This window comes from Oryza glaberrima, chromosome 10 (assembly GCF_000147395.1).
Source record: "Oryza glaberrima chromosome 10, OglaRS2, whole genome shotgun sequence".
Classification (NCBI taxonomy): Eukaryota; Viridiplantae; Streptophyta; class Magnoliopsida; order Poales; family Poaceae; genus Oryza; species Oryza glaberrima.
The window spans coordinates 8,773,202-8,892,316 of record NC_068335.1 but is presented as its reverse complement, the minus strand read 5'-3'; the positions used below and the strand labels follow the sequence as shown (position 1 = coordinate 8,892,316).

Sequence of the window (119,115 nt, the reverse complement as noted above, 5' to 3'; positions counted from 1 at the left end):
ATATGCAAATAGTAGATCAAAACAGCCGATCGGCTGACAAGCCGATGGAATAGTTCCAGCCGATAGCCGATAATAGCAGATGCCGATACCAGCCGATGTCGATAGGGTTTAAGTAATCGGCTATATGTCCAATGTAGATAATGATATAAAGGCAATCGGCTGATGATGATGTAATAAAATAACAATATAATCCAGTATAAACCAATCGGCTAGCAATGATATGATAAATAAACATCAATCCGAAGGTTAAAGCACACATCGGCTGGAGGTCTGATGTCATGAAATCCACAAGATTAGATTAAACAGTGAAACCTTTGTTGTCATCGGCTAAATCCAACTTATATGTATATGCAATCCTTATGAGCCGATGTAACGTCCAGATAACTCACCGGCTGAAACCCTGATGAAACCCTTATTGGCAATCAAGAAGCAGGCTAAAGATTATGGTTCTAAGCACGACTTAGTAGATCAAACTTAACTGATGCAGCACTGAGTATGAAAAGAAACATAATATCTAGACAATCAAGCCGTTGACTGATTTTCAGGGTGGTAGATGCCTAAGCTAATCTAATCTAGCAAGGCGATTTAGCCGATACCGGCAGAAACCCTAAAGCGAGAGACAGCCGATAGAGCTAAATTGAGATGCTAGGACTAGATTAACATAGACATATGATAAATAGCCAGGCAAATATATTATCCAAACCAGAGTAATCCAAGAGGTCGAATGTCCTGATGCAGCCTTGAACAACGCCGACGTAGATGATACAATTGCCTGGACCGGCAGAACATTGGACTTATCCCTTCGCCGGAGATCGAAGACGATGCAGCCCCGCGTCGAGTGCCAAGTTTCGCCGGAACGTAACAACAAAAGTAGAAGTAGAAAGTGTGGCGATGCACCGAATTGTATTGATCGTAGCGCTAGATTATATAGACCCTGGGTGTACATATTTATACCCATGGGTTGATACAAGTCCTTGTCAGACAAGAAAGAAACTTTCCTAAAGATAAAAGGCAAGATAAAGTCCTTATAGGACACTAAACACACTTTCCTAAAGATAAAAGGAAACTAACAAACTATTCCTAATTAATAGATAACTTGCCATGCCGCATTCTCTTTGAACTCGGTCTCTTCTGGATAAGCTTCCTTTAGTAGATCAATTTCCTTAACCGAATATAGCAAGAATCCGACAACTGACGACTTGACAACTCTCATCGGCTAATCTCATGACTTCAAAGCCGATGCTGACTCTAAGCCGATGACTACTCCGGGCTTACCAAATTTCACTGTTAACACACACGTGGGTGCGATGTTTTTCACCGGAACGAAAAGGTTCAAAAAACACCAAAACATGAGGTTTGGACCTATTGGAGTGGATTGTGTGCGTTCGTTTTGAAAAATCAATCCGAGAGTCGTGCGATGAACTTTTGTCATTTAATGCCAATATTGGCAAACATCGGTGGGATGTTTTTCACCGGAACACACCAAAACATGAGTTTGGGACATATTGGAGTGGATTGGGTGAGTTCGTTTCGAAAAATCTCTCCGTGACTCGCGTGGTAAATTTTTGTGAATTAATGCCTGTATTGGCATATATCCATTGAATTTTGAACCTAAGGAGCAAAATCTCCCTCTCCCCTAGCTGGTCCAGTAGCAATAGAGCTCCTCTCTATTTTACCTGCTTAACTAAGAATGGAGGTGCAAATTATGTTTGTCAGTGCTATATATGTCGCCCTTTTTTTTAACAAAACCAACACAAAATGATATATGTCACTTGTTTAACAAAACCAGCACAAATGTGCCACATATGACATTCGTGCCAGTTATCATTTTGAACCTGCACATACAAGGCATCGCATGACCCTTGGGAGGCTATTATATATATGTGCTGGTTCTTTTTTGTAAACATGATATATAAGGTGGTACCATCATATGTGTTGGTTATCAACTTTGGTCCGCTACACGGGTCACGGTAGGCAAGGAATGCCTCATATGCGCAACTAGATGAGTATCCCGCATATTGTTGCGGGATAATTATATGATAAAATAGTAGATATGAGTTGTGAAATTTTTTATTATATGATTTTCTTTCATGTGTTTATATATTTTTTTACCTTGATCAATTATCTAAAGGTTATAAATGATTGAGTTGTATGGTATGGCTTTGGGGGAGGGAGATGCAATTGCACCCTTGATAAATAATCCAAATGTTACAAACAATTAAGGTGATGTGGCTTCATGAAGAAGAGAGAATTAACATTAACTACACTTAGTAGGGATGAATTTTATAGATATACTAGATAAATACCCGCTGGCACTGTTGCGGAAAATTAAGTTGTATAATATGTACAAATAAACTGCGATATGTTTTTTAAAACAAAAAAAAAAGACTTTCTATGCTCTATATAATTTACACATGGTCACAATAATTGATATTGCATGGTCTTATAAGAGAAGAAAGAAGAGATAATTTGTACCATAGATCTATCATCCAAAGGATAATAATAATTGGGATGATATGGCTTCATCAGATAAGAGAGAAATAGCATTAAATACACTTATTGGGGATGAACTATAAGTATATGGCAGCGTATCAGGTGAAAACCAGGTAAGCTGTGCAACCTTGGAAACTCTCAATCAAGACCACACGATGCTCATCCGATGGCTAGTGACATAGGTGGGGTACTTTTACACTTAACGCCCGCCAATCCCAGCGCCCTTTCCTGGTTTTTTGCAAATCCACCCCCTAAGGCCCTAATCCGCCAGCGCACGCCGCCCAACGTCGTTTCGTTTTCTTGCTGCCGCCCGCTCTTCGCCGCGATTCGCCGCCGCCCCTTTGCCGCGCCGCCCCATGGAGTGCTCCTTCACCCTCCGCAGGAACACCTCGTCCTTCCCGGCCAAGAACAGCTGTTATCTTTAGTGCATGTCTGCTGCTGTTTGTTCTCTGCAGTTATCTTCAGTGCATGTGCATAGAACAAAAAAAAAAGCAGGTTGTGTCTAGTGGCAATATAGATGTTGCAGGACCCAGCATCATCTTGAGACACTTCTCAAAGCTGAGAAGAGGTCCAATGATCTGGAGTCATTAGTTATTCTACTCACTTTGCTGCTGTAAGGAGGAAAAAAGAGGAGATTTTGTACTGCAGAAAATCTCAATCGTTCAGTGTATTGCTTTGCTCAACTCTTTTTCTTGGGCAATGTATGATGATTCAGTCATGAGGGCAATGTATGCAGTACTATATACTTGTTCCTCACAACAGATACAGACATATGCACAGAGAAAGGACGTCGCGCGCGAACAGCGGCGAATCGCGGCAAAGAGCAGGCGCCGGAGGCGAATTGTGGGCGGCGTGCGCTGGCAGATTAGGGACTTGGGGGGGTGGATTTGCAAAAAAACCAGGCAAGGGCGCTCGGATTGGCGGGCGGTTAAATGCAAAAGAAACCCACCTCTGTCCCTAGCCATTGGATGAGCATCCTGTGGTCTTGATAGAGAGTTTCCAAGGTTGCACAGCTTACCTGGTTTTCACCTGATACGCTGCCTAAGTATATAGGATAGGATACGTGTTGGGTGCTGGTGAACCGATGTATATGGTGGAATCACCTATTTCTTTTTTACATTGAGAAAGTTTAATTGATCTGAGATAATTACATCAAGATGATACAATTAGTTTAAGACCATTCACGGCCTCTACATATCTACGATTATTAAACATGAAAAGGAAAGAACGGCAAGACAATAAATATCATGCCATGGCCAGCTACAACAACAACCAATCATCCACATCATCCACCGAAGCAATACTTGGACTAGCATAATGGTTTTCCTAAAACAATGCCTTCAACAAGAAAATGGTAATTGCCATTGCTAGGTACTACCAGCTAATTTTGGACCATAATCCCGGAGGTGAGGAAGGGTATTTGAAGAGCATCAGCTAATAAAAGTTCCACGGTACTATGGTCCCCTTGTTTCGAGGTGATGTAGCTATGCCTCCCAGTCTTAGCACAACTATAATTGGCCACAAACACCACAACCGACCTGCAACCTTGTTTGGATGTGCTACCCAATGATGATCATTTCGTGAGGAAGACAATAGGCATACACCCACAATCCATATTGTCCATCTAAAGAATGAATGAGATGTGGGTGTAAGCATACCATGAATAGAAATCAAGTTGATACTAGTCTATAGGTTGATGTGGAAAACCCTAACTAATGATGAAAACACCGTAGTAATGATTAGCCCGAGATGGCGGTAGTCAGGGTCAGATCTACCCATGATTCCTTTGAATCGGTTGGCCAAATGGTTGGAGCCCCCATTAACGCCGGGGGATTGGGGGTGCGCCGACCTGCTGCCGTCATTCTCGGATGACAACGCGCCACTTCTGATGCCTAAATGTTGTGCCAAAGCTGGAGTTGTGGTCACATCATGACAGACATGTCAACAAATAATTTCTTTACTTGTGTACTCTGTGCCGATAAAAGATTTTAGTTTGCCATTGAATTGCATGCATTGAAAGAAATAACAAATCTAGTCACACTTTACTAATAAAAAAATTATTTGGCCGGAGTCGAGCCTGCACTTTTTATTGTACATTAGCTGCCTCCGACAGCATCGACGCAGCTGGGGGACCCGTGGCCCTGGTGAGGCCAGCAGAGCAGAGAGGCAGCGACAGAAATGGGTTCTGTGAGACTTGTGTAACTAGGAACCGGCATTATCGTAAACAGTTGCTAGTGGGGGAAAACCCATCGGAAGAAGATAGCTTGATAGAAGAGAGACGGTTCTGCCAATCCCAGTGGCGTACTAGATTTGTGGTGTAGGTGCACGAACAAGGGGCTGACTTGTGACAGGGATACTCATGTTGCTTCCGCCACCCCCCCCAATCAGCCTCTCGGAGAGCATATGTGGCTGGACACCCCAATTGTCGACGCCACCTTCTGACCGCTTGGATCCCGTTAGTGGGCCACCGAATCTAGATCCGCCACTCTCCTCAGAGCCAAAGACGATGCCGATGGGGTCCGCTCTCCTGCTTTATGTAGTGAAACACCCAAGTCTTTTTTTTGAGTAAAGTCCATCACCGGTCCCTAAACTTGTACCGCTGTGTCATCCCGGTCCCTAAACTCGCAAATCAACCGTTCAAGTCCTCAAACTTATTTGACTGTGTCATCCCAGTCCCTAAACTTGCAGATCACTCGTTTAGATCCTCCAACTTGTTCAGTTGTGTCACCCCGGTCTCTAAACAGGACGGTTTAAAAAGGGATATCAAAAAATAATTCATAACTTTTTCATGTGAACTCTAATGAAGACAAACTTTATATCAAAATTATAGCCCTCGGCGTGACCTACAACTTTGTAGTTGAAAAGTTTTTGAATTAAAACTGTTTAGGGTCCCAAAATATTGTTGCATGTTTATAGATTTTGAAATTTTAATTTTAAAATTACATTTTGGGACAAAAAATGACTTAAAATAAAAAAAAATATCAACTACAAAGTTGTAGATCGCGTTGAGGGCTACAAGTTTGATATAAAGTTTGTCTTCATTAGAGTTCACATGAAAAAATTATGAATTATTTGTAAATATAAAGTCTTTAGACCGTCCTATTTGACCCAGATGATATTCAAATCTAAGTTTAGGGACCCGGGTGACACAACTGAACAAGTTGAAGGACCTAAACGAGTGATCTACAAGTTTAGGGACCGGAATGACATGGTCAAACAAGTTTGATGACCTGAACGGTCGATTTGTGAGTTTAGGGACCGGGATGACACAGCGATACAATTTTAGGGACCGGGATGACACAGCGATACAATTTTAGGGACCGGTGATGGACTTTACTCTCTTTTTTTTTCTATGCCTGGAACCTCCAGCTACATATTTGTCCTCATTTTTCTATTATTACACATATGTCCTGATTTTTCTCTTTTTTTTAAAAGAACTGGTATGCAAAAAAAAAAAAAAGAAGACATCGAATGTGAGAGATTTACATAGAGATCAGACCATATCAGAGAGAAGGTTGTGTTGTTATGGCTGCAATACAATCGGCAACTAAAGACTGGTAAGCCAACCCATCCCGTCAGGATTCACAATACCAACTGATAACTCTGCTCTCTGCAACAGTGTCAAGAACACTGCTGGCTGCTGCTATGCCACAATGGTAGTGGGTCAAAAGGAAAAAAAGAACAAGAAAGGACTTATCAAAGAAATCGATTAGAACTTTCAGGCGTTTATATAACCTGAACTGTTATAATAGTGCGGAACTACGCTTCTAATGCATGGTTTGGGGAGACTATTGTAAACACTCAGGGACATCTTCTTCTTGTTTACATGCCATCTAAATGGTTATAAAAAAGGTTGAAAACAATCATTAATTCAGGCAAGGCCACGATTCCTTCAGCAATACCCGGTGTGGTAACAATCCATTGGTTGGCAATCATAATTAAAGTATCCAGGATATTCAGCATTGCAACACAACAACAGAATCTTGCAGATATGCATTGGCAACCCATCAGGCCATGACCTGCTCTCCATTCAGAAGAGCACATACTGACATAGCTTCACTTTGTATTGTTCATCTCTAGTTTGATTCATTTGTCTATCTACCGCTCTGCCGCATCAATAAATTCAGAAGATGGTAAAAAAGATATGTAACAGTATATGATGGATTGGTTACACATATTACGCACTAACCATCTCCGGGCTTTAGCTACCACAATTCACATTTCACAAATTAAATCCGCAACATCATAAACCCTGCTGATAATGCTAGTGACTCAAAAAGAATCTGGCTATGGCAAATCAACTGATTAGAATGTTTATATGATCCAAACTTACTAAACTGTAAAGTATGGTGTATGCAACTATGTTTTGTAATGCCTGGTGCTTTTTTCCAGACAAGCTACAGAACTGTTTGCAGCAGTAAAATCTTAGCAAAATTCCTCTCCTTACCTCACTTTGCGGGTGTTCCAATCAGCTAGCAATGGACTCGCCGCCGGAGAGGGAGGCGAGGTAGGCCACACGGTCCATCTCGTAGCCGAAGAAGCTCGACGACAACCGGCGGCAGTGGCCCGGCGGCGCCGCCACCTTCCGTGCCTCCTTCTTGTCCATGTCCAGCGCGTAGAGCGCCAGGTCCGGCTGCTGGTTGTACAAGTCGGTGCCGATGGCGAGGAAGACGACCCCGCTCCTCTCGCACACGCCCCTCAGGCAAACCCTCCTCACGTTCGCCATGGGCAGCACGCGGTTGAGCTCCACGTCGCGCGCATTGTCGCACTCCCATGTCGGCGGGCCGTAGCCGTCGTGGCGGGAGATGACGTTGATCCTCACGGTGTTGTTGCTCGTCACGTGTCGGTCCACCTGCACGGCGCAGAGCCGGCCGTCCGGCGTGACGGCGAGCTGGCGGTTCTGCACCGGGCTGCCATAGCAGAAGCAGAGCTTGCTGCACCATTTTGATGGGAAGGTCTCGGTGGTAGCCTTCAGCGCGCCGAGGCGGACGACGAACAGCAGGTTCTTTAGCAGCCAGAACACGGAGCCGCGGACGGCCACCGCGCCGGTCATCTCGCCGAGGCGCCTGCCGCCGATCTTGGCACCGGACAGCTTGCCCTCCGCATCCCAGGTCTTGGTGTCCGACCAGTAGGATCGGCACGCCGTGAAGTTGCGGCGCTTGTAGACGAGGAGCAGGCGGAACGCGGCGGGGTCATGGACGAAGCCGAGCCGATCCGGCGCGCCCTCGTGGTCGTCGAAGGTGATTAGCGCGCACGCGTAGTGCCCGGGCCTGTCCTTCCCAGCGAGGATGGGGAGGGTGGCCATGTCCCCGGTCATGGGGTTGCACACGACGAGCCTGACGGCGGCGGCGCGCGAGGAGCGGCGGAGCTCGAGGACGAGGAGGCCCTTGCGCGACGCGATGAGGCGGGAGTTGCTCAAGAGGCCGCTGTCGAACACCTTGTCGAGCTCGCCTCCGCCGGCGAACCTGGAGGAGTAGGAGGGCAACGGGATGAACCGTGGTGGCGGTGGCGCGCCCGAAGAAGACGACGAGTTCTCCTGCCGCCTCTGCTGTACGAAGCCGACGGCGAGGGCGCCGACGTAGCGGCGGGAGGGCGGCTTCCGGCGGCAGATGTACTCCGCGTCGCCGGCGACGAGGCGGCGCCACCGCCTGCAGGTGGCGGCGCACCGGACGAGATCGTCTGTCTCCAGCGAACATTCCGCGAACACGAGGAGGAGGACCTCGTCGTGGAGGGGGCACCCATCATCCTCGACCGCTCCGCCGCCGACCCCTCCACCACCTCCTCCGCCTCCTCGCTTGAGGCGCTTTTGATTGCTCTCTCCCGACACCGTCGAGACGGACAGGGAGAGCCACCCGTCGTCGCACGCCGCAGCAGGACACGGCGGCGGCGGCGGCGGCGGCGATGACATCGAGACGAGAGGGGGATAACAGAAGGGAGATCGCGATTGACCGCGTCGTCGTGGCGAGTTATTAGGGTTAGGTGGTGAAGAGATAATAATTTTATTTGCACTAAACAAAAGTTAATTAGGAGTTGTAATTAGCCCAGCCTTTTCTGTAGTTAGTAATATTCGTTACGTGTTGTCACTTCTCAGCACTGGGCCTTTTCTTGCGTGGGCTTCCTTCCGGCTTGAGTTTAGTTTTTCCACGCAATTACGCAAGCAAAGGCCACCCAACTACGTAGCATTTCGGCGCCGTTGACCGCAAACATGTTGAATACACAGTGCGCTCACCAAACGCGCTAACGCCGCGGCCGCCGCATTGCGGATCAATATGCCTAAGGTATGGAAGAAGTAGTTTCTCTAAACATTGACACGGATACTAGTTTTATTCATTTGGGTACTCATCGGTCCACAGTAGTAGTTCATTTGTAGTATTATAATTTTACACAAACAATATGAAACGGAGTAGATACTTAGATAGATACAGTTACTAGATAAGAAAAGAAGAATGCATTTTTAAGTGGGATGGAGTAGGTCAGTGGGTTACACATGTGGTTCCAAATTATTACTCCTCTATTTCCTATTATAATAAGTCGTTTTAAATTTTCTGAACTTCTTTAAAGTTCATAGAAAAATATAGCAACACTTATAGCACGAAATTAGTTTTATTGCAACAAACACCGAATATATTTTCATAGTTGAACTGAAAATATTATTATTTTTTTATAAATGTGATCAAATCTAAAATGTCTAATTTAGAAATAAGTCAAAAAAAACTTATAATATGAGACGACGATAGTAACTCAGATCCTTATATGTCCCTATGATTATTCGGATATAATTTTAAAACACAATATCTAGATATCAGCACTCCTTGCTATAAAAAAAAACTCATAGGTAGGGCCTATAGGTGCCGGTTCCGATGCTGACACTTATTCGACACCGCACTAATTACAAAAGTCATTGATGGTCACTGGTGCCGGTTCAAGAACCAGAACCTATGTAGTACTGTAGGTTTAGAACCGGCACCTATAAAGGTACACCCGTTTTTTTTATTTTTTAAGGTGCTTTAAAAATTAAAAAAAATATTTGGTATTTTTCTTTGGCACCTCTATCAATACATTTCCACTCACACGTCAAATGATTTTATAACCCATATTCATACACATGGGTCAAGCAAGATTTGAACTCAAATCCTCTCTCTGTCTATCCAAAGCCTCCTTACCATCTCACCTTCGAACACTTGTTTTCTTGAAAACAAATGCTATTCATTTCAAAATAGTGTTATCCGAACTTATAATCTATATTTAAGACCATAGCTAAGCTCAAACGAAACGTTTGTCAACTACGAAATTGTATATCTCATCTAGATCTACAACTTTCATATAGCTTTTGTCTCCATCCGATATCGTTTATAAATTTTAAATATTCACTTACGCAAATATATCCGAGACCTTGTAACACAGTTTTGGACATCCAAACTACCTAAAATCGAAAAGTCATCAACTACAAACTTGTAGATCTCACCGAGTTGTACAAATTTGATATAAAAGTTTATCTTCATCTGATTATATATGAAAAATTTAGATAAAAAAACACATATATGAGTTGTGTTATGATATGCGCCGGTTTAAATTTAAGCCAACACCTATGGGCTCATAAGTGCTGATTTTTATTAATAACTAGCACATGATGCCCATATATACCGGTTCATGATAAAAACTGATACCTATGGCATCGTACTTAAACCGGCGCCTATGTGATGTCTATATTTACCGGTTTGTCATAATAACCGGCACATATGACTTAGGGAGACTATTTTTGCCGGTTTTTATAAACCAATACAAATGAGTGGTTACAGATACCAATTCTTAATTTTATAAAGCTTCATAGGTGCCGATTTTAAGCAAAGCAACACTTACAAGGTCGGTCTCTACGTGGTGTTTTGTAGTAGTGCATAAAAAAACTGATTTCATATCAATTTACCGTGTTTATGTACGGTGGCGCTACGTGAAGCGACACACAGACGTTGCGTGCTACGAAACTTCATAGTGCTACTCACGACTTCCCCCACCACCGAGGCAACCAACTTGTCCGTGGAGTTAAAATTTAACTTAGATACAGTTAGGTGGTGCCCTGGTGGGTTAAGATGATGTCGTTGTGGAGTTAAAATTTAACTTTACAACGTGAATTATCTAACTTGGAGTTAAATAGTACCTTGGAGTTACGTAAACTCAAAATATGGACTACTAACTTTGAATCGATGTGATAATAACTGACGTTAAAAATATTTGTGTTATTAGTTAAAAAAACATGAAGTTGTAAAAACACTTATACGAGGACTGAATATATAGTTAAAATTTAACTGGTAGATGTAAGATCTTGTAATTACAATTATAAACTAAATTAAGAAATTTATATGATGTTATAATAGTTGGATTTAATAGTTAAAAATAACTTATAGTTATAAATACACTATGATGTCTAAAATACGTAGTTAAAAAATAAATTTTAGTTCTAATAAAAAATATGCGTGATCGTAGGGAGTATTGATTCGGCTTTAATTGAAAAAACGGTTAGACGAGGTGCCCCAAAAGAGGTTTTTTTCGTGCGACAATTCCTCCTAATAAAACCAGATTCTCCGTGCGGATAAAAAAAAAATGATGTTACACCTTTTTTTCAGCGTGAATTAAAAAAAAAAAAGAAGTGGGTTGCGTAATTGTAGCCTCGTATAGGTGAGTGCCAAATGTCACATGCAGTGAGTTCTTCGTCCTGTTTGCCATGGATTCGCCGGAGTCCACCGACATGCCCTGCTCTGCTATCCCATTCACACCGAGCTCGGGCACTCATAACGACTACGCAAATGACATCTGTGCATCCAGCGAGTTCGTTGCTGGTCAAGGCTCTCGTCCTGTCGACATTTTCACTTTTTAGAGCTATGTTCTTTTCAGTAATATTTTTACTGAATTGCATTTTTACTCAAAATATACATCCTCACAATCTATAAGCATAACTTAAATTTTTGTTGGCGCTTGCTCTGGACATCGACGACGGCACATCGTGGAGGTAGCCGCCGCCACTCCTCCATATCCATCGAAGTCCGAGCTTACCGCGGTGGAGGTCGCGCCATGCGCATCGGGGCGGAGCGGCGGCTGGACCTGCCGCCGCCTCGCCTCCCGACCGTTGTCACCTGTGGAGGATCCATGCCAGATCCGCCGTCGCATCGTTCGTATCCGTGCCGGATACGCCCCACCGCTGTCGGATCTGTGTGTGTGGGGCGCGGAGCGGCCGCCGGATGCGTCGCCTCCTCGCCTCCTCGCCTCCCGTCCGTAGTCGTCCGTCGCCGCGTGCTTGCAACCATGGTGTGCCCGATCCGCTTGACGCTGCGCCCACCGCCTCTCGGCGGTGGAGGTTGCACCGCCGCGCCTCCTGCCCGCCGATGTCGCGCCCGTGGTCGCCCGTCGCCACCGCGCTCGCAGCCGTGCCGTGATGGATCCGCCTCCCGCCCGCCGATGCCACCGCCTCTCTCTCATATCCGAAAAATAGGATTGGGATATGTGGTTGGTTACGGGGTGGGGGAACACATGTATATATATGCTGAAAAGTTGAGTAACATCAAGTAAAAAATTTTTTTACTTAGACTATGGGAGTAGGGGGAGGGCACAGGGTGGGATCGAGATTGATTGTCGGTGAATTAAATTTTAAATATATATATATATATATATATATATATATATATATATATATATATATATATATATATATATAAACTACTGAGAAGTTGGATAACATCAAGTAAAAAAATTTACTTGGACTATGTGAGTAGGGGGAGGGGGCGCAGGGGTGGGATCGAGATTAGTCGTCGGTGAGTTAAATTTTAACTGAATACTATGGACCTGGTGGGGGCAGGGTGGGGACTTGGGAGAGTGGGTGGGTGGGGGGTTGCGCAGTGGGTGGGGCTGGGAATTGTATCACGTGCTATTTAATACGTAGTATCTTAAGGTGTCATATAGTAGTTCTATATTTATGTAAAACTTCTTTTTGGCAGGAAATATTCTAAGAATGTGATCGTTAGGGCTTTTTTTGGATTGTACGAATGCAAAACCATGGGAATAGAGAAAAATTGGGAATAGTATAAGATTACGTATGTAAAATAGAGAAAATATGATATATAGTATTTGGAACATAGGAATTAATAGTCCGAATAGAGTAAAACACATGATATTTAGTAACTATACGTAATGAGGCTGATCGGAACTGCTAGCTACTGCAGCCGCTATGGCTGTGACTGTTTTTCAGTTGCTGCCGCTGCAGCCGTTTTTAGCTCTTGCAGCCGCAGCGGCTACAGCAGCCAGCACAGCCGATCACACCCAATACATTTTCTTTTTTTGCTAAAGTTGTGTTTACACTGCTCATTTAGAGATGCAAACATTGATTTGTGTTGGACCGTTCAAAGGAAAATTAAACAAGAAAGAGATTCTAGTAGATGTTAAAATTCCTATGGATTTCCTATGAAATCAAAGGTTTAGAAAAATTTCCATCATTTTTGCTATGCGCAATACACGAATTCATACTCATGGAGCACTCCACTCGTTGATTCCAAATGAAAGAATAGTGTGAATGTAACAACCCGAAAATTTAATTACTAGTCTAACTCGTCTTATGATGTGTCCAAGATGCAAACATAGGAGTTTCAAAAAATAAAATTCATGGATAAAAGAAAATTTTAGATGATTTTTTTATGTGGAACATTGATAGAATTTAAATAGTCTTGGAGTTAAGTAGGGAGAGAACATATCCTATGCACACAAGCTTCTCGTGCACACTGATCCGTGCACACCAACTAGCAAATATCACAGAAAATTATAGAAATAAAATTGGACACATACTTATTACACCTATCTATGAAATTATATTTTAGTCGTAAAAAAATAAAATTCTAACAGATTTTTACTCTTAAAATGGTCAGATTTTTCACTTTTTTTTTGTTACAGTTGAAATATAACGAATTTAAATATAAGACTTTATATTTATATGTGATATATATATATATATATATATTTGTTGACGGTTCCTAAATCATAATATCTGACTATCAATATTTGCATATAATAGAATAAAATATGGTATTCAACTTAGTGATAGGGTTTATTACTAATCATTTCCACTAGTGTTGGTATATATTTGGATGCAGGTGACAAACTACCAAAGTTGAGAGAGAATATACATGAAGAATGAGGAGAATCAAACACATATCCAAACTTATAGAGTTTTGGACCGAAAAACACAATTAAATACCTCTAAATGGGCCCAACCACCATGCCAATGGACCGAGGGCCTCAAAATTAGTGTCCACGAGGAAAAAGGGGCCAATGGAGCCATCTCGGGTTCGGCCGAACCACTAGTTCGACCAAACCCATCCTGAGGCCGTTGATCGCCATCTTTCACGTGGACGGTCTTGATTTCATCCCAATGACAGTTGGAGGGTATTTTGATCATTTTCTATAGCAGTAACCGTCATTTGGAGCCTATAAAAGGAGGAGAGGCTCTCACTTCACTCACACACAACTTTGAGCTGAATTACAAGAGGCTTTATTGTATCTTTTATACATTAGAATTAGGTAGAGAGTGAGGGGAAGCTCTGGAGGAGAGCCCGGAAGTTTGGCGCTCTCTCCGACTTCTACTTCGACGAGTGTAGCTTTCTAGGATGAATTCTAGAGGAGTAACGGAGCTGTCGGTACACTCTGCTCTGGGTTCAGAGAAACTTCTTCTATTAAGTAAGTATTCGGGTTCCTTTCTTATGTTATTTAATTATTTAGTCTAACTGAGATATATTTCGATCTTTGCGGGTTCATGGTTTAGTATTCGTACTAAGTGTTGTAGTACTAGTACTCTAGATAAAGAAGGAATTTCCTGTGCAAGTATTAGAGTAGTAATTAATAACTTAGACGTGGTGTCTAGGTTAGAGATTACTTTTGTTTGTTGTGTATCCCACGGATTTGTCAGAGGTAGACGGCAAGTGGTGACAGCCGGGAATTCCGTCCTAGTAATCCTCCATATTCGGATACATCATAGAGCTATAGCCAAAACCATGATGGCAGACCAGCAAGGGTCAGTACCCGAAGCAACAGATAGGAAATTACCTTTAACTTATCTTAGATAATTAAAACACATAGAAATTCCTCTCTAGCCTAGCCAACCTAGCAATAGTTGTTATCCTTGGATAGTCTCAGCCTTAGGTAGATTACACATATTCCGTGAGTTCGATATCCTTTTGAGGTCACCCGAAGGTGAAGTGCTACAGCGGTATTCCGTGCGCTTGCGGATTTATTTGTGGACGTAAGAAATACAAACAATATTAAAAGTAGATGTCACATTTTTTTAAGAATTTTTTTATGTTATTTACTAGTTGGTGTGCATAGAGTATGCACTGATATGTTCCCGGTAGGGAATATCCTAACTATCCTATTTTGATTAACCCTAGTCATGTTGCCCTTCCTCGATTATAGATCAAATGCCCTAGTTCTTGGGTTACAATAGTTTGGATGATGAGTTGGGTTAGCCTAAGTAAATAAAACAAAATGAATAAGTCCCTTATAAATTCAAATAATGCACATAGGCACTTGTCCTAAAAACTAATGTGAGTAATCTTAACAATCCTCTGGTTAAGTACGTTAACTAATATTAGTTTCGGTTAAATTTATTGAGTATGTGATGACCCAAGTAAAATTTAGTCATAGATAAAAAATTTAATAAAATATGCCAAATGGTTTCTTTTTTTTAAGATAATGGAAATAAATCTAACCTTTGCTCAAAAGAAGCTACAGCCACTTATTACACAAACTTGTTCAAAAGCGAACACACACAACAGAGTTCACAAGACATACTCCGAATTTAACAATACTCAGAACACAATCTAATAAGCACCAACATAAGATAAAGAAAACACAATTATTGAATCCTGTTTATGAATCTCCACCCGAAATTGGCTAAAATATGAATGACCTTGACTCAAGTTTACTACATACATTCTTTATTAGCTTGATGTCGACATCACGCCTTTGTAGTTAAGCCAACACCGGAGCCAATATGTTGCCTTGTAAAGTACCTGCATATAAGATTTTCATGGTGATTTGTCAAAAACAGTATCATTTGTACTAAACCATAGAACCTAATATATAGCAGATGCTTCTACAAGGATAAGTTTCGTTGCCAAATGGTTTCCTAGGTTTGTAGTGAAGCTTTTCCAGTCAAATTAATTTGCAGACCAAATATTCATAGTAGTTTTTTTTTTCAGTGTATGCAGGACTTCGCAAGAACTAAATCATAAAAACTCCAGAACTAATGCTAGGATGCATCCAGTGTCATGTGTGCCTCTATGGGCTATCCTGAGATTAAAATATTTTGAATCTTTGAGCGCAACTTTTGAAAATGGAATGTAGATACCTTGATCTACCACCACACAAATCCAATGTATTTTATCAGCCTTGTAGCTTATACAAATGAATTATTAAGAGAGGGCGATGAATAATCCTGAAAATTCCTGAAAATCAAATAAAACCCACTGTTTTTGCAACCCATCCCTCTCACAAAACCTTGGTCCAATAACTCCTGAACCCACTTGGCAACGACTCTAGCTCCTCCCGGCCTCTGTCCGAAATCGCTAATGAGCCCACGCGAGAGAGAGCGCCCAGGCCGACTCACAACGCAGCCAACACGTGTGAAACTCGTCCTCTCGAGTCTCGCCCCCCTCCTATTCTGCCAATCGTGTCGCCCAACTCTTCACTCCACCCCAATGCTGAGAAACCGAGGAAGGAGGGATCCAGCAGCCCTCTCTTTTTTCTTGCTGCTGGCCGTCGAGAAGAAGCCGTCGCGCCGCTCGTTCTCCACTGTTCTTAGCATGCCATAGCTGTTGTACCGTTCGAATTAATAGATGGGCCTTAGCTCACTCGAAGATTAATTCTTTACCCACCTCATGGGATGGCATGCATGGGGAGTTTAGTACCATTTTACTTATTCTAGGAGAGGGAGACCTCCTTAAAAGGGAGAATGCCCTCCTAGCCACTTGAAACATGTGAGGTGGAGAGAAGAGGGGGAACACGCGCGCTCGCTCGCCTGGCCTGGCAGGCGACGTGTGCACGACGTTACGCGTCGTCGAATGGGTCCCGCAAATTGCACGGATGCCTATTCGCTCGTGTGTTGCAGTCGTTAACGCCTGCTGGTTCCTCTACGTGCTCACTATATTACGCATATTTGATCTATTCATGTTATACTACCTAGTTTACATGTGTAGATCTTATGATGCGTTCATTTTAGTTTACATCTGCAATGTTATGATTTATTTATGGACTAAATTAAATCATTATGTGCTTATAATTTCAACATGTACTCTCTCCGTCCCTAAATTAAATCATTATGTGCTTATAATTTCAACATGTACTTGTACTCCCTCCGTCCCTAAATTAAATCATTATGTGCTTATAATTTCAACATGTACTCCCTCTATCCCTAAATATTATGTGCTTATAATTTCAACATGTACTCCCTCTATCCCTAAATGCTTGACATTTGATCTATTCATGTTATACTGCCTAGTTTACATGTGTAGATCTTATGATACGTTCATTCTAGTTTACATTTGCAATGTTAGGATTTATTATGGAATAAATTAAATCATTATGTGCTTATATTTTCAACATGTACTCCTCCGTCCCTAAATGCTTGACGCCGCTGATTTTTTTTAAATATATTTGACTGTTCGTCTTATTCAAAAGTTTCTGTGTAATATATAAATCTATATATATATATATAAGTATATATTTAACAATGAATCAAATGGTATAAAAAGAATTAATAATTACACGAATAGTCAAACATGAGTATATATTTAACAATAAATCAAATGGTATAAAAAGAATTAATAATTACTTAAATTTTTTGAATAAGACAAACAGTTATGTTTAAAAAAGTTAACGACGTCAGATATTTAGGGACGGAAGGAGTATTGATTTCGTTCCATTTTTCACTACCAATCTCTGGGAACGCCGACCTCGCCATGGGAGCTCTGGAGCGCGGCTGCGCCGTCGTCATTGTGTAGCCGCAAGATCGCGTCGCCGTTCCCGCTGCCTCGGAGCGAATCCGACTGAGCTGTTTCGTCACCAGCATCACATCATCATCCTCTCTAATACGCCCAAAGAATCCCTAAGAGTAAGAACGGTGCAGCGAGAAGAGAGATCGGCCACCATCTTCTCTGACTCTGGCCTAGCGCCTCTATGGTCAATTCCCGTTCAACCGGTGAGCCATTTGTCGATTTCTTGCAGCAATAGAAACCTTAGACAGTGTTCCACCCGCTGAATGTAATGCTTTCGGCATCCACGTACCAGATCAAACCATCGTTGTGTCATCGTCCTTTTTGTCGTTCGTCGCCATTATCGCCGCCACATCTCCATAGCACCTCCGACCTCTTCTGGCTTAGCCGAGAGCTGGTTAAGCTTCCTAATAACCTGGAAAATCCTCTGCATGTGTACGTCTAGCAAAATCGTTGCCGCATTGTCACATGCATGTGCAGCCCCGATGCAGCCCCACCACTGGAGCTCGCTGCCGGCGAGTTTCTGGCCATCTCCGACCACCGCTGGTGGAGCTGAGTAGATAAATGGATTTGCACGATGATCCTCTTCTTTTTATCTTTTGTCAGCAACCTCATCTGGGTTGCCGTTTGGCGCCGGCGCCAACGAACGTAGGTGCCCGCCATGGCTGCTCTGTTGCTGGACGTTTGGAGAAGAAGATTGGACTTTGTTGCATATTTTGGAAATCTCAGGGTTCGAGATGCAAAAGTACAGTCCAAAAGAAAATTTGAAGAATTGAAAAATAGGCAAACTTCAAAAATCCATAAGTAATTCATTTTAAATCATTTTTTTGAGTCAACCAAATTTCTATGTATTCATAAACTTGTGGTATTTATGTTTGTAAAATAAAACTTTCCAACTTCCGTACATAAAATGTCACTAAAATTTTGAGTAGCACAAAAACACTTATTTTGCACCTAGGACTTGTAAAATCTCTAGGAAATTTATGCTAAATCCTTAAAAAAACCACATATGTTGATCTTATAAAGAAGGAAGAAAATAATATGACAAAACTACCTCCTAAAACATGCCTAAAGATTTAATAATTTTTCTTTTGTTAAATTTGTAGATTTCATAACTATATCATTTTAACTCCAAATGTAGTGAAACAAATTTTGCTAGAACCAGTGAGTTATGATATTTTAATTTGAAATTATAGCACTTATGAAATATAACTAGAAAATGTAAGCATATCTTTTGACCTAGGGTAGTTCATTTATAATTACAGAAATGTCATTTTCAGTGCATATGGCTTATTATTTTTATTTCTCCCAACCAAAAATTTGTAAATGAGATGATTATTATTCCTGAAAATAATTTTATCATAGCCTCTACCTACTGTATTTATGCCATGATTTATGGAGCATGCTGCATATGGATGTTTATTTGAATCTTATTAGCATATTTGAATTTTATCGGTAGATTCGGATGTTCCGGAGTACGTGGAGTAAAAACCTTAGATCAAGTGTGATTACTCATAGTAGCAAGGGAAGAATCTAAGCATATAGAACCCTTATTTTGACTAAAAAAATTTGATTGCAAAACACTATATATATGCATGTGTTGATTTATAACCTAATCGTTGCATATCCTTCATTGCTTTGTTGTCATCATTTATCCTTGTAACTTATGGATGGAAGTAACTTGGCAATGTTTTATTGTTTTACCGATTCTTAGCCATGCTTAGGTCTAGTGTTGTTAAAAATCAATGGATGGAGCCATCGATTGAACTTAGTCACCACCTGGAGTACGTGGGCATATAATTTGATAATTAAATGATGAATGTGGAAAGCATGATTTGACTTGGATGGGTGATAGAGCAATGACGGGATGGTGTTTCCACGATGCATGTAGCCCCGTCTATGTCATCAAGAACCAAACATGTTGGCATCTATTAAAACACCATATATACTCCCACATGGCTCATTGGGGACCAGCTTGTCTTAGTACCGAGTGAGGTTGTGGCCATCTATTGTCGTCCGTCATTCGCGTGGGGTGCTTCCCTTGGAGGTACTCATGCGTGCCTAAGTTGGCAAGGGGTATCTCCCACGGTGGTGAACCCGCCTTAGTCACACACACATGCAAGTGGCTAAGTTGTCAAGGGCCTAGGCATGGTTTTGGTGGTTGGGGCTGAGCTTGAGAATGGACATGAGCTTGAATCACTTGTAGGTTACACTTATGTGCGTGTGAAACATTTGATTCTTATTCATTTTGTGTGGGTAAAGTTTTATATCTCTGATTAGAGTAAAACTATTCGAATAGTGTGTCCACGGTTACGGACGCATATTAGCATCAAACTTTGGTTATATGGTTGGGATACATGGCTTGGTTTAGTCATGGATATAGCGATGTTTATGTTTGGAACCAATGCTTGGGCAAGGCCGCAAGGGTAGCCCATGGAGATTGATGAGAGAACCGGTTGTGCTCATTTGTGATTCAGTTTCAGATTAGTATACTTGTTGTACAGAAATTTCAGATTAATTATGCTATTTTACAATTCCTATTCTTTCAACTTACTACTTGCTCAGTAAAAGCTCTATGCAAAACTTGAACCATTATACGATCTTTTTAAGTTAGAAGCTTGCATACTTCTTTCTTCCATGTGTATACAAATATTTAAATGTGTAAGACTTGCAACTACAGTCTTGTACATAACCCGATACCTGCAAATTTCAAGTGAGGATACTGACGTGGTTGAATGTTTTTACTACCTTACCAATAGCAGTGAGGGTAGTGAGTAGCCTTTTTAGCATGGCTTTTGTTCCGATCGGTTGCTTGTGTGGGATTATTGGCACACCACGGGTTTTGCTTTTGCTTATGTGAAATTATGAGACTTTCACTGCTATCTTTTGTGTTGTATGACGGTTTTATAAACCCAGTTAAGTCATATGTACCTTGTTGCCCTCTTATCAATATTTATGCATTTGTGATGTTTATCAACTGCTTGCGATGAAAGTGCGAGACTAATTGCTTTTCCTCGTAAGGTGAGGATATGGATACCACATTTATCTGTTCCTCTTGGTGCTTATTCAGCTCCCTTTCTTCGGAAGAGAAGTAGTTATATGGCGCAACTATCTTGGTGTATTGTGATAATATGGACAGCGACGGGTTTGAAAGTTTTTCCCACTGCCATCCTTCTCCTCCAGGTTCAGTGGCGGTGATCTCGATGGGGGTCTTGGACCCAACCGCCACTTCAGCGACTCCCACCTCATCATGTCATGAAACGGCCGCCTCGTCCTCGAGCTCCGTCGCGTCTCGCAGGTCGCCGCACTCAGGTTAGCAATGTGTCCATCACTCCATCCCTGTGTCAGTGACACATATCCCTCTCATTTACGATTTTGCTAAATATTTGTCAGGTGATTTTTTTCATAGCATTTGACGTTTTTCTGGCTTTCTAAGATTCGTGCGGAAACATGGTTAGTTAGTCCATGGTCGAGTCAACTTGGCCTTAGTATCGATAGATGCCTCTCAAACGTCCGGTCTGGTCCTCTTTCACGTGATTTTTTTTTCGTATTTGACATTTTTTCAACCGCAGGATCTGCACCGCGATTTGTGCAGATTTCACGCTGGATTAGGGTGTGAGGGGCGATGAGGCCGCGTGGGGCCACGTTTACCGTAATCTCCGTGCGAATATTTTGATTTGCGCGCCCATGTCCATAGCTGATGCCGCCTTCTCTCTATTTCTTTCTTTCTTTTTCTAGTTACTAAAATTACAGTACACTTACATGCCATATCTATTGTTTTTACAAATGTAATTTTAGTTATAAAGCACTGTAATTTTAGTTATAAATACAACATTTAACACTTCATATACCTGGACGGTTTCTCAAGCAGTGCATTTGTACTAAAAATGACAAATATTCTAGTTACCAAAATTTACAGTGCATTTGTACTAAAATTACAGTGCACTTACATGCCATATCTACTGTTTTTATAAATGTAATTTTAGTTATAAAACACTGTAATTTTAGTTATAAATGCAATATTTGTGTTAATCTCTACTGAATACTACTCTACTAACCAGCACAATCACAAGCTACCTCTGTATTGTTGTTTTTTACCGTTGGATCCAAATCTGAGGGGAGAAAAAATCTGGGTGAATTTTTCTGAAAAATCACACAACTTCCCTCATTTAAGTTAGAGGAACCACGTCGCAAAAAAACCTGTGTGGGCCGTGCATGGCCTACTTGCATACTGTGCATAAACTCCGAAGCCCACCTGGGAAAGCTGAGGCTAATATGCGAACGTTTGCGGACCGCGAACAGGTTCAGAGGTTTAGTACTCGTATCATCCAGCTCTGTTGCACTTGCAAGCTCTTAATTAGCAGCACAATTTGCATGCGCATGCACACATCTTGCAGCTAGAGAAAGAGCTGCAGCCATACATGACGACGCTTCAATTAGCATGTACTGTTGGGAGATGCACACGTTTTGCTGTCGAAAAAATTAGGGTGACATTTGTAACTAAAGCATTATTACTACTTAATTAGTGTGTAACTAACGTGTACATAATTTTTTTAGCATCATCTTCTACTTAAATTTTTACCCAATTTTTGAGGCTTTTCATTCAAATAAATAATATTCAAATTATGAACATCTCTACTCACAAATTTTAACCCAATTTTTGAGGCTTTTCATTCAAATTATTAACATCTCTACTCACAAACTTTAACCCAAATTAAACTTCATACATACAAACTTTATGTATATAAACTTTTGATATACAAACTTTATATATAAACACAATTGATATAAAAACTTTTTATACATATATGAATTTCAAAACAAAATTAAAGTAAATTCTAATATAAAAAAACTATTAAATTTCAATTGGGCTAAAACTAGCACAAACAGAAAGTAGCAGACACGGGTATACATTGAGTAAGAATTCTCGGAAAATCATCTCGCGTCTTGTACGTGCGTCGCGTAGCAAATGACCAAAAAAATCACCTGCGTGATCACTCAAAAGTTCGATGATTAAAAAGGGAAAGCTATATACGTACACACTTTAATTAGGTACATAAGGAAATCTGCTGCATTCACGCGTGGCATGGCTGTACATGCCAACCTGTCCGAGCCGATTGCGAGTAGGAGTTAACGCGTACGTTCGCGTATTAGGTATTTCGCCGAAAGGCCACACGAGAAGCCAGAACACCTGACAAATTTGTAAAAAAAGAAATGCTGGGCTAATTTTTGGTACTAGTTTATTAGTGTGAAATTACATCTTCGTCACCCAACCCTAGCCGTCAATCCCTATCTCCATTTGGATCTCTCCCTCTCGACTCCATTTCGATCTCTCCCTCTCGACTCCATGTCGCCGCCGCCGCCGCTGCGTTCCGTTGCGGCAAGCGGCGACGGGTGGCTCTCCCTCTCCGTCTCCACGGAGTCCACGGGGTCAGGAGAGAGCAACAAGCGCCTCAAGCGAGGCGGCGGCGGCGGATCGGTCGAGGACGATGGGTTCCCCCTCCACGACGAGGTCCTCCTCCTCGTGTTTGCGGCTAGCTCGCTGGATCTTCACGACCTCGTCCGTTGCACCGCCACTTGCAGGCGGTGGCGCCGCCTTGTCACCGGCAACGCGGAGTACATCTGCCGCTCCATGCTGCCCTCCAGCCGCCTCATCCGCGACCTCGCCGTCGGCTTCTTCCACCAGAGCCACGAGGACGAATCGTCTTCCTCTGTTGTGCCGCCTCGGTTCGTCCCGTTGCCCTCGGCCTCCTCCAGGTTCGGCGGCGGTGAGCTTGACAGGGTGCTCGACAACCCCGGCCTCTTCAAGAACTCCCGCCTCGTCGCATCACGGAAAGGCCGCCTCGTCGTCGAGCTCCGCCGCGCCTCTCGTGCCGCCGCCCTTAGGCTCGTCGTGTGCAACCCCATGACCGGTGACATGTCCGTCCTCCCCGTCCTCTCCGGGAAGGACAGGCCCGGGCTCTACGCGTGCGCGCTGCTCACCGCCGACGACCTTCAGGACTCCGCCGATCCGCTCCCACCGGGTCCCGCCGCCTTCCGCCTGGTGGTCCTCTACAAGCGCCGCAGCTTCACGGCGTGCCGGTCCTACTCGTCGGACACCAAGGCCTGGAGCACCGAGCGCAAGCTATCCGGCGTCAAGATCGGCGGGAAGCGCCTGGGCGACATGGCCGCCGGTGTGACCTTCCGCGGCCGCGTGTTCTGGCTGGTGAACAGCGTGGTGTTCGTCCTCCACTTGGACACGCTGGTGGCGACCACCGAGAACATCCCATGGCATTGGAGGTGGAACGGCAAGCCATGCTTCTGCCTCGGTGACCCGGTGCCGAACCGCCGTCTCACCGTCTCGCCGGACGGACGTCTCTGCGTGGTGCAGGTGGGTCGAAACTTGAGGACCTACAACCCGGTGATCAACGTCTTCGCTCGCCATGACAGTGGCGGCTGCAATGGGAGCACGGCGCAGAAGATCAGGTGGAAGGTGGAGGAGGCGCACGACGTGGAGCTGAGCCACCTGATTCCATTGGCGAACGTGAAGAGGGTTTGTCTGAGGGGCGTCTGCGAGAAGAGCGGGCTCATCTTCCTCGCCATCGGCGCCGACATGTACGCCAAGAAACCGGACCTGGCGCTGTACGCGCTGGACATGGAGAAGAAGGAGGCGAGGCTGGTGCCGGCGCCCCCGGGCCGCTGCTGCGTTCGCCGGTCGTCGTGGAGCTTCTTCGGGTACGAGTTGGACCGTGTGGACTACCTCGCCTCCCTCGCCGGTGGCGATTCCACCGCTAGATGATGGAACAAGCATCCATCTCTGCACTGAGGTAAGGAGAAGAAATTTGGGTCAGATTTTACTGTTGTCACCTGCTGAAGACAGCACTGTAGCTCGTCGGAAAAAACCAAATCAGGCATTATGAAACATATTTTCATACATCTTAATTACATCATACTGTTATAGTTTAATCAGTTTATAACATATGGACATTATATATAATCAGTAGAATTTTGTCATAATTATATTTTTCTCGAGTCACTAGCAATATCAGTGCATTGCTAGAGGGTTTATGATGTTGTTTGATATTGTGCACATGATGGGTTGCCATCACCTGGTTAGTGTTGGTAAAGGTCGAATGGAAATGTGTTCAAGATATACAAGAGAATCAAGATAGAGTAAGAATCAAAAGTGAAAGCCATGTGCTCTTCAGAATGGATTGTGAACACATATGATGTTGCCCATTTGTGAAATGTGAACTGTGGTGGCCAAAGCCAGACCATGGTTTTCATTGCTGATTAGTATTGCTGGCTGCTAAACGTAATCTGCGGAATCAATCCATCATATACTACATGTCTTTTGTACCATCCTGTGTACAAAGCAGCAGAGAAATGAATCGAAAATAAAGGGTGGGGGGGGGGGGGGGGGGGTTTATGGTTTAATCGGTGAAAGAGGGTGAAGAATACAATCAAAGCTCTTGTGAAATGGACAGCAGGTGATGGATTGTCCTTACATATTTGCAGGATTTCTGAACTGTTCTCTCCGTCTCAAAATATATTTACTTCTGATCTCAATAATGGATATTCTTCACTCGTGAATTTTCACAGCAGATTTTAAAATAAGCAGCACAGCAACTGCAAACTGGCCAAGGCTCCAAAACTAGTGTGATCATGAATACAGACACAAGGTTATTCTTAGTGGGCAAACACAGTAGCAACCCGTAAGACTCCTACCTCTGCCAAAAATTGTTTCCTTTTTTCGGCGAAACACTCCACAAATGTAGAGGATAATATACATGTGCGCTCATACACATCCTCATTATGAGCACATCTGAGATACTAGACCAACATAGATTACTACAAAACATCAAATAAGTGCTAAAACCGGCACCTATAGACCTTTTCCCACCTCCGCGGGTTGAAATCACAAAAACAGAACCTTTAAGCAATTATAGATGTCGATTATAAATAAAAACTGGCACATATTCTATGTGTCGGTTTTTTTAAAAAAAAACCAGCACCTTTAATATTAAAAACCGGAGGGGAGGCGGTGGGCTCCTGTGGCTGCCGGCGAGCTCCCCACGGGTGGGGGCGGCGTCCTCCCATGGGCGGTGGCCCGGCGGAGGCGGCAGGGCGACGACCGCGCCCCCCTCCACCAGATCTAGCCGGAGGGGAGGCAGCGGACCTCGGCAGCAACCAATGGTGGTGGAGGAGGCCGGGCGCAGGTGTTTGCTTTTGATTTTTTTTTTGTTGTTGTTTAATGGCTCTATGTTGTTGGATATGTTCTTGATTTGGGTGATTGGGAACTTAATTTGTTTTTGGATGAATGGTGAAATGTGTTGCTGGATGAATGGTGAAATGTGTTGATGGATGTGTTCTTGATTTAGGTGATTGGGAGCTGCTCAATGCATCTGAGCCTTTTTTTTTTGGCTCTTGGAAACATCTTAGTTGCCGGTTGGGAACCCCACAACCAGTATCTACATTTGTTATTGGTGTCAGTTGTAAAACCAACACCGATGAAAAACTCATCTGTGCCGCCTTCGTGGTGCCGGTTGGGAAAACCGGCACCTAAGGGGGTTTCCCAACCGGCGCCATTTAGGGGTTTTGTAATAGTGATATCTTAAGTGTGAAGAATGTTTTGTTTCTATTTCACAATAGGTGATGTACAGTTAAAGAAACATATCTAAGTATTATAAAGAACTTTTTGGATCGCTGGAGGAAAATAATTTTTCCATGGTGGAAGCCTAAAGAGATGATATCACCTAGATCACAGATGTTAAGAATGAGTTGTCAAGTGAAAGCTTCAAGGAGTTGGAAGTTAAAGAGGCAATTTTTCAAATGGAACACAACAAAGCTTCAGGACTTATGGTTTCCCAGCAGAGTTTTAGCAAGTGTTCTAGGATGTACTCAAGGATGATCTTATGGCTCTCTTTCAGGAATTTTATGAAGGAGCTTTGCCACTGCATAGATTAAATTTAGGGATCATTACCCTACTACCCAAGCAAAAGGACGCCAGTAGGATTCAATAGCATAGGCCTATTTGTCTGTTGAATGTTTGTTTACAAATAGGCTTAGAAGGTCATTAAACCTTCACGCACAGCTTTCTTGCCAAAAAGGAATATTATGGAAGGAGTGGTAATTCTGCATGAAACACTTCATGAATTGCGCAGGATAAAGAAGAATAGGGTGATTCTGAAGTTAGACTTTGAGAAAGCTTATGACAAAGTTGATTGGATGTGTTTACAACAATCGTTGCGAATGAAGGATTTCTCTTCTAAGTGGTACAATTGGATTGACTCGACTATTAGGGCTGGGAGTGCGGAATGATGACATTGGCAGTTATTTTCAAACTAGGAAAGGTTTGAGATAGGGTGATCCTTTGTCAACTATTCTGTTTAATCTTGTTGCAGATATGTTAGCCATTTTAATGCAGAGGGCAAAAGATCAGGGTAGATTCAAAGGAGTGGTACCTCACTTAGTTGATAATGGTCTCTCCATTTTAAAATATGCCAATGATACTATTCTTTTAATAGATCATTATCTTGATGAAGCCAGAGATCTCAAGCTTGTACTAAGTGCATTTGAGAAATTATCTTGTTTAAAGATTAATTTCCATAAGAGTGAATTATTTTGCTATGGCAAGGCAAAAAGTGGAGAACGAGTACGTCAAATTATTTTGGTGTGATACCGGGGCTTATCCTTGAAATACTTAGGGATTCCAATGCATCATAGGAAAATCACCAATAAGGATTGGAAGGGTGTGGAGGAGAGGATTCAAAGGAAATTGAGTAGTTGGAAAGGAAATTTTCTCTTGGTAGGAGGAAGGGTGGTCCTTATCGATTCGGTGTTAAGCAGTTTAGTGACATTCATGTTGTCCTTCTTTGAGATACCTATGGGTATTCTCAAAAAGTTACACACCAATAAGGATTGGAAGGGTGTGGAGGAGAGGATTCAAAGGAAATTGAGTAGTTGGAAATAAAATTTTCTCTTGGTAGGAGGAAGGGTGGTCCTTGTCGATTCGGTGTTAAGCAGTTTAGTGACATTCATGTTGTCCTTCTTTGAGATACCTATGGGTATTCTCAAAAAGTTACACACCAATAAGGATTGGAAGGGTGTGGAGGAGAGGATTCAAAGGAAATTGAGTAGTTGGAAAGGAAATTTTCTCTTGGTAGGAGGAAGGATGGTCCTTATCGATTCGGTGTTAAGCAGTTTAGTGACATTCATGTTGTCCTTCTTTGAGATACCTATGGGTATTCTCAAAAAGTTACACTATTATAGGTATAGATTTTTTTGTAATGTGATGAACATAAGAAGTATAGGTTAGCAAGATGGAGTATATTGTGCAAACCAAAGGAATGTGGTGGATTGGGTATATAGAACCTAGAGATACAAAACAAATGCTTGCTTAGCAAATGGTTGTACAACCTAATTAATAAAGAAGAGGTTTGGCAGGGCATTCTTAGGAATAAATACTTCACATCGTACAAGTCAAAAACGTCCTAGATATTCACATTTTTTGTCTGGGCTAATGGGGGTGAAGGATATGTTTTTTAAAGGCGAAGCCTTTAAGGTGGGGGATGGTTCTTAGATAAGATTTTGAGAGGAATGTTGGAATGGTTTTTTACCTTTCGAAAAGCTATACCCTACTTTATACAGCCTTGTAAGGAATAAGAATGCTAAAATTGTAGATGTTATAGATAGGGTGTTGTTTAATGTTGCTTTCAGGATGGCTTATTTTGGTGCGGGTAGAATTTGGTAGCTTGGTTTAACTTAGTGGTTAAAGTGGTACTTTTTACGCCCTCAAACCATAGACACAAGTTTATTTGGAAAGTTAACAAAATCAGAATGTATAAAATGATTATGTATGAGGATGCAGTACCAAGGAAGAATTTAATTTGGAAACTTAGAATTCCTTTGAAAAACAAAATAATCTTGTGGTATTTAGAAGGGAGTGATTATAAAAAACTTAGAAGGGAGTGATTCTAAGAAAGGACAATCTAGCAAAAAGAAATTAGAAGACATCTCTTCTTTGGTTGTCTTGAGGCTAGATTTGTTTGGAGTACTCTTTTTATTACCTTTGGGATAAATCCGCCTAACAATGTTGCTAATATGTTTGGGATTTGACTAAAGGGTATACAATCTAGGCTAAAGTACCAAATCTTAATAGGGATCGTGACGTTGTTATGGGCAATGTGGATCTGTAGAAATGATGTGGTCTTCAATGGTCCACTTGCAAGTTATTTTCTGGGGGACATGCTAGGCTTGGCAATGGTCCTTGTTGCTTAAAGAAGAGGATCGTGATGTGATGAAGGAAGGATGCAAACTGCTAGAGGCAATTGTCATGCACTTCTGGTAAAGATGGGTGGAACTTAAGGAAATGGTTAAAGCAGTAATTTGGTCATTGGTTGGTTTGGATGGTCTTTTCGCCTTGATAGGTGTTGGCGTCTTTGTTCTCTTTAGTGTTATGTAAGGTGTTTGAGCCTTTGTGCTCCTTTTGGTGGTAAACTTTTGTGTAAGACTAAGCTAGTACGCTTGGAATTTATGTGGCTGTATACACCCAGTTGGTGTAGAAGCTAGGTTTTATAAATTCCCATTATCTAAAAAAAGGTTGATGTTTCAAAAAAAAAAATCTAATGACATGGTCTAGATACCATTGATATATTTGGTTGTGTATCCACTTGTCGATATAATACCTGAATATTTATCCATTATATAAAAAAGATGTCTGATATATTTGGTTGTGTATATCCACTTGTGAATGTATATATTGGACGGATTTTTATCCATTCTATAAAAACGATAGCAGTGATATATGCTAGTTTCTCTTTATAGCACTACTACATATCTCGATGTTATTACACCCACCTTCTATTGAAAAGAAATCTAAACATATACTAGTTATGGTATTGTATAAACAATTACAAGGACGGACAAATCAATTGCACAAAATTCCGGTTGTCACAAGCTGAAATACAAATATAAGAAAAACAGATAATATGAAGTGAACAATAGTTAGCACAATCTTGTACTATGACAGTACTTAACACAATCTTTTATTGCACACAAGTTGCTTCTCTACTTCGAATTACATAAAACATAAGTATGAGCATAAAACATAAGTATGAGCGGGCTAAAACTGACTTGTTTTTATTAAAAAAAAATAAACGATACGACACTGATTTATAATGTAAGTCACACAGATATATCCTCCATCTCATAGCTCTTCCTTTTCCGTTGATCTAAGCGTTGGAGAAGTCATTGTTGGCTGGAGTGGATGGAGCAGAAAGGACTGAGCTACTTACACTAATAGCAGTTTCCAAGCTCAATGGAGTTCCTTCAGTACTCATCTCCTCAAATTGTTGTGGACTTATGTTGTAGTTTCCTTGTCTGCTCTTCCTAGATCTTCTTAGAATCACAAGTTGTTCCGCAACTTCCTTCATATCAGGCCGTTCTTCAACCTTTTCTTTCAGGCACTCCATTGCTAATCGACCAATTTCTTCCAAAACGAATATTTCTTCTTCAATTGTAAAATCTTTGTCGAACATTGCCCTCCCACTATTTTCTTGCTCATAGGCCTTTTGGAAGTCAATTAAGAGACTGCAATTAGCATCATATATTGTTGGCTTCCTGGTGATGAGCTCTAATAGAACGACTCCAAAACTGTACACATCACTCTTTTGTGTTAAACGCCCGGTTTTATGAAACACAGGGTCTATGTAACCCATGCTCCCCACTACAAACATAGTGAAGTCTTTATCCACGGTAAGCAGCTTGGATGTCCCGAAGTCTGAAATCTTAGGTTTGAATTTGTCATTCAGAAGTATGTTGGCTGGTTTAACATCACCATGTCGTATGGTGCGGTTTGCGGATGAGTGCATATATCTTAGCCCTTCTGCAGCTTCAACTGCAATGTCCATGCGCAAGTCAAGTGGGAGTGGGACTCGACGGTTGTTGTCACCATGGAGAATGTCTTGTAGATTTCCATTTGCAGCAAACTCATAAACCAACATTGGAACATCCACCTCCAAACAACACCCTAAGAGCTTGATGATATTTGTGTGAATCATTTGAGATTGGATGATAACTTCATTGGTAAAATCCTCCTTTCGAGCGTCATTTACCTCAATTGAGGCTTTCACTGCCACCAAGGTGTTATCTTCAAGAATCCCTTTATAGACTTTGCCAAAGCCTCCTTGACCAAGAACTTCTGAATTGTTCTTTGTTATTTTCTTAAGCTCATCCTTGGTAAAAATCTTGATGTTCTCTACTTTCTGTAGTACTGAACCACCATTCTTTCTGAAATATTCATTCATTCTTCTCTTTTGGCGCATCATTAGAATGAATAGGAGACCAACGATCAAAAAGGAAATGCCAAGAGTGATGCCTACAAATATTGTGTGGTTTTCAGTGTGCATCACTTATGTTATATTTTTTGTAAAAAAAATAACAAATAAGAATGTAGATCAATTTGCAAAATACCTAAAGCAATTTGTGCTGCGAGGGGGAACTTTGGGCTGCAGGGTTGTTCTTTTGGATCACCACTGTTTTGGTAACCCCGATGGCATTTGCAATCATATGAACCATCGGTGTCCTGGCAAATGCCATGGCATGGATAGTCAGATGGCCGATCGCACTCATTGATATCTGCATGATTTTTATAACCATCACCACTAACATCTTCCAACTAATAGTATAACTTTTTTTTATATTGATTGACCAACAATTCATCCACAATTAATGTATCATGACAAATGATATTTATAAGTCATTTTTTAACCATTTATAACTTTTGTATCAACATGCAGGTTTACTTTTTATCGGTAATACAACAGTTAATAGCCTTTTAAAAAATTGCAGTAGTCAAATCCCTAAGAATGTGAATGAAGAAGTCCTAATCTCCAAAAATAAGAACAATCCAAGTTTAAAATTGTAATATAGTTAAACTACATTCAATATAACCTGGCACACCATATCTAGGTCAAATTGTGGGTAAGTTGACAAATGAGGAGAACACTTACAAATAGTAAAGGAAATAATGATCAACTCTCCTTGTTGTGAATGTCAAGGTGTGAAATATATGAAGATGAATAATACTTTCTTGATACGTCATGATTTACATATACTAATATATCTAGAATTTTTACTATATACATTCGAATGACCATAAACATAAAGCATTAAAAAGTTTGTATTAATTTTGTCCTTACAAAAATGGTGTACTTAAGCTATAGTTCTATGCATGTCGTGTAACTTTCAGGCTATGTGTTGCATAGTGTAGGTAGCAATAATAAGAAAGAAGTATGAACAACTACAACAGCAAAAAGTATAGATGAAAGAATTTTACAAACAAAAGAAGCCATAAACCGGCAGTGATGCCACTACCACTGGTAATAGTATTGTATCGACCCCTTGACAAATACCCCTATGCTTGTCTTTTCATGGTTTGAATCAAAAGTGGTAGCGACGTCCCATTTTTGAAATTTCTAGGTTGTAGCTGTGTATTGAAAGTCGCATGTAATGCGATTCTTGATGCAAAAATACACATGCATCAGGTATAATGATTTGACCCAAGACGCGCCTCACACATAGCCTCCTTACCATCTCATCTATATAACCCTTCTTGCTTAAAAATCATATGCTATTTATTTTGTCTCTTCATGTCCATGACATATACTTCATATTTGGCAATCCATGAATTCAATTAGGAAAAAGTCAACTACAAAGTTACAGATATGATTGAGCTCCACAACATTTATTTATAGTTTGTTTTCGTCAGAAGTAATTTGAAAATTTCAAGAATTTGGACATGTAAACTTCTAACATATATTTGAGCATGTAAACGATTTTAACATTCAACTATGATCTTGTAGTTCTCATGAAGATCTATAATTTGGATATAGAGCTCATTCCTCATCCGAAGTCATTTAAAAATTCAAATATCCACCTAGAACCTCTAACACATTTTTTTATCCAAAACCTCTAACACATATTTAGGCATGTAAACATTTAAAATGAAACAATTGTCAAATAATATATTATAAATCTAGTCAAGATCTATAATTTTGATATAGGGTTGGTCTTCATCTGAAATCATTTGAGAAATTATCCAAATAATGCAACAATTTAAATTATCCAAATTAATATCTAAAAATTTCAAATGCATATTCGTGCATGCAAACTCTCTAATGGGAATGTCACCACCTACAAAGTTATAGATCTCATTGCTCTACAATTTTGATGTAAAATTTGTTTGCATCCAACTTAATATGAAAGAGCTATTATTTAATTATCACTCTTGGTTCAATACTCAATAAACATGATGAATTATTAGAGTTTGTTCATGTTATGAACCAGTAATGATACTTAATAAGAACCAGTTATTTGTATAGAGCATATCTCCATATAAGATTGTGTGAAAAATTTGAAAATTTGAATTTTCACTCATCATTGACAAGTCGTAACTACCACCTGCCAGAGATAGCATTATCTTTGACGTGTGGTAGTTAAGACCTGTCAGAGATGAGTGGTCGCATCTATGATAATTCATAATAATTAGCCAATGACAGATGGGCATGTCAGCTGTGACGAGCCAGTCACAGATCATCTATCACAGATTATAACTACGACTCGTCACAGATAACCTCACATCTGTGATGGGTCCTCCTCAGTAGCCATATGTCTAACGAGTCATGTTGATCCGTCAGATGTCATGTCACAGATGTGATGATCTATAGTACGAAGGAAATTGTTACTTACTAGTACATCCATCAGGAGCATAGGCGTTTCCCTCGTAGCCTGCGGTACACTTGCAGTTGTAACCCGGACCATTAGTAGAGTCGACGCACTCGCTGTGGACGCTGACACAGGCGTACCCTGGCTTGCCCTTGGCCTCAGCGCAGGACATGGAGCCGTTCTCGCGGATCGCCCAGTCAAGCCACACCGGAACGTTCCGGTTCTTGTCCATCTTGATGAGGTCGGCTCGCCGGAAACTGTAGTTGGTCCGGTCGGTGAGGAAGGCGTAGTCACAGGGGCTGTAGTCCACCATACCGGTGTGGTCGTACACCCGGAAGTTGACGGAGCTGTCGGTGAGCCCCGTGGGATGTCGACGTGGCAGCAGCCGACGCCGGCGCACTGGCCGTCCTGCGCGCTCGCCGAGTTGTTGCAGTAGGACATGCAGCCGATGTAGTATGTGCTGGAGTAGGCGCCTCCCTCGCTCCTCAAGCTCTCAGTGTAGCCGACGGTGTTGCAGCCGAGCACGACCAGCATGTTGTGGGTGTTGGAGATGCGGTACACTCCGCCGCGGTTCATCTCCGTCTTCGCGCGGCTCCAGTCGGGGTATGTCCTGGTCGGCTGCGAGGTGTTGTAGCACTGCCACCCCACGGGGAGCACAACCTGCGACTCGGCCGGCTCGACGGACAGGCGCGTCACCTGGATCGACGTGCCGGCGAGCACCGCGATCGGGCCGGCGCCGCTGCCGTTGCTGACACACGAGAGCTCGAAGCCGTGGCGGGAGCATCCGGGCCCGATGCCGAAAGGGTATGGGATGTCCACGCCGCCGCAGCGCTCCTGGCACCCCGTTTTCACCGCCGTGCTCGTGATGCTCTCCAGGGCGGCTGACATAGCCGCCAGAAGAAGAAACACAAGAAGCAAAAGATCCATATATATTGACAACGCTGGAGTCACTGACTCGATGTAATCTGGTTATTAGATGCACGGTGTTCGTTCTGGCTGGCCTGCTTAAATAAAGGTCCGGGGCTGTTGAAATATAGTTAATTCTCATCCCTTTTGTTAATTCTACCTACCGAAAACAGATCAATTAATAGTAAAAAGACCTAGACTTTCTAAGTCTTTCTAATTATGATATGATGAGGTAGGACAGTAAGAGGCACCTCCCCTCGTTACATATCTGTTTCACCTAGATATATATTACTATTTACAAATGAAACAGGAAGTCTCGTTAAGCCACGTTAGTCAATAAATCATTATGATAATCACTAATTAATCCGAGAAACAGTTACTAGATCAATTGCATTGTTATTTCGGCTTTCTAGGCTTATAAGAAAGTTTGAGTCAAAACTCCTCCACCTAAACAAACGACTAGTTTTTTTTTTGTTTTTTCAAAGACATATAAGCCATTCTTACATTATTAAGCCCAAAAAAAAAACCTAGCTTCATGTAGCTTTTTTTCCTTATGTTAGATGGAGATATGGCTCAAAGCCACCGGTTTATAAAACATACTACATCCGTTTTTGGTTATAAGACTTTTTAGCATTGCCCATATTGATATAGATGTTAATGAATCTAGGCACACTTATATGTCTAGATTCATTAATCTATATATGAATGTGGGCAATGCTAGAAAGTCTTATAATATGAAACGGAGAAAGTATAAGCCAAAATATTAGATTGAAAACCTAAATAAAAAAATCTAAGCCTAAACAAAGAGGGCCTTAGAGCATAAAACATATAAGCTAAATATTGGATTAAAGACCTAAATCGGGCCTGTAACTGGGCATGACCCATAAATTGATCATTGTATGGGACTTCGCAGGCCACAAGAAATTTTGTGACAAAATAAATTGACAAAAAAATATGCCATGTCAGCTCCATATCATGGTGTGCTAAAATTTTTATGACGTTTTCTATCTGACGTGGCATCTACTCATCAAAGTTTAGTGAGTTCAGACGATTTCTAGGCTCAATAATGATAGAAATGGGTGTCATAGACTCAATGATGATAGAAGGATCGTTACTAGATTAATGCCAAAAAAAAGTTTTTGTCATAAAACTTGATTAGAGACGCATAATAGGTGACAAATGAATTTTCGTCATACGAACATCACAAATTTCAAGTCATGACGTAAATTTCAGTTTTTGTGACGTAAGTGAAACGTACCTATCATAAGATTTCTTATAGTAATTAGAGCATCTTCAACAGACTACCCAAATCAAACACTTCAAACATCTATATAGCCAGCTATGAAATTGATTTGGCAAGCTAAACTCATTGCTAAACTCTATACTCTAAGTCTATGACACTGGGACCCGTATGTTAGTCTCTACAACCCTTTTCTTTCCTCCCCTTTCTCCCCTCTTCCTCTTCTCCCACTGCTCCTCGAGCCCATTCCCATCCTCGAGCTCGAGGTGGGGCAGATGGGCATGGTGGCGCTCGAGCTCGCCGCCTCATGTCCACACCCAACCCTGTCATCGCCACGGGCTTCCTCAACGCCGATGGAGGCGGAGGTGGAGGCAGCGGTGGCCTCCCAAATCCATGCCAATGGCCAAATCCGCGTGGGGCAGAGGCGGTGGAGGCCGCGTAGGGGCGGAGGCGAAGAAGGCCGTGTTGGCGAAGAGGCGCGCGGAGGCGCGGTGGTGGAGTCGAGGAAGAGGCGCGGGATGTGGCCCTGACGACGACGGCGGTAGACAACGACAGCAACCTCGTTGGGGCGACAACGAGCGGGAGGCCACGACAACGAGGAGGCACATGGTGATCGCAACGGCAGTGTAGAGCGGGGTACATGGGATGTGGCATTGACAACAGTTGCGTTAGACGACGACGGCGGTAGCTTCGTTGACGTGACAGCGAAGCCGCCGGGGCCGGGGTTACCGTGCACCGGCAGTAAGCACGGTTACCACGCGGTAACTGTGAAAAACCGTACGAAACCATACAAAATTTATCAAAAATTCAAATTATTTTTTAAATTTATTTGAATTTAAGGAGGTTAACCGCGGTTTTTTCTATTACCGTGCCCCACGGTAAGACCGGTAACCGCAGTAACCGCGCGGTTACCGACGGTAATGTAAACCCTGCGCGACAGTGAGCGGGAGGCGCACAATGGCAAGGAGACTTGTGGTGATAAAGTCCAGCCCGATCTGCATCACAAGCGGGAAGAAAGATAATAGATGTACCCACAGATCGATGGCAAGTGAAGCAGGCTAGTTGACACGAAATTCGTCATTCACACATATACATGCCAAGCCAAATGTGCATATGATATGTTCCCAATTGAATGATAACGGTTAGATCAACTACATTGCGCAGTTACCACAAAATTAGAATCCTGCAAAGCTCTACACAGCTGTATACAAATAATTACTGGCATATACTAAGTTTTTAGTTTACAATAACATTAAGTATCGTTGACCTTTACTTTGTTGCAAACTTGCTTAATTAGATGCAAGGGTGCCATTCTAGCCTACTTTAATAAAGGACCAGATCTGTTGACTTAATTAACAGCCATCCCATCCCATCTTTCTTTCTCCTTTGCAGGAGAAGAAAATTAAAAAGACCCGCTCATACAGGGGCGGATCCAGCTTGGGGCGGCGGGGTCTCGAGCCCCTACTACTGGCGTGAAGACTATGAGAGCCCCCACGAAGACCCCACTAAAATTTTTTACCATATGTAGTTGGAAGAGAGACTGTAACTCTATCTAGTTTGCTCAGACCCCACTGCTATTTCGTACTGCGCTCATCCTATGTCTAGATGCAACGTGGCCGTTCTAACTTGCTTATAGAAAGAGATGGAGTTGTTCGCTAATTAACCCATCTCATCTTTCGCCATTGTAGAATAAGAAAAGAAGAACAGAAAGACTTGTATGGTATAGCGCCGTGCATTTCGTTATGCTGTACATCTCGATCAGGTATATCGACTGCAACTTCAACTTCCACAGTTGCATGACCTACCACGAGCAAAATGAATTAAACTGCCAATTGTAACGAAGCCTTCATTACTACAGAAAACCATATTGCTGCCAGTCACTGCTACGAAATGCATTTTTCCATATGATCAAATCCAGTTATCGCATGCGGTGGAACGACTTGCACGCACCAAATGGTCTGCGAAAATCATTATTTTTGTGAGTGGATTTTCGCTTGCAGGTGTTTACGTCATCTGCATCCAAAGCCGTCGCCACTCTCCTTGTCGACGTCGTTTCTCGAAGCCGTCGGTCGTCGTTGTCGCCGTCGCCGCTGTCCTCGTCCTCGTTGTTGCCGTGGGGGCGTATGGGTGGTCGGTGTTGATGAAAAACACGAGGCCTGGGAGATCTGCTTAACTCCAGTGCAGGTCCAAAACTCGCCTTCGGGTATACAAGCGTGCCAGTTGATTTGATCCTGCAATCAACAAGAAGTAAAGGCAAAGAAACCGTGGTTAAATCCATAAACAATAGCCGATCGGCTAAGTGCCGATGACATATCATTTATCTTTGAGCCAATGTCATATATGCATTGATCGGCAGTTATAGGTAAATAATAAAGAACTAAATCTGTTCAATCGGCTGTAGATATTAACATTATATAATCTTTATGTCAATATATACTTAAATCAACTGATTGGGATAGATCGGTCACCATACCGAGACAGTATAAATCACTTAGATTAAAATATATACTAACAACGAGACTATATATGTTCATGGCATAGCTGATCAAATAGATCTAGCACGTATCGGCTAATACTCCGATACTACTCTATACCAAGATATTAAAAGCAAGCAGGATATATCAAACAAAAGCTTAATATACTTAAATGCTACAAGATCTTAATATAAAGGGCAGATTCTTCATATCAATGAAGCATATAAAGCAAATATAATTAAATCAGGTAAGATCGGCTGAAACCCCGATGCTACCCTAATCGGTAACCAGAAGGCAGGCTAAAGATTGATATTCTAAGCACGACTTAATAGATCAAACTCAACTGATGCAGCATTAAGTATGAAAAGAAGAACAATATCTAGACAATCAGGCGGCTGGAAGTTTCATAGAGTGGTAGATATCCTGTATAATCTAAGTCAACATCGATGTCTAACCTAATCGGCTGCCCTCTACCGACAGATGTTAGCCAATTGTAGGTTAGATAGCGATACTGTCAGAGATTACGTATGATATATAATAACTCGACGAATTACATAAACAAGATTAGAGTATCATAAAGATGGAAGCACTAGTCCCGAGAACGCAAGCCGCCATAACAAGTTTTACCTCTTGTTCAATATCGAAACCGATGCAGCTCAACCCGAAAGCAAGAACTCGTCGAAACAAAATGAAAGTAAAAGGGTGGCGATGCGCCGAGATTGTATTGAACGTGTGTGTTCATTGATTACATAGGGTTCGGGGTCAATTTATACCCGCAAATTACAAACTATGCCCATATTAGACACGACTCTTATCTCTAACAAACTCTAAGATACCATAAGTCTTTACGGCAGACTTTTGCCCAAACATATCTCTAAGTAAATTACATAAAATATCCTAATTAATAGATACAATTGCCTTCCCAGGACTCTATCCATGCGTGGCAATCATCTTGAAGCATATGAACTCAACCCGACGTTGTACACCAAGTCGTATTGTCGGAATCGGCTGCATCACCAAACCAAGTCTGACTCGAATTTAGCCGATCCAATCGTAGCCGATCCGGACTCCAGCCGATTCTTACTCTATTCCCGCGATAATCCTTATCTTTGATTCCGCTTCGATCTAATCATCCTTTCTGATGCTGATATTACCAAATTTTGTCGTTAACACATGCCCCCCAAGTCCGGAATATTTGGTAATGTTTCGAATTTGCCATACATCAACTCGAGCAAGATTCGCACTCTGCCGTTTCCCGACCGTTATTCCAGTGCTTTAAATACTAACCTTTGCACCCGAGAAACTCACACCGTTTTCTTCCGTTTTCACCGCCGAAGTTAACTTTGTCCTCTCTCTCTCCGGTGATTCCTCCGACGCACAAGGCGATCCCAGGCGATTTCGTCTCTGGTTAGATCTCCGCCCGCGGCGATGTCATCCTCCGCCAATCCATCCGCCGCGCCATCGGCCGAATACGCAGAGGTAAGTACCCATCGGCTAGATCTCTTTCTTTTGCAGCAGATTGATTTTCTCTTGCCTCATCTTGTTTTCTTCTTCTCTATCCCCATTTGCATCTGTAGCATCTGTCCAATCTGGTTGCGATTCCAAGTCTGTCGCATGAGAACCACTATGTTCTTGGCCCAGTTGATAATCCCGATCCTACCGAATTCATTATCGGTGAAACAAATAGGGTTCCTTTCAGATTAGCCAACCCAGATCTAGGTCATTGGAAGAACACCTTCAAATCTTGGCCATCTCTTGAGAAAACCTCACCCGAGAAGAGCTGGATTACATGGTTCAAGCGCATGTCGGCTAGCAAAAAGGTTCACTGGGACGAAATCGGAATCGGCCAAGCACTTGATCTTACCATAGCCAACTCAGCCGAAAAACGAACATCTAATGGCTGCCGCCACCTATTTCTGGTCCAACACCATCAATGCCTTCCTGTTCAACCAAGGGCCGATGACTCCAACTTTGATCGACATCACCATGATCACCAGATTAGATGTAACTTCATCGGCTAACCCTATGAGTATGAACACCAAGAACCAATTTGACTTCAGGACCAAAAGCATAGGGGGTTGGTCTGGCTATGTAGCAGCATATATGGGTAAAGGGCCTGTCACTCCTCGAGAGCATGTAGCCTTTCTTCTGATATGGCTGGAGAAATTTCTCTTCTGTGGATCAAGTTGCGGCCCTACAACCAACTGGCAGTTTGTAGCCGAAGCCCTAGAAACAAAAAAGCAATTTCCCTTAGGCAAGATCCTCCTTGGCTACTTGTATCAAACACTGAACAACATGTCGGCCAAGATTGCTGTCAGCTCAATTGTCAGTGCAGGCGGGCCATGGTGGTTGTTGCAAACTTGGCTAAATCTAGTAGTCATGAAAGCTGTCAATCGGCCATCCGTGACGGAAGCTGAATTTCCAAGATTAGAGCCGATTACAGATGATGATGGAGAAGAGCGCACCCACCGCAGGTGTATGTCCTATGGGGAATATGCATCCACACCAGCCGATGCAGGAGCAAAGTTATCGGCTAAGCTGCTCAAGGACTGGTTCTGCAGCTTTTATGAAGGCTTCCAGAAAGATGCCCGTGTTTGGTTCTTCTATGAAGATTCATCACTTCTGGAAAATCCATCGGACTTCAGATTTGAAGACATTAACCATGAAAGATACCAAAAGTCCAGGGAAGTTTTCTCAACTGCAATCAGCCCATGCATCTTACCCGTCGGCATCCACCAAGGGAGAAACATCCAAGTCTCCTATGAATTCTACCACCCAATGAGTTCAGCTAGACAACTTGGAATGGGCCAACTCCCAATCGGCTTATTCTTTGCCAACAAGATCCAGTGCCGAGGAGAAATCTCATCAACTCTGATGATGGAGCGGCTACTCAACATCCCAGGACCTCCCTTGGGCAGTATTGAGAACATAGAGCTGGCAAGGTTCAGGAGCAAGAACTTTGACAGATGGTGGGGTGAATTGAAACAACATATCTTCCATCAACCAGCTTCTATGTACATGACAGATCTGTTCCCCGATGTTATACCTCAGGTAAACCTTGATCTCATTAATTCTGTTTGAACAATTATCAGTCGATTCATAACTTGACTAACCTTCTCTTCTATTTTGTAGACAACAGAATCTTCCCCTCCACATCAAAGCAATAGTGGCAAAGATATCAAATATGCCCCAGGCTTCATTCCAAATGGAGGTGGACCATCTCCTCCTATCATCGGCTATAATGCCCCCAAGACTTCAACTCTTCTTCAAAGGCTCATTAAAGAACCAGCCGATGCTGGCAAGAAAAGAAAACCAGATCGTCGGCTGTGGAAACATCAGCTCCGGCTCCCAAGAAGAAAACCAAATCAAAGAAAACCAAGCCAGGTGATGATCTGCCTGCCCTAAATCCATCTATCGAAGAAGACATCGAGATGATGTTGACCAAGCCGCAGCCGAAGTGAGCGATACAGAAAGAACACCATCGGCTTCGCCCAAGCAAACTCCTCCAACTCCTTCTGCTCCGGCTCATTTTCCAAGAGTAAGCAGCTCTCCTCGGCTCCTTTTGCAATCACTTCACTTATAGCCGATTGCTCACTGTTCTTATAGTTGCAAAAGAAGAAAACTATTGTAAAGAAGAAATCGGCAGCACCAACTCTCAAACCGGCCCCACTAGTAAGACATTCTCAATTATGTCATTAATTGATCTCAGCCGATTACGCCTAACATTTGTCTCTTTTACAGCCTCCTCCTCCTCCTTCACCTCCTGTGCAACTAGAATCAAGCAACCGTACCCCATCGGCTGCAGACAGTCACAATGTCGAAGAGGAAGAACAACCAGCTGCTCCTACTATTCCAGTAAGTTTTTGTTGACACAAATTTGAGATTGGTTAATCATGTTTTGATCCTTAACCATCCATAATATTATCTCTTGCAGGTCTTCGCCGATCTGTTTTCCTTCGACATCAAGGATTGTCTCGATGAAACAGAGGAAGACACCACTAGTAAAGCCATAGCTCCTCTGTCCGATGATGTGAAGAGAATGCTTAAGGATATCTCTCATCGGCTAGAAGCATCACTAGAGAACTTGGTGACCAACTATGGCTCGATCCGGACAAGGTTCACAGATATCCAAGCTCTACTCCCAGATGAACTAGCCGATGCCCTTACTCCAGCCGTCTACCTTGAGCAACACCAATTCAAGCTGGAGAAGGCCAGGCTGAGATTTGCCGATCATCGGGAGCGCAAAGATATTGAAGCTACAATCCAGCACAATCGACAGCCTGTGCATGAAGAGAAGTCCAAGCTTGATCAGCTGTCTGAGGGCCCGATCAAGTCCAATATCGATCGGCTTGAAGCTCGTAAGATTGATCTCATGGCACACCTTCAAGAATGCAACGTCGAGCTGGATATGGAGCACAAGAAGCTAGCCGATCTCCCGCAAGCTGTCGAAGAACAGAAGGCAAGGCTGAAATCGGCTATCAAGAATGTTGCTGATATGACCAAGTCCTTGAAAGTCATCCCTGGAACCGATGCTCAAGATGCCCAAGCCATAGAAGAAGTAGAACAAATTAGGCAGAGAGCTACATCGGCTATCCAGCGATATTTGTCTCAGTGACATTCTGTATAATAGACCTTAAGAATTTTTTGTAATCGGCTAAGATACTCTAGTACTTTACTGTCTTGACCATCCTTCATGCCGATTAACATAACTTCCAAATACGCTCAAAAAGTTGCAATTTTCCATGTATGTGCCCCCCTAATTTTACAATGTCAAAAACATTAATAAAATTATAAAAACGACTAAGAGCGATATATTTATATTGGCCATTGCACACTGGCAAACCACAACTGATTACAATATGAAAACAACTAAGCGCGATATAACCATATAAGCCATTGCACATCGGCAAAGCACAACCGATTACAATATGAAAACAACTAAGGGCGATATAACCATATCAGCCATCTCAAGGCGATGTAAACACATCGGCTATCATGCATCAGCAACATCAGCCGATCATGCGTTAACCCAAACACTTGGGTAATATTTCTTCAAGTATTTGCCATTTAGCGCTCTGCCATAAACTTCTCCATCGAGTCCTTGCAACATGTAAGCTCCTTTAGATACCACCTTATGAATTTGGAACGGTCCTTCCCAATTTGGCGACCACTTGCCAAATTTGCTATCCCCAGTCCCAATCGGCAAAATCAACTTCCATACAAGTTCACCTTCTGAAAAATCTTTGGACACTACTTTCTTGTTATAATGCCGAGCAACTCGCTCCTTATCCTTGGTAACCTTTGCAAGGGCTTGCAATCGTGATTGAACCAGATCTTCCCTCTCATCGGCCATAAGGTTATAATACTCATCGGCTGTTAAATTATTTTGCAACTCTGTTCTCCTCGAGCCGATTCTAACTTCCCATGGCAAAACAGCTTCATGACCATAGACTAGCTTACAAGGAGGGACTTGAATCGATCCATGACAAACCATCCGATAAGACCACAATGCTTCAGCTAACCGAGTATGCCATTGCCGAGGATAATCAGAAATCTTTCTCTTAATCAATTTGATCAAGCTCTTGTTAGATGCCTCGGCCTACCCATTAGCTTGTGCATAATACGGTGAAGAATTCAACAATTTGATTCCCATGCTATTGGCAAACTGAACAAACTCATCGGACACGAAAATTGAACCTTGATCGGTTGTAATGGTTTTAGGGATACCAAATCGATAGATTATATGCTCTTGACAAACTGTATAGCATCCCCAGAATCAACTTTCTTGAAAGGAATCGCCTCTACGCACTTGGTGAAATAATCGGTCGCCACCAAGATAAACTTATGTCCCTTACTCGATGGTGGATTAATCATACCGATCATATCGATTCCCCAACCTCTAAACGGCCATGGTTTAATGATAGGATTCATAGCCGACGCCGGTGCTCGCTGAATTGCTCCAAATTTCTTACAATCTTGACATCCTTTGTAATACCTGAAACAATCTTCCAGCATTGTCGGCCAAAAATACCCTCCATGCCGAAGCAACCACTTCACCTTATGAGCCGATTGATGAGTACCACAAATCCCTTCATGAACTTCGCCGATTGCAACCTTAGCCTGATCGGCACTCAAACACTTAAGCAATATCCCATCAATCGTCCGATAATAGAGTTCATCATCCAACAAAGTATACTTCAACGCTTGATATCTTAATTTCCGAGAAGCCGATTGAGATGGATTCTGGAGATATTGATGCACATCATATCTCCAATCATCGGTTGTTATCGAGGCAACCTCAACCTCAACAAGGAAACCCGAGCTAATTCGTTTGGAAATCGTCGGATTCAATGCTGATTTGGTTAGCTTCTCTTTCCAAACCCTAAAACCTTCCTTCTCGCCGCCGGTCGCCGTGGGTCTTCGCCGCCGCCTCCTAGCCCCTATAAAAGGATCCCCGGGACCTCCTCTATCCGCCGCCACCTTCGCCCTAGCTTGCCGCCTTCTCTAGCGCCGCCTCCGCATAGCCCTAGCCGCCCCCGTCGTTGTCGTTGGTCCAGCCGCGCCGCGCCGCCGTTGCAGCCGCCGTCTTCAGTCGCCGTCGCCACCATCGGGATCGCGAGGAGGAGGAGAACCTCGTCCACCCCTCCGTTGCCGCTGTTTCCCGCCGGAGCACCACCGTCACCGTCGACCCGAAGACCGCCGCCGCTTCAACCTCGCCGCTGTCGTCGTCCGTCATCGTTTGCCGTCGTCCAAGTGCTCGGTGAGTTCGCCGCGTCATCCTCTACAAGTTGGTGTCTTCCGTTTGCGCCGCCTCGCCGTCATTCACCGTCGAGCATGCGTGAGCCGAGTCGCCTCTGGTGGTGACGTCATCGCCGATGTCATCGTCGACGACAGCCGTGGACCGGCGGTAGACCGCGTCAATCTCGGCCATCCGTTTTAGATCAAGTCGATCTCGGCCGTCCGTTCCGTAGACCGCCACTGTGCACCTGGTCCACCGTAAATCTGAGCCGATGGCGCAATAATTCCCTTTTCCTTTTCAAAAATAATTCATTATTGCGTCATAATTCAATTAAAATCCATATAAATGCTTTAATCCGGTTTAATCTTTAAAAATTCATAACTAATTCATTGTAACTCAGTTTAATATGGTTCAAGTTGAAAAAGTTGTATAAAATAAAGATCTACATATTAAAATTATCCATAAATTGAATTAAATTTATTTAATCCTTTTTAAATGGGCTTTAATTAGATTTAATCTTGTAAAATTCGTAATAAATTCATTTGAAGTCAGAATGAGGCCGTTCAAGTCTCATAATTCATCTAAAATTATGATCTACATGTTTGTTTACTTTATATGTATTGTTTATTTGGAGTTTCTTAGTCGTTTTCCTCGTTTTTCGTTTTAGCTTGTCGTTTCCGTCGTTTCAAAGGTCCGCGAGTGCGTCGGAAGTGTTCAAGAAGATTAATTGAAGACCGAATAATGCAAGGCAAGTCACACAGATCCCAAACACAGTTCCTTTGAGCATGTTGATCCTATATTTAAATTCTCTATTTATTTCAACTGTGCATTTAATTTCGAATGTCACCGGGTGGTGTGAACTTATTCCTTTGTTATGGCCTGTTTGCATTGATTACTCTATTCCTTGATACCTTGGGTTATTATAATTTGACTAGTTGAGCTTTATATATTGGTTCAGCTAGATGTTAGACATAATTGCTTAGCCATGCTTAGAAACATTAGCACACAATTGGGATAACTAATGTTTCACTATTACTTAATGATGGATATTTAATGATAGCTCACGATGGTCAATCGTGATTGGTTAATTAATTAATATGCCAACTAAAACTTGATAATGGTGGGTTGTGAGCACATGGTTTTGATGGTAGTGCTCATGACAATTAAGGACCGGTTCACGATTTTCGGTTGTGAAACATTAACCGTGCCAACCACAAGCCAGAATGGGCAACGGCTGGACACTTTGTATAACAAGACTCACTGCGGAGCACCAGACTGAGAAGTGGCGGAGATAAGCCCACGGGGGTCGCTGGGGAGTCCATGCCTTGTTTATAAGGCGATGACTATGATCCGGGAACGGTGCACTGCTTTGAGTTGAGTTATGCAAGGGGTCTTGTCACAATCACTCAACATGGTGACGTGTCTGGCCGGGCACGGTAACATGCTGGTGGGTTGTGTCTTGTGGGTACAATGGTACACCTCTGGCCAGAGTAAAACTATTCGAATAGCCATGCCCGCGGTTATGGGCGGGTTGAACAATGTCTTTCGTGATTAGTCCCACACTACTCATTAAAAATAATGTGGTAATTGATGGTAATTAATTTAGCTCCTGGTTTGGAATGGTACATTCCTGGTTTGGAGATAGATCTATGCAGCCGGGTATGGTTGTTCAGAATGGTTGGGCCTGTGCAGCATGGGTGTGCTGTTCAGTGTTGATTAATATTGATGATTAATTACTCTACTGTTTTACAATTCTCAATTGTTTGCTAAATGCTGCTTTTGCAAATGAGCCCTATATTATGCCATCCTTTGGTATCCTTGTGCACTTGCATATTTGCTGTGTGGCTTGCTGAGTATGTCATATGCTCACCTTGCAATAATCAATCAAACCTCAGTTGAAGATAAGTTGCAAAGGAGAAGACGTTTGGTTTATACCCCTGTTGAGCTGCCTGTGGGAGTGGAGCCGGAGCTTCGCTAGATTTTATTTTCCGCTGCAGTTTTCTTCATGGTAAGGACTAAGTGCCTCTTAAGTAAGTATTTATCATTTTAGTTAATTTGATGAATCTGTATATTAAATTGTCAGTTTGTGTACCTCGACTGATTCCTGGACGAGGATTTTATGCACAAATAAGTTCGGAAATTACTAGTGAATTTCTGGGCGTGACAGCCGACCCGTGGACCGTCTCTGTGTACTCGGTCTACCGTAGTCCTTTAGGTTGACATGTGGGGTCCACATGTCAACAGCGTAGCCTTCCTGTCTTTTCCAGGCTAGCACTTACACATGTTTTGTAGTTGTAAAACCTAATTACAATAATCCGTAAATCTCCATGTAACAGCATTAAACATCGGATGACCATATCTTGGTCATACGAACTCCGAATCGACCCGTTCAAGTCTTTTAATGTTTGTTATAACCTAAAGAACCTTGTGCTTTTCTTTTTATGTATTGTTATTGCTTCTTTATAGGGTTTAGCTTTGCTTGTATGCTTCGCGTAGCTTCTGTCATTCTGGAGGTTCCCGAAGCGTGGTTCGCAATCGTCGCCAAAGGTTCGGAAGGCCGTTCTCTCTGAGCAAGGCAAGTCACATCATCCTTGAGCATATTGAATCCCAGTTTATAAAATTATTTTGATTTAAATTAATGCATTATCGCTTTATTTAAATTCCCGCGTTATCACTATTTTATTTAGCCATGCCTATTTACCTTTGTTATGACCTTATTACTATTGCTATTGTTATTATTACCTTGCTCACCCTAGAATAAATAAAACCCAACTAGTGGGTACTCTATCCATGGTTCCACTAGTATGAACTTAGGTAGATGCTTCATTGGTTAATTAGGCAACATTAGGTGGTTTTATAATTTTAGACTTTGGGAATTCTCATATCACTTGGACACTATGGAATGGTTGGCTTATGGTGGAATTGGACATACCCCTCTCTTCCTCTTTCAAAACCCCTAAAACCTATTTTCCGGTGGGGTTTGGGTGCATGCCAGTTGTGGGAAGTAGCACCCCGGCCAATATAAGGATTAAGCTCGGCCTCTGTTGCAAAGCACTACCGTACTAACCACATGTCTAATGGGTAAGGCTTAACTCGGTGCTCAGTCTAGTCCTGAACAAAAGGACACGGATAGAGATGGATGAAGTCGTTGCGACGATGGATATCTCTGAGGCAAATGAAGGCTACACGAGCTGCGTCTCGGTAATCGAGATGTCTAGGCAAATGAAGGCTACACGGGTCGGTGCCCGTTAGTCGAGATGCCATGGCACTGGACTAGTACGCGGGTGGTCTCACCCCTATATGTGTGGCACACCTGGTCTAGATCCTGTTGCTAGGGGCTCAATCCTAGCCTGCCTGTCCGGGATATCGGCCGTAGGCAGGGTTGGGTCGGTACTTTTGTTCACGGCTAGCATGAGTGAAGGGTTATGTCACATATTTACGACGGATTCCAAGGCCATGGAATGCAGAGTAAAGATGTGTCTTGTGGGTAAAGATGTACACCTCTGATCAGAGTAAATCTATTCGAATAGCCGCGCCCTCGATTATGGGCAAGCCTAGCAATGTACCCAAGTTAGTGGTTTAATTCTTAAAACTTGCTTAACAACTAAAATGTGTAATGGTTGGCCTGGGTTGGCTTGGGACGAGCTGGGACCCAGGTCGGGTTGCCAGTTCGGTCTGAATCATCGTAGGCCTTGGGTTAAGGCAGGTTCGTGAGGGTTCACGGCCTTGATTAATAATATTGTGTAGCTCTAGGATCATATTTACAAAATAGCTTTGAGCAACTAAGTGACTTTTAAATGTTGTTTACTGCAAAACCTAGCCCCTATATTATTACCCCTTGTACCCCCTTGCATAAATCATGCATCTTCCGGTGTGACTTGCTGAGTACTGTGGTTGTACTCATTCTTACTCTATCTTTCCCCCCTTCAGTAAGAGAAGCTTTGGAGAAGAAGTCCTAGGTGGAGTCCTGGCTTATACCCCAGTTGAGTGCTTGTGAAGATGGAGCCGTAGGCCCGCTAGTCCGCTGCTGTTTATTTTTGTTCGTCAGGCCTAAAGTGCTTTTGTAATAATGTAAATATTATCGATATAATAAAGATGTGTCTTTTATATCATGTTTGTGTGGTGTACCCCGGCTTTTCCTGGGACGGGGACTAATACACTAGCGTTCTGGAAAAGGTATTTTTCCGGGCGCGACAACCAGGTATCGCAAACCCAGCCGATGCATTCATTGAGCCTTGTTGCTGAATCGGCTGAACCACCTGTTGCCTTAATGGCGTCTGTTGAACCGGCTGCAAAACCTGCCGTCTCTGTGGTGTCTGCTGAATTGGTTGCACAACCTATTGGACTGGGGATGTTTGTTGAATCGGCTGCACAACCTGCTGCCTTGGCGGTGTTTGCTGAATCGGCTGTTGCTGGGTTGGATCAATGGCATGTTGAGGAGGTAAGAACATAGATGCAACCTGGTCTTGGGTTAGCCGATTCACATTCTGTCCACTGTGCTGTGGTTGTTCTCTCACCAACAATCGGGGATTAACTAATTGGCCTAGAGCCGAAAGTGGTGCGGCAGGTGTAGGAGCTGGTGATGGTGCCGTCGGCTGAGCCGATGGTGCATTAAGAGGGATCGATTGGACAACTGGTTGATTATTGGTGACTAATGGCCGATAATTCGAGAAGACTCCTCCTGGTAAGTAGACTGGTCCTGTAGCTTGATACTCGGCCATTGAACCATCAACCATTGACTTCACCATATTTGCCAAAGTATTGATTGATATCCTAGATTGATTGATCAGAGCATGGTGTACAGCATAGTCAACCTGATCTTGGAAATTGTTAAACTGCAACTGTGCTGCATTGCCATCTTGATTAGGTCCTTCACCTTGAACTCCCTGAGCACCATCACCTTGAACTCCCTGTGCTCCCTGAGAGTTATCACCTTGATTTCCTTGAGAATCATCTGCAGCACCTTTGTTGCTCGGTTGAGCCGAGCCATCTGGGACTTGTTTCACCTCTCCATCCTTAGAAGAACCGGTCCCAGGAACATCAGCAACTACTTTTACCTTGTACTTTTGCACCACTGTCCCCTTGCGGGTCTGCATAAATGAGCTCAAGAACTGATTCCCTGCCTGCTGCATCATTGCTTCGAAATCCTTCTTTTGATCAGGTGTCAACTTGTCTGGAGTAATGGTCACGATGTTGCCCACATTAACATCAGATAAGCCCAGCTGCTGAATCTTCTCTTTAACAGAACCTGGACTAACCGAAGACGGCGACGTTGGTGGCTTCTCGTCCATGAGGAAAGCTGCTGACTTCTAATCTGTCCCACTGAGCGTGCCAAAAGCGTGTTGATGGAAAACACAAGGCCTAGGAGATCTGCTTAACTCCAGTGCAGGTCCAAAACTCGCCTTCGGGTATACAAGCGTGCCAGTTGATTTGATCATGCAACCAACAAGAAATAAAGGCAAAGAAACCGTGGTTAAATCTATAAACGATAGCCGATCGGCTAAGTGCCGATGACATATCATTTATATGCATCGATCGGCAGTTATAGATAAATAATAAAGAATTAAATCTGTTCGATCGGCTGTAGATATTAGCAATATATAATCCTTATGTCGATATATACTTAAATCAAGTGATTGGGATAGATCGGTCGCCATGCCGGGATAGTATAAATCACTTAGATTGAAATATATACTAACAACGAGACTATATATGTTCATGGCATAGCCGATCAAATAGATCTAGCACGTATCGGCTAATACTCTGATACTACTCTATACTAAGATATTAAAAGCAAGTAGGATATATCAAACAAAAGCTTAATATACTTAAATGCTACAAGATCTTAATATAAAGGGCAGATTCAACATATCAATGAAGCATATAAAGCAAATATAGTTAAATCAGGTAAGATCGGCTGAAACCCCGATGCTACCCTAATCGGCAACCAGAAGGCAGGCTAAAGATTCATATTCTAAGCATGACTTAATAGATCAAACTCAACTGATGCAGCATTAAGTATGAAAAGAAGAACAATATCTAGACAATCAAGCCGCTGGAAGTTTCATAGAGTGGTAGATATCCTATATAATCTAAGTCAACATCGATGTCTAACCTAATCGGCTGCCCTCTACCGACAGATGTTAGCCAATTGTAGGTTAGATAGCAATACTGTCAGAGATTACGTAAGATATATGATAACTCGACGAATTACATAAACAAGATTAGAGTATCATAAAGATAGAAGCACTAATCCCGAGAACGTAAGCCGCCATAACAAGTTTTACCTCTTGTTGAATATTGAAACTGATGCAGCTCAACCCGAAAGCAAGAACTCGTCGAAACAAAACGAAAGTAAAGGGTGGCGATGCGCCGAGATTGTATTGAACGTGTGTGTTCATTGATTACATAGGGTTCGGGGTCAATTTATACCCGCAAATTACAAACTATGCCCATATCGGACATGACCCTTATCTCTAACAAACTCTAAGATACCATAAGTCTTTACGGCAGACTTTTGCCCAAACATATCTCTAAGGAAATTACATAAAATATCCTAATTAATAGATACAATTGCCTTCCCAGGACTCTATCCATGCGTGGCAATCATCTTGAAGCATATGAACTCAACCCGACGTTGTACACCAAGTCGTATTGTCGGAATCGACTGCATCACCAAACCAAGTCTGACTCGAATTTAGCCGATCCAATCGTAGCCGATCCGGACTCCAGCCAATTCTTACTCTGTTCCCGCGATAATACTTATCTTTGATTCCGTTTCGATCTAATATTCCTTTCCGATGCTGATATTACCAAATTTGGTCATTAACAGTCGGGTCCGCCCCTCCTGTCACCATCACCACGCGGGAGGGGGAGCAAGATCTACCGTCCCCATGCCTCCCAACTGCTGGATCTGCCACTGCCGCACCTCCCTACCGCCTGATCCGCCGCACCGCACATCCCCACCACCGGATCCGCCGCCGCCGCCGTACGGGGGAGGTCGAATGTCATCGGATCTGCTTGGGCGACGACCGCCATGCCTCCCCACCACTAGATTTGCCGCTGCCGGCGCATCCCTACCACCGGATCCGCCGCCGCCATGCAGGGGAGGGCGGCCACCGTCTGAGCCATGCGGGCGACGAACGTCGCCACCATCACGCGCTTCCTACGCCCTCCCTAGCTACCCGAGCCCTCCACCGCCGTCAGGAGGGAGGAGAGGGGTGAGCAGGAGTGGGGAGAGGAGGAAACCGTCATCGTCGCCCTTACCCTCTGTTGCCACCGCCGCCACCGGAGCCCGCCACGAGGAGATGTGGTAGGGAGAGGAGGAGGCCGGGAAAGGAGGAGTGGGAGAGAGAGAGGGGAGGGGAGAGAAAAAAAAGAGTGGGAACTAAGGGGGGATTTTTGCATGCGAGTAAGTTAAGAGTCCCACATGCAAAAATACCCTTATTTTTGCGTGCAGACATTTCAAGTGGGCCATTAGAAAAATTAATTGTTACATATGGGTCTGTTAAGGAGCCGTATGGGAAAATAAGGGAAAATGAGGATATGCAGACACTTATGGCATGTCTTCAACCTATTAAGGTGCTCGCCAGAAAAATCATTTTTGTCATCCATCCCATCTTTCTTTCTCATTTATAGGAGAAGAAAATTAAAAAGACCTGCTCATACTAAGTCTTACTTAGATGCAATGTGGACGTTCTAATCTGCTTAAAGAAAGAGATGGAGCTGTTCGCTAATTGGTAACCCATCTCATCTTTCGCCATTGTAGAATAAGAAAAGAAGAATAGAAAAACTTGTATGACATAGCGCGTGCATTTCGTTATGCTGTACATCGTGATCAGGTATATCGACTGCAACTTCAACTTTCACAGTTGCATGATCTACCACGTGCAAAATGAATTAAACGGCCAATCTTAACGAAGCCTTCATTACCACATATTACACCCAAATTTAGTACTTAGAGTCGAAATAGGGAAATATAGCCAAAATCACGAAGCCTATAGACCGGTCTAGCTAACCGGTGGTGTGTGCCTGGTCAGACCTGCAGAATCCAATTCAGAGACGTTTTCATCGGTTCAAAGGTCTTCTTACTCGGGAAGGCATGTTTCAGATTTTCATTGGTTTCTATTCCGAGTTGGACGTGGACGAGGACTTGTAGGAGGCTAAGACCAACCTTTTAGAAAAGCCAAGGTTCGGTTCTAGACCCCCATCCCCAATTCAAAAACAGTATGGTCGTACACGATAATTGAATTAAAGGAATTCAGCGTCTGCTTGGTTCAATTTCACATAAATTTCATTTGAAACAGCCACATCCACTACACATTGACACATTGATGGTTTTCAGAAGCAGCCACATGCGCCGGGAAGCTTTCCCGTCGTCACCCGAATCCTCTCTGCCTTCTCCCTCACCTTCCTCTCTGCGCTCCTCCGCTTCTCCTCCGCCGTCAGCCTTGATGCTGCGGCCACCTTGTTGATCCTTGTAATCTCGTCGTTGTACTCCTCCAGCGCCTTCTCTCGCTTCCGCTCTGAATTATCGCCCTGACACAGCAGATTTACCAATTTAAGCAGCATACATAGAGAGCTCACGATTTTTTTACATGTGAATTTTGTGCGGCGAATTATAGATACTATAGTCGTGTGCAGAAATTAACCTCTTTCAACTCCATCTGGCGTTTGGCCTTGGCCTTCTTCTCGGCCTCCCATTCGACGATGGTATCCATTGTCATGTTGTACCTGCAGATCAAATTGACAGCTCAATGTAGAATGAACTGCAGCAATTTTGATGAGAAAATTCAGTGTTTTTTGTTGACAGGTTTACTTACTGCTTCTTGATTTTTGCCATCTTTTCCTTCTCCCACGTATCTGCCATTGCTTCAGCCTCACTAGAATATGAACTCGTCGGCGCGGAAGCCAAAGATGGCATTTGATTTGCCTTGTCTTGCTCAAACTTCTTGCTCTCTTTCTTCTCTCGGGAAAATGAAGCTGTTGGCCTAACATCTGGTGGCACCCTTGGGATTGCCTGGTCTTGATCAAATTTCTTGCTCTCTTTCTTCTCTCGGGGAAATAAAGCTGTCGGCCTAACATTCGGTGTCACCGTTGGGATTGCCTGCTCTTGCTCAAATTTCATGCTCCCCTTCTTTTCTGGTAAAGGCTTGGCGAAGCTCGGAGCCTTTCTTATGCTTGGGACAGAATCAAGAACCTTCCCTACCATATTTTGACCTGAAATTCCACCTTCTGGTATCTTTTGTGCCGTTCTCACCGGCCTCCTCACCGATACATTAGCTAAAATTCAACAAAAGTTTTTTAGTACATAATGGTATAGCTGGTTGCAGGTTGTGCTACAGTAATATATCATTGTTGCCCAAGTAAGTTGTTTTGAATCTTGTACCTTCTAGTCCGTCGTCTTCTTCATCGGGTACAATCTCCTTACCACTAAACCGCCTTGTGATTCTGCTCCCCTCGGTTTGCCTAGGCCTTTTCAAGATTCCTTGTCTGTTGGGTGGTAGTTTGAGAGTTGGTGTGGTCGAAGGCTCATCGTTCGCGACAGGCTTCTTTTCAGATGTTAACTTCTTTTTCACACGGGTCTCTTCTGTTGCCTGTTTCTCCTCCTCTTTTGCTGCAATAGCATACGCTACCGCAGCCACTGTGGCTGCATATGCAGCATCGTATTCTACTCCATTGCTCATTTCCTCTGAAATGTCAATTCAGTCAGTGGTTAATTCAGTTCTTCAAACTTAGAAAAGCGCATTGATGTAGGGTTCACCAAACCGTTTTGGGTGGGGTTACCAAACCGTTTTGGGTGGGGTTACCGTCACCCCATGGTTTGACGGTTACCACGAGGTATACTGTGGTTTCAAAAACTGAGAAGGTTACTGTGCCATAACTGCACGGTTTGTAAACCCTGATTTGATGACTTACCTCTTCCAAAAAATCTACCTTGTTGAGGTTGCATTCTTATAGTCTGGTTACCACCTTGATCTTCCTGTTCATGTACCAGGAAATCGGACCCTGCCAAGAGATATCAATTGAAAAATAATACCATCCTATTTAGAGAATTTGGCATTGTTTGGAAAGTAAATAACTATTGTGCAATGCTAATAAACTCCTTGGGTCAGATCATCTGTTCTAAAACTCCGGAACATTTGAGAAGAACAATGGAAAAAAATGACGATGAGATATGGAGGAATTAGTAAGAACATAAGTTGTAACAATCTGGATGGCAAAACGAACAGAACAGATGTATGAAGTCCAAAAGAGCCAAAGGCCCTTTATTTCCTTACTTTCAATCTTATTCCTGGGCCTGTGGCACTCAATGTTCAAGATTAACTTGTAAGTTAAGCATTGCTCCATGAATTGGATGCAACTATATATAGAGATGGGTTTAGATGGACATGGAGAGGGATGTAGAAGGGGGCAAGAGCAGTTTGCATGTCTTGGAGGCAAGCAATTAGCAAGGGAAGGGAAGAGGAATCGCTTTGCCCTATTGAAGTCTCTGAGAATCCTAGCCTTTTGCTTGCAGTGTGGTTGCTACCAACCTGAATTTTCTGAGCAGTTTATCCTCTGAACTAGCCTTGGCTTGCCATTCAGATTACAAGTCCAACACCATTGCTTTACCTTATAATATTCAAGGTAATATCTGTCGGCAACCTGATATCTAGCTTGCTGCATTAGAATTATTCATGCTGGTGTTTGTGAGAGATGTAGAACAAACCGTATCCATTGTACAAATATATGCTGTAGATTGTATTCTAGCGACATATGTATATATTTGTGCCTCTGAAATCATGGACTCATGTACTACTTTCATTTGGATGTATATATACATGACAATGCATTGATATCATGTCATTTTTTTCTAATTCAAAATTTTGTAATTACCAGTGTGAGATCAGTATTTCATACTCCTACTACTCCCTCCGTCCCATAAAAAACGAATCTAAAACTGGATGTGACACATCCTAGTACAGCGAATCTGGATATGTCCAGATTCGTTATACTAGGATGTGTCACATCCAGTATTAGGTTGGTTTTTTATGGGACGGAGGAAGTATTTCCTAGAAACTACTCTCTCTGTACACTTTTATATGGCGTATTTTGATTTTAAAAAGTCAAACTTCCTGTAATCAATCCAGTCTGTAGAAAGGCCTTTGATCTTCCGGCTAGCCAGAAGAAGTGGGCTAGCTGACCTCACCCCTCTTAATAAATTTCGATACAAGAGTCTCTTCCCTCATATCCTCCGTTTTTTAAACATCCAAACTGGAATATGGAGAGGGCACGTAGCTTGGAATGTGGAGGTCATTATTTCTTTTTTTTTATGTAATTTGTCTGTAATGGGAACATCTGGGCTGCAGGTGTGAACTTGTTGAGAACGATGCAATCTTAAATAAGTTGAACGAGGACAGCAAAACTGTTTTATATTTGTCTTTTTTAAATGCAATTTAAACTCACTGCATCAAGAGATTTAGAATCAAGGTCTGGCTTTTTTTCCGTGTAAAATGGAAGTATGTTAAATCAGGGTCATCAGGAGGTGCTCTTCTCATGTCTCTGAATATAGTATCATCAGGTTAGTTCGGGAGGCCCGTCAGGGGTTTGTTCATGCGGCCAAAATAAAATGGTTCTAATAAGAGAAAAAGGAAGGAATAAGTTCATCTAAGGTCCCTTAACTTATCAACGAATCCGATTTTCGTCCTTCAATCAAAAAAACCAGATACTGCGGATCCCTCAACTATTAAAACCGGTGCAGATGAGGTCCCTCGATGGTTTAGATGGTGGTTTTGGCTGACGTGGCGCCTACGTGACTAATTTGACTCGGTCTTCATCTGACGTGGCATTAACGTGGCGCTTACATGGCAATTTGATTTGGAAAAATAATAAAACCAGTGGGACCCACGTGTCAGTTTCGCACACAAAATTTTTAAAATGGTGGGACCCACGTGGGCCCCACCTGTCATTCTCACCCCTCCTTTCTTACTCTCTTCCCATCTCCTCCTCATTTCTATCCCCTTTCCTCTCATCTCTCTCCAGCGTCACCACCACCGACTCCGCCGCCGCTCCCGCCTCCCGCCACCGCCACATCCCTCGCGCCGCTGCCGCTACCAACTCCGCCTCCACCACCACCCTCGCCACCTCCGCCGCCGCCGCCTGCGCCTCCACCATCAACTCCTAGCTCCTCTCTTGCCTTCAGTGGCGTCTCCGTCATGGAAGCCGTGGCGGGCGGCAGCGGGAGGCCGTCTCCGCCGCGGCCGCCTCGACGCCGAGGAGCTCCGGGCGGCACGCCAGCGCTGCACGGCCTGCCTATGGAGATGACGACGGGGGAGATGGAGGCCGCCATCGTCGCCCTCCCTACGAAGGAGGCCCCTTCCTCTTCCCCTCGCCAGTCGCCGCTGCAGCCGCGTGCCGCCGTCGAGCCGACTCGATCCACACGCAGAACTGGAGGGAGGAGGACGCCGCTGCCTCCGCGCAACTGATTGCGCCGTGTGCCTCGGCATGTTCGTCGCCGCCGCTGCCGCGAGATCAAGACCGATTGGACCACCATTGAGATTGTGTTGCCGTTCCTTCTCAACCGCCGCCGCCGCCTCGGCCGGCGACACCTCCCCCCGCGCGTGCCTCGGCCGCTTCCGCATGAATGACGCGCCGCCGCCCAACGAAGTGCGCCTCCCCCCGCATCTCCTCTCCTCCCGCCGGCCGGTGCCCGCGCGTTCTGCGGCTTGTCGTTGATGACGAACTCACCGCGGCCGGTGTACTCGACGTGGTCGAGTGGCCCCTTGACGTCGATGTAGGCGCCCACGGGGAGCAAGTCCAGGTACTGCGTCATGAGCCCGCCATTGGGGAACTTGGGGTGCTCGTTCTTGAAGTACACCTTGATGAAGAGGTCGAAGTGGCCGACCTCGTCGACCATGCTCGTCGGCGTGTACGCTCGCATGCACAGCTTCCCTTCGATGCTGGCGCAGATGAAGATGTGCTTGCCGACGGGGAGGCCGAGCACCTGGTCAAAGGACGGCAGCGCGAAGCGGAAGAGGCGGACGTCGCGGGAGAGCTCCTTCTTGTCGATGAGTTGGCAAGGGACCTTGTCTCCCGGGCTGGAGAGCGCGATGGGCGCCGGGGCCTTGATGGCCTCGCGGATGGGGGCGAGCTGGGAGAGGTTGGACGCGCCGTGGACGGAGTTGTCGGAGCTGTACCCGGAGCCGGTGGTGATGAGCTCGCCGATGCGGTAGGTGTCGAGGAGCGCCTTGGCCTTGTCGGAGTGGATGGCGTCGAACTCCTCGTGCCGCCGTCGAGCACTCGAGCCAACTCGATCCGCGCGCGGAAGTGCAGAACTAGAGGACGAAGAGGATAGAGATAAGAGGGGAGAAAGAGGATGACAGGTGGGGTCCACGTGGGTCCCACCATTGTTTTTTATTATTTTGTATGTGAAACTGACATGTGGGTCCCACGAGTTTTATTATTTTTTCGGATCAAATTGCCAGGTAAGCGCCATGTCAATGCCACGTCAGACGAAGACTGAGTCAAATTAGCCACGCAGGCGTCACGTCAGCCAAAACCACCATCTAAACCGCCGAGGGACCTCATCTGCACCGGTTTTAATAGTTGAGGACCAGGGTATCTGGTTTTTCGATTAAAGGACGAAAATCGAATTCGTTGACAAGTTAAGGGACCTAGATGAACTTATTCCATAAACGAATCACCACATGACATAGCTATGGGCCAAATGGCCCAAATCATCTGTTTTTTTTCGTTGTATTTATGAGTTATGACTCGGGTAAGGCCTTCAGAAATCACAAAGATAAATCGTAACATGACAACAAGCACATTTTAAAAAGTACAAGACAAGTTGCAAATGTTGAAGCGTGTCAATTGAACAAGACAAGTATCAAGCGGAAGAAATGAGGAGGGACTGAAGAAAACCAGTTAAACAGTCTGAAATACAATCTCCAGTATAGACCTCAAGCTTGACCCGCCAACATCACAGATCCACAGAGAACGAACATTACGCAGTTTATTCAGTTCTACTGGATATGCATTCATCACACGAAATTCACGAGCTTCTCAGTCATTACCGTCTATGATGCATGCAGGTCACGACGATCCCAAATAACTAAACATAGAGAAAAGATGCATGCAGGTCACGACGATCCCAAATAACTAAACATAGAGAAAAGAAACATAAGATCCCTAAGCATAGATTACACATATCTCCCCACTGTTCAAAATGTTACACATAAGATGGCGCGAATAAGCAATCAGTGGGGAGACCAAGCAATACATTTCTTGCATTTAGCAACCTACTGCAAGACCAGACTAAATTATCAAGCCCATAGAGCTACAAGCTTCTAAACACACAAATGCTAATTAAATACACAGGCAGCTAAACCCAGTTCCTTCAGTTCATCTCTCACGAAGTCGGATTATAACGAAGGCACTGCTCGTAGTAGCTAATAAGCTGGAAAAAAAACATGAGAGCATTTTGGCGTTAGATGTTTCCCTCATCATCAAGTAATAGGAGAAGACAATGGGATGTACCAGCAAGGGATTATTTGCTTTCAATTCTTTGTCGTCCACCATGACTTCCTGCCCATCAGACCTGTCGAAACACTTGGTTAGAAAAACAGTTCAAACATATCAAACTAACAATATGAATAACTACATAAAAATGGTCATAAAAAATGCAGAATATATTATTTGATTAGTGAAGAGACCAGAGGATTCTTTTTGCGACATCTCTAAATGAGTGAAACATAAAGCACTCAATTTGTAGCCAAATAATAATTCATTGCTAGATATAGTCACTTTCCTTTTTGTAATAAAAGTAGTCAGAAAGGGAGCAATATCAGCTAGCAAAAAAAACATGTCTGAGATTTAGAAATTTTAGGCCTATAACTACGAAAAGAAATTACAGAAAATACCTGAGTGCTTTGAATGTAATTGAAACTTGCTGCACATCGTTGTTCACAGCTGCTGCAAATCGCACTGGCTTGATGATCTTGGTGATATGAACTCGGTTAGGACAGCCCTCTGTCTTTTTCTTATCGCCAGTTTCTCCTTCAGTGGAACCAACATCCTCAGCCACCACTAATGCTCCACATTCTCCTTGTCCTTGTGTTGGTTTATTCTGCTCAAACCTCCTCACATTTCCAGATTTACGCTTCTTGGCACCAGTTACCTGGCCACCCTGAGATGGAGGTACCTTCACTAAGTTCTCAGAATTAGACGAACCATTCACAAGGTGATGCTCGTTTTGTTGGTCCGTCAACCTAATTGAGAGCGGTAGCTCCTGACATGGTGTCCTTGAAATCACACTGGAACTACCCTCCTGTACAATGTTCTGTGCAAGCTGGTTCCTCACCACACTCCCTGACGCATCAAGCCCTGCAACTGTCTTACTACTACAATTAGTCGCTCTCCTACTACTTGTCCGACAGGGCAGTTGCTTAGGTTCTGGTGCAGGAGCTCGAGTTTGGGACTTAGCATCCAAGCGAGGGCGGCCCCGTTTACCATGAGATGGGTTTGAGCCTGCTACTGGAGTAGTTGTTATCTTCCGCTTACGCTTCCGACCGGGCCTTGGAGATTGTAACCTGAATTGCATACAACCACAAGGACAAATCAATCTTATTTACTTATTATCTTCTGAAAATGTGAATAGAACTACAGACGGAAGTGTGAAAAGTACATACCGCATCTCGAAAGCATCAATAATGTCAGAGCAGGCACTCAGGTTTTCTAGGGGCTCCCATGTGTTAGCACTTTCCGGCCATCCACGCCTAGCAAATCATATAAAATTGTTAGGAACACAAGAATTATCACCAAATCTAAACGAGTAAAACAAGAAGCTTCCACGTGAGCCAAAAACGTTTAAACTGCAATAGACAAGCCAGCGAATAAAAATCATATAAGAAACAATAAAATACAAGCATCAGCTGCATTCAGAATATATCTAAGCTCTAAGGTAGTGTTTGGTTCATCAATTTGAGGGTGTAATCAAATTGCAGTACGATCTGGTCTCACAGATGTTTTTTTACAGGGTACCCTGTAAACAGAACACAGCTCAGAACATGACACATTACCAAGTTGACCAGTACCTGCCGTACTGCTGCTTCTTCTGAACGCAAACCTGTTCTTGGTCTTCATAGCTCTAAAGGCAGTTAATACATCCATCATCTCCAGTGAGGTAAGTTGGTTGCGGTATTGGCAGCTAGGATGAAGAAAACACAACAGTTGCAATGTGCAGTGTGCACTAGGGAGCATGTGTAAAACGGAAATGCCAGTTTCTTGCTCCTGCTGCCAAATAACCAATGGAGAGGTGGGTAGTGGATCTAGATTGATTTCTAGCCACTACTGCCTCTAAATCTGGAAGCTTACGAACTCGTAGAGGTGTATTGTCCCAAATATGGCAATATGAGTGTCCACAGCCATTCTCAACCTGGGCACTTTTACCACATGGTCCACATCAACACGCACTTGCTACCGACAAACACCATCATACTATTAACGCATCAACAAATTAAAAGCTGTTCCTGCTACTCAGCCTTGCCTTGAGCATTATACAAGGGCATGCTATAAAAGTCACCCAAGATGTTATGTGGAGGTGGCTGTCCTACACAGCTACAACCAAGCGCGGGAAGCAGCCAAAGATTTGTTTGTTATAACTTAGCTTGAGATTCATTAGGAGTTTGTTAAGTGAGACTCCTATAAAAGGAACAATGGAAAGATTAATTACTTTAGGCAAACAATAAGTTATTTCCTCTTGGTCTTTCCAGTCCTCTGTTCTTATCCTTCCTGACAGCTCCAGGGCTGCGAGGTCCCATGCCCCACCCTCCCATTGAGAACCCCTATGCTGTTCACCACCTTGGGCCGCCACTAGCACATAACACTAACATTTAGCTAGTAAGGTGGTCCTTGGTGATTCAGATGGATTCCACATTCTCCAAACCACTAAGCTCAGAGTGTAAGCTAGTGATGCTTTCAACTACAGGAGTCCATCAGCAGCACTCAACCGCTTCACCTAGAAGCACAATGTGCTCTCTCACAACCCTGTTTGCACAGTTTATGCTGCTCCAATTTGGTTCATTGCTATTACAAGAATCACTTTTGGCAGTATAGGAATATTAAAAGGAAAGGGATGGAGTTTTCTTGTTTTGGTGTAGTAGGGGAGGCTGGTGTTACAGGCTATCAGCTCAGCAGCCATGCCCCTGAAATTGCATCTATGCCTTGGCTGTGGGATGGAAGTATATTGGATATATCCAATCCGCCTCCAAATCTGTTTGGAAAAGGATATGGTGAAAGGTTTTTTATATATATAATCGGATGATACGGATTCAGACAATAGTTGTAGGTGCAGATATGCTATTCCAAAATCCAGCAGATACGGATTAACAGACATTTTTTAGCACATAACCCAACAAGGATCTATTTAGATAATCCGATAAACTAGGGTACTAGGCCAACTTCCCACGGCTTCAAAGTTAATCTAGTCTACTGTCTGCTGCTTGGCTTCTGGGATAGTGGGTACTACCTGCAGCTCCTGCACGATGCTTTCATTGTGCTGTTTAGCACCTGCTGCTGGCTGATGCTACTTTGTTGCACAGTAGCACTACTAGCTGATGCTCTTATTGTGCTGCTTGGACTGATAGTTGCTTCTCAATTGGTACATTCCTAGCCACTAATGTAGTAATGTTCTTCTTTACTTTTTCTTGTATATTACCATGTACACACTTACTACCAGAGAGCTTTGGTCTATTTGCAACCTAACTACGTTCCATATCCGTGCCATTTATAGCATCCCAAACAATCCGTTCAATATCAGCATCCATAGATCATCAGAGCCGAATCTGAATCCGACAAAAAAAGTATGGTAATAAGATAAAGTACAACTATTATCTGTCTAAATCTGACCCGTTTTCGTCCCTAGCTGTGAAGGCTCTCTAACTACATGGTTGGCTACTTAGCGCAATCTGGTCATCAGAGCCTAAACCAAAATGTGGATCATCCAAGGCACATTAGCAAATCAAACAGTACCTAAACCCCAAAAGCTACGGATGCTGAGCACACAAACCCAATCCATGAATCCAGCATTACGACCTTCACCTTCCACCGAGTGCTAGAGCCCGTGCAGGGACTACGAGAATCCCAATCCAAGAATCCAGCATTACACCTTCACACTGTTGCAAGAACCGTGCAGGGATTACGAGTGGGGATCGGAAAACCCAATCCTAGAATCCAGCATTACGCCTTTCAACTTCGACCGTGCTAGAAAGCGCGCATGGATTCGCGAGAAAACGGAAGGGCGTGAGAGAGAGGAAGCGAAAGCGATCTCACCATTTGACAAGGTACTGGAGCTTCCCCTTGCGGAGGCGGCGGCGGCGGATGTCCTCGATCTCGTAGTACCCCTCCGCCAGCTTCGGCGGGGAGCCATCCACCACAGGCGCCGCCGCCTCGGCCTCCACCACCACCAGCGGCGAATCCTCCTCCTCTGCCGCCGCCTGCTCGCTCTCCTCTCCCCCCTCCACTTCCTCCGCATCCTCCCACTCCTCCTCCTCCTCCCCTTCGTCTCTCTCCTCCCCCTCCCCCTCCCCCTGCTCCTCCTCCTCCTCCTCCTCCATCTCCCCCTCCTCGTCCATCTCCACCGGCGCCTCCTCCTCCCCCGCCGCCGCCGGCGCCTCCTCCTCCCCGTCCGGGTGATTCTTCCCACGCGCCATGGCTACTCCTCTCTTTCTCGGATGGATCTTTTTCTGCTGATTTTGGTTCCTTTTGGCCCGTTTGGTGGAGCGGCCACGGAACGGGGAAGAAAGCTCCGGCCGCGGCTGCCCGCACAGAACGATTTTTATATTCCCGTTTTGCCCTCCGGATTGTACTATGTGCTAATCGTGTTTCTTAACAAAAAAGTATAAGGGACTAAGGGAGGGCCTTTTATGGTATTTACCACTTGGGATTTGGTACTGTTTTCACCCAAATGATGTTGTTATTATCCTACCCATTTAGATTGGATTCATCACACTTGTAATAATATAATTCAGTAAAGCGTGTACTCCCTCTAAATAATGTTTAAGTCAAACCTTGGGAATATAAATCACAAATAACTCTCAAGTTGTTGAGTTTGAAAATATAAAAATTATATGAATAGATTTGTCTTGAAAAATACTTACATAAAAGTATACATATATCACTTTTCAATAAATATTTTTATAAAAACTAAGAAGTTAAAGTTGTGTTTTGGAGACCGTGTCGCTGTCCAAAACGACTTCCTTTACGAGTATGGAGGGAGTATATATAAATGTATGTAGTGTACTTCTACAAAATTCAGCATAATTGTGGGCAACTAGAGATCTAAGAAAAAAAGATGCTATCACAAAGTACTCGCTAAAAATAACAAACAATATAATAGAGCTCATAAGGCCTTCATACATCACATAGAGTATCCAGAGGTTTACATAATAATATAAATAAAACAAAATAAATACTTATGGTTAGCCGATAACCAACATTGGCAAGTTGCGGGAGGATAGAAACATGGCAACTAAGTCTATTGGAGGGGTTGAATGTTGACAAGGCATAGTAAAACAACTTAGGTTGCATTCGTTCGTTAGAGTTGGGAACATTCCCCTCTTGCACGGTAAACGAGGTAGTTTATTAGCGCGTGATTAATTAAGTATTAGTCAAAAAAAATTAAAAAATAGATCAATATAATTTTTAAAGCATTTTTCCTATAGAAATTTTTTACAAATAAAACACACCAGTTAGCCGTTTGAAAAACGTGCACACGAAAAATGAAAGAGGAGAGTTGGGAACTCTTAGTGCCGAACTCAGCCTTAGGGAACTATATGAGAAAATAAAACAAGAATAAGTTTTTTTTTTCATAGAACTAGATTTAGAAACCAATCCATCCCTGCCAAAGGTATCTCACAATGCCAACTAATGCGCTGGTTAGCCCAAAGTGACCTATAAATTCCTATATTATGATTGCATTAAATCAAATCACTTACGAGCTATCAAGTATCAATCATCGAGCGAAGCCAAGGAGACCTCTTTCAACTGCTCCGCCAACCACCCTTGAACAATCCAGTTTATCTAAATCCCTGATCCCTGATGAGGTTAATTGACAGGTCTAGATTAGGTCCACATAGGTATAGATTAGTTACATATACTCCCTCCGTCCCAAAAAAAGACAAGCCCTGATTTTCGTGCCCAATATTTGACCGTCCGTCTTATTTGAAAAATTTATGAAAAAAAATAAAAAGACAAGTCACGCATAAAATATTAAGCATGTTTTATCATCTAACAGCAATGAAAATACGAATTATAAAATAATTTCATATAAGACGGACAGTCAAAGTTGGACACGGAAAGCCAGGGTTTACCTTTTTTTGGACGGAGGGAGTACATCCTTATAACCATAGTGTTTCCATATATCAATCACAACAGTAGACATAGCGTTATATCACTCCAAAGAGGGCACGAAGCTATGTAAAAATAAGTCTCTACGTTCTTAACTTGCATATCACGGGAGGAGAGTAAACAAAACATAATCGACATATATATTTTACTATATTCAAATGTTTACCGACAAAAGTTACAACCGCAAGAATATCAATTCTCAAAACTATTAAGGAGAATCAATATGGCTGTGTTTGTTACTTCTTGTTGGAAGCAAATCCCTTTCGCATGAAAAACAGAGCGATCCATTAAAATATGATTAATTAAATATTAGCTAATTCTTTTTTAAAAATGGATCAATATGATTTTTTTCAAGCAACTTTCGTGTATATATATATATATATATATATATATATATATATTGTCAGGGTTATGGATACCACATACCCAATAGTAATCGACTAAGCTCAGCAGGGCCCACCACATACCATGTCTTATACGGAATCAAACCTCATATATAGAAGGAGTTCCGGATAAGAAATGATGAATAGAGTTCTATATGGAAACGACAAGGACTACTCATATCGTATCCATATTTATCTCCCTAGTTCTACTTAGACAATGGGTTATCTGTGGGTATAAATACAAGCCTCCTAGGAGAAGAGGGGACAGACCCACCACAATCTACGACGCCACAAAGCCACAAGCCAATACGCCGTCAGATCTCGACATCAGATATTAGTCTAGCCATACCCCATCCGGTACCTACGGAGGCCGGCAAGAGGGATCCAGCGTCGTCTCTGATCTCGCCGAGTACGGATTCGAGGAGGAAGACTACCCTGTCGTCGACTACGAGTTGATTATCTAGCCGTCAAGTCGATGACGGATAGATAGATTATCCCAAATATTGTATTTGTGTGATCCAGATGAATAAAGGGCAACACCGGCTTCGGCCAACAGGATGTAGGGCTATTACCTGTAAGATGAGGGGCCCGAACCTGTATAAAAATCCCTGTCTCCATCTCTTTTACCTCAATCTCGTATATGCCCTGTACCAACGATCCCCATACCATCCAAATACCCTAGTCGTGACTATCAAATGTCGACATATATATATATATTTGAAAAAAAAATACACCGTTTAGTAGTTTGAAAAGCGTGCGCACGAAAAACAAGGAGAGTGAGTTGGGAACTCAGCCTTAGAAGTGAAGTGTGCATAGCTCAATTAGTTAGGTTTCTAATGATAGAATAGTGAGGTTTCTAATGATAGAATATTCTCACCGAAGTTTAATTTCTAGTCTTGGTATATGTGCTCATATCTACAGCTAATTATTAGTGAAAGATGAAACGTGACTGTTACATGAAAGGGTGGGGTCACAAGCAACATCCAACATATAGCAAATATGAAACATTTGAAATATTTATTTCTATACAAGATTTAAAGCGAAGCGCAATCGTCCTCCTTCAATTCCATCCTCGCACCGGGTATCCATACGCTAGCACGTTCAGTACTTTATCCTTAATCACTCTTCAAGCCCACGTGATCAAATAATTTATCCTTTATCACACTTCAAACCCATCTACTATGGGTCTCTCTACACATCATTCGACAAATTTTCAGGCCCCAAATTTGTCAGATTTCTGAGCCCTTGGATTAGCATCCAACGGCATAATCTAATAATGAAGCAAACATCAAAGTGGGAGTACAATCAAACTAAAAATAACGTACTGGGCCAAAAAAAACATCATTTTGGGCCAACACAAATTTTAAAATAAACAAAGATTTTCTTAAAAGGCCTATTGATACTATGGATCAAATGAAACTTTCTCAGCCCAAACAAATAACGAATCTTGGCAGTCAAGAAAGCTCGACAAAAATAGAAAAACAAGATCACGTGACTTGTACATGCTCCACCCCATCACCACCAACCCTATTTGTACCTGCTCCACCCCTCACCAACCCTGTCCACATCCAAAAAAAAGGGAGATCCAAACCAAATCAGATCAAGAAGCAAACATCAGCAGAAGAAGAAAACGAAGAAGAGAAAAGATGAAGAAGATATCAAATCCAATGTCAGATCTGAAGAAGAAGTCCAAAAATCCAAACCCAAGCAAGGTCAGTGCAGATCCTTACCTCCTTTTCCCATTCAAACTTCATTAAAAATGAACAGAATTTCATAAATCTTTTAAACTTGGAAGATATATTTCCTGAGAATCCCTGCAAAAATTGAAAAAGTAAGACCTAGTTTGTACAGAAATAGTACAAAAATGACATCAAAGTGTAGTTTGTCAACATGCTACAACAAACAAAAATCTGCTACATTCAGAAACTTGCCATTGCAATCATCAATATCTGCATCTCATAATAATTCTCTCAACAATGTGGTAAGAAGTAGAAAAACTAATGAACTTAGTATATAGTAAAGAACATGTGCTTGAATTGTTAATGAGCAAGTTACATAGTAAAATTGCTGAAGCTACATTTGTAACTACAAAAAACCCACCCTGTAACTGCATTGCTACAGAAGAGGTGTATGGAAACCAAATCACACTAAAACTAATCACTTAGTAAAATTACAGAAAAGGCATTAAAGTTAACACCCTGTAACTGAAATCACCCTTGAAAACTGAATTATTATAAAATTACATACAAAAAAGCATAAAGTTACAGTTGTAAGAATAGTACATTGAACATGTAACTATACTGAAAACTTTCAAAACAAATTCACCACAAAAAAAATGCATATAAGATGGTAGAATACAATCAAGCATCTGAACATGCATACATGCAATTTCATCACTTTCAATTGCAGGGCCGAGAAAAAAAACAGAAGACCAGCTAACATCTAAAACTGAACATGCATACAAAATTAACTTTATTTGAAAGAAATCACCTTGTAACTACCAAAAAAAACTGATCTGCAATGACCTGCTGAACATTCATAAAAACCTCACATAACCTACAAAATAAAAATCTAGCAATTTTCATGTTCTAAAACTGTACCACAGATTGTACTATAAATCAAATCTTACCAAAATAACTCAAAAATTCATATCATGCATCTAAATTGATTTAGAAAAAAGAAAATATATGAAATTACATACACAAAACCCTAAAGTTACAGTTGTAATAATGGTACATTTAACATGTAACTACACTAAAATTTCTAAAAAAATTCTCAGTTTAGTGTTTTCCATAGCCTAAAAATAACAGAAAAAAAATCTGAATGATTTGAACTACCCAAATAATTATCATCCAGCAAAGCTAAAACAAAAGTTTAAATACAAGATCTGAAACAAATTCCAATAAATATGAATTTTAAAAAAGAAAATATAAGAAATTACATACACAAATACCTAAAGTTACAGTTGTAAGAATAGTACATTTAACATGTAACTAAACTAAATTTCTAAAAAAATCTCAGTTTAGGATACTCAATCCACTGTCACAAAATAATTCACCTCAGTGTCATGAAGCATGTTATCTCAAACTTTCAGAATATAAAATTCACTAGAATAAACCATCATTGTAAAAAATTCAGTGACTACAAATCACTTTATAATTTAAACTAGTGAAATCTAATGCAGTTCAGGTCCTTTTGTACTAAGAAACAGAACAAGATTTCCTCTGAAAATTTCTAGATGAATAGCAGACACTTGTCCCCTCTAAAAAATCTGAATGAACAACAGATTGAAGAAAGTCATCTCAAAACTTTCAATACAATAACCATCATTGAAAACATCAAACAATTTAGTTTAGAAAACAATATCTACGAGGCATATGAATCTAAAATTGATTTTAAAAGAGAAAATATACGAAATTACATACACAAATATCTAAAGTTACAACTGTAAGAATAGTACATTTAACATGTAACTACAATAAATTTGTAAAAAGTTCTTAGTTTAGCGTATTCCATAGCCTAAAAAAAAACTTAAATGATTCAAACTACCCAAATAATTCTCATCCAACAAAGTTAAAAAAAAAGTTTAGCAAAAGATCTGAACAAATCCCAATCCATATGCATCTAAAAATTGATTTAGAAAAATGAAAAATATACAAAATTACATACACAAAAACCTAAAGTTACAGTTGTAAGAATGGTACATTTAACATGTAACTACACTAAATTTCTCATGTTTAGACTAATTGATAGGCTCAAAAATAATCCACCAAATATGGGCACATTTGGCTGGGATCTAGCTTCAGATCCACCTTTTCTAGAGCTGTAGTGTAACCACCAACATGCATACTAGTTGCATTCACAAAAAATGACTAAAATTACACATGTAACTACTGTTTATCTGAAATGTAATTACAGAATAACTATAAAACAGAAATGAAGCCAATTCACACATAATTTACTTTTTTTTGCAGGAATGAAGCCAATTTCAGAATATAAACAGAAAGTGAGCTTGGAGATAGAGGGGATTAAAGAAAAACACAAGATGAAAGAAAATGCAGGTATCAGATAGAAGCATTAACCAACAAAATAGTCTGAACAAGCATAAAAAAAATCCATACATTTGGTTTTTACAGTGAGTCAGAACCAAAAATACATATGTATATACAGTTGATTTGTAATGTAACTTTGTTTTTCACAGTATTTGTTTCTATATTTTTAATAAAATAGAGAAAGTTACAATGAGAATTTAATAACATTACACATGTAATTATAGTGTGTGTGACATGTAACAAAACTTTAACTAAATGTAAAAGTACTCTATGACACTTTGAATTACACATGAATTTTGATGCTATAACTATTTTTTTAATATTTCGCGGGAGCAGGAACTATTTCAAATGCATAATCAAATGAGAATAGCAACAGTATGACCCAAGGTACAAAAGAAAAAAAAAATACAAATTTGCTAGATCGTAAAAAATCTGACATGCCAGTACTTACCAATAAATGTGACACTTCTTGCAGATATTCATCAACTACAAGATATAAGGGGAAGTTTAAAAGAACCAGAGAAGGACAAAACAGAAACAAAGCATATTCAAGAAAGAAGTTCTACCATCACACAAAATTCAGGTAAAAAAAATAATATTCTTTGACTATATGTATTCTGCACCAAATGAAAAATAATTTTTTAATTACAAATAGCCAATCCTTCATGCATTTTCAATTGACAGGAATAACTGCAACTCAAATACCACAGAGCCCAGCATTGCTACATGATGAGTTAAACATGCTAAACTCTCAAGCAACACCGGTAAAATATAAATAAATAAGCAACATACAAAAAAGACAATTACATCATTTTCTCTGATACTAACAAATTGAAATGCAGGTAGCACAGTTATCATATACAAGTCTCATGCACCAAGTGATAAACAGTCCACGCATAAACATACAACCTAATATGGTAAGAATATAGAATGACAATATGAATATCATTGTACAACAACAAATGTTTGACTATGAGAAAAAATAAAAATGATGCAGGCAAGCCTAGAAAGTTTCACAAGTCTCCATCAGACACCCTCGGCCTTTCATGTAAGTATTTTTCTGCATTTAAATTTTTGTAGAGCTAATTTATCATATTCATTGTACAAACTATTTTTTTTTTTAATTTTGATAGTGCAGAATTCAATGATCCTAACGACAAGCAGGTTTTCTCCTCAAAACACAGAGCTGAATGACAGAAACAGTGCAATATCATTGACCAAACCCGAAAATCTATCCATCCATCTGTGCTAATCTTACAGAAAAATCAAGGGTCCAAAAAACGACAAATCCAGCCACCAAAAATCATTCGACAAATGTATAGCAATTTCGTCTATTATTGGTGCTACCAGGGGAGACATAAGACGCATTGCTAAACACATTCTTGAACAAAGGGAGTATCATCCGACGGTGAAATATACAATTTCGAATTGACGTTTTGTCATTAAACAACAGGGCTAAATTCACATAGCGAGGGCAACATTCTGCAATCTGGATTGGTCAATAAACAACTGGAAGACAGGCACAAGACAACCTTCGCTCCAAACTCCGACTACTTATCTGCGGCAGGCACAAAGAGCCCAAATAATCTTCAAGCAGTTTAGCTAAGTTACATTCATTAGGAGTACAGGAGCTTGTGCATTCTGTTCTCTGTTGCAACAAAATAGAACCGGAGAAAAATGAGCAAGCATAGTTGCTTTCCACCTCAGGCTATAGGTGGCTGCGCTTGCTGTTTCTGTACCATGGCCTTATGCTTCTGACCAATTATGTGAAACTCATAAACTTTCTGGCTGTTGACGACCACATTGCACACGGTACATATTTTCACTTCTCCTTGAGCTGCTCCAGCGTCAAGTACACGCCTCCTCTTCACCTCCAGTTCCTCTGGGGTTGCTGCAGCACTCTTCTTCTTCTTCGTTTGTGCAGCAGGCATCACACTGGTAGTGACACTAGTAGTGACAGGATCAGGTGCCATATTTGCTGCAAGAGCAACAGTGTTTGGAGTACTTGGAGGCTTTACTGGTTTAGGTGTGATAGAGTCTTGTAGCCTCTCTAAGTTTTTCTTGTGCTTCTTTCCCGTCTTATGGATCCTTAGAACTTCTGGAGTATCGCACTGAATCTTGCAAACTTCACAAGTCAATGGTTGCACAACCTTTGGCTTTTTCTTTATATGCTTTCTTGAAACAATTTTCGGCACAGGATGCCCGAAATGGGCATTCCACTGAGCAGGGTGCATGCCTGGGGCTGCAATTGCTGGTGCCACTCCATTCGAAGATCTGGCGGCTGCTGCCTACAGATACATTGTTGTTGTGAAGCTAAAAGCAAAGAATAAGTATGAATATAAAACAGATAACCAGCAGACTTATAGCTCCCTCCTTGATAAGATATGGCACATAAACAAACAATTACAAGACAAACAGAATTATGGGTTTAAACAGGATTTTGGCAAATGAATGAAGGATAGATGCGACATATACTAAATAGGTTCAGCAAATGCTTAAGGCTAAAAATCTAAAATCAACTACAGGAATTAAAAATGACACACGTGTGTTATACCAGAATGACACATATTATAAGGATTGCATATAGAAGGAAAACAAAATAAACAAAACACAATCTATGGAACATTTAATCTTTGATAAGAGTCAGTAAAGCTTCCATAGAGAGAATGAGCTCTAAAATAATACAAGGATTTTTGTTCTCATCCTATGTCAACATGTATCGTTATAAGTCGATTATTTTAGCATTATTTACAAATTTCTTCTAGTCACAACAGGTATGATTTATTTTCCAAGGTGATTGTTCCAACGGATACTTGATCCAAGACTTCTGCTGTGTTGTGCAGGAAAAGCTTCACATACTACTAATAATGTTCACTTGATCCATACTTAAGGTTCTATTTGGCACAGCTCCGGATTCGAGATTTATTGGAGCTGAGTATTTCTAGCTCCACAAATCCATAGATTTAGATCTACGATTACGTTGATAACATTTGGATTAATCATTTTATTCCCATTTTATATGAAATATAAAATTTTAAACAACTATAATTTGACATACAATCTTCAAATCCAGCGTTGATCTGGGATCTATAGTTGTACCATACATGACCTTAAATAGGTCACAACTCTTGCTTTCTGCTGACACTATGGCAGATAGGGACCAAAACCACTTTAATGACGAGAAATTACAGCAAGCTCAACATGAACTCCACTGAAACAGATTATTTGGAGGGAAAAATAAGAAAATACCAAATGGATTATATATTATACATCATGGCTCTAACAAATAAATATATTGACAGATTATTTCAATTATATGTTCATCTTTTTCAGCAAAAAAATATTTTGTAAGTTTTTTAATCATATAACACTCGCAGACCATACATGTTCTATAGCTTGGCTTGTTAACCTTGAATTTATTGGGACCTCCAGAAAACACGTCAATAATAGGAACTACAGTAGTTGCTGTCTGAGGAGCATAAGCAAAGTTCAAGTAACTAAGATCTGACTGCAAGATGAGAGATGCTTCAACTTTTGCCTTTGCTGTCTTCTATGTAAATACACACTTTAGATTTGCAGAAATAAGAGAACTAACTGAGGAATCATATGTCACATTCCAACAAAACGTGCCAACGCAAGCAGTGTGGTATGGGAGCATTACAACGTGCATGAACATCAAATCAGACCACCAAAACTATTGCTCAATTGATGCATTGGCTGTCTAAACTCTACAGAGACATCTAGCAAAGAAGAAAATCAGCAACCTTTTACTAAAAACCTAATCAGTAGTAGTAGTCTAGATTCAGATATTAGAGCACTGCTTTATTTTAATTTTCAAAATGCCTTACTTTAATCAGTACAGAGGATAGTAAGTTTCAGGATGACATAAGACATATCTTCATAAACACATATTGTAAGATCACCACAAGCAATTGAGTGCATATTGATTAATTTATTGTATTTGTTTCATAGTTTGACAAGATCAACTTTGTGGTGTGAATTGTGATCCAAGTGTGCAATTACAACTACAACAACCGAGTTATTATTATTGTTCTAATTGGTTTTTCATCATAGAATAGAATGCTATAATCACCACAGTAGTAACATATCGAATGACTAATCTTGAAGACTGTATATGGTTTGTTTTGCTGCAATCTTTTGCCCGACATTCCAACATGTGCAATTGAAGAAAACAATCTCAAGGACCTCAGAAATGAATTTTCTATTTCTATATGTCCCAACGGTGTCCACACAATAAGACATGAACTTTACTGAAAGAAGTGAACTGGTGTAACCAAGTTAGCAAAGTTTTTCAAACATGAAAAAAACATACAACAGGCTAAAATAACTATAACAGGCAAATGGTATACTTGATTATCTTTTAACTTTCTTGAAACAAAACTCCTGCTACCATATGCTGATACAATCCTTTGGTTGGCACATAATAAATACAAATAACATAAACATTAATAAATAAATTAATTAAAACCAGACTTCGCATATTTGAAACATGGTGTCAGGTCAGGCAAGTTACCACTTGTTTCTACTGTATTATATATGTAAAACCCAATAAAATTGTAATATTATGAAAGTGCTTTTTAGCACAATCCAAACATATGAATTTAAAGACCCAAATTAACTATTTCAAATATTCAGTTTTGGAAGTTTGCCATGAAGTATGTCCAGAATGACATTTTCTACAATTGTTTCAAAGGAAACCAACCCAACTAAAAACATAAGTTATTCAGTTAACCATACAGGCATAAGTTCTCCAATATCTCCAATATCAATGCGTTTCAACGATACGGAAACCATAAGATCGAACTCCAGATAGTCAAATGAGGACAGGTAAAAAGAATGAATGTTTCACCAAGTAAAAAAAAAATGAGGTTACGTGATAGCCAAAAAATTAGGATGCAAGTTTTGCCATTACTTAGGATGCAGTATACACTTAATATGTCTCACTGTGAGGTCCAAAGGAATTGCGCGTAGGCAATAGGCATATGAAACTGTGGCAAGTATCTGAGTAGGCTGCCTAAGCTTTGGGTGGCATGGTAGTGGTCAAGTGAATAGTACTCAATATATGCCATATATTTTTACAAATCTTTTTACAAATATTATCTCTAATATATGCCATATATGCCATATATTTTTACAAATCTTATCTCTAATATAGAATGTATGTTATCCTTCAAAACAAGGCTTCGATTTAATCGATTCATCATCTTTTAAGATTTCACGGAACAAACTGAAATTCGTGTGTCTTGGCTTATCCACAAACAAGAGTCTTTCATGGAAGCAAAAAACTCCCATGCCACAGAACATTTCAGTTTGCACGAAAGAATTGTGCTTCACAGTACCATGATTCCACAACCGCTACCAACGGATGAACTAAACAATGTGGAAAACACCTAATCCATGCAAATGTCTGAGTCTCACATATAAAACCAAGTTAGGACTAATCGAATAACAGGTAATCCCTTAGCGAGAAAATCGCCAATAGGCCATCAAATTCTTAATTTATGCCTAAAAATGACCTCTCAAACCCTAACACGCCTGAATTCACCACAAAACAATCAGGAACTAAGGGACATTGAATCAAAAGAGAAGCAGGGTGGATCCTGACCTGCGCGTAGCGCTGAGGATCGAACCCAAAGTGCTTCCCGGCCTCCTTGCCAGCCGCCGCGGTAGCCGCCGGAGCACCCTGCGACGCCGACGATGCCGGGGCCTGAAACGCCTCACCGGCGCCGAAGTAGTACCCCGGCAGGCCCCCGGCGCCGCCGCTGCCTGGCCCGGCCGCGGCGGGGTCAGCGTAGTACTGGTACGCCGCGTAGGGGTCGTACTGGCCGGCAGAGGCGGCGGCGGAGACCGCGGTGGGGTAGTAGTAGGAGGATGAGGCGGCGGTGGCGGGCTCCGAGGCGGGGGCGGCCGGGTTGTACGCCGCGTAGGGGTAAGGGTAGCCGGCGTAGGGGTGAGGGTAGTGCGGGTGGTGGGGATCCGCCGCCGGCGGCGGCCCCGCGGCGGCGGCGTGAGAGGCGGCGGCGCCGTAGTCCATGTTGGTGCGGTGCGAGTGCGAGTGCGCGACCGTCAGATCGCGGCTGCGGGCGCACGTAAGGCACAGGACAATATTGTCGTGTGTTTCCTTTTTCCTCTCTTTTTTTTTTTACGCGTCTTCACAAAATGCTTGCTCGTTTCAAATTTGAGGAAGAAGAATTTCATCAGGGAGAAGAATTTCATTTGTGGTAAATTTCAGGGGAAAAGGACTTGCTAATTTTGGTTGCAACATTCTGTTATCTCAGAATGCAGATAAGCTGAGTCCTACGAAGAATGGGTAGCAAGATCCTTATATGTTGTAGTCAAATTAGCGAAATCATCTCAAGCACATATATGACTAACTATTTTGAACACGGTTAAACCAAATGTATAAGTATTCTTGGTTAGGTTTATTTTCTGGTACATCATGAGTTTTATGTGTTTCCTTAGTCTTATCAATCATTGCTTGAGTTAGGATACTGGATGGATGGGACAATACATATTTTCATATTCCGGATGAAGATAGTATTAAACTTTCCATTCTCTGATTTAAGAATTTGATGTCCTTGTTATATATTTAATCATACCCATAGCTGTATGGATTTGATTTCATTGTGTCAGTGGAGTCACCAACTTACATTGGTAAGATCTCATAGGAGCTTGGTAAAATGATTAAGTGTGTGTGACTTTCAAGACTGACACCTAATAGTTTATTGGAACATGCATATTTTTACGTGTATTCTTGTTTTTTATTAACCATGATAGAGATACACAAAACAACTAGAGATGATTGTGCACAACTTCAACATCTTCATTAAGACATGAGGACATTGAGATATGAGGACCGACCAACATGGGGCATATCAGATATGTGATGATGTTCTACATAAAATCATTAGTACACTCATATTTTGAAGGAAATTACCTCATGCTTACATTAAATGGGAGCTAGCAATAGATAAAGAATTTCAAAAGCATGATTTGTCTAAAAAAACAAAAGCTTTGGTGTTCTAATTTTAAAAAATGCTTCATATGATTGAGAATATTTTTATAGGCATGATAAAATACCTCAACCTTGGAAATACATGAAACATATTTGAGATATATTTATGTTTCCATGGATTATGCCAATATTTTGTTCATTGAACCATAATATTTCGAACAAGAGAGCCAAATCGTTACATCATACACCATGATCTTCTTTACTACAATGTGGTTTACACGAATGCAAAGAAACTAAAGAAATGAGGTTTTTAGGGTTAACTAAGAAATTTTAGACAAGATTGCTCGTTGAAGTTATAGTTATCTTTCTCATTTATTACAACTTGCTTGCAATGCTGAAGTCAAAATAAGGAAGACATAAGTGTTGATGTGAAAACACGACAGCCTGGGAGATCTGCTTAATTCCAGTGCAGGTCCAAGGCTAGACTCGAGAGTGTCAAGGGCGTGTCAGCTGATTTGATCTTGCAATCAGTAAGAAAGACAACAGCAGAATTAGTCAGCCGATAACCGATCGACCGAGAGGCCGATAACGTATTGTTGGTAATCTTAGCCGATGGAGTTAGACCAAATCGGCTATGGACTGAGTATATAAAAGAATATTGTAATACTGTCTATCAAGTTTGATAAATTGGTTTAAGACAATATCATAAAAGTAGCCGATGTGACAAGAAAGATAATGTACTAGTTAATACTCCAGTACAAACCTATATAAATAAATTGATCTATATAAACATATCAAATAGAAATCAGGCATGAAGGTGCAAGAATCTAGCCGATACTGACTAAAGCTTGATATGCTTATATAAAATGATCTATCTATATAAGTGGCGAATATACATGAAACAAGTAGTAAAACATGCATATTAGGTAAGATCGGCTGAAACCCCGATACTATCATTATTATGTCTAATTGCAAGCTGGTTTGAATGGTTTTAAACATGACTAGGGATGATACATCTCAAAGTATGAAAGAAGCATACAATCTAGACAATCAAGCAATTAAACACTTTTCAGGATGGTAGATGCCTTAGCTAATCTAATGTCACGCCCAGAAATTCCCGAATAGAATTCCAAGCAGAATGTGCATTAAAATCCCCGTCCAGGACCGGCCGGGGTACACAAACAACAAAGTTGACATACAGATCCACGTCTTACAAACATTATAAAAGTCTTACATACATGCAGCGAAAAATTAAAAGATAACTGGAGCTAAGCCTTGACTTGGACCGCAGCGGGATCACCCACTCCACAGGCATCCTCGACGGCACGAACGAAGCCTACTCCTCGGAGAAGCTACCATCTGACGCATACTCAAACTCTGGGGTTTGGGAAAAATAGAGTAAGACTGAGTACTACCCACTGTACTCAGCAAGACATACCGGAATAGGGGTATGATGCATGGAAATATCGAGGGATGGCTATTGTGGTTCATTTGCATAAAGCGAGCATTTATAAACAGTAGTTGAAAGCAGTAAAACAATTGTAATAATTAATGAATATTAATCATCCACTGTCCAACGCTATACCACGTTGCAACAGGCCCAACCATCCACCTATACTATTCAATTCCATTAGACTAGACTAGGGTGAAACTAATCACGGTGAATCTGGTTGACCGCCCATAACCGCGGGCACGACTATTCGAATAGTTTTACTCTAATCAGAGTTGTACAACTGTACCCACAAGACATAGCCCCACGACACGTTTCCGTGCGCCGACATGCCACCACGACATACCGGATAGAGGCCGTGACAGGACCCTTCGCATAACCCCCTCTAACCAAGCACACCACACCTCAGGTTTCACCCCCACTCCTCGCAAGGCAGCGGGCAGTCCCCTCTCATGCCTAGGTGAATCCGGAAGCCGCATAGGCCGTCGCAGGGCCCATCCAAACTCCATCACACCCACCCTTGCCTGGATACGTCAGCCAGAGGAAAGCTACACTACAAGCCCAGCCGTTGCCCACGTTGGCTTGTGGTAAGTACGGGGAATTCTCCCAGGGTTTCCTGCGAACCGGTCCTTAAGTGCCATGGGCGCGACTAGCAAAACCATGCACCCACAGCCCACCATTTAACATATTTTAATGAAGCGACACCAGGACGGTGGCTCTAATCCAATGTCAACACTAGAATCTGAAGTCTAGACATTAATATAATTTTCCCCATTGTGTGCTAGTTGAACTAAGCATGGCTAAGCAATCCCTAGTCCAATATCTAGTCATGTTATATCCCAAGCTAACAAAGGAACATGGTACAAAATAGCATGGCTATAACAGTAGGTAAACATCCCATGGTAATATTATAAAACAATGCAGTATTTGAAGGAAAACAATGGAGCATTTGCAATATAGAATCAACATGTTCAAGTGACAAGCATGACTTGCCTTGCTCTGCTGCTGGAGGAACCTCGGTGACTATTTCAAAGTACACCGGAGCGTCGGGAGAGCCGGAATCTAAGCGACATACAAAGCAAACAATACAAACAAGCTATAAGACTACTGAAACAGAGAGCAAAACCATTTTTAATGGATTCTACGCATTTTTCTTGATTTACTGAGACTTGAATGGGCTTAAACGGAGCTCGGATGAATTAGATATGAATTTTAGAAGATTCACTGTGTTTTTACTATAAACAGAAAAATCCTTAATTGATTTATTGCGCAATAAATAAATCCCGGGAGAGAGAGAGGCGGCGCCGAAATGCGGGCCCCACATGGCAGTGACACGGGTGGCGATCCGCGGTGGACCGGGTCTACGGACCGGGAAAGGGGCGGCGCACCACGTGGCGCTGACGTGGCGCCGACGCGGCGGCCACGCGGCGGCCACGCGGGCGGCCGAACGGATGGCCCCAATCCACTCGGGGTGGATCGGACGGCGGAGGGGGCGGCACTCGGCCGGCGCGCACGGGTGGCTCAAGCTGGCCTGACGGCCATGGCGCACGGTGGTGCGGCTCGACGCAGCGGCGGCGTTGCGGCGACGCGGATGGCGACAGCGGCGGCTAAGCGGCTAGGCGGCGGCTAAGCGGCGCAGGAGAGAGGGAGAGAGAGAGAGAGAGGGAGAGAGAGAGAGAGATAGAGAGGAAGAGAGGCCTCACCGACGACGATTGACGAGGCGAGCGATGGAGGGCGATGGCGACGGCGGGACGAGCTCCGGAACCACCTAGCGAACAAGATGAGAGGGGTTAGAGGGAGAGAGGAAAATGGGAGAGGGCGAGGACGCCGGCCGAAGGCGGCGGCCATGGCGGTGCTCACCGGCGCATGATGCGGAGTGGGTTCTGGCGGCGGATTCTGATGGAGAAGAGGTGGACGGGACGATCCACACAACGGCGAACGTGACGGCGTCGACGGCGCGGCTCGGCACGGCGGCTAGCGGCGACCGGAGCGGCGGCGACAGCGGTGGAGAGGAAGGCGACGGCGCTAGGGCGGTGGAGGGCACGGGAGAGCTCGGCGAAATGGGGAAAAAGAGAGAGGGGATGGCGGTGGTGCTTACATAGGGGAGGAGGGGTCCGGACGTGGCCGGGAGAGGCGGGAATCACCGGCCGACGTGGGGGAGTGCGAGAGGAGAGAGAAGCGGGATTCGAAAATCGAATCCCGGCCGTCTCGAGCGCGGGCGCGGGCGGGAGAGAGAGGGAACTGGGCGTGGGGGACGTGGGTGCGAGGGCGACGTGGGTGACGTGGCCCGGGAGACGCGGGAGCGGGGTGTGGCGGCACCGGCTGGAGGTGGGAGACGGGCCCGACAGGTGGGCCCCACCTGTCGGCGACCCGGGGAGAGAGGAGGGGGCTCGGGCGGCTGGCTGGGCCGTGGCCTTCGGCTAGCCCAGTGGGGAGGGGGAGAGAAGAGAGAATGGGCCGGCGGCCCATTCGAAAGAGAAAAAGGGAAAAAGAAAAAGAAAAAGAAGGAAATGGATTTTCCTGGGATTAAATATTGCTTGTGCTCAATTTTAATTGGTTAAAATTATTTCTAGAGCTCTGAAAATTCCACTAAAAATCTTGTTAGCGTATTTCGACATGTAGAACTCAAGAAAAATTCCACATGCCAATTCCGATTATTATTTGCATTGATTTATTAGGGTTTACTCTTGCTTTACACCGGTATTTTCTTGAGACCATTTATAACTTCAATTTAGGCTTGGGAAAGAACTTCAGGGTGTGACATCTAATCTAGCAAGACAATTTAGCTGAAACCAGCATAAACCCTAAAGTGAGCAGCAGCCGATAGAGCTAAATTGAGAAGCTAAGAATAGATTAACTAAGACACATGATAGCAATTACTCGCGATATCGAGCCTAACACGTCTAAAGCGACATGTTAGCCCCAATAGCACCGGCCATTGAGATGGGTTACCTCTTGCGAAGAACTCGCCGAAAACGAAGAAAAGTAAAAAGGGTAGCGATGTGCCGAAGTTGTATTGGATTGTCTCTCGTATTGCAATGTTATGGGGTTCATATTTATACCCCGAATACAAACTTAGTCCATGATGGACATGACTCAAACCTTTCTAAAGTTAAGATACAAACAAGACCATATATGGCGGTTTCTTACCAAATCTCTAACAAACTGACTCAATATCCTAATTAATAGATACAATTGCCTTAATCGAGCTCTATCTCTAATTGGCAATGACGGTTATCTCAATCTTGGCCCATGTCGAGCCCAAGTCATACCATAATGGTTGTATTAGCCATCTGCCTCATCTACCTAGATCTGACTCATACTCTGTTTTTAGCCGATACGATATCCAGCCGATGCGCAGTCCGACTCGTAGGTCAACTCGATTTCACACCGAATCCTCTTTGATCTTATTCCTTTTTCTCCGAATCTGATGCAAAATTTCGTTGTTAACAATAAGAAAGCAATGTCTCTTACATGTTTCCTAATGAAAGGGCATATTCTAGAACAATAAAGGTCTATTGGATTTGGCTAAACATCGGTACGTGGTTGATTGTATTAGTGGGAAAAAGTTGGATTTTGTTGTATTTTAGAGACAAGGAAAAAGGACATGTCTAAGACAAATCCAGATTGCCTCACGGGAGCGTGGATTTTATCTAGCATTGTCTTCTTCCTCGTGGACAATCTTGGGGTATCATCCTATGGATAAAATGCTTTAAAGATGGACATATCTCTCATTGTTGAAGGTAGGGGTGGGCACAATAAACTGAGACCAAAGACCGAAACCGAATAAATCGAGACCGAGATTGAAGTACCGATCTGTCAGTCCTCAGTCTGTTGATCGGTCTGGGACGTGGAAAGACCGAACTTTTATTTGGTGCTTCGGTCATGACCCTCGGTCAACCGAACAGACCGAACTCTAGAAGTAGCAGCAGGCCATAGGACCACAGTTGCTGCAGAACCATAGCCCACTTCACCCAGGAGATCAGGATCCAAGAGATAACAGACTGAGGCATCAGAGAGAGTAGTACATGCACAACTGCACCATCGAAAACCCAAATCGTTCCCCACTGCCCTCCTAGCAACCGCCGCTTCACCCTGCGCTCGTGCTATGGTGCCTTCCTGCCGCCGACTACCACCAGCGCCGCACCTCGGCGTGCCTGCGCCTACTGCCAGCACCGCTCGTTCACAACTGCATTGCTGCCGTCTCCTGCGTCCCCCTGTTGTTCGGCTTCTTCCTTTCGCTCGAATCCACATAAGAAGAGTTGGCCCCAACGACACTCTTCTCACTGCTGCTGTTGTCCATGTCCTGCGGGAGCAGTGCGAGACGACTCAATCTTCGTCTCAGCGGTGGCGGAGGCGAGACCTCCTGTAATCCTACGTGCTGTTGTGTCCTATACTCCTTCCTACTAATTAAGGGTGCTCGGTCAGGTCAGGTAGGACCGAAGACCGAACCGGTAGTTCAGTTAACCGAACTCTCAGTCTAAGAAATTTTGTTGTGTTGATCGGTCATCAGTTTCTAGAAACCGAACTTTAAATAGACCGAACAAACCGGACTGAAAATTCAGTCTAGACCGAATGCCCACCCTAGTTGAAGGCGAATATTACCTAAAATTCCATCTGATCAACAAAGAGGATAATTTCAAATGGATTCTCATGGCGGTATATAGACTGGCACATACTCTAAGGTGGATTTCTTGGTTGAAATGGTTCGGACATGCCAAACAAAATCATCTTCCCACTCTAATGGCAGGTGATTTTAGTATACTCAGGAAAAGTACTAAAAAATGCAATGATCGCCGCAATAGCCATTGTCCATTTCTTTCCAGTGTTGTCATTGACAGCTTTGATTTGCGAGAAATCGATCTCACGGGTAGACAATTTACTTGGGCAGACTCACTATTGACACCAACTTTTGAGAAGTTGGATAGGGTCCTCATGTCTACGGAGTGGGAGTCCAAGTATCCTTTGGTGCCGGTACATGCCAAAAAAGGCTTATCTGATCATACCCCTCTTCTCATGGACACTGATGCACATGTTTTCACGGGGAATATGAAGTAGTTCAAGATTGAACTTGGATGGTTCCCGCGGGATGATTTGTATGTTTATGTGGTCGAGATATGGAATAAGCCAATGAAACGGGGAAATATTGTTCAAAGGTGGAACATTAAGATGAATGCCTTACGACATCATCTACGAGGTTGGATTGCACATGTTAGTGGCCTTTATCAAAAAGAAAAGGAAAAATTGCAGCACACTATTGACACTCTTGATATCACCGCAGAAGTTTGTGTTCTAACTAATCTTGAAAGACCGACTCTTATTCAGTCCAGAGATCGGCTAGCGCACCTACATCGTGAAGAAGAAATTAAATGATATCAAAGCGATAAAGCTACCGATGTTCTTTTTGGTGATAATCTATACTCTAAAAAGATTCTAATGGTGGTGGCGTTGGTATTTGTCGCGATCACAGATAAATCCGCAAGAGCATGGATACCGCTGTAGCACTTCACTTTAGAGTATTTCAAGGGTATGAAATTACAGGGAACGTGTGTGTATAATCTAATAACAGGTTCATCCAAGGACAACATGTAAATGGAAGGCTTAGGATAGAGAAGATTCCTATGGATTAAGATTCTTGAATTAATTTAAGGTAAAACTTTATCTCTTGCTTCGGTCACCGGCTTTCCCTTGGTCTTCCAAGTGAATCTGGAATATAGTTCTGTGACATACCGAACGTGGAGGATTACAAAGAATGGACATGGTTGTCTCCACCTCCGCCTACCTCTATACCCGTGGAGTACACAACAAACAAATGTAACATCTAACCTAGACATCACGTCTCTATGTTATTGATTATAACTCTAGCCTCGCACAAGATCTTTCTTCTTTATCCTGAGGTTTAGTACTATAGCGCTTTATAAATATTAAATGATGAACAAGTAAGGATGGGAATATATCTTACTTAAACAAGAAAATTAAATGACCAAAAGAAATCTCGACTTACTTTTATAAAAGAAGTATCCGCCGAGGTACAAGAGTTGAGAGAGTGCTGACAACCCCAAGACTCCTCCAAAACTTCCCCTCACTCTCTACCTATTTCCTAACACTCTACTAGAGAGTTGCCTTGAATGAAAGTCACAGTCCTTCACTTGAGTTGTGTGTTGTGAAGTGAAGTGAGAAGCTCCTTTTATAGTGCTTAATGACGGTTGCTAATGTCGGTGGTTAAGGCGGTTTCATCCACAATTGCCATTAGCAGCCAATAGGGGATCACCACGCGGAATATGGTGGCAAGGGGCGCCAACCACCCCTGGTTCAGTCGAATCCTGGTTTGGCCGAACTAGGATAACCGCCACGGCCCACCGACTTCCTCCGTGCGTATGACATGTGGGCCCTTATGATGATGAATGGTGACTTTGGCCTAAATTATGTTGGTTTGCTCTGATTTGTGGGCTCTTCAATCCGTGTACTCGCGTCTAATTGGTCAGAGGTGTATTTTGTCGCATGGCGGGTGCGTTGTAAGGGCAATATACTCCCATTGTAGTTTTTACACATTACCCTTGAACTTTTTAATATTACATAACAACTAAATCTAAATAGATAGCCACATATAAAATTAATTTGAGATGAGTATTCCTTGTAGAGAAAAGGTGGGTAACATAATCATGAAAAACATGCTTTCATTTTTTTAATGCATTGTTATGATATTTTTTCCTTTTATCCATATATAGCAAAGCAAGGGCACTTAGCTAGTCATACTAAATATTATCACTTGATTGCTAATTGCAAACATAGGAATAACTTTTGGTTTGCATTTAAGCAGCGTTGCTGGACTGCCGATCTTCTCCAGAAGTGTGGTATCGATAGCCACTCTGCTTGCCCCTTTTGCGCTCAGGAGCTTGAGACGGAGAACCACATCCTCATTGACTGCGTGTTTGCTCGACAGGTCTGGCTCCGTGTGATGTCCCCTCCTGGCTGGGCTGCCTTCTCTCCCCCTCGTGGCAGCTGGCTCTAGGATTGTAGTCATCCTCCAGGGCCTGTTTACCTGAGCACCTCCGCATCGGCTTTGACTCCTTTGTTCTCCTAGTCTCCTAGCAGCTGTGGAAGGAACGAAACTCCAGGGTTTTCGAATCTGCGCTCACTTCGGTCCTGGTGGTTCTGGAGTCCATCCGCTTGGAGGGCCAGCTGTGGTCTTTAGCCGGCGTTGCTATTTTTGGGGATTTCTTGGGAGTGTAGCGTGGCTCTGCCCCCTCCCGCTGTCTGGCGTTGCATTTTTAACCGTCACAGTAGTTCCTAGCTTCAGGTTTTTTTATTTTGCCTTTTCTCCCCCCTGGGCATAAGCCAGTCTGGCTGATTGCTTTGTGTAACAAAAACTCTTTTCTTGCTAATATATTGACGTGCAATCCATTTGCGCGTTCACGAAAAAAAAGGAAGAAACGAATTATTAGCCTTGACTAGGATGAAGGAAAATTTGAGGGAAATGAAGCCTTAATAATTTACATCATAGAGTTTTGTATTAAAGATTTTGGACCACTAGATGTGAATTCCTTCTTTCTCAATGAAAACAGAAAAGAAGACATCCCCCAAGTGTCTAAGGCATAAAATGATCATTTTATTGCATCTTTCTCTAAGGAGGAAGTAAGAGAGTTGATTTTTGGTATGGAAACAAATAAGGCGTCGGGCCCAGATGGCTCTCCGGCTGAATTTTACCAAAAAATTTGGAATGTTCTTAAGCATGATTTATTGCACATGTTCAATGAATTTCATGCCGGAGATTTCCCAATGTTTAGCCTCAATTTTGGAGTAATCACTTCATACCCAAAGTAAAGGAGGACAACCAAATACAACAATATAGATTGATTTGCCTCTTGAATGTCAATTTTAAAATATTTACTAAGGTGACCACTAACAGAATCAACTCAAAGGCTGGCCATATAGTGAGGCCAGCTCACTAAAAGAATCAATTCAAAGGCTGGATGTATAGTGAGGCCAACTCAGTCAACCTTCATGCAAGGACGTAACATCCTTGATGGGGTTGTGATCCCACATGAGACTATCCATGAGTTACACAGTAAGAAATTGAGTGGGGTCATTTTTAAGATTGACTCTAAGAAGGCTTATGACAAAGTCAAATGGACTTTCCTTCTACAAACCCTACATATGAAAGGATTCTCATCAAAATAGATATCTTGGATTGAGTCTTTCATTTTGGGTGGAAGCGTAGCTATCAAAGTGAATGACGATGTCGGGCGTTTCTTTCAAACAAAGAAAGGACTTCGACAAGGGGACCCTTTCTCTCCTATTCTTTTTAATTTGGTAGTTGACATATTGGCTGTTTTAATCCAAAGAGCGAATACAATAGGACCAATTGATGGCATAGTGCCTCATCTGATTGATGGGGGCTTAAGTTTGTCGATTCTGCAGTATGCAGATGACACTGTTCTTTTCATGGAACATGATTTATCATAAGCACATAATTAAAAATGTTGCTAAATGTTGTCGAACAATTATCGGGCTTAAAAATCAATTTCCATAAAAACGAAATATATTACCTTAGCGAGGCCAAAGTCATGCAAGGGCAATATACTGATCTTTTTGGTCGTGCCATCGATAACTTCCCATTTTGCTATTTAGAATTCCAATGCACTATTGGAGGCTAAGTAATTTTGATTAGAAAGAAGTGCTAGAACATTTTCAGCAATGGCTTGCTAGTTGGAAAGGTAAGATTTTATCACTTGGGGGAGACTCACACTCATTAATTCAGTGCTCACAAGCCTTCCGATGTATATGATGTCCTTCTTTGCAATACCTAAAGAGGTGATCAAGAAAATTGATTACTTTCGGTCAAGATTTTATTGGCAAGGAGATGGTCATAAACGTAAGTATCAACCTGCGAGATGGGATGTGTTATGTCATCCTAAAGATCAATGGGGTTTGGTTTTACATGATTTGGCATGTAAGAACATAGCCCTTCTTAGCGAATGGTTGTTTAAGTTGCTCACAACTGATGAAGCACAACAACAATTGTTGTGTAACAATTGGGTTCACAACCTTCATCTCAAGTTTGGTGGAAATTGGGGGATTCACACTTTTGGGCTAGTCTTATGAAGGCCAAACCGGATTTTCTTAAGTTTGGCTTCTTCACTATTGAGGATGACACTCAAGTTTGGTTCTAGGAGGATAAATGGTGCTGGGTAATGCAACTTTGCATGGGCAATATCCTTGTTTTTACAATGTGGTAAGACATAAACAAGCCACCATTTCAGATATCTTTCAACCAACCCTTTCAATTTCACCACATCTGGATATTATTGGCTCTAAGCTAGTGGCATAGAATCATTTACTCCCACGTATCGCTAAATGAGCAAGATGAATGTAAATGGAATCTAACTACCATTGGTGGATTCTCGGCTAAATCACATTATAGTGCTTCACTTCATACTGGTGTTCCCAATATTAAAAAAATCTAGAAACTAAAATCCCCTCTTAAAGTAAAGATTTTTTCTTCGTGGTATTTGCATCGTGGTGTTGTGTTTACAGAAGATAACCTAGCTTAAAGTAATTAGAAAGGAAACAAGACTTGTTGCTTTTCTCTGTTTTCTAAATGTCGGTTTGCCTGATCGATTTGGTCTCAAATCCACTTTGCGGCCAACATTTGTGCGCCAAGGGATGCGTCACATATGTTTGGGCAATGGATTTTGAGTCAACCCTTAAAATTTCGAACTCTAATACTGATTGGGGTGGCAACAGCTTGCTGGTCTATTTGGCTTTGTAGGAATGATGTGGTTTTGAAAGAAAACTTTATTTCTTCTAATCCGCAGGTTATATTCTTGATTACACGATGGCTTCATGCTTGGCTTAATTTTCAAAGGCCCATTTTGAAGGACTTTACTGTTGCGGCTTGTTTTCAATTGGAGCAGGTAGCCAAGGAGTTTATTTCACCCCAATGTTTGGGTGGCGTTTTAGTTTTCAGATAAATGGCCTTTGATTTTTACAGCTTTTTCTTTAGCGATGTGCATGGGGTGTTTTGGTTGTGTGAACTTTGTTGTGCAGAGACCGGAAGTGTTCTCAGACATTTGATTTCAATAAAGTTTCCATTATCTTAAAAGAAAAATTCTTGATGATAAAAAACTATCTGTTGTTTTGCATAGACCTCCAAGATATAGTCATTCACTTATAATGGTCTTGTATAAATAAAAGTAATTATGAGATCTGAACCCTTCTGTACATGAGTGTTGTCTAGAAAGTTTGTATGCAGCGGTGTGAAATGATTCCTTTGTCTTAATGTTAATCATCTTTTTTTTAAAAAAAAGATAAGAGAGCAAAGGCTCTCATAGCAAAATTTATTAAGAGATCGGTGAGGCTCGAACCCGCCTTTCTCAATGCTAATCATCTTACAAATATGTCACATGTATTCATCCTCATCATCCCAATCAATAAATTTATAAGGTTCATACTTGATATCAACACAAGGATGATTTGGATGAATGCACATGACATTATTGAAAACAAATTCTACAGCTGTTCTATCTGACAGAGTAGCACAGAATCCACTGATGCTTGCATGGATTTGTTTGAGGCTTGACAAATGCCCTATGCCAAAAGGTAACTCCATTTGTCGTTCCATTCCTCGTGCATTGAATTCTAGCTCAAGAATTTGGAGCTTGGACATTGCCCCTGCCTCAAATGTCAAAGGTATTCTCTTACAAATGAGCTTAAAGTGCTTGAGAACTATGAATGTCGTGCCACTGATGACAATTCTTTCTTTAGCGGCACTCCGAACATGCAAGTAAAGATGAGCTAGGGAAGGCATCTCTGCAAGGATAAGAATGTCATCCTTCAAAAGCTTCCCTAAAGAAAGTTCCAAGCTGTGTAGCACATTGAGTTCGCCTATCCAGCTTGGAACCCTAGAGAACTGCCAGTCTGAAAGAAAGAGCCTTTGAAGATGGTGTGCGGACTTGAACAAACCATTCAAACTATCAAAACACATAGTAGACAGATGATGATTTATATGTAGATCTTTGAGGTTGCAATCTGCAAGTCTTGCAAGAGATTGGAATAGAACATCTTTATATCCCACAAAAGATGATCCTCTAGAACAAGAGAGATGCAAATCTTTCAAATTGGTAAGCCCTTGTAAGCTCGCAATATTATGTAGGGAATTCGTCCCCAGATCAAAATATTTTAGAGTTTGCAAGTTCTTCAAGTTGCCGATTCCATCTGGCATGATTGTTTGGTCTGGTATAATCAGATGTAGCAAGCGAGGTAAATGAATAATATCTGATGGCAAAATGATGTCCAAATGATGGAGCGAATTGAACCTGAAATGTGGTACCTTTTCGATTTCAAATGTCTCCAAATGTTGTAGTCCCCGTATTTGAGATGGGAGCTTAAATTGTTCCATAGTCCGAATCTTGAAATACCTCAGTTGGGTCAAGGTGCAAATTCCAGTGAGATCTTGTTGATCAGAATTTTCTAGGATTAGGACCTGAAGACTCCGAAAGTCTAGAACATTTGGAATGAATCCATAACTTAACATAACAAGTGAACGAACTTACGATAGGCAAATAGTTGCAACTATTTTATTATATTTTTCCATATTAATCCAAGAGTGGAATGAGAGCCGTCGAACCTTACCACACAACCTTCTCATGAACTTTGAATCATTAACAATTGTAAAAAGATTCTCATCTGTTGACTTGGATATGATAAGATCAAGTATCATATCATGTACTCTACATGTTAATACATCATCATTATGGTCTAGAAGTATCGGTTGGATCATGCTTCTATTGATAAGCTCATTGAAATAGCCACGTGCAACACAGTATGCATCATGATCATTATGTGCTGTACGTACAAAACCTTCAGCTACCCATAGCTTGATCAAATCATCTTTTTTTATTGTGAAATCTTCTGGATATATCCCGACATAAAGAAAGCATGCCTTAATACAATGAGGAAGATTTGTGTAGCTAAGGTTCAATATTTTTCTCATTCCATCTAGTGTGGGATTTTCTCCATGGCTGGTGCCTAGAGAATTCCGTATGTACTCCCACTGCTCCTTCAGATTGTTTGGTTGGCTAGCTAAAAGACTAGCAATGGTAATAATTGCAAGTGGGCATACCACCACACTTTTTCAAAATTTCAGTTGAAACGGATTTAAAATGTGGGGGACAAGTACCACCAGAGCCAAATATTCTGTTGAAAAATAGTCTTTTAGCATCTTGGTCCGTGAGAGCTTTCATATTATAGATATCTTCATAATTGTAGTTGCAACATGCTGCAGCAACACTTCTAATTCGCGTCGTTGTCATTACTCTACTCTGGTGATGGTTTTCTGGAAAGGCACACTTGATGACCTCCCATGCTGATGTGTCCCACAAATCATCAATTATAACAAAATACCTACCAATAAGTCAACATCAAGTATAAATGGTGTCAATGAAATGGAACAGCTTTTAAAATTGCATGCTACTAATGCATTGAAGATAATAGAGGGATATACGGATTGACACACATACGGATTTCAATATTTCCATTTGTAACTGTATTTTCTTCCCTTATTCTCTCATAACATTTTTTGATCCATTTATATATCTAGGAAGATTCCTTACCACGCATATTTACTAAAATCTAAAGCTTAGGTATGCACATGGGAGCGTTTGTTATTAAGTCCATTGTGAATCAGTATTATTTTTCTTGGATTTACTTCCTAGACCTGTGACATATCATTTTAAGTTTGTTAACTGGTCGACTAATAGTTAGCATGACATATTCTAGCAGGCATGTCAAATAGAGACTAGCTATTTATCCATTATAGGACACTACTAAAAAAATTTCAAATTGAGTAAATTATATTGGTGGTACACTTTAATCCATTTATTAGATTTCATAACTTTGTTGTTCTGTACATCATCAGCATCAACATTGTGTTAAATGTCACATTACGCTGAAAAATATTTATATGCCTAAATGTTAGAAAAGAATAATAACTTCAAGAAGCAGGTATCGATAATTAAATTAATAAACCACAAAACTTTGTGAAACTCCTTCAATATTTTTTATTCATATGTGCTTCTGATCTCACAATAGGACAGCAGGTATTTTGACCATGTATCTGAACTTATTTTCATTGGTCAAAATAATTATGATGTAAACGAACGCACTTCAGTTTTTATTTTCTTTATATATAACTATACTAGTCCTAGATATGATTTATTATTGTCAAGATGTGAAATAAGTTAATGTTTTACAGTTATGTATTCATTAATACGTACGTTCATGAACTCATATCATAATATGTACACTTACCTCAACAGATTTAGATAGCTTAATTCACAAACAAATAGCATGCTTAATTAGATGTAGCATGCATTGATAAGAGCACAGGCAAAATTTGAGCAAATACTACATAAAACATAATTTGTAGATATGTTAATGATTTATTGAGATACATTAAGAAGAATATATACTAGTCATACCTCTTAGACTGTAGATATTTCCGAATTTCGTTGAGGTGGTGGCGCACGTCACATGAGTCAGACAACCGTTGTTCCCCAAATTCCAAGAGGATATTATTGAGAAGATTTTTTATATCTGGTTTTTGAGATACTGAAACGATTGCCTTACAGTCAAATTGTCCATCCAGTTTACAATAAACTTGGTTAGCGAGTGTACTCTTGCCGATACCCCCAATTCCTACTATAGATACCACCTTCAGTTTTTTGTTTCCATCCATCAACCACTTAATAAGTTCTTCCACATGACCTTTGATTCCAACTAGACTGGTTGCATCAGTGTACAGTGCAGATACCCGTGGATCAATCACCACATAACTAGACATGGATATGTAGTCATCAAGCTTATACCTATCATGGCGATTGCTGATTTCCACGACCTGGGCCTTGAGCTCGTCGATTTGTTTGGCGATTTTACTACGTGCCCTTAGTGACTTGAACCTCTGAATAATCTCTTGAATGAACCCAACCTTAGCTTCGTTCTTGGTAGGGCTGTGGATGAAGTTGTTAACGCAATCTTCGATGTCATAGGCTGCCTCTCTCACTTGGTTTCTCCACTCCCTTGTTAGCGGGTCGAGCTCATCGATGTCGTCCAGCATCTCAAGGAGAGCATTCATGGTGCTCAGCTCATCCTTGAGCAAAGCCACCTCTTTCTGTATCCTCTTGTGCTTTTGGTACTCTGTCCCCAACAGGATAGTGAGCTTGGTGACGAGAGATCTCATCGCTCCTGCCGATGAGCTCACCACCACCTCTGCCATCGCTATTTGCTAGTAATATTTTTTGATGCTGGCTCGTCGTGTGATCTCAATACATACAATTGTTGTACATGGCATAATATCATGTAGGATATATGCAATGTTGGTCTTCAGTCAACGGCCTCCTTTTCTCGATGCCAAGCTATCTTCTTGTGTTCACATCCTATTCTGTTGGCCTAATAGGCTGATAACATGCACATCAATCATCCAAAGTGGCCACTATTGACTATGAGGAATTGAAGAACATGTCGTGCTAGTCTTCTACGCGTTATTCCAAGATGACAAGCGCAGAAATCGATGACCTGACACGAAAGCTCAAGCTGGAGTAGTAGTATTTGGCCAACGGCTGATAAGCCATAAAACGGCATATTAAAAAAATATGGTTAAATTTTTTATATTTATGTTAAAACGCCATAGATAGAAATTATCGGTAAAATTTTTATATTTATGTTATTCGTGGTTTAGAAAACTACGATGGGAAAAATTCCCAAAACCAACACTTTTAAATTTAAATTTTGACAATAACTTGTAAGCTGAAAAGCATGTGATGAGATATATTGCACTAAAGTAAACGGTGGGATATATCTATTCAGTATTTTTGTTTGAGTGCTGCTAAAAAAATATAGTTTCAAAAATCTGTCTTCAAAGTGGATACATCGCAATAATCCAATAATTAACTGGTTAAGGATGGAATCTAGCTGTGGACCACCAGAGTCGCCGATTGAGAATTTCATGTTCATTTTCTTGCTTGGCGTTTGCCTAGTGATGGCATGTCAGTGCAGTGCAACAACAGAGCTCAGTATACCTGATTTTCCTTTAGGGATTAAAAAATCATTAAATAATTTATTTCTAGAATTTATATTAAATTATAAATCAATTTACAAGTATAGTTAATGTGGGAAATAAAATTTCCTTTAATAAATCATGGTTGGGAATATTTTTGTTATATCCTCCATGCCCTAAACTACTCTCTAAAAATTTCCTAGAATTTTCATAGCTCAACATCTAACTTTTAATATCAGCAATTTATTAAATTAAAAAACTAAATAAAAATACCCTCATGCTGCTTCCGGTCCAAATCCATCCCACCTCCCTCACCTTCTTTCTCTTTTGGAAAAAGTGCACCGAAGGTCCCTCAACTTGTCAGCGAGATACGAAAACATCCTCGAACCACAAAACCAGATATGCGGGGTCCCTTAACTATACAAAACCGGTCACCCGAGGTCCTTTGGCGGTTTTGATCCCGGTTTTGATCTACGTGGCAGCGGAGTCAGTGTGGGACCCACATAGGCCCCACGTGTCAGCCTGTCTAGGTCAGCCACTCCCTCTTTCCCCTCTTCTCTCCCATCTCTCTCTCACATCTCTCCTCTCGAGCAAGCCAGGGCGGGTGGGGAGGAGGTCGTCGGGGCGGTTGATGACACGGCGGCGGCAGCGACGGGAGCACGAGGCGACGCGGCCGGCGACACGGCGGTGGCGGTAGCACGAGGCGACACGGCGGCGGCGGCGGGAGCACGAGGCGACGCGGCGGCAGGAGCCGGGGCGGCGCCGCATCCATGACGCCTGCCGCTGGTCTCCTGCCGTCACCCCGACCTCCGACGTCGGCAAATTCTGACGACGCCAACTAGCTTGTCTGACTATCATGAGCAGACTCCCTCGGGATTCCATGAGGTAGCGAGCAAGGACCTGCTCCTCCTCCTCGTCGTCGTCACGGCGCCGGCGCGGCTGGAAGCGCCACATTATCCGCTCGGGAGATTCATGGAAGATTGTTAGCTCTGGGCACACACGAATGTGTTCTTCTTTGGTGAGGAAAAGGAAGTCCTCATCGAGGTAGAGGAGGTCCTCCACTTGTTCCAGGGGAGAAAGCCACACCGTCTGCTCTGCCTCTGAGAACACCCGATCTGTAAGCTGGATTGGCTCAACGCAATTAATTGAATTCATCACGGAACAAGAGTACATATAGCCACAACCTAACCATAATATCTCAACCGTATTAACAACAGAAACGGGAGATTTAGGAAAGGATAGCGGCAAACCAAAGATAAGACTAAACATGTTGAATTATCTCTAACACGATCGCCCATGGGCCAGAACGCGATTTGGTGGTGGGAGAGAAAGGAATTGATGATACCGGCGACGATGCATCCTTGTTCGGTTGGAGCCCGTGAGAGGGTGGCGGCGACGATGTCGACATTCTCAGGATCCATGCAGTCGAAGTGGAAGATCGCGCTGGGGAGGTCGATGTACTCGAAGTTGTTGAGGTTGACGAGGACGTGGTCTAGACCTCGGGGTCCATGGCCATCGACGGCGAGGAAGAGCCAGGCGCCGTCGTACGAACCGAAGTAGCTGGCGCAGCGCGGCGCGTGCGGGAGGAAGAAGGGGTGGGTGCGGCGCCAGCCGCTGAGGGCGCAGGAGAAGGTAAGCCCATGCTCGCCGTCAACTTTCGGGAGGAGGAGCCACGGGAGCGCGGGAGGCGGCGTCGGTGCCAGGGGCTCGGTCTTCGTGAGCGCCACGCGCCAGGAGCAGCAGGCGCGGCTCATGTGGAGGCGGTCGACCTCGCACGGGATGCGGCAGACGACTTCGCCGGCCGCGTCGCCTCATGCTCCTGCCACCGCCGTGTCGCCTCGTGCTCCCTCCGCCGCGTCGCCGGCCGCCCTGGCGACCTCCTCCCCACCAGCCCTGGCTTGCCCGAGAGGAGAGAAGTGAGAGAGAGAAGGGAGAGAAGAGGGGAAGAGAGAGTGGCTCAAACGTGGGTCCCTCGCTGACTCAGCTGCCACGTAGACCAAAACCAGGATCAAAACCGCCGAAGAACCTCGGGTGACTGGTTTTGTATAGTTAAGGGACCTCGTATATCCGGTTTTGTGGTTCGAGGACCTGTTTGTATCTCGCTGACAAGTTGAGAGACCTTCGGTGCACTTTCGCCTTCTCTTTTCTCTCTTCTCTACAGCAGGTCACAGGCCTCGTCCTCCCATGACCCTGGCCTTCCCTTCCCTATCCTTCTCCCTGTTGGCCTAGCCTAGTAGTCATCCTCTCTCTTTTCTCTCTCACAAGCCTGCTCCATGTCCGATGGCATAGGTGCACCCATGGCCCACCTTGGCCTTCCCATACTTCGCACTTGAGTTGGCCCATGTGACTCAAGGCTGCACCGGCCCACTGCCCGCACCACCTCGCGTGACAGGTGGGACCAGGTCCACATGTTAGGCTTATCCACTCCCTTCGTTTGGGAACCGTCAGCCACATTCACCATGCTGCCACTCCCTCCCTTGCAGTCAAACCGAGTGGACTGAGTCGCCACCCTTCCTCCAAGTGCCTCTTCCCCACTTCCCTATGAATTCGGCACAAAATCGACCTACATGAGCTCGTAGTGCCCGAAATCATGGTCCCCACGCCGCTCCCTCGCTTAGCCACTCGCTGTCCTATTCTAGGCGAATGCCACCGTCGCTAGCGGCCACTGTCACACACTTATTTTTCTTTCAGGTTTTAAAAATCGTTTAATAACTCATTTCTAGGATTTATATTAAAATGAAAACCAATTTACCATGTGAATTAAATGTGTAAAATAAAATTTCCTTTAAAAATCACGGTTGGGAATATTTTGCTAATATTCTCCATGCCCTAGAGTCCTTAGGTGGTTTTAACCTTGGTTTTATCTGACGTGATGGCTGAGTCGGCGTGAACCCCCACATATCAGGATGCCACGTTATCATCCTCTCTCTTTCCTCTCCTCTCCCTTCCTCCTCTCTTTCTCTCTCTCACACACTTTTTTCCTCTCTAGGCAGGCTGGTAAGGAGGAGGTCAGCGGGGCGAGGCGGGAGAGGAGGAGGTCCGGCGGCCGGTGACGGGCAATGAGGCAGCAGTGACGCGGGAGAAGGGGTGAGTGGCGGCGGCAGAGCATGGAGGGAGAGCGTGGAGTGGCCGTTGCGCCACGATCCACTTCCTCGCGTGGTAGCTTGGAGCGTCGGCCGCTCGTGCAGTGTTCGGCAACCATCATCCGATGCCGCCGCCAAGCTACTCCTCCTCCCTCCCACTCGTCACCACCGTGATACCAGACACGCCCCTCCTCCTCATCGCTGCTGCGACATCCACCTCAAATCGCTCGGCGGCGGCCATGCGACCAACCAACCATGCTGATGCCACCGCAAAACTACTACTGCTCCCTCGTACTCATCACTGCCCCGATACCCATCACGACCATCCTCCTCCTCATCGTCATTGGGAGCGGCAGGCGGTGAAGAGGAGCTGAGCATCGGTAACCACGCGTGTCTCAGACGGGGAGGATTGGAGGAGAAGGGCAGCGACGTCGATGGTGGCGAACGCTGTGAGGAGGGAGACAAGAGAGGGGATGGGAGGCGCAAGATCATGGACAAGCTCTGTCGCTGCCTGTCTTCGCCACCGACCGTCGCCGCTGATCTTTTCCTCTACTGGCTGCCGGCCGCGCCACGCCTTTGGTCTCTCCGGCCTCATCGTGTGTTCGCCACCGATCGTTGCCGCCGCTCTTCTCCCTTGCCGGCCACTGGCCACACCGTGTGCCTCCAGTCTTCCCCCGCCGCCGCCCGTCTTCGCCACCGAGTGCCACGCTACACTTCTCCCCGGTCGGCCACTGGGCACACCGCATGCCACCGGTTCTCTCCCGGCTGCCGCTCGTCTTCACCCTGGACTCGGACCCCGGCGTAGTGGCCTGCTCCCGCGTCGCTGCCTCGTCACTTGTCGCCGCGTCGCCGACCGCCGGACCTCCTCCTCTCCCGCCTCGCTCTGCTGACCTCCTTCTCACCCGCTGGCCGGCCTGCCCAGAGAGGAGAAAAGTGAGAGAGAGAGAGAGGAGGAGGAGGGGAAAGAGAGAGGATGATGACGTGGCATCCTGACATGTGGGTCCCATGGTGACTCAGCCACTACATCAGACAAAACTGGGGTCAAAACCACCTAAGGACCTAAAGTGGATCGGTTTTGTAAGTTGAGGGATATCATATATCTGTTTTGCGGTTGAAGGATGATTTTGAAATCCTATGACAAGATTAGGGACCTTCCATGTACTATTTCCAGTATGTTTCCCCTCTCTCGCCTCCTTCTTAGCCCACTCTCCTCCTTCCTCCCTTCCGGGCCGAAGTTTGCATTTTGCCCACTCCAACCAGGCAGGCCCATCTTTCCTCACGGTAGCCCGCTCGCTCCATCTATCTTGCGCAAAGTCCATTTTGCGTCCCTCCTCTCTTGGACGCTTACCCATCGGGTCCTCCTTCAACCTCCTATCGACCGGGCCGGAAACCGTCTCCCACGCGCTGCCCCTGCCTTCTGGCTCCCGCCCTCGCCTCTAACCGTGCGGATGCGGGTCGTCTCCACCTCCTCCACCTCCTGCGGTTGTATGTATGTGTGTCGAGTTCAAATTTCCATAGGAGCGAATTTCAGACTGGGTTATTTGAGGAGCTAAGTTTCCAACTTAAAAAAACTGGCTGCATATATCCTGTTGGATGTAGAAGGCCTAGTAAAAATTACCCTTCTGTAGAAACCTGAAGCTTTCTCTGCCAAAAGTTGACAAATCTAACGAGGGGTGACTGGACCAGCAGCAATTTTGCATATGACCTCTAACCGAAAATGTCATTGGGGTGTCGCGAGGTTGAAGATAGATGCAAAATTAAGAGGTTAAGGTATGGTTACACGTGGACAAGAACACTGGCAATTTGTGAGGAAAACGACAAACAGTTATAAAAACCATATAAGGCTGAGGCCTTGTTTATTTCCCAATATTTTTTTTCCAAAAATGTAACATCGAATATTTGGACACATGTATGGAGCATTAAATATAGATAAAAAGAAAAACTAGTTCCACAGTTTGCATGGAAATCGCGAGACGAATCTTTTGAGCCATGATTAGCCATAAATGCTACAGTAACCCACATGTGCTAAAGACGAAATAATTAGGCTTAATAAATTCGTCTCACGGTTTCCAGGCTAGTTATGAAATTACTTTTTTTTTTCATTCTTGTAAAAAAAAACCATCCGATATCCGGTCAAACGTCCGATGTGACACCCAAAAAAATTCTTTTCGCGAACTACATCGGGCCTGAGTTCTTCTCTTCACTTTCCTGACTCACTTGTCTCGTTTTCCACGTGCACGCTTTTCAAACTACTAAACGGTATTTTTTTTACAAAAGATTTCTACAGGAAAGTTGTTTTTTTTAAAAAAATCGTATTAGTCTATTTTTCAAGTTATTTTAAACTAATACTTAAGTAATTATACATTAATAAATCACCATGTTTTCCGTGCGGGGAGAACTCCACCTCCATAAGAGCAGGTAAAATAGAAGACTATAAGCCAGCTATAAACATATATCGAGGAGATAAAAGAAGAAAGAGATGAGCAGCAGGCTACAGATTTGTAGCCAGCTGTAACACGGACTCCAAGACACAATGTATATATGATAGGTGAGACCAGATATTAATAGTGTAGTATATATTTATAGGTAACTATGTATGAATTGGCTATTAAATTGACTATAGGTGATTTGGAGCTCATAGTTGGCTATACTATTAAACTTTCTCTAACACAGCCTAAGGGTAACAAAAATGCTTATGTCTTTGGTGGAAAAAAGGTAGGTCCCACTGTTGGTATTTCATAACGTCATTACTAGAAATATAATTCCCAGCAATCGCGCAGAAATACTTCTGGTATATTATGGTTATAGAGTTCATCCGCAAGCGCACGGATATACCATTGTAGCATTTCACCCGAGAGTATTCCAAGGGTATCGTATTTATTTTATCCCGTGGGAAGATCATGTAGAGAGAACTTGACTAATAGTTTATATATTACTTGTGATAATCATATTCTAAGCAGGGGTTAAGATAATCCAAGGGTAGAGTGACACACAAGCATTTGCTACTCATTCTCATAATATATTGTCTAAGCTAAATGGGAAGAAAAGAGAAAGAAAATCTATTCCTATACTTCTAATATACATAGTATACATACATTCTAGTTAACCGATATACTAGCTAATACCCTCTATCCGATGCCCTCCTGGTACTTCGAGAAGCCACCCCTGACTGCCGAGTTCCTTACGACAGCTTGTCATGACCATATAACCGGGGCTAAATACGAAGGAATACCCTCCCCAGGGAATTAACTTAGGATTATATACAAGCGCGGAGGAATACCGGTACTGAGTTGCCACCATCAGCGGCCCATCTCTCATCCGCAGCATATAACCCCAAATAATGATATCCCGTAATCTAGACACCACACCTAAACTATGAGATACTACTCTAATATCATCGTCATGACATAGAGTAATTGCATAAGCAAACATTATACCCGCACCAAAGCATCTCCCAGATAAGCTAGCCGTATATTCAGTATAACATGAACATAATGTAAAGTAGGCATTCATATACTTGGAAAGTATTTCAATACCATAAATGTATATAGAAGAGTATTCTAATAAAAGTACAAAGCATACAAAAGAGGAAATGAAAGCTACTAGAGCCATACTCGAACTCTTCCGAAGGTTTCTGGAATCCTGATTTGTACTCTATTCCTATTCCACCAGATAGATACTACTAAACTAAACTTGAGAGAAATGAGAGAACTCTTGCTTGAGGTGTGTGTTGAAGTGAAGAGAGAAGCCTTTATATAGAGGTGGTATGATGGTTGTGGAAGGGGAATTGTCTAAAGTACCCTCTAACCATCATTGGGGTGCAATCTTGGACGTCCATGCCGAACCCTGGCCTCAACAATGGAGATAGGGGTTTGGCCGAATCATGGGCTGGCCCAAACCAGCCAATCTTCGGCTGGCGACCTCCTCTATTGCTTCACTTTGTAGACTTGTGAATTTTGGCCCAATTCATCGTGTTAATTCTGAGTTCTTGGCCCATTCATGCATAAGTCTGATTCTCGACATCGTCCAATATATTTATCATTTGAGTTGATGTCGATTCTCCTCCACTTTATTGTTATTCTCTGCAAAAGGTTAGTAGACCTAATACTAGTGAAATATTATTATTCTAACATATTTATGCATTGCAAGCAACCCGAGTGAAAGACCATTAACAAAACACGGACGAGTGAAAGACGAAAGGAAACAAAGACTTGGTTGTTGATCAGGAGTTGCTACTATGCTGCATATCTCAAAGATACAGGTGCAAAGTATATGTACTCTCTCTCAGATTAAATAATCTTTGGCATGGTGGCTTACCCTGACCCCAGATTCCCACGAGACACTGCTTTTCCTTGCATTGGGCGGTTGAAAGATAGAACAGCAATTAGAGCACCAATCATCCAATCTTTATTCAACTCTTATTCCGGAAGTTTTCAAATGATTTTGCAAAAGAAAGCCAAGTTCCTTAGTTGATTCACTCAGTCTCTCCAAGTGTATCAAAATGAATTCCTCACCAATTTGCCTTTTTGATTCCTACTCTAAGGTTTTAATATGTGAAGCTCAGTAGGGATCAAACATGGCATACTTGCATTAACATTTATTACTAAGTCAAAAACTCAGACTAAAGCAGATAACTAAACATACTCAAGATCAAGATCGTGCAATGTGTGTATGGTATATGATGAAAATGGTACATGAGGAAAAATAAAGAAAAATGCTTCTCCTTGTGCTTACTTTCTTCTCCCAAAAATCCTTCTTTTATTGATTAGGAGAGGGCATGGCTACACTTTTTTTTCAACATCATGCTCATGCTTTATGGAGCATAACTTTATTTTTCTTCATAACCATGCCTTTCCCTCCTCTTTTTTTTTCAAAAGGACTTTTATCTTTAGGAGAAGAAAGCATATGAAAGCATGGAAAATTTATTTTGGTGGTAAAATGGGAATGGAATGGAATATTGCTTAGCTCCCAGTATAGGAGTTTAGCATGTACATATATGTGGGTGTATGATCTTGATCATAGAGCATGAGAAGTATCTACACAAGTCATAAGAGTTTGAAAAAGTTCAATGAAATGACAAGCAACTAAAATGTATATGGTTTAATCATGATAGCACATTTTTGGCTCTGGTAGGAATTTATATCAAATGAGGAACTCTCAATTTATCATTTTGAAAAACAAAATATCCGGAATTCAAGTCAAACTAGTATCAGGATCATAGCAACTCTTATTTACTATCTCATATCTCGCAACAACTTAGACTTAGATCAGCAAGTGCTGCTCATTTACCTCGGGTTCCCAGATAATTGTTGGCTACTTATATTTAACCTTTGAGAGAGCACTTACTATGAACCCATATATGAGGGATATAAAACAAAGCAACTATTCATCATTTCAACAAAGAGAACTAGCTTGTCTTACCTAGCATGACTCAAACCTATCCTACTTTTTTGGTATTTTCTATTTTGCAATTTTTTATTTTGTTTTCATTTTTATAATATGCAATTGGAAAGGAAATATGCAATTGGAAAGGGAAATATGCAATGTGATACAAGTTACCTCAGTGGGGGGAGAGATGTCTTCCCCCAAGCTTGGCTTTCGCTCAGGGTCCTTAATAAGGATTGAACCCCTGAAAGCGGAAGTACGCTTGAAGGTCATCGTGTTATTGCTGCATCATGTTGTTGAAGTTGGCGAACTGCGCATCAGCAGATTGTTGCCATTCTTGCGTTTGAGCTGTGTTCCGTGAGGTTGTATTGGATCTCCCCCGTCTGCACATCAAGGGTGTCCATTCTCCTAGTGATTTTAACCAAGTCCCAACAAGAGGAACTTGAGCGCCATTCACTTGGAGATGGAGGCACACCACTTGATCTGGGAGGTTGATTGTCCCCCATTGGATGTCATGAGGCGCACGCCACCGGTCCTCACTGGCACTTGCCCAGCTTGAGACTCCGATGCTGTGGTGTGGAGCTTGGGTCCATCCGGGTGCATCCCCAGTTGGCTCCTAACCTGCCTCATACATTTGCACGGGTGTTGAGGATGATGAACTTTCTCATTCATTCCTTGTCATGGTGCGCTTTTTCCTGTATGCTCCACCTGCACGAGATTCTTCTATGGTTTGCAGGGAAATGGTTAGTTCATGGCAGTTGTACAAATCATACCCCGCATTTGGCAACGGGATTTCATTTGTACAACCAGGGAAAAAGTAAATCAAAGATCCATCTACTCCATGCTTCAGAATATGCCCTTGTACTAGATAGGTCTCATCAATACACGGACGAGCGGCTGAGATAAAAGCAATTTGATCACTAACAACCCCTAGCCCTTTTGCTATCCGAGTAATCAGAGAAGTGCACTTAACAGGAGTAGAGAACTTTATACTTTCTAACCATTGCCTTATCATACATTTCAAAGGAGCAATTTTGATCTTTCTAACCATGGCAAACATGATAATCAATTCATCCCCCCTAATGGGTCTAAGATCACCTCTAGGAAACAAAGTCATAGCAATTCATTTGTGCATGAGCCTAAGTGTAGGATTATGGATATCATTCGTCCTAGGTTTCTTGCAAATTGTAGCACCAGAAATGTCTTCCCAAAACCTATTTTTCTCGAACCTAGAAATTCCTTTCTGAAGATCGATTTTACAGGAATCGTGAAAACCAAGAAGTGTACTAAAGCCTTTCCATGTAAGTGTGTACTCCTTATGGAAAAAGCGAAAGGAAATTCCATCTTCTATTTCTTTCAAAGTGCACAGAAATTGCAAAGTAAGCAAACGAGAACCAGGCTCATCTACCACAGCAAATCTCTGCCAACCAACCGCTTTCCAAATAGAACGAAATTCAATATCTATACCTATCTTTTTCAGCAGCTCCGGAGAGTATTCTCGTGTGTGAGCATACTCCTGGTCGCTCAGCATGTAGTAGGCTTGTCTCTCCCGATCACTGACAACGTCGAGGTCGGTGTCATTCAGGAGTCGTCACGGAGCTTCGGCGTCTTCCATCGAGACATCAGCTGATGAACAAGTACTAGACTCGTCATGATAACTTGATGAAGAGCTGGACCCCTTGAACAGACGAGACAATCGCCTCCTCATTCTGCACAATGGACAAAGAACGGACTAACTCGGTGGGGATTAGGAATGATAAGAATTTTGCCCGCCGGTTAGTTTCACCAAAGCAAATTGTATATATGCAACTAAGTATTTGAATTTGAGGGAAACTATCAAAGCTTGAATGAACTTAAGAGCAAACTTTGGAGAGGGAATGAAAATGTGTTGAAATGGGGTGGAGTTCCCTCTCCCGGCCGGTTGGCTTAAGTAGTGCACCCACAACGGTCAAAATCGACCTGTGGGGCCCACTAGCTGTTGCCTCAAAGAGGGAGGCAGCCGACCGTTGCCTGGCCAGTTTGGCCGAACCCCCTGGTGGGCCCAACCAGCCCCACTTTCGACCGTTGGATTCCAACGGTCAGTGTCGTTGTGGCACAACGAATTTTCGTTGGAAATTTTATTTTGGTTTGCTCTGAAAAATTCATTTGAAGAATTTCCTCAAAATTCAAAAAATCCTAAATGCAACTTTGAAATTCAAACATGCGATGATGCAAAATTTCAAAGTGTTGAAAGCAAAAATGCAGGTATATACCAATTTACCTGTTGGCGAAGGTCGCGTCATTTAAAGTCTGACGTGCAAGACCGTACCTTTTAGTTCAGTTTGCGGATTTTCTACCCGTCACCGGAGGTGATGGAGCGGGCGTCTTTGGCTTCTCCCTCCACACCTTCATTGGCTTTGGTGTGGACGGCGGCTTCCTCTGAGCCGACTGCTCTAGCTTCTTGGCCGGTATGGGTGGTTTTACCGGCGTCCTCCAATAACGATTCCTGGGCATTATTGTTTTCTTCTCCAGGAAATTTTGCATGAACTTCACCAGGCTGTCCGTCTTGGGTGGCTCCACTTCGACCACTTGAATATTCTGCGGATTCGGTCTGTACTTTATCCTAACCATGGAACATTGTTCCTTCCTCGGTTGAAACTCAAACTTCTCTTCCTTCCCGTTGATGTGGAAACGGATACTCCCCGTTTCCACGTTAATGTTGGCTCCCGCGGTGCTAAGGAACGGACGCCCCAAGATGAGCGGCGTCTCTTTTCCTGTGTCCATGTCCAGCACCACGAAGTCAACCGGGATGAAGAAGTCCTGTATCTTGACTGGCACATCCTCCGCTATCCCTGCCGAGTAACGGACTGACGAATCAGCCAGTTGAAGGCACATTGGTGTTGGTGCCAACACCGTGAAGTTGAGCTTGTCGAAGACGTCTTTTGGCATGACGCTGACACTGGCTCCAAGATCGCACAAGGCCTGGTTGAACTATTGTGCCCCGATCGAGCAGGTGATCGTAGGACACCCCGGATCTTTCTTCTTCTCCGGGAGCTTGTGGAGTATCACGTCGCTGCATTGCTCCGTCAGCTTGACAACCTCCGTTGTTGGGAGCGGTCTCTTGTTGTTGAGTATGTCCTTGAGATAACGGGTGTATGTTGGCACTTGCATAGCGTCCAACAACGGCACGTTGATGTGGATCTTCTAGATTACTTCAACAAAACAAGCGAATTGCTCGTCCACTGATGGTTTCCTACTCCTTTGGGGAAATGGCAACAACCGTGTGTCGCAGTACTCCTGCGGCACGGTCTTCTCTAGCTAGGGGTGGATAGCGAGCCAGCTCGGCTCGGCTCGGCTCGACTCGGTCCAGCTCGTTAGGATAACGAGCTGGCTCGGCTCGGCTCGTTATCCTAACGAGCTAAAAACCCAGCTCGGCTCGGTTCATTTAAAAGCTCGAGCTAGCTCGTTTGGCTCGCGAGCAAAGCAAAGCAGTAGTCTGGTAGATGGCAAGAAGATGGCTGGCGACACTCACATGATGACATTGGCGCTGGAGTTGGAAACAACTTGACTTGGAGACGGGCAGGAAGAGCTTGTGTTGCTATGGCTACTGGCAGGACGATGATAGACTCCGGCGGTGGCCGCCTACGGGAGATGGTGGCGATGAGAGCATGAGACGATGCCCAACGAAGAGAGGCTAGAAAAGCTTGAGGAAGGTCTCGAGGACCGTCTCCCACCGCACCTCCATCTCCATCGTCGCCAACCACGGGATTCCCCTCACCGCTACACTTCGCTCGCTGCCATGCGCCGCCCATGGAAGCACCCGACGCCGACCACCACCGCCGACGCTGTGGCTCGGCACCGCGCCGCCGACCTCTTCCTCTGCGAGGTCGGGATCCTCCTTCACCGCCGTATTCCACTCACCTTGCTCGCCGCCATGCGCTGCTCGTCCAAGCACCCGCCGCTGCAGCGGCTCGGCACGGCGCTGCCGACCTCTGCCTCTGCGAAGTCGGGCTCCTCCTCCGCCGCCGCTTCCTCCGCCGTGCGACAGCCTCCGAGGTGCCCCCACCCCTCGGCCGGCGAAATCAGCGATAGCGAGCTCCTCGCCTGAGAGGCTGTCGTCTCTTCTCCGTTTCCATCTTTTTTTTTCTTTTTTTTGTCTTTTGGTTTATCCATCTGAGATTACGAGAGGTCGGGAGCTAGGCTGGCCAGTGACCACATCACAATGCGCTGATGCACACATCACATGAAACCGGCACCGCTGTATCGTGGCCGATGGGCCTAGTTGGGCCGTAAGGATGTCCATCCTGGCATCTGACATGATTTATTCTTGGCTCGTTTGGGCTCACGAGCGGCTCGCGAGCCAGCTCGAGCTGGCTCGTTATCTCTAATGAGCTAAAAAGCCAGCTTGGCTTGTTAGGAAAATAAAACGAGCCGAGCTTGTCACGAGCTGAGCGATATGGCGGATTATGAGTGGACTTACCTCCCCTCGTTGTGATCGCCTTAACACTTTCAACGGAGGAGTCGGGTTGCCCCGAAATCCTCCCAGTTTCATTTGCAGGGACTAAGCATGCTAACTGAGCTAGCTAGGTCTCTATCATTTTATTGAAGCTCAGTTGGTTTTGGAAAGCAGAAGCGAAGCCATCTAACTTAACATTTATATTCTCTAGGATCTTGTCATTGGCAACAAGCTTTTTGCTTAGCGCATTAGTGGTTTTAGCTTGCGCAAAAACGAGATCCTTCAAGGAGGGCTAGTTAGAAAAGTTACCGTTGTTGTTACCTCCTTGATAATATGGGCGTGGTTGGTTCCACCCCTGACCTCCTTGTGGACGGTACCCATTGTTGCCCATGTACATCGCCTCCTCACGGGTTTCCGGGCAGTCATTCCCAGAATGGCCCGTGCCGCCGCAGACCTCACACGTAACGTGTGAGTCCAAGGCCTTGACGGTGCCTTGTGGCCTTTTGTCGTGGTCGTCCAATCGCTTCATGAGGAGGTCCAGCTTGGCAGCAAGCAACTCCGTCTCCTTGACGGTATGCATGCCTCACTGACGGGTCTAGAGTCGTTCCACGCTCCAACCCATGTTGGAGACCATCTTCTGTATTAGATCAACGGCTCCTTGAACCGTTTTAGAGAAGAAAGCTCCTCTAGCTGCCACGTCTAGGTGATCGCGGGACATCGGGGTGAGTCCATTGTAAAAGTTCTGTAGGATCAGCCAGTCGTACATCCCATGATAAGGGCAGGCGGCCACGTACTCCTGCAGTCGTTCCCATGCTTCAGGAATAGACTTGTCCCTCGTCTGTTGGAAACTGGAAATTCGTCCACGAAGGGCATTGGTTTTGCCCATCAGAAATAATATCGAGAGGAATGCCGTTGAGCATTTGTCCCAGGTATTGACAGCAGCACGGTTGGCATAGAACCACTTCTTCGCTCTCCCGAGAAGGGAGAACGGAAACAGCCGCAGCCTGACGGCGTCGGGACTGACGCCCTTGATGGTGTACGTGCTACAGATCTCCAGGAACTGTGGCAGATGAGCATTGGCATCCTCATTAGGCTTGCCACAAAACGGGCTAGCCTACGCCATCGTGACGAGGCTGGACTTCAAGTCAAAATCCACATCTCCCATGTTGATCTGTGGCCCAATGGCTACATTGTCAGCAGAGGGAACAACGAACTCGTGGAGAGTCTTGTTAATTAGCCATAGTCTTGAAGGTCGGTGGCGCTGGTACGGCTGGTTTCTCTATCGGTAGAGTTTTCTGCGGAGCAGCGACTTGCGGCCTGACGCTCCGGAAGAAAGCTTCTGGATTTTCTTTGAAGTTTTCTGGCAAGTTGAAACCAGTCATGCACTACCCTGTTTCCACAACAAAAGTGAAAACAACCAAGGTTAGCCTGCAAAGGAAAATGATTATACAGAGGTAAATATAAAGTATTAGTTCAGGTAATCTCTATTATGAATCTTCCCCAGTAACGGCACCAGAAATGCTTGTTGGTATTTCATAACGTCATTACTAGAAATATAACTCCCAGCAATGGTGCAGAAATACTAATGGTATATTATGGTTATAGAGTTCATCCGCAAGCGCACGGATATACCATTGTAGCATTTCACCCGAGAGTATTCCAAGGGTATTGTATTTATTTTATCCCGTGGGAAGATCATGTAGAGAGAACTTGACTAGTAGTTTATATATTACTTGTGATAATCATATTCTAAGCAGGAGTTAAGATAATCCAAGGGTAGAGTGACACACAAGCATTAGTTACTCATTCTCATAATATATTATCTAAGCTAAGTGCAAAAAAAAGAGAAAGAAAATCTATTCCTATACGTCTAATATACATAGTATACATACATTCTTGTTAACCGATATACTAGCTAATACCTTCTATCCAATGCCCTCCTGGTACTTTGAGAAGCCACCCCTGACTGTCGAGATCCTTATGACAGCCTGTCATGACCATACAACTGGGGCTAAATACGAAGGAATACCCTCCCTAGGGAATTAACTTAGGATTATATACAGGCGCGGAGGAATACCCGTACTAAGCTGTCACCATCAGCGGCACACCTCTCATCCGCAGCATATATCCCCAAATAATGATATCTCGTAATCTAGACACCACGTCTAAACTACCAGATACTACTCTAATATCATCGTCATCACATAGAGTAATTGCATAAACAAACATTATACACGCACCAAAGCATCTCCCAGATAAGCTAGCCGTATATTCAGTATAACATGAACATAATGTAAAGTAGGCATTCATATACTCGGAAAGTAATTCAATACCATAAATGTATGTAGAAGAGTATTCTAATAAAAGTACAAAGCTTACAAAAGAGGAAAGAAAAGCTACTAGAGCCATACCCGAACTCTTCCGAAGGCTTCCGGACTCCTGATTTCTACTCTATTCCTATTCCACCAGCTAGATACTACTAAACTAAACTTGAGAAAAATGAGAGAGCTCTTGCTTGAGGTGTGTGTTGAAGTGAAGAGAGTGAAGCCTTTATATAGAGGTGGTTATGACGGTTGTGGAAGGGGAATTGTCCGAAGTACCCTCCAACCGTCATTGGGGTGCAATCTTGGACGTCCATGCCGAACCCTGGCCTCAACGGTGGAGATGGGGGTTCGGCCGAACCCCCTGGTTCGGCCGAACCATGGCTGGCCCAAACCAGCCCATCTTCGGCTGGCGACCTCCTCTATTGCTTCACTTTATAGACTTGTGAATTTTGGCCCAATTCATCGTGTCAATTCTGAGTTCTTGGCCCATTCATGCATAAGTCTGATTCTTGACATCGTCTGATTGATTTATCATTTGAGTTGATGTCAATTCTCCTCCACTTTATTGTTATTCTCTGCAAAAAGTTAGTAGACCTAATACTAGTGGAATATTATTATTCTAACAAATTTATGCATTGCAAGCATCACTAGTTCTCCTCTATTTTGGTAATATTTACGGTTCAAACTGATCGATAATGACTGTCAACACCCACCACACCTTATGACTATGGTCACAATGTTTAAGACAAGAAGTGATGGTAAGATGCATCCCACAGCTATGTAAAAAAGTCCTATGTAAAAATAAGTCCCAGCATATCATAGAGTCATTCTCACCCTCGTCTCTAGTGTGCTTGTGTGTTTTATCTTATTATTTTATTTCTCGAGGTTGAGCCATAAGCGCATCCATAATGTTGCATGCAAAGTAACCTTAAGAAATAAATTAGTATATTTGTTCTATCTTTATGCATTGGGATAAGAGAAAGCAAGAAATGTTGTTATGGCCAATCTTAAGCTTAAGACTTAAGGCTAGACCATAAGAAATAAAAAAATAATTTATATATGGTGCTCTTTCATTCACGTTGAATAGAGTTTTCTCATAAGTGGGTCCTAGCTTAAGATAAAAAAAAACATACACATTGTAGCATGTGCTATATACAAATGAATATAAAGCTGTGGGTCTCATTTTATTGCTCTAATGACCTTAAACATTGAGGATGCCCTAAGCTTATTACTATTTTTGGCATTTAATGCCTTATGACTAATGTCCACAATGAATATGATTTGTTATATGGCCTTATGTCTCATTCTTATGGTACATTGTGGATGCCCTAAGAGTGGTATTTAGATAGTTATTAAAAGTAGATGTACTACTCTGTGTCATTATAAGTGCAGATATGGTTTTTCGTGTCCGAAGTTTAATCGTTTGGGCGGTTGTAGTTTTTTTTTTTGAACGACTCGCATGAGACAGTGCGAAGTTCTATCGATAGAGTAGGAAAAAATTACAAGAATACAACCCTGGAGGGTCGTAACAAGGAAAAAGGAAAAAATATACCACCACCTGCACACCGACAGCACCAACACCGAAAGCGTGACCGACCACCGCTAGACCAACAAAGAAACACAGACGAGATCACCCCCCCTAGGGGATGCTAAAACGACGTCTTCAAGAAGAGAAGCGACGGAAAAACTGCCGCCGCCGTCTGTCGGGGCTCAAAGGAGCCAAGACTAGGCTTTCGCACGGCAACCACCCTTGAGGGGGTGAGACAGCACGCCAACACCCTCAAGAGGGGGAATAAACCATCGTTGTCGGACCGGCCAAGGCCGGTCTGAGTTTTCACCCGCCGCTCACCACCTACGAATCCACGTCTGACGAACCGATGCTCCACCACCACTCAAGCTCTACCGACATGTGGGACCCTTGCACCAGCGTCCCCCACCAGCCAGCCTTCATGCGCCGAAGACCGCGCCACACCCACCGGCAGCTCCTCTTCACACCGAGGTCCCCTCCTCCACCGCCGGCCGCGTCTCTCGCGCCAAACCGGCCTCCATCTCCGCCGTCCGCGCCTCTCAGGATGAGCCGGCCTCCGCTGCCATCGGCTGCGCCTCTCTGCACCAAGCCGATCTCCGACCCCACCTCCAAATGATGTTGCGTCGGCCAGATGCAGCCATCTGCCATGCCCTCGGCTTGCCGTCCGAGGCCGCCATGCCTCCGGTGACCTCAGTCACAGTCACCGCCACCGCAGCCGCTGCTGCCAAACGCCAGGCCACCTCGCCATCGCCATCCTCACCTCGCACCTGAATCCTTCCCTGCCTCCACTTGCTGTCGCCAGCGACCCGCATCCACCGACGTCGCCACTGCCTCCACAGTCACGGCCACCGCAAGCCGGCCGCCATTGCCGCTGCCACCATCACCAGCCGCCGATGCTAGCCGCCGCCTCCGCAAACCGCCGCCACCACCAACGCAACTGCCGCGCCGTCACCCTTCGCCACCAAAGCAGCTTACCGCCATGTCCTCCGCCGTTGTCGCCAGCCGCCACCGCCGCCTCGCCAACTACTGCGACCATGTCACGCGCAGAAATTCCCGAATAGAATTCCAAGCAGAATGTGCATTAAAACCCTTATCCAGAACCGCCCAGGGTACACAAACGACAAAGTTGACATACAGATCCACATCTTACAAACATTGTAAAAGTCTTACATAAATGTAGCGGAAAAACAAACTGAAATTTTTACATTTTGGTCCTTTTTTAAAACTTATTTTACAAATAGACCCTTGAAAAAACTTAAACCGGAAATGGTCCTTTTTGGGACGCCAGAGTGGCTGGCGCCGTACCCCAACATGGCGGCGCCAGCCACACTGGCGCCGTGCCCATGCCACCGTGGCAGTAGGGCTGTCGTGGAGGTGCTGACTAGGCCGAAGGGGGCGCCAGCCAGAGTGGCGCCGCCCCTCATACCACAGCGCCAGCATGGCTGGTGTGCCCCTCCTCTGCGAGCCCCACCAACTTTCACCCCCCCTCAAAATTTTCGCCAAGTCTGTTCTGCCTCCGGGCAACGGCAGGCGCCCCCCCAGACCGCGGCGCCAGGGTGGCTGGCGCCCCCCTCCTCCCCCATCGAAGCCCTTCTGCCTCCGGGCCTCGGTTGGCGCCGCCCTCATGGACCACGGCGCCAGGGTAGCTAGCGCCGCCCTCCCTCCAGCCCGAAACCCTTCTGCCTCGCGGCACTGGCTGGCGCTGCCCTCCCCAACCGCGGCACCAGGGTGGTTGGCGCCGCCCTCTACCTCCCTGCAAATTGAAGATCCATATTGCACAAATGTACCAATTCACAGTTCGCAATTCAAGTCACAATTCACAGATTCGTACAGACTAAAACAAGTTCCAATTGCACAAATCACAATGCCAAAAGTCCATCACATAGTCCTCACATAGTCCATCACATATTCCACACATCAAACAATGCCAAAAGTCCATCACATATTCCACACATCAAACAATGTCAAAAGTCCATCACATATCCCACACATCAAACAATGCCAAAAGTCCATCCTATATTCCACACATGAAACAATGTCAAAAGTCCATCACATAGTCCTTACATAGTCCATCACATTTTATATCACAAAGTGCACCACATATGTCATACTACCAACCAATAGATTAACTTCATACAAATCACTTCTTCCGTTGGCGCCGAATTGCTTGCGAGCCCAGAGTGTACCTACATTTGAAAATCCAATGTTTAAAACATTTTAAAAACAAAATAAGGGAAATCAAATAACATTTGAGAATGGTAAGCTCATTTTACCTCTTTTTTGCTGCCCGAGTGGATCGCAAGTTGTATTGCGTGGGTTGCGTCCCCTGAGGCGCGTCGGGAAGCTGCGACATGTCTATCTCCTCGGCGTCTGCTGCGACGTAGTCCTCATCCTCCTCGTCCTCGTCGTCATCGTCATCGCTAGGTGGAGCCGACGCCTTCCCCTTTCCCCTCCCTTGCTTAATGCGTGACGACGACGAGCCACCAACTCCTTCACGCTCTTCTATCCTGATGGAGTGTCGAGCGGTACTTGGACGCATGGATTGAGGTTGTGGTGGTGGTAGTCTCCGCGGTTGGTACACGTCGTCCAATCCACCCGACCTGCAACCTAATCTTGCTGCAAGTTTCCGGCACCTTTGACGAACTTTCTGCATTTCAAAAAAAAAGAAGTTTGTTAGGCATAACTCAAGTAATGCAAAGTGCTAAATAAATTTTACCTCTAAAACATTGCGGAGTGTGTTCTCCGTGTCCTCACCACCCCTCGGAGCTTGGAGGGCATGCCCCATTTCATTCACATTCCTGAGGAGCACTCTCGACTGAAAGCGTGAGAAGATATATGTTAGGGTCTAGGGTGCAAATGGAAATAACTTTGACAAATGCAAGAAAACTTACGACTCTGTCTCTAAGTGAGGCGTGCTCCATTTGATATCCAACTCTAGTCTGGACATCATAGGGATTCCGCCCCTCATCGGAGTCGTGGTCATCCTCTATGCCGGCTTCCGTCCAAGTAGGGCGGAGGAACAGTCTATATGTCCTATGCAGCCAAAGAAGGTACTCTGAGAAAAGATGATTTTGGTGTATAGTCTCGATGTACCTGTCTTCCTTCCGGCTGTCCTCCATTCATCAATGTATCTATTATGCTCTAGCCCCCAGTCTTTCACCTTCTTTGTTCTCACCCTGTCATACCTAGACAAGTAGAAGGTGATGAAACAATAGTGAGCATCGACAAGGGTTAAATGGTACAAAATTGAACATTGACAATGAAAGCAAACAAAGATAAGAAATATTTACTTGTGTAATTTAACTCCAGTTGAGATGTCCTCAACCGGCCAGTCTTGTTTCTTCCCGAACTGTCGCATGACACGGTGCGGAAGGTGGTACTCAACTGCCCAGAAACAAACCAATGGGCACTGGTACATGAAATAGTCAGAGTCTCGATTGCACATCGAGTTCAGGGTCAGGCTTGAAGCCTCATTTGTGTGGTATGGTAACCACTCAATCTGCAAAAGTTGAAGAGATGTCGTTGGTTAGTATCTCAATTAAAGAAGTAAATATCTAACTAGAAGTGATATTGAAAGTACTTACATGTTGAGGCTGTAAGCAGTCCATCTCATTGACATAATGCTTGTATGCCACATCCCGGTGAGCATGTGCAGTGGCAGTACTCTCAAAAAGGTAGGCCACTGTCTTCTCCATGTCTGGCTCATTGTAGGGCCAAGGAGTGAAGCTTTGCCTCCACTTAGGCCTTCCAACCGGTAGTCTTAACCACATCCATAGCTGAATCAATAGCACACAACCACTCATGTTGGATGATGGTGCCTGACGACAACAGGCCTCACAGAGCTGTCTATATGTCCACGCCAACACTACTGAGCCCCAACTGAAACGGCCCAGATCACCAAGGTTGGCGACCAAAGGAATCCATATCGCCGAAGCAATGTCACCCCCAGCATCAGGAAACAGAACCCCTCCCAACAAGTGCAAGATGTATGCACGGGCATAACACTCAACACGCCATGGCTCAGCGTCGTCGTCAAGATGTGAGAAGTTCTGACTCAGCCAAGACAGGGGTATTCCATTCTGCTTCTTCTTCCCCCCTTGCCCCTGCTCAATGTTCAGTGGAATGCCAAACAGCTGCTCCACTTGTGCACGCCATCCAGGAGTCTCTGTCCTGCCCGTCACGGCATGCCTCTGTAATGGAAGGGCCAAGATCATAGCCACATCCTGTAGAGTGATGGTCATCTCACCACTGGGAAGGTGGAAGCTGTGTGTCTCAGGCCTCCATCTGTCCACAAGTGCTGTCAACGCAGGAGCGTTGAACACTGGCATTCCTCTGCTCACGACCAAGGCCACCCCGAGCAACCCGGCCGCCCTTAGGTATGGGATGTACCTATCGTCGAACACTGGGGGGCATGAGCTCTGACTCGGAGCGGTTGAAGTACCTGCATTAGCAATTGTAAATCAATTAGTTAATATAATGTCAAATACACGCTATCGATACTTATGCACAAGTGAATCAATGCCTATTCATACCCTCCCCGCCTCGATCGCAGCCCCGCGATGACGGGCCTCGTAGTACGCCTCCAAGGCTGGGTAAGTCGGCGGTTGTCCCTCCTCGGCCATCCTACATGAAAAAGTAATAAATTCACCGTTAGTTACCAATGTGATATATATTAAAAGAAAATGAATGCGAGAACATGAGTAGGAAAACAAAATATTTACCTCCCTAACACTTATATTTTTTTTTGGACTTCTTCCTTTTTGGACGCTTAGGACACTTATATTTAGCTGCCGGTGGCTCCCAGAACCTTCGGCAGTAGCACAACTATGTTCCTTACCTACCCGTGATATCCTCCACGTGCCACTAGACCTCTTAGTTGCATGGACCTTCCATTTGCACCGTGGGTTTTCACATTTAACAGTGTACCTCCTATTTGCGGCAGAATTGACAACACAGTATGGACGATGGTGCACGATGGCGTACTCCTGGAGCCATAACTTCAATGCGATCATGGATGGGAACTCTAAACCCTTTCTGAAACCATCCACCTGGAATGGTTCTGGCAACTGATCTAGGTTGATGCCGCCATCTAGTAGTGCACCATGGGCATGTGTTAGGTCCCTAAACTCAGGAATGTCCGGCTTCCTCCCAAACACCTTCTCAAACGCACGACATTCCTCTAATGCTAACTTGTCATTATTAGTAACTTCTCAAACGCACAACATAAGGTTCCACCACTCTACCACCGTAGTAAACACGAACAAGTCTATCCATCTACACCAAAAAATCAAATGTAACTTTGCAACAAAAATTAAATCTTCATTCCTAAACGTAGTCCAAACCGACATATTATAACCAATGTATAACTTAAATTGTCCCAAAGCTACTACTCCAAAAAAATATTTAATCCACTTACAACTATCAACAAGTTTACTAGTGCATTACACATCGAAATATTACAAATACTCCGTCATATAACCCAACCTAGTTCTAGTTAACTATAATCAATTTATATAATGCAACCAAAATTTTCTCACCTTCATATAATTAATGGTTAAAAGTTTAACCTATAGACTATAGCATCAAGTTCATCAAATTAAAATTACTTTCATGTCTCAACCATAATTTTTCATCCATCCATCCAACCAAACCATCCAAAAATTAACATTACCACATATATGGTTAAAAAAATCATGACACCAATGAGTACATTGCAAACATGTAGCACTACAACAAGCCAATCCTAAGAACAAATGCTAAAAATCACAAATTTGGGTAAAAAAGGGGTTCTAGTGTTACCCACCGATCTACAAATTCAACCAATAAAAACGAAAAAAAAGAGGGGTGAATGAAGGAGTCTACCTTTCTCTTCGATTTCCACAAAAAATCCCGCGAAAAACGAGTTCAAATGGAGTGGATTTGAGGTGGGGAGGTGATGGGGAGAGAGAGGGGGAGAGCTGCTGCTGCTCAGCTCGGGCTGGTGCTTGGGCGAAAATGGGAGTGGGGAGGAGATAGGTGGTGGGGCCCACGGGGTTTAAGGGGTCGGCCAACAGAGGAGGGGCGCGCCAGCCATGCTGGCGCCATGGTATGAGGGGCGGCGCCAGTGTGGCTGGCGCCCCCATTCTGCCCAGTCAGCACCTCCACGACAGCCCTAGTGCCAGGGTGGCACAGGCACGACGCCAGTGTGGCTGGCGCCGCCATGTTGGGGTACGGCGCCAGCCACTCTGGCGCCCCAAAAAGGACCATTTCCGGTTTAAGTTTTCCCAGGGGTCTATTTGTAAAATAAGTTTTCAAAAATGACCAAAATGTAAAAATTTCAGAAAAACAAAAAGATAACTGGAGCTAAGCCTTGACTTGGATTGCAGCGGGAACACCACTCCACAGGCATCCTCGACGGCACGGACGAAGCCTACTCCTCGGAGAAACCACCATTGGACGCATACTCGAACTCTGAGGGTTGGGAGATCGAACAAGACTGAGTACTACCCACTGTACTCAGCAAGTCATATCGGAACGGAGGGTATGATGCAAAGTATAACCAAAGGAGGGCTAAAGGAGATCATTTGCATAAAGCTAGCATTTATAAACAATAGTTGAAAGCAGTAAAACAGTGGTAATAATTAGCCAATATTAAACCAATCACTGCTCAACGCTACACCACGTTGAGATAGGCCCAAACCACCACCCGCACTAATCAGTTCCATTAACTAACTAGGGGTGTGACTAATCACGGTGAATCTGGTTGACCGCCCATAACCGCGGGCACAGCCATTCAAATAGTTTTACTCTAATCAGAGGAGTACAACTGTACCCACAAGACACAGCCCCACGACACGTTACCGTGTGCTGGCATGCCACCACGACATACCAGAAAGAGGCCGTGACAGGACCCTTCGCATAACCCCCTCTAACCAAACACACCACACCTCAGGTTTCACCCCCACTCCTCGCAAGGCAGCGGGCAGTCACCTAGGTGAATCCAGAAGCGACAAAGGCTATCGCAGGGCCCATCCCGCTCCATCACGCCCACCCTTGCCTGGATGTGTCAGCTAGAGGAAAGCTACACTATAAGCCCAGCCGTTGCCCACGCTAGCTTGTGGCAAGTATGATAAGTTCTTCCAGGGCATCTCGCGAACCAGCAGTTGATTGCCATGGGTGCGACTAGCAGAACCATGCACCCACAACCCACCATTTAATATATTTTAACTAACCAACACCAAAGCGGTGGTACTAGTCCAATCATCAATGCTAGAACCTGAAGTCTATGCATTAGTGTAATCCCCATATTGTGTACTAGTTGAACTAAGCAAGGCTAAGCAATCCCTAATCCAACATCTAGTCAAGTTACAACCCAAGCAAGCAAAGGAACAAGATGTCGAATAATATGGCTGAGACAGTAGGTAGTCAACCCATGGTATCATTATAAAACAATGCAATATTTAAAGAAAAATAATAGGGTATTTGCAATATGGGATCAACATATTTAAGAGACAAGCATGACTTTCCTTGCTCTGCGGCTGGAGGGACCTCGGCGACTATCTCAAAGTACACAGGAGCGTCGGAAGAGCCGGAATCTATGCGACATACAAAGCAAACAATACAAACAGGCTATAAGACTACTGAAACAGTAAACAAAACCATTTTTAATGGATTCTTTGGTTTTTTCTTGATTTACTGAGACTTGAATGGGCTTAAACGGAGCACATATGAATTTTCTATGAATTTTAGAAGATTCAATGAGTTTTTACTATAAAAGAAAAAGGCTTAATTGAATTATTGCGCATTAATTAACCCCGGATGAAATTAGTGAGGGGGGAGCGCCGGCATGTGGGCCCCACATGTCATCGGCTCAGAGGCGCCGGTCCACGGTGGACCGAGTCCACGAGATCGAAGGAGCGGAGCACCACGTGGCGCCGGCGTGGCAGCCACGTGGGCTGCCACGCGGACGGCGATGGACGGCCCTGATCTACCCATGGGTAGATCGGACGGCGGAGGTAGCGTGCGGCCAGGCGCACGCGCGGGCGACTTAAGCCGGCTTGGCAGCCATGGCGCACGGCAGCGACGGCACGAGGCGGCGAGCGGCGGCACAGCTAGGCGGCGGCGCAGCGGCTAGGCGGCTAGGTGGCGGCTTAGCGGCACGGGAGAGAGGGAGGGAAGGAGGAGGGGAGGCCTCTTCGATGACGATCGACGACGGCGAGCGGCGGCGATGGCAGGACGGGCTCCAGGATGACCTAAAGAACAAAATGAGGGAGATTAGACAACGAGAGGGAGGCCGCGGCGACTTAGGGCGCTGGCCGAAGGCGGCGACCATGGCGATGCTCACCGGCGCAAGAGGGATGGCGGATTCCGGCTGCGGATTCGGCCGACTGAGGGGTGGACGGGGTGGCGCTCGAGGAGGTGAACACAACGGCGTTGACGGCGCGGCTCGGCGCGGCGGCTAGCGGCAACCGGAGCAGCGGCTGCGGCGGTGGAGAGGAGGGCGACGGCGCTAGGGCGATGGGGTGCACGGGAGCGGTCAATGGCAATGTGAAAAAGAGAGAGGGGCCGGGGGTGCTTTATGTAGGCTTGAGGGGGCGGGACGTGGCCGGGATTGGCGGGCGAAGCCGGCGAAGTGGGGGAGGTGGAGAGAGAGAGAGGGCTCTCGGCCGTTTCTCGGCACGGGCGCGCGTGGGAAGTGGGGTGGCGGTTGCGGGACGTTTGGGAAATGGCGCGGGAGGCGGTCGATGTGGGCGGGACGCGCGGGAGAGGTGGGAGCGGTAGTTGTGGGTGCGGGTGGCGCCGGCCGGAGGTAGGGAACGGGCCCGACAGGTGGGCCTCACCTGTCGGCGACCTGGAGAGGGGAGGGCGCGGGGCAGCCGCGGGCTGGGCCTCGGCCTCGGGCCGGCCCAGCTGGCGTGCGGGAGGGGGAGGGGAAATGGGCCGGCGGCCAAAAAGGAAAAGGAGGGGGGAAAAAGAAAATGAAAAAGAAAAAGAATTTTCCAGGGATTTAAATAATGCTTGTGCTCGATTTTAATTGGTTAAAATTATTTCTAGAGCTCTAAAAATTCCACTAAAAATTCTGTTAGCATATTTTGACATGTAGAACCCAAGAAAAATTCCACATGCCTTTTTCGATTATTAAATGCCTTTATTATATTAGGGTTTCTCTCATGCCTTTACACTTGTAATTTCTTAGGACCATTTATTAATTTGATTTAGGCTTGGGAGAAGAACTTCAGGGTGTGATAGACCACCACCGCCGCTGCCGTCGCCAACTGCCGTCGCCAGCCGACCACCACCGCCGGCCACCCTCCAGATCCGGCCGAGAGGTGCGGATCTGAGGGCCGTCGCCGCCACGACCACCACCAGGCGTCGCTATCGTCTCCTCCACTCCTCATCGCCAGCTACCCCTTCGCCAGATCCGGCCAGGCCAGGCACGAATCTGGCCTCCACTGCCGCCGCTCCCGAACATGATACTTCGCCGTCGTCGCCAC

General features: G+C 43.6%; 10 protein-coding genes, 1 non-coding gene and 1 pseudogene across 12 annotated transcripts; 3 read left to right on the top strand and 9 right to left on the bottom strand.

Moving 5' to 3' along the window:
* Positions 1-6,056: 6,056 nt before the first annotated feature.
* Positions 6,057-8,484, bottom strand: LOC127752861 (uncharacterized). The gene has a single exon (XM_052278299.1). It carries the CDS (start codon positions 8,399-8,401, stop codon positions 6,962-6,964), a length of 1,440 nt encoding a protein of 479 aa, XP_052134259.1. The 5' UTR covers positions 8,402-8,484; the 3' UTR covers positions 6,057-6,961.
* A 14,334-nt stretch (positions 8,485-22,818) lies between these two features.
* Positions 22,819-24,522, top strand: LOC127753222 (uncharacterized). Its single transcript, XM_052278695.1, has one exon. The coding sequence runs from the start codon at positions 22,867-22,869 to the stop codon at positions 24,295-24,297; it is 1,431 nt and encodes a 476-aa protein (XP_052134655.1). The 5' UTR covers positions 22,819-22,866; the 3' UTR covers positions 24,298-24,522.
* A 5,183-nt stretch (positions 24,523-29,705) lies between these two features.
* On the bottom strand, positions 29,706-34,151 carry LOC127753438 (wall-associated receptor kinase 2-like; annotated as a pseudogene).
* Positions 34,152-52,828: 18,677 nt separating this feature from the next.
* Positions 52,829-54,991, bottom strand: LOC127752700 (uncharacterized). The gene is made up of 6 exons (XM_052278100.1): positions 54,864-54,991; positions 54,502-54,591; positions 53,972-54,274; positions 53,406-53,865; positions 53,235-53,316; positions 52,829-53,121 (listed from the first exon to the last, which is right to left on the bottom strand). The coding sequence occupies exons 1-6, from the start codon at positions 54,931-54,933 to the stop codon at positions 52,924-52,926; spliced, it is 1,203 nt and encodes a 400-aa protein (XP_052134060.1). The 5' UTR covers positions 54,934-54,991; the 3' UTR covers positions 52,829-52,923.
* Positions 54,992-56,326: 1,335 nt separating this feature from the next.
* LOC127785804 (uncharacterized) lies at positions 56,327-58,608 on the bottom strand. Its single transcript, XM_052313192.1, has 2 exons — positions 58,526-58,608; positions 56,327-57,899 (listed from the first exon to the last, which is right to left on the bottom strand). The coding sequence occupies exons 1-2, from the start codon at positions 58,606-58,608 to the stop codon at positions 56,594-56,596; spliced, it is 1,389 nt and encodes a 462-aa protein (XP_052169152.1). The 3' UTR covers positions 56,327-56,593.
* Positions 58,571-63,353, bottom strand: LOC127752699 (probable chromo domain-containing protein LHP1). Its single transcript, XM_052278099.1, has 5 exons — positions 62,896-63,353; positions 60,255-60,341; positions 59,487-60,155; positions 59,104-59,164; positions 58,571-59,023 (listed from the first exon to the last, which is right to left on the bottom strand). Exons 1-5 carry the CDS (start codon positions 63,273-63,275, stop codon positions 58,976-58,978), a joined length of 1,245 nt encoding a protein of 414 aa, XP_052134059.1. The 5' UTR covers positions 63,276-63,353; the 3' UTR covers positions 58,571-58,975.
* A 3,585-nt stretch (positions 63,354-66,938) lies between these two features.
* LOC127753350 (uncharacterized) lies at positions 66,939-70,703 on the top strand. Its single transcript, XM_052278828.1, has 7 exons — positions 66,939-67,066; positions 69,329-69,415; positions 69,882-69,989; positions 70,091-70,170; positions 70,249-70,323; positions 70,404-70,454; positions 70,540-70,703. The coding sequence occupies exons 2-7, from the start codon at positions 69,331-69,333 to the stop codon at positions 70,552-70,554; spliced, it is 414 nt and encodes a 137-aa protein (XP_052134788.1). The 5' UTR covers positions 66,939-67,066; positions 69,329-69,330; the 3' UTR covers positions 70,555-70,703.
* Positions 70,704-70,822: 119 nt separating this feature from the next.
* Positions 70,823-75,516, bottom strand: LOC127753349 (uncharacterized). The gene is made up of 2 exons (XM_052278827.1): positions 75,033-75,516; positions 70,823-71,694 (listed from the first exon to the last, which is right to left on the bottom strand). The coding sequence occupies exons 1-2, from the start codon at positions 75,459-75,461 to the stop codon at positions 71,110-71,112; spliced, it is 1,014 nt and encodes a 337-aa protein (XP_052134787.1). The 5' UTR covers positions 75,462-75,516; the 3' UTR covers positions 70,823-71,109.
* Positions 75,517-88,741: 13,225 nt separating this feature from the next.
* On the bottom strand, positions 88,742-92,189 carry LOC127752933 (disease resistance protein RGA5-like). 2 transcript variants are annotated; one of them, XR_008012445.1, is made up of 3 exons: positions 91,314-92,189; positions 89,165-90,237; positions 88,742-89,067 (listed from the first exon to the last, which is right to left on the bottom strand). XR_008012445.1 is itself a non-coding variant. In XM_052278386.1 (2 exons), exons 1-2 carry the CDS (start codon positions 92,105-92,107, stop codon positions 89,925-89,927), a joined length of 1,107 nt encoding a protein of 368 aa, XP_052134346.1. In that variant the 5' UTR covers positions 92,108-92,189; the 3' UTR covers positions 88,742-89,924. The 2 variants fall into 2 exon arrangements, 1 of the variants encoding a protein (XP_052134346.1); XM_052278386.1 differs by having other exon boundaries at positions 88,742-90,237.
* Positions 92,190-93,000: 811 nt separating this feature from the next.
* On the bottom strand, positions 93,001-94,060 carry LOC127753129 (uncharacterized). Its single transcript, XM_052278601.1, has one exon. It carries the CDS (start codon positions 94,058-94,060, stop codon positions 93,419-93,421), a length of 642 nt encoding a protein of 213 aa, XP_052134561.1. The 3' UTR covers positions 93,001-93,418.
* Positions 93,967-94,698, bottom strand: LOC127785803 (uncharacterized; the record flags this gene model as incomplete). The annotated part of the gene is made up of 1 exon (XM_052313191.1): positions 93,967-94,698. A coding segment is annotated over one exon (627 nt), but the record flags the coding sequence as incomplete, so codon positions are not given.
* An 11,856-nt stretch (positions 94,699-106,554) lies between these two features.
* On the top strand, positions 106,555-106,661 carry LOC127753562 (small nucleolar RNA R71). The gene has a single exon (XR_008012619.1). It is a non-coding gene; the product is annotated as a small nucleolar RNA R71 (small nucleolar RNA).
* The last annotated feature ends 12,454 nt before the right edge of the window (positions 106,662-119,115 follow it).

What these genes read in the sequence shown, in the direction of transcription:
- LOC127753349 (XM_052278827.1), bottom strand. Translation starts at nt 75,461, where the DNA reads ATGGACTACGGCGCCGCCGCCTCTCACGCCGCCGCCGCGGGGCCGCCG. An exon ending in ATCCTCAGCGCTACGCGCAG is followed by an intron (nt 71,695 to 75,032) that starts GTCAGGATCCAC and finishes ATGTATCTGTAG; the next exon opens with GCAGCAGCCGCCAGATCTTC.
- LOC127753129 (XM_052278601.1), bottom strand. Translation starts at nt 94,060, where the DNA reads ATGTACTCTTGTTCCGTGATGAATTCAATTAATTGCGTTGAGCCAATC.
- LOC127753350 (XM_052278828.1), top strand. Translation starts at nt 69,331, where the DNA reads ATGAAGCCAATTTCAGAATATAAACAGAAAGTGAGCTTGGAGATAGAG. An exon ending in TAAACTCTCAAGCAACACCG is followed by an intron (nt 70,171 to 70,248) that starts GTAAAATATAAA and finishes ATTGAAATGCAG; the next exon opens with GTAGCACAGTTATCATATAC. An exon ending in TAAACATACAACCTAATATG is followed by an intron (nt 70,324 to 70,403) that starts GTAAGAATATAG and finishes AAAATGATGCAG; the next exon opens with GCAAGCCTAGAAAGTTTCAC.
- LOC127752861 (XM_052278299.1), bottom strand. Translation starts at nt 8,401, where the DNA reads ATGTCATCGCCGCCGCCGCCGCCGCCGCCGTGTCCTGCTGCGGCGTGC.
- LOC127752700 (XM_052278100.1), bottom strand. Translation starts at nt 54,933, where the DNA reads ATGGAGCAATGCTTAACTTACAAGTTAATCTTGAACATTGAGTGCCAC. An exon ending in AGAAGACGACGGACTAGAAG is followed by an intron (nt 53,866 to 53,971) that starts GTACAAGATTCA and finishes GTTGAATTTTAG; the next exon opens with CTAATGTATCGGTGAGGAGG. An exon ending in ATGGCAAAAATCAAGAAGCA is followed by an intron (nt 53,317 to 53,405) that starts GTAAGTAAACCT and finishes TTTGATCTGCAG; the next exon opens with GTACAACATGACAATGGATA.
- LOC127752933 (XM_052278386.1), bottom strand. Translation starts at nt 92,107, where the DNA reads ATGGCAGAGGTGGTGGTGAGCTCATCGGCAGGAGCGATGAGATCTCTC. An exon ending in AAATATCTACAGTCTAAGAG is followed by an intron (nt 90,238 to 91,313) that starts GTATGACTAGTA and finishes ACTTATTGGTAG; the next exon opens with GTATTTTGTTATAATTGATG.
- LOC127785804 (XM_052313192.1), bottom strand. Translation starts at nt 58,608, where the DNA reads ATGAATGCATATCCAGTAGAACTGAATAAACTGCGTAATGTTCGTTCT. An exon ending in GTTGGCGGGTCAAGCTTGAG is followed by an intron (nt 57,900 to 58,525) that starts GTCTATACTGGA and finishes TTCGTCCTCTAG; the next exon opens with TTCTGCACTTCCGCGCGCGG.
- LOC127753222 (XM_052278695.1), top strand. Translation starts at nt 22,867, where the DNA reads ATGTCGCCGCCGCCGCCGCTGCGTTCCGTTGCGGCAAGCGGCGACGGG.
- LOC127752699 (XM_052278099.1), bottom strand. Translation starts at nt 63,275, where the DNA reads ATGGCGCGTGGGAAGAATCACCCGGACGGGGAGGAGGAGGCGCCGGCG. An exon ending in ATTGATGCTTTCGAGATGCG is followed by an intron (nt 60,156 to 60,254) that starts GTATGTACTTTT and finishes TATGCAATTCAG; the next exon opens with GTTACAATCTCCAAGGCCCG. An exon ending in ATTACATTCAAAGCACTCAG is followed by an intron (nt 59,165 to 59,486) that starts GTATTTTCTGTA and finishes GTGTTTCGACAG; the next exon opens with GTCTGATGGGCAGGAAGTCA.